The following is a 142,184-nucleotide window of genomic DNA, read 5'->3' as shown; positions in this document are numbered from 1 at the left end:
CCGATAGGGTAATCCCAGCACTTTGGGAGGCCAAGACGGGTAGATCACTTGAGGCCAGAAGTTCGAGACCAGCCTGGCCAACATGACAAAACCCCATCTCTACTAAAAATACAAAAATTAGCTGGGTGTGGTGGCACATGACTATAGCCCCAGCTACTCGGGAGGCTGAGGCATGAGCATCCCTTGAACCTGGGGGACGGAGGTTGCAGTGAGCTGAGATCGTGCCATTGCACTCCAGCCTAGGTAACAGAGCAAGACTCTGTCTCAAAAAAAAAAAAGAAAGAAAGAAAAAATTAACCGGGTATGGTGGCTCACACCTGTAGTCCCAGCTACTAGGGGGCAGGCTGAGGCAGGGGATCACCTGAACTTGGGAGATCAAGGCTACAGTGAGCCGAGATTGTGCCACTACATTCCATCCTGGGTGACAATGTAAGACCCTGTCTCAAAAAAAAAAAAAAAAAAAAAAAAAGAGTGTGCTCAAAGGGTAATCAGCCACTTGCTCTGTCCCGGATATCCCTCCCAATTCTTCACTGTAGCCATTTGTTCATCTACCAAACACTTGCCAAACAGGCCTTTAAAAATGTATTATAGGCCGGGCGTGGTGGCTCACGCCTGTAATCCTAGCACTGTGGGAGGCCAAGGCAGGTAGATTGCCTGAGGTCAGGAGTTCAAGACTAGTCTGGCCAACATGGCGAAACCCCGTCTCTATTAAAAATACAAAAAAAAAAAAAAAAAAAAATTAGCCAGGCATGGTGGTGTGCGCCTGTAATCCCAGCTACTTGGGAGGCTGAGGCAGGAGAATTGTCTGAACCAGCGAGGTGGAGGTTGCCATGAGCCAAGATCGCGCCACTGCACTCCAGCCTGGGTGATGGAGCAAGTTCGAAAAAAAAAAAAAAAGAAAAATGTATTGTCATTTGGACAACATAATGAGACCCTGTCTGTACAAAAACTAGAAAAATTAGCTGGGCGTGGTGGTGTGTGCCCATAGTCCCAGCTATTCAGAAATCGGAGATTAATGGATTGCTTGAGCTCAGGAAGTTGAGGCTGCAGTGAGCTATGATCACACTGCTTCACTTCAACCTGGGTGACACAGCAAGACCCTGTCTCAGAAAAAAAAAAAAAAAAAAAAGTGTATTGGTCTATTTTCACTTTTCTTTAACCCGCCCCCAAGCTTCAAAACTTCTTTTCTGTGTACAAAAATACAAATACTGGTTTGAAGACTGTACTTTCAGGGATCATTTCTTCTTCTTCTTCTTTTTTTTTTTTTGAGACTGAGTCTTGCTCTATTGCCCAGGCTGGACTGGAGTGCAGTGGCATGACCTTGGCTCACTGCAACCTCCACCTCCCAGGTTCAAGTGATTCTCATGTCTCAGCCTCCTGAGTAGCTGAGATTACAGGTGTCCACCACCATGCCCAGCTCATTTTTGTATTTTTTGTAGAGATGGGGTTTCACCATGCTGGCCAGGCTAGTCTCGAACTCCTGACCTCAAGTGATCTGCCCACCTCAGCCTCTCAAACTGCTGGAATTACAGATGTGAGCCACTGCACCTGGCCTCAGGGATCATTTCCATAGTTCATTACAAATATTGGGTTGGCGCAGGTGCATTTCTTGAACACAATACACTGAAAATTCCCATGCAGACCTTGAGAAATTATATTAAAGCTACATGGGTTGTCACTAATGTTTCTGGGATATAAGTGCAGCAACTAGTGAAAAAGAAACCTTTCAAAGGATTAAAGAAATGATTTAAATGAGTACTTTTGGAACACTGGAAGTTTCTCACTATTGCTAAAAAAGCATGTTTTAGGAAAAAAGAAAATCCACTTTGTGATTTATTCTTTGGGTAAAGTTGTATTATTCTTTTTCTTTTGTTTCTCCTTTAGTTTTAGGTTACTGTTGCTTCTCTAGAGACAGTGGATATATTTACATTAAAGTTGAAGCAACTAGACAGCAACCAGCAATAGGACCATCATGCACGGGCCAGGACCTGTGCCATGGCGTTGCTCTCAGATGCTGCTGATATTACTGATGTTGTGAGAGGTACCCTGGAGGGTGGGGCGCCCTGCCTATGCCCAGGGAGAACCTCTGGGGTTCCTGCTTCAGAAGAGCACTCTGATCTGTCTGTCTTCAGGTTCTGGGAGTTGCAGAAATGCCACCACAATCTGCAGAGCACATTGCAAGACAAGGAGAGCTGGGAGGACTCAGACCCTGACCTCATCCAAAAGCGAAAAACCAGTCCTGCCAAAGTGAATTTATTTTCTGTTTCCAAAGGCAGACTTGAGATCCCCAGCTTCAGGGTGGCTTCTGCCTGACTTCCAGAGCTCCAGCCAGTGCCTTGTCTGAAACCTCCACGTCCGGGACCCTTGGGCGGGGAAGGATCTGCCGGACACTGCTTGGAGCTGGGCTCTGGGAGCCCTCACATTTGACACCCCAGAAAGCAAATCAAGCAGTAGAAACATGAAGAAAAAAAAAGAGCTGAAGCAACTACTCGATAGCAATTTTTTCTTGCATCCTTCCAGCTTTGTACAATCAGTCACACTTCATCTCTTCTTTTCGTTCCCCCGAAAGAGCTGCCACCACTATTGACTTTCTCTCTGGTTTTCTTTCCAGTCTCTATTTTTTTGGGAATATGGTTAAACAGATGCATTCTCTTTCCCTTATTCTGATGAACTGTATTGCCGATGGCCTATCTGGCCACACTGCCCTCTTAATCTTTCTCAAAGGTGGCTCCTTGGTAATCACAACACTCTCCCTTGGAGTGCAACTGTTAGAACTGGTTGAAGGGGTCCCAGAGGAATGCTCTGAATTTGTTAGCAATTGCTTTTATTCCTTATTAAACTTGATGTATGTTCAAGGTCCCTGATTTTCATAGAAATTATAAAACTGTGGGCCGGGCGCAGTGGCTCAAGCCTGTAATCCCAGCACTTTGGGAGGCCGAGACGGGCGGATCACGAGGTCCAGAGATCGAGACCATCCTGGCTAACCCAGTGAAACCCCGTCTCTACTAAAAAATACAAAAAAAACTAGTCGGGCGAGGTGGTGGGCGCCTGTAGTCCCAGCTACTCGGGAGGCTGAGGCAGGAGAATGGCGTAAACCCGGGAGGCGGAGCTTGCAGTGAGCTGAGATCCGGCCATTGCACTCCAGCCTGGGCGACAGAGCGAGACTCCGTCTCAAAAAAAAAAAAAAAAAAAAAGAAATTATAGAACTGTGTAGATAAAAAGTTGTGTGTTTCTTTTGCAGCACTTTACCAGTAGCATGATTAATAAATGTTCTTTAGGCCGGGCACAGTGGCTCATGCCTGTAATTCTAGCACTTTGGGGGACTGAGTTGGGCAGATTATTTGAGGTCACGAGTTTGAGACCAGCCTGGCCAACATGGTGAAACCCCGTCCCTACAAAAAATACAAAAATTAGCCAGATGTGGTGGTGGGTGCCTGTAAAACAAGGTACTGGGGAGGCTGAGACAGCAGAATCACTTGAACCCAGTAATCAGAGGTTGCAGTGAGCCGAGATCACGCTACTGCGCTCCTGTCTGGGCAACAGAGCAAGACTCTGTCTCGCCGGGCGCGGTGGCTCACGCCTGTAATCCCAGCACTCTGGAAGGCCGAGGTGGGCAGATCACTTGAGGCCAGGAGTTCAAGACCAGCCTGGCCAACATGGTGAAACCCCTGTCTACTAAAAATAAAAAAATAAGCTGGGCATGGTGGCAGGCACCTGTAATCCCAGCTACTCGAGAGGCTGAGGCAGGAGAATTGCTTGAGCCCGAGAGGCAGAGATTTCAATGAGCCCAGATCACACCATTGCACTCCAGCCTGGGGGAAAAGAGTGAGACTTCATCTCAAAAAACATAAAAAGAAAAATAATAAATGCTATTGTATGGAAAAAAATATAGAAAGTTAGAAGGGAAGGCCGGGCGCCGTGGCTCATACCTGTAATCCCAGTACTTTGTGATGCCAAGGCAGACAGATCACCTGAGGCCAGGAGTTCAAGACCAGCCGGGCCAACATGGTGAAACCCTGTCTCTACTAAATATACAAAATTTAGCCAGCAGTGGTGGCACACACCTGTAGTCCTAGCTACTCAAGAAGCTGAGGCAGGAGAATCGCTTGAGCCCAGTGACGGAAGTTGCAGTGAGCCAAGATCACACCACTGAACTCCAGCCTGGATGACAGAGCAAAACTCTGTCAAAAAGAAAAAAAAAGAAAGAAAGAGAATAAAAGAAAGAAGGGATGAAAATGTGGGAAGAAAAAAATAGGAATTTGTAGGGATGGAGAGGGAGATGGGAAAAGTGTGAAGCATCCATAAAGCCAACTAATGCGTTTGATGACTTGTCTTTCAGGCAAGAAAATTAAAAAAAAAAGAGTTAGAATCTGAGAGTGCCAAATCTAGTAAGTAAAATACATTATGAAATTGCCTCTAAATTATATAATTGTCTATTCTTTCTCAAAACATACCTGTTAGTTTAATTTAATTTAATTTATTTTTGAGACGGAGCCTTGCTCTGTCGCCCAGGCTGGAGTGCAATGGCGTGATCTCAGCTCACCGCAACCTCTGAGTCTTGGGTTCAAGCAATTCTCCTGCCTCGGCCTCCCCAGTAGCTGGGATTACAGACAGCCACCACCACGCCTGACTAATTTTTGTATTTTTAGTAGAGACGAGGTTTCACCATGTTTGGCCAGGCTGGTCTCGAACTCCTGACCTCAGGTGATCCAGCTGCCTCGGCCTCCCAAAGTGCTGGGATTACAGGAGTGAGCCACCGCGTCAAGCCTACATACCTGTTTATTTATTCTTAGAAGGAAGAGGAAACATTTTTTGTAAGTGTTAATTTCCAGTGAATGACAAATCAGTGAATTAAGTTATTTTTTGGAGCTCGAATTTCTTTTTTTTTTTTTTCGAGACAGAGTCTTGCTCTGTCGCCCAGGCTGGAGTGCAGTGGCGCAATCTCCACTCACTGCAAGCTCCACTTCCCGGGTTCACACCATTCTCCTGCCTCAGCCTCCTGTGTAGCTGGGACTACAGGTGCCCGCCACCACACCCGGCTAATTTTTTTTTTTATGTATTTTTAGTAGAGGCGGGGTTTCACTGGGTTAGCCAGGATGGTCTCGATCTCCTGACCTCGTGATCCGCCCGTCTCGGCCTCCCAAAGTGTTGGGATTACAGGCGTGAGCCACCGCGCCCGGCCTGGAGCTTGAGTTTCATAGAATCATGGAACATAAGATCTAAAGAAACTTGGAAATTATCTCATAAAACTAATCTAGTGTTCTTCCCTCTCATTCATTAATTTATTAATTCACCAAATATTTGTTGAATGTGCCTGACAAAATCTCAGGTCACATAGGTGAAAAACTAATTCCCATCCTGAAGGATAAAATAACTGCTATAAAAAGCTTTATGCAAGTTACAAAGGGCATACAGATGCAAAGCTGTCTGTTTTTTATTTGTTTGTTTGTTTTTTGTTGTTGTTTTTTGCAATGGAGTCTCGCTCTGTTACACAGACTGGAGTGCAGTGGCACATTCTTGGCTCACTGCAACCTCCGCCTACTGGGTTCAAGTGATTCTCCTGCCTCAGCCTCCCCAGTAGCTGGGATTATAGGCACTTGCCACCATGCCCAGCTAATTTTTGTATTTTTAGTAGAGATGGAGTTTCATCACGTTGGTCAGGCTGGTCTTGAACTCCTGACCTCAAGTGTTCTACCTGCCTCAGTCTCCCAAAGTGCTGGGATTACAGGTGTGAGCCACTGTGTCCAGCCTGTTAGTTTTTGAGATGAAGTTGCAATACTTGAGCTAAGTCTTCAAAAAGGAATAGGCTGGTGAACCTCGTGAACAGGATGGGAAGAAATTCTGACTGAGGGGATAACATATGAAAAAGCACTGGAATATGATATAGGAGGGTATATTTGGAGAAGAGAATGTAATATGGTATATTAGAGATGCCAGTCATTTCTCCTGTACTTACATCCTCTTCCTAGCAACCTGCCCTTCCCAAAGCCAATACATAGTGGATACCCTATATATTGAATGGCTCTGTATTCCTGGCCACAAAATCAGGAATGGGCCCTTGACTGGAGCCAATGAGATTTTTATCATTCAGGAATAAAGTAAACTGTATAGACTTTCATTGTTGTTAATGGCATACAATGTAATTTCAGCCAGCCCTCCTACTGCATACAGCTAATCAAGCTGGATGAAAAGTAGAATGCATCCTCTGAAAGTATATCATAACTAACAAAATAGTGAGGAATTAACTGGGCCAAGATTTTGGATTGCTAAGGAATTTGAAGTGAGGAGCCTAGCACTTGATGCTTTGTCGGAGACATTTGCTGATGCAGAACAAGTAATTAGAAAGCTAAGATGTATTTTCGGCAGCTTTAAGAGCCCATGGGGACAAAAGTTGGAGTCCAGGACTAATAAAGGGTGGCAACCCTTCTATATCACCCTCGGATTTGGCCTAGAACTTTAAAATCCTGCATTGTAGGTGTAAGGGAGCACAAGTAAAGTAACTCTCATGTAGACTGCAGACTGACTTCAAATCATCTAAGTGGCCCAGAAAAATCTCAAGGCCTGAACTTACATTAAGTTGCCCCTAATTGCTAGTGGCAAGAGTAAAACCAAAATCCACTTTGGAGAAAAAATAACATCATCCCAGGCCTCAATTGTTTCTGTAATTTTCTTTCTTTCACTTCATTCCTTTTTTTCCCTCCCTCCCTTCCTTCCCTTCCTTCCTTCTCCTTCCTTCCTTCCTTCCTTCCTTCTCCTTCCTTCCTTCCTTCCTTCCTTCCTTCCTTCCTTCCTTCTCCTTCCTTCCTTCCTTCCTTCCTTCCTTCCTTCCTTCCTTCCTTCCTTCCTTCCTTCCTTCCTTTCCTTCTTTCTTTTTTGTTTGTTTTTGAGACACAGTCATTTGGGCTGGAGCACAGTGGCACGATCTCAGCTCACTGCAAACTTCGCCTCCTGAGTTCAAACGATCCTCCTGCCTCAGCCTCCTGAGTAGCTAGGATTACAGGCGTGTGCATCACGCCCGGCTAGTTTTTGTATTTTCAGTAGTCAGGGTTTCACTATGTTGGCCAGGCTGGTCTCAAACTCCTGGCCTCAAGTGATCCACCCACATTGGCCTCCCAAAGTGCTGAGATTACAGGCACAAACCACTGCGCCCAGCCTATAATTTTCTTTGAAATACAATGTTCAGTACAAGGATAACCAGGTTTCTAGGAACAAGTATCAAAATAGCTTCAAAAAAAAAAAAAAAAAGACAACCAGGCACACAAGGAGACAAGATACAAGAAATAAGGAGGACAAATAACAGATAATAGAAACAGACCCACAGGGATTCTATATTCCGCAATGACCAGATACAGACTATAAACAACTCTGTGGACTATGTTTAAGGAGATCAAAGCCAAACTTGAAAGATTTGGCAGAGAACTGGAATTATAAAAACCAAAATTAAAAATGAACATATTGGCTGGGCACGGTGGCTCATGCCTGTAATCCCAGCGCTTTGGGAGGCCAAGGCAGGTGGATCATCTGAAGTCAGGAGTTCAAGACCAGCCTGGCCAACATGGTGAAACCCCAACTCTACTAAAAATACAAAAAATCAGCCGGGCATGGTGGCAGGTGCCTGTAATCCCAGCTACTTGTGAGGCTGAGGCAGGAGAATCACTTGATCCTGGGAGGCAGAGGTTGCAGTGAGTCGAGATCACACCATTGCACTCCAGCCTGGGCAACAAGAGCAAAACTCCTTCTCTAAAAATAAAAATAGAAATTAAAAAAAAACACAATATATTAATAGTAGATTTATAAGTGAATAAAATAGAAATTCTAGCTTGAGACAGTAGTGAGCACTGACATTTGTAAAGATCAAACAGAATCAGCCTACTGATACTGTTGGTCCATCTACAAGTTCAGGAAGAAACACAAAAAGAAACGGAGATTAAAATGCGTGTGACTTCAGGGAAAGAAAGATGGAGAGAGTAGGTACTTGACTATTTTCCAGTTCAGCCTCTTCCTACTACAAAGGATGCCACAAGAAGCTGGGCATAGTGGCTCACACCTGCAAAATCTTAGCACTTTGGGAGTCTGAGGCAGGAGGAATCGCTTGAGGCCAGAAGTTCAAGACCAGCCTGGGCAACAGAGCAAGACCCTGTATCTAAAAAAAAAAAAAAAAAGGGCTACAATGAGCTATGATGGTGCCACTGCCCTCCAGCTTAAGCAACAAAGTGAGACCTTGTCTCAGAAAAGAAAAAAAAAAGGATGCCACAATAAATATATTTATATGCATATTCTTATGTATTGATGTTTAATTTTTTTTGCCTCCCCTCCCTCCCTTGGTGTTTTTATATCTATAGAAAAGATTCCCAAAAGTGAAATTGCTGCATTAAAATTATGTGTTACATTTTTAAAGATATTGCCACAATACTTTCCAGAAGGAGATAGCAATTTTTATTTCCCCTAGCAGTGTGTGCGAATATTCTCATCTCCCCACATTTTTTCCAGAACTGAATGATTTGATAACCCAAATAGTTTAAAATGGTATCTTTACAAGTCTATTCTGCATAAAGACAGATGTGACCAATCGACTAGAATAGAGAGCCTAGAAATAAACTCTCAAGTATATGATTAAATGATTTTCAACAAGGATATCAAGATCATTTAATGGGGTCGGGCACAGTGCCTGTAATCCCAGCACTTTGGGAAGCTGAGCCTAGGAGTTCAAGACCAAACATGATGAGATCTCATCTCTACAAGAAATACAAAAATTAGCTGTGCCTGGTGGCACACGTCTGTGGTCTCAGCTATTCAAGAGGCTGAGATGGGAGGATCTCTTGAGCTTGGGAGGTCAAGGCTGCAGTGAGCCATGACCGTGCCACTGCACTCTAGCCTGGGCACCAGAGGGAGACCCTTGTCTCAAAAAAAAAAAAAAAAAAAAACAAAAAAAAAAAACCCACAACATTTAATGGGGGAAAGAACAGTCTTTTTAACAAATGGTATTGGTAAAATTGGATAGCCACATGCAAAAGACTCTTACTTTACATTGAATACAAAATTAACTCAAAATGGGTCAAAGATCTAATGTCATAGTTAAAATTAGAAAACTCTCAGAAGAAAACATAGGAGAAAAGCTTCATGACATTGGATTTGGCAATGATTTCTTAAACATGACGCCAAAAGCACAGGCAACAAAAGGAAAAAATAGATAAATTGAGGATTGGGGCATGGGGCTCATGCCTGTAATCTCAGTGCTTTGGGAGGCCAAGGCAGAAGGGTCACTTGAGGCCAGGAGTTTGAGATCACTTGGACAAGATAGCCAGATCCCATCTCTGAGTATGCCTGCAATTCTAGCTACTTGAGAGGCTGAGGAGGGAGGGTCACTTGTATGCAGAAGTTCGAGGTTACAATTAGCTATGATTGCACCACTGTACCACTCCAGCCTGGGCAACAGAACGAGACCCTGTTTATAAACAAATTTTTTAAAAAGGAAAAGAAATAAATAAATTGGACTATATCAAAATTTGAAAATGTGTGCATCAAAGAACACTGTCAACAGAGTAAAAAGGCAACCCACAGAATGGGAGAAAATATTTGTGTATCATATATGCGATAAAAGATTGATGATATCCAGAATACATGATGAACTCCTAGAACTCACTGACCAAAAAATAAACCCAACTAAAAAAATGGACGAAGGATTTGAATAGATATTTCTCCAAAGAAGCTATACAGATGGCCAGTAAGATACATGAATGATGCTAAACATCAGTAAATGTTAGGGAAATACAAATCGAAACCACAATGAGATATCACTTCACATCCACTAGAATGACGCTAATTAAAAAAAAAAAACCGGTAATAATAAGTATTGGTAAGGATATGGAGAAATTGAAACCTTCATATATTACTAATGGGAATGTAAGATAGTGCAGCATTCTAGAAAACAGCTTGGTGATTCCTCAAACATTAAACATATTTAGGTTGGTGCAAAAATAATTGCGGTTTTTGCCATTCCTTTCAATGCCAAAAACCGCAATCATTTTTGCACCAACCTAATATAATTATCATATGATCCAGTACTTCCACTTTGGGGTATATTATAGCCCAAAGAAGTGACAGCAGGGCCCTGAACGGATATTTGTATACCAATTTCATAGTCTTTTTTTTATTTTTTATTTTTTATTTTGAGACAGAATCTCTGTCACCAGGCTGGAGTGCAGTGATGTGATCTCGGTTCACTGCAACCTCTGCCTCCCGGGTTCCAGCGATCCTCCTGCCTCAGCTTCCAGAGTAGATGGGACTACAGGCAGGCACCACCACAACCACACATGGCTGATTTTTGTATTTTTAGTAGAGTGGGGATTCACCATGTTGCCCAGGCTGGTCTAGAACTCCTGGCCTCAAGCGATCCATCCATCTCGGCCTCTCAAAAGTGCTGGAATTATAGGCGTGAACCACCACACCTGGCCCCAATTTAATAACAATATTATTCACAATAGCCAAAAGGTGAGCAACCCAAGTGTCCATCAACAGATGAATGGATAAACAACATGTAGTATATACATACAAGGGAATATGATTCAGCCTTAAAAAGGAATGAATAAGGCCAGCCATGGTGGCTCACACCTGCAATCCCAGCACTTTGGGAGGCCAAGGCAGGTGGATCACTTGAGGTCAGGAATTTGAGACCAGCCTGACCAACATGGTGAAACCCCATCTCTAATAAAAATACAAAAATTAGGCCAGGCACGGTGGCTCACACCTGTAATCTCAGCATTTTGGGAGCCCAAGGCATGCGGATCACTTGAGGTCAGGAGTTCGAGACCAGCCTGGCCAACATCTACAAAAAATATAAAAATTAGCTGGGCATGGTGGCACATGCCTGTAGCCTCAGCTACTTGGGAGGCTGAGGCAGGAGAATGGCTTGAACCCAGGAGGTGTAGGTTGCAGTAAACTGAGATTGTGCCATTGTACTCCAGCCTGGGCAACAGAGAAAGACTCCCTCTCAGAAAAAAAAAAAAAGAAAAAATTAACCTGGCATGGTGGCGCATGCCTGTAATCCCAGCTACTCTGGAGGCTGAGGCCTGAGAATCGCTTGAACCTGGGAGGGGGAGGTTGCAGTGAGCCAAGATTGCACCACTGCACTCCAGCCTGGGCAACAGAGTGAGACTCCATCTTAAAAGTAAATAAATATGTGGTGGATCATGCCTGTAATCCCAGCACTTTGGGAGGCTGAGGCAGGCGGATCACCTGAGGTCAGGAGTTTGAGACCAGTCTGGCCAACATGGTGAAACCCTGTCTCTACTAAAAATACAAAAATTAGCTGGGCGTGGTGGCACACGTGCGCTTGCACCCATAGTCCCAGTTACTCGGGAGGCTGAGGCAGAAGAATTGCTTGAACCTGGGAGACAGCAGTCGCAGTAAGCCAAGATCACACCATTGCACTCCAACTTCACGACAGAGCGAGATTCCATCTCAAAAAAAAAAAAAAATAGGGCCGGGCGCGGTGGCTCAAGCCTGTAATCCCAGCACTTTGGGAGGCCGAGACAGGCGGATCACAAGGTCAGGAGATCGAGACCATCCTGGCTAACACGGTGAAACCCCGTCTCTACTAAAAAAATACAAAAAACTAGCCGGGCGAGGTGGCAGGCGCCTGTAGTCCCAGCTACTCGGGAGGCTGAGGCAGGAGAATGGCGTGAACCCGGGAGGCAGAGCTTGCAGTGAGCTGAGATCCGGCCACTGAACTCCAGCCTGGGCGACAGAGTGAGACTCCGTCTCAAAAAAAAAAAAAGAAAAAAAAAAATAATAATATAAATAAATAAAAATAAAAAGGGAATGAAAATTTGATACATGTTACAATATGATGAACCTTGAAAACATTATACTAAGTGAAATAAGCCAGATGCAAAAGGCAAAACGCATGATTCTACTTATGTGAGGTACATAGAATTGTCTGATTCATAGAGACAAAAGACAGAATAGTAGTTACCAGGGGCTGGGGGTAAGAGAATTAGTAGTTTTATTTTTTATTTTTTTCTGAGACAAGGTCTCACTCTGTTGCCCAGGCTGGACTGCAGTGATGTGATCACAGCTCACTGCAGCCTTGACCTCCCGGGTTCAGGTAATCCTCCCACCTCAGCCTCCCAGGTAGCTGGGACTATAGGCATGCACCACCATGCCCAGTTTTTTGTTTTTGTTTTTTTTTTTTTTGTATTTTTAGTAGAGATGAGATTTCACCCAGTTTCCCAAGCTGATCTCAAACTCCTGGTTTCAGACAATCCTTCCGCCTCAGCCTCTCAAAGTGCTGGGAATACAGGTATGAGCCACCACAGCCGGCCAGAAGAATTATTGTTTAATGGGTATAGAGTTTAAGTTTCGGTGACAAAAATGTTCTGGAGATGGATAATGGTGATGGTTGCCACTGAATTGTACAATCAAAAAGGGTTAAAACTGGCCAGGCGTGATGGCTCACTCTTGTAATCCCAACACTTTGGGAGGCTGACGGGGGTGGATCACTTGAGGTCAGGAGTTCGAGACCAGCCTGACCAATGTGGTGAAATCCCTGTCTCTACTAAAAATACAAAAAATTAGCCAGGTGTGGTGGCGCATGCCTGTAATCCCAGGTACTTGGGAGGCTGAGGCAGGAGAATCTCTTGAACCCAGGAGGCGGAGGTTGCAGTGAGCCGAGATCAAGCCATTGCATTCCAGCCTGGGCAACAAGAGTGAAAAACTCCGTCTAAAAAAAAAAAAGAAGTGGAGTGGACTCCAGGCTGGAGTGGAGTGGCGCGATCTCGGCTCACTGCAACCTCCGCCTCCTGGGTTCAAGCGAGTCTCCTGCCTCAGCCTCCCAAGTAACTGGGATTACAGACACCTGTCACTACACCCAGCTAATTTTTGCATTTTTAGGAGAGATGGGGTTTCGCCATGTTGGTCAGGCTGGTCTCAAACTCCTGACCTCAGGTGATCCACCTACCTGGGTCTCCCAAAGTGTTGGGATTACAGGTGTGAGCCACCACGCCTGGCCCTTTATTTTATTTTTGAGATGGAGCCTTGCTCTGTTACCCAGGCTGGAGTGCAGTGGTGCGATCTCAGGTCACTTCCACCTCCACCTCCTGGGTTTCAGTGATTCTCCCGCCTCAGCCTCCCCAGTGGCTGAGACTACAGGCTAATTTTTGTATTTGTAGTAGAGACGGGGTTTCACCATGTTGACCTGGCTGGTTTCAAACTCCTGACCTCAAGTGATCTGCCTGCCTCAGCCTCCCAAAGTGCTGGGATTACAGGCGTGAGCCACCACATCCGACCTTTATTTTATTTTTGAGACAGGGTCTTGCTCTGTTTTTCAGGCCGGAGTGCAGTGGCATGATCTTGGCTCCCTGCAACCTCTGCCTCCTAGGCTCAGGCCATCCTCCCACCTCAGCCCCCAAAGTAGCTGAGACTACAGGTGTACACCACCATACCCAGCTAATTTTTAAGTTCTTTGTAGAGACAGGTTTTCCACCGTGTTGCCCAGGCTGGCTTTGAACTCCTGCGCTGAAGCAATTTGTCCACCTTGGCCTCCCAAAATGCTGAGATTATAGATGTGAACTACCATGCCTAGCCAGAAATATTTTGTATTTCCATGATTACTAGTGAAGTTGAGCATCTGATTTTTGACATTTTTAATTTCATCTTTTATAAATTGCCTGCTGTTATTCATTGTCCATTTTTCTCTGCTGGATTGTTTATCATTTTTTTATTAATTTATTGGAGTTCCTTTTACATTCATAGTATTTGTCCTTTGTCTACAAATATTTCCTTTCATTAGATTTAGTTTACGTTGTCTTTTGATACACACAAATTTCACAAAATGGCTGCCAGAGTCCTACTGCTGCTATCAAGTGAATTTAGTATGGTGGTAGGTGGAAGGAGTTTCCAGAAAATAGGACGCTGAACAGAAAACCTAATGGGTGCCTACTATATGAATTTTAGTAAAGATGTTACCTTTCTGGCAATGAACTGCAAGGAAATGTCAGATCACTCATTTATTCCTCCAATCATGTATTTATTTATTAAGCAAATATTTATTCAATATTTATTATTATGTAGGGTATAACATACTAAGCACTGTATTATAACTAGATAATTGAGACATGCGCTCTCCTTTTGACAGGTTCAATGTCTATTTAGGGAGGTGGAAACATTAAATTACCAATAATAGCAGAAAGATGAGTACCACACTAGAAAGATAATGGTGCTTCAGGCTAGAAAGTTGTAGACATAAGAAGTGAATCGCCAGGCGCAGTGCCTCATGCCTGTAATCCCAACATTTTGGGAGACCGAGGCGGGCGGATCACTTGAGGCCGGGAGTGGCCAACATGGTGAAACCCCGTCTCTACCAAAAATGCAAAAATTAGGTGGGCATGGTGGAGCGTGCCTGTAATCCCAGCTACTTAGGAGGCTGAGGTAGGGTAAACGCTTGAACCCAGGAGGTGGAGGTTGCAGTGAGCTGCGATTGCACCACTGCACTCTAGTCTAGGCAACAGAGCGAGACTCCCATCTCAAAAAAAAAAAAAAAAAGAAGAAGAAGAAAGAAGTGAATGGATTTAAGCTATATTTTTAAAGTAAAACTGAACAAACTTGCTGATGATTTGATATAAGTATTAAAGGAGCATTGAAGGTGATTCCTAGGATCTGGACTCAAGCAACTTTGAATATTCAGAAGAGCCTTTTACTGAGCTGGAGAAGACTGAGATAGAGGTTCCAGGAAGAAAAATCAAAGGTTTTGTTTTAGATATATTAAGTAGTTTGAGATGTCTACTAGATATGTCAGTGATTCGTCACGTGTATAATATATGAGACTAGGAGCTCAAGGAAGAGAGGTAAGGCTGGATTATAAATTAGGTAGTCAACGGAAGATAGACGGTATTTAAAGTATGGGGCTGGATAGAATCACCTAGGGCAAACTATGGATAGAGTAGAAAAGAGCGAAAGGCAGAGTGAATTTTCAGAAGTTAGGTCAAGGAAGAGGAGGATCCAACCAAGATGACTGAGGGTGGCCAAGGAGGCAAGAAGAACACCAGAAGAGTAGTGCCCTAGAAGGTGGGAAGGAAATTATTTTGGCTGGATGTAGTGGCTCATGCCTGTAATCCCAGCACTTTGGGAGGCTGAGGAAGGAGGATTGCTTGAGCTCAGGAGTTAGAGACCAGCCTAGGCAACATGGCAAAACCCCATTTCTACAAAAGAAATAAAAATAAAAAGTAGCCAGGGATGGTGGGCATGCACCTGTAGTCCCAGCTACTTAGGAGGCTAAGGTGGGAGGATGGGTTGAGCCCAGGAGCTTGACATTGTAGTGAATTGCACCACTGCACTCCAGTCTGGGCGATAGAGTGAGACATTGCTTCTAAAAAATGAAAGAAAAAAAAGAAATTTCTTTTTTTTTCAAGGAGAGAGTAGTCAACAGGGTTGAATACTGTTTTTGTTTTGTTATGTATTTATTTAGACACAGGGCCTCACTCTGTTGCCCAGGTTGGAGTGCCGTGGCATGATCACAGTTCACTGGAACCTCAACTTCTGGGGCTCAAGCAATCCTCCCACCTCAGCCTCCCAAGTAGCTGGGACTACAGGTGCACACCACCACAACCGGTTAATTGTTAAATTTTTTATAGAGACAGGGTTTCACCATGTTGCCCATGCTGGTATCCAGTTCTTGGGCTCAAGCCATCTGCCTGCCTTGGCCTCCCAAAGTGTTGGGATTACAGGTATGAGCCACCATGCCCAGCCAAAACCAAGTTTTTGAATAGATTATATTACATGGTACAAAATTTTAAAGATACCAAAGGATATAAAGTGAAAAGTCTCACTGCCACACCTTTCCTTCAGCCACAGTGTTTTTTTCCCTAAATTCAATATTTCTAGGCTCTTATGAATCCTTCTGGAAATATTCTCTGTATATACTAGCAATCTTGTGTGTGTGTGTGTGTGTGTGTGTTCTTCTACCTTCCTTCTTTCTAAACAAATACACAAATGGCAACTCATTGTACACACCGTTTTTGTCCCTTGCTTTTCTACTTGTCAATCTATCTTGGAGATTGTTCCATATGTTTATATATAAAGGTCTTTCACTTTCTTTTTTTTTCTTTGAAGTTTTTTCTTTTTTTTTTTTTTCTGCTTCGCTGATTCTCTGAATTGCTTTATTTATGGCTCCATTGTGTTGTTACAACTTAATTTATTTATTCAATCCCTTAGTGACTCCTATTGATGAATATTTAGGTTGTTTCCAATCTTTTGCTATTACAAGTAAAGCTGCAATGAATAATATTTTACATAGAGTATTTCATATGTGTGGCAATGTATTTGTAAGATAAAATTACTTAAAAGAATTGCCGAGTCAAAGGGTAAGTACATTTGTGACTTTGATAGATATGGTGCCAAAATGCTTCTATGGGGCCAGGTGCGTGGCTCACGCCTGTAATCCCAGCACTTTGGGACGCCAAAACGGGTGGGTCACCTGGGGTCAGGAGTTTGAGAACAGCCTGGCCAAAATGGTGAAACTCTGTCTCTACCAAAAAATACAAAAATTAGCTGGGCATGGTGGCATGCACCTGTAGTGCCAGCTACTAGGGAGGCTGAGGTGGGGAGAATCTCTCAAACCTGGGAGATGGAGGTTGCAGTAATCCAAGATCGTGCCACTGCACTCCAGCCTGGGTGACAGAGCAAGATCACATCTCAAAAAAAAAAAAAAAATGCTTCTATGGAATTTGTACCAATATCTCTCCCACCAGCAATGATGAGAAGGCCTGCTTCCCTGTACAGTGTGTTATCAATTTTTTATCTTTTTTCTGAGATGGAGTTTTGCACTCTCGCCCAGCCTGGAGCACAGTGGTGCCATCTCAGCTCACTGCAAGCTCTGCCTCCCGGGTTCACGCCATTCTCCTGCCTCAGGCTCCCAAGTAGCAGGGACTACAGGCGCCTGCCACCATGGCCGGCTAATTTTTTGTATTTTTAGTAGAGATGGAGTTTCACTGTGTTAGCCAGGATGGTCTCGATCTCCTCAACTTGTGATCCACCCGCCTCGGCCTCCCAAAGTGCTGGGATTACAGGCGTGAGCCACCGTGCCTGGCCTCAATTTTTTATCTTTGCCAATCTAATAAGTGGAAAATGATCTTTTGGTGTACTTATTTAGTTATAATTTCTTTTGAGTGAAGTTGAACATATTTCCAAAACTTTAAAAGCTATTTGTTTTCCTTTTTCTTTGAATTGTCTCTTCCTACCCTTTGCTCATTTTTCTTTTCTTTTGCTTTTTTTTTTTTTTTTTTTTTGACAGAGTCTTGCTCTGTTACCCAGGCTGGAGTGCAGTGGCATGATCTCGGTTCACTGCAACCTCTGCCTCCCAGGTTCAAGCAATTCTCCTGCCTCAGCCCCTCGAGTAGGTGGAATTAATAGGTGTGCGCCAACATGCCCAGCTAATTTTTGTGTTTTTAGTAGAGATGGGGTTTCACCATATTGGCCAGGCTGGTCTCGAACTCCTGGCCTCAAGTAATCCACCCTCCTTGGCCTCCTGAAGTGCTAGGATTACAGGCATGAGCCACCACACCCGGCCCCTTTGCTCTTTTTTCTAATGAATTGTCGGTCTTTTTCTTATTGATTTGTAGGAGCTCTTTGGCCAGGCTGTAGTGCAGTGGTGTGATCTCAGCTCACTGCAACCTCTGCCTGCTGGGCTCAAGCAATCCTCCCACCTCAGCCTTCAGAGTAGCTGGGACTACAAGCACGTGCCACCGTGCCCAGCTAATTTGTGTGGGTGTGTGTATGTGTGTTTTGTAGAGACAGGGTTTCACCACGTTGCACAGGCTAGTCTCCAGCTCCTGGGCTCAAGTGATTCGCCCACCTTGGCCTCTCAAAGTGCTGGAATTGCAGGCGTGAGCCACTGAGCCCAGCCTATAGGAGCTCATAATATATTAGGCACGGTATCCCTCTGTCTCCCATCCAAGTACTAACCAGGCCCGACACTGCTTAGCTTCCGAGATCAGATGAGATCGGGCGCGTTCAGGGTGGTAAGTGCGTAGACCACATTATCCCTCTGTGATGTGAGCTGTAAGTGTCTTTTCATTTTGTTAATGGTGATTTTTTTTTCCTGCAGAAATTTTTTATTCTTGTGTAGTTGAATTTATCCAAGTTTTCTGTCATACTTTAAAAACCACCTCCACTCGAAAGTTACTTTTTTCCCCTTAATTTCCCAGAAGAGTTTTTTAAGTATTGGGAAAGAGAAACTAGAGCATGATTGTATGTTTTCAATAAAAAGGAAGAAATTGATGAATCAGGAGAGATTTGGGAAATTTTCAGCAGCAAAGTCCATGACTAGGCTAGAGGGGATGGGAAACAGAGCCCAAATGGAATGATGGACTTTGGAACAGCCTCACTTCTCCCCTTGTCACAGGAGAGAAGACAGGATATGGATTCTGATGCAGGTAGGTTGGGGGATTTGGTGGTGAGAGGATGACAAAGTTCCTATCTGCTTGCCTATGTTTTCCCAATGACATAAAAGGCAAATTCATGGCCGGGCGCTGTGGCTCACGCCTGTAATCCCAGCACTTTGGGAGGCCAAAGTGGGAGGATCATGAGGTCAGGAGATTGAGACCATCCTGGCTAACACAGTGAAACCCCATCTCTACTAAAATTACAAAAAATTAGCCGGGCATGGTGGTGCGCGCCTGTAGTCCCAGCTACTTGGAGGCTGAGGCAGGAGAATGGCGTGAACCCGGATGGCGGAGCTTGCAGTGAGCAGAGATTGCGCCACTGCACTCCAGCCTGGGTGACAAAGCGAGACTCCGTCTCAAAAAAAAAAAAAAAAAAAAAAAAAGGCGAATTCATTAGCTGAGAGAACAGGGCAGGAAAAAGCTGTTAAGGTTTGAGGAGAGATGGAGATTTAGAGGTTTAGAGGCCAGGTTGATTAGCAATTCTAACTTCATTTTTCCCCCTTGAAATAAAAGATTATTTACTTAAAGTTTTTATCAGTACAATGATTCAGTCTGATGGAATGACTCTGTTTTCCTTTGAAAACTTATTTATCCTTAAGGAATGGTTCATATGGTTATATTTTTTCTTTTCTTTTCTTTTTCAAGATGGAGTCTTGTTCTATCGCCAAGGCTGGAATGCAATGGCACGATCTCAGCTCACTGCAACCTCCACCTCCCAGGTTCAAGTGATTCTTGTGCCTCAACCTCCTGAGTAGTTGGGATTACAGGTGTGTGCCACCACGCCTGGCTAATTTTATTTTTTATTTTATTTTTATTTTTTGAGATGGAGTGTGCAGTGGTGCGATCTCGGCTCACTGCAACCTCTGCCTCCCGGGTTCAAGCAATTCTCCTGCCTCTGTCTCCTGAGGAGCTGGGATTACAGGTACCCGCCACTATGCCCAGCTAATATTTGTATTTTTAGTAGAGACAAGGTTTCTCCATGTTGGTCAGGCTGGTCTCAAACTCCTGACCTCAGGTGATCTGCCTGCCACGGACTTCCAAAGTGCTATGATTACAGGCATGAGCCATCACACCTGGCCCACGCCTGGTTAATTTTTGTAATTTTATTAGAGAAAGGGTTTCACCATGTTGGTCAGGCTGGTCTCGAAACTCCTGGCCTCAAGTGATCAGCCGGCCTTGGCCTTCCAAAGTGCTGGGATTACAGTTGTGAGCCACCGTGTGCAGCCATCATATGGTTATATTTTTCTGATAGTGTAAGTGACTTGACCTCAATGTGCTATACCTGGGCTCCTAGTGGGGTGAGCTTGTTTTCAAGAAGTGTTTGGGTTCATTCTTTTTTTTTTTCGAGATGGAGTCTCGCTCTGTTGCCCAGGCTGGAGTGTAATGGCACTGTCTCGGCTCACCACAACCTCTGACCCCCAGGGTTCAAGCGATTCTTGTGCCTCAGCCTACCAAGTAGCTGAAATTAACGGCACCCACCACCATGCCCAGCTAATTTTTTTTTGTATTTTCAGTAGAAACAGGGTTTCACCATGTTGGCCAGGCTGGTTTTGAACTCCTGACCTCAAGTGATCCACTGCCTTGGCCTCCCAAAGTGCTAGGACTACCGACATGAGCCACCGCGCCTGGCCTGGGTTCAATCTTTGGATGACGATTGAAAGCTTCTCCATAAATAATTCATTTTCTTTTTTTCTTTTTTTTTTTTTAGATGGAGACTCACTTTGTCACCCAGGCTGGAGTGTGGTGGTGCAATCTCAGCTCACTACAACCTCTGCCTCCTGGGTTCAAGTGATTCTCCTGCCTCAGCCTCCCAAGTAGCTGGGGTTACAGGCGTGTGCCACCACACTCAGCTAATTTTTGTATTTTTAACAGAGACAGGGTTTCGTCATGTTGGCCAGATGGTCTCAATCTCCTGACCTCGTGATCTGCCCACCTCAGCCTCACAAAGTGCTGGGATCACAGGAGTGAGCCACCACGCCTGGCCAAATAATTCATTTTCTACACTTACCACACAGATGCCAAAAGCTCAACAACTTGAGTTTGAGTTACTTGTCTTCTCTTTGTTCGCTTGGCATTTATATTATATGTCCCGAAAGAGAGAATTTGATTGGATTGATTTGCCATTACTTGATATCGAGTGCTGCTTTTGAACAGCTATTTTTTGAACTAGTAGTTCAAAAATCCTATTGCCTCAGTGGCAGTAGGTAGCTTGCATATAGTGGCCTTTGACTTATGTTTAAGCTACTGGTTAATCAGCTGTGATAGCTGGGTTTGTTTCATTCAAAACAGGTTGTGTGAATCATCGCACTTGAGCAAGAACGGTATCTCACTTTATCTAGAAGGGGGCCATGTACATGGCAAGCCCAGATGGATGCATGGACTTCATTCAGCTGTTCCAGAAAATTGTTCATATCCTTTGTCTTGTAATGCTACATCTGGGAATCTAACCTGAGGAAGTAATCTTTAGGAGACAGTATAGTAGAGTCGTTAAGAACATACATGTTTGGGTTGGGTACGGCCCCCCCGCCCCCCAAAAAAAGAAAAAAAGAACATACATCCTTTGGCATCAGACACATTTAGAATCGAATCCCAAATGGAAATGTAGAATAAGCAACTTCTAGAGTTTTATTTCTCTGCTCTTCAAGTCATTGCTATGCAATTTTTTCTTTTTTTTGACACGGAGTCTCACTTTGTCCCCCAGGCTGGAGTGCAGTGGCGCAATCTCAGCTCACTGCAACCTCCACCTCCCAGGTTCAAATGATTCTCCTGCCTCAACCTCCCGAGTAGCTGGGATTACAGCGCCTGCCACCACGCCCAGCTAATTTTTGTATTTTTAATAGAGAGAGGACTTCACCATGTTGGCCAGGTTGGTCTTGAACTCCTGACCTCAGATGATCCGTCCACCTCGGCCTCCTAAAGTGCTGGTATTATAGGCGTGAGCCACCACGCCCGGCCTGTTTTGTTTAAAAAAAAAAAAAAAATATATATATATATATATATAACATATATATATAACATATATATATGTATATATACAGTTTTTAAGAAACTTTTATTTGTTTTTGAGACACAGTCTCCTCTGTCACCCCAGCTGAAGCTCAGTGATGCGATCTTAGCTCACTGCAACCTCCACCTCCCAGGTTCAAGTGATTCTCCTGCATCAGTCTCCAGAGTAGCTGGGATTACAGGCGTGCGCCACCATGCCTGGCTAATTTTTTGTATTTTTAGTAGAGACAGAGTTTCGCCATGTTGCCCAGGCTGGTCTTGAACTCCTGAGCACAGACAATCCACCCTCCTCGGCCTCCCAAAATGCTAGGATTACAGGCGTGTGCCACCACGCCGGACTTAAATATATTTTTCATGTTTTAATATTTAATTTTTATGGATACGTAGTAGATGTACATATTTATGGGATACATGAGATATATTGATACAGGCAAACGATGTGTAATGATCACATCACAGTAAATGGGCTGTCTATAACCTTAAGCACTCATCATTTCTTTGTGTTATGAACATTACAATTGTATTCCCTCAGTTATTCTTTTTGTTTGGGTTTTTTTTTTTTTTTGAGATGGAGTTTTGCTCTTGTTACCCAGGCTGGAATGCAATGGTGTGATCTTGCCTCTACTCAATCTCCACTTTCTGGGATCAAGCGATTCTCCTGCCTCAGCCTCCTGTGTAGCTGGGATTACGGGCACCCACCACCACGCCCGGCTAATTTTTGTAATTTTATTAAAGACAGGGTTTCATCATGTTGGCCAGGCTGGTCTCAAACTCCTGACCTCAGGTGATCCATCTGCCTCAGCCTCCCAAAGTGCTGGTATTAGAGGCGTGAGCCACCATGCCTGGCCTCCCTCAGTTATTCTAAAATGGACAACAAATTATTGCTAACTATAGTCACCCTGTTGTGCTATCAAATACTAGATCTTATTCATTGTATCTGACTATATTTTTGTACATGTCTTGTTTTTTAAATGTTTCTTCATTGGGAAATAATTCACATACCACGAAATTCACTCATTTAGAGTGTACAGTTTCATTTTTTGAGACAGAATCTTGCCCTGTAGACCAGGCTGGAGTGCAGTGGCACAATCTCGACTCACTGCAACCTCCTCCTCCCAGGCTCAAGCCATCTTCCTACCTCAGGCCTCCTGAATAGCTGGGACGACAGGCACACACCACCACACCTGACTAATTTTTAAAATTTTTTGTCAAAACGAGGGTTTTGCCACATTGTCCAGGCTAGTTTCAAACCCCCAAGCTCAAGTGATCTGCCTGCCTCAGCCTCACAAAGTGCTGGGATTACAGGTATGACCCACCGCGCCCGGCCTACAGTTCTCTTTTAAAGACACAGGCTCTTACTCTGTTACCTAGGCTGGTCTTGAATTACTGGCCTCAAGTGATTGTCTCACCTCAGCCTTCTGAGTAACTGGGATTACAGGTGAGAGCCACCACACCTGGCTAATGGGTACAATGTAATAATTTTAATATATTCACAGAGTTGTGCAACTATCACCACATTTTAGAACATTTTCATCATCCCCAAAAGAAATACCCTGCCCATTAGTCACTCCCCATCCTGTAGAACCAAATTCACTTTGTCTCTATGGATCTATTCTGGATTTTTTCATATAATGGAATCTTACAATATGTGGTCTTTTGTGACTAGATTCTTTCATTTAGCATAATGTTTCCAGGTTCATCCATGTTATAGCATATACCAATATTTGATTTCTTGTCTTTTTTTTTTTTTTTTTTTTTCCTGAGACAGGGTCTCATTCTATCACCCAGGCTGGATGGAGTACAGTGGCACAATCATGGCTCACAGAAGCCTCCACCTCCCTGGGCTCAAGCAATTTTCCTTCCTCAGCCTCCCAAGTAGCTGGGACTACAGGCACACAGCACCACACCTAACTAATATGTATGTGTATATATATATACATATATTTTGTATTTCTGGTAGAGATGGGTTTTCACCATGTTGCCCAGGCTTCCCAGCTAATTTTTAAATTTTTTGTAGAAATGGGTTTTCACCACATTGCCCAGGCTGGTCTTGAACTCCTGAGCTCAAGTAATTCTGCTGCCTCGGCCTCCCAGAGTTCTAGGATTAGAGGCATGAGACACGTTGCCCAGCCTTGATTCTGTTTTACTGCTGAATAATACTCCATTGAATGAATATACCACTTTTTTCTCTTTTTCTTTTCTTTTTTTTTTTTGAGATGGAGTCTCACTCTGTTGCTGAATCTGCAGTGCAAATCTCGGCTCACTGCAACCTCTGCGATTCTCCTGCCTTAGTCGCCCAAGTAGCTGGGATTACAGGTATGCGACACCACACCCAGCTAATTTTTGTATTTTTAGTAGAGACGGGGTTTTGCCACGTTGACCAGGCTGGTCTTGAACTCCCGACCTCAGGTGATCTTCCCACCTTGGCCTCCCAAAATGCTGGGATTACAGGCATGAGCCACCACGCCCGGCCTACTTTCAATGCTTCTATTTGATAGTTGATGAACATTTAGATTGTTTATAAATAACACTGCTGTGAACATTTATGTACAACTTTTTGCATACACATTTTTCTGTGGACACATGTTTTTATTTTTGTAGAAATACCTGGAAGTGGAATTGCTGGGTCATAGGGTAACTCTGCTTTTAACTTTTTAGGGTATTGCCAAACTGTTTTCCAAAATGCTGCACCATGTTACATTACTATCAACAATGTACAAGGGTTCCAAATTCTCCACATCTTCATCAACACGTCTTTCTTGATTGTTCATGGGGTTTCTTTGTTTTGTTTTTGTTTTTGAGACAGGCTGGAGTGCAGTGGTGTGATCATAGCTCTCTGTATCCTAGAACTTCCTGGCTGAAATGATCCTCCCACCTCAGCCTCTTGAGTAGCTGGGACCACAGGTGTGCGCCACCACATCTGACTTTTTTAAAACTTGTTTTTGTAGAGATGGGGTCTCCCTATGTTGTCCAGGCTGGTCTGGAACTCCTGAGCTCAAGTGATCCTACTGCTTCAGCCTCCCAAAGTACTGGGATTATAGTGTGAGCCACCATGCCTAGCCAACACTTTTTATTGAAGGTTGAACATTCCTAATCCGAAATTCTGAAATCTGAAATTCTCCAAAATGTGAAACTTTTTGAGCACTGACATGACACCACAAGTGGAAAATTTCATACCTGACCTTATTCGATGGGCTACAGTCAAAATGCAGGTATACAACATATAGCATCCCCAAGGGAAAAATAAAATTCGCTTCAGGCTATGTTTATAAGGTGTATATGAAACATAAGTGAATTTCATGTTTAAAAATTCCAAAACCTGAAACATTTCTGGTCTCAAGCATTTCCAATAGGAAATTCTCAACCTGTTTGTCTTTTTTTTTTTTTTTTTTGAGACAGGGTCTTACTCTATCACCCAGGCTGGAGTACACTCTTACCACTCTTAGCCTATAAAGCCTAAAGCCTAAAATATTTACCATCTGCTTTTTTTTTTTAAAGACACACATGTATGTTTACACACACACACACCTTTACACACACACATGGTCTTGCTCTGTCGCCCGGGCTGAGGTGCAGTGGTGTGATCTTGGCTCACTATGACCTCTGCTTCCCAGGTTCACTTGATTCTCGTGCCTCAGCCTCCTGAATAGCTGGCATTACAGGCACCTGCCACCACGCCTGGCTAATTTTTGTATTTTTAGTAGAGACACGGTTTCACTATGTTAGCCAGGCTGATCTCAAACTCCTCACCTCAGGTGATCCACCTGCTTCGCCTCCCAAAGTGCTGGGATTAAAGGCATGAGCCATCCTGCCTGGCCACTATCTGCTTCTCTTTTTTTTTGAGACGTAGTCTTGCTCTGTTGCCCAGGCTGGAGTGCAGTGGTTCAATCTCGGCTCACTGCAACCTCTGCCTCCCGGGTTCAAGCGATTCTCCTGCCTCAGCCTCCCTAGTACCTGGGATTACAGGTGCACACCACCATACCTGGCTAATTTTTGTATTCTTTGTAGAGACAGGGTTTCGCCAGGCTGGTCTCGAACTCCTGACCTCAGGTGATCTGCCTGCCTCAGCCTCCCAAAGTGCTGGGATTATATAACTGCTTCTTTATTTAAAAAAATTGCTGACCCCAGGTTTAGAGGAGTTAGAGATTGTTTCCTAAAGGGGTGATATTTAAGACGAGACGGGGGACACCATAGGAGCACATCTGAAAGAGGTGCAGCATGAGAAAAGGTATGAAGAGATATATTAGTAACACCCTAGAGAGGAGTCATTTATTGAAGTAAAAACTACACTAGGTTAACCCCACTCTCCATCACTGCAGCTTACAACTACAGGACCTGAAGCAACAAGACACTGACAGGAAAACACAAGACACAGCATCAAGATGGTAGCACAGCTCACGGCCCACATCCCCACTCATCTCCTCCTCATACAAAGCCCCAAAGCAAATCTTTGCATGATGAATTATTACCGTTTGTAAACTTTTAGTTAACTGAGTTTTGACCACAACTGAGTTTTGGCTCCAACTTTGATGGGGCAGAGGGCCTGAAGAAAGGATGAGCTGGCCAGGCACAGTGACTCACGCCTGTAATCCCAACACTTTGGGAGGCCAAAGCAGGCAGATCACCTGAGGTTGGGAGTTTGAGACCAGCCTGGCTAACATAGTGAAACCGTGTCTCTACTAAAAATACAAAATTTAGCCAGGCGTGGTGGCAGGTGCCTGTAATGCCAGCTATTCGGGAGGCTGAGGCACGAGAATCACGTGAACGTGGGAAGCAGAGGTCATATGGGGTCATAGAAACCCCATAGCAGGGGTTTCTCCACATTGGTCAGGCTGGTCTCAAACTCCCGACCTCAGGTGATCCACCCGCCTTGACCTCCCAAAGTGCTGGGATTACAGGTGTGAGCCACCACGTCCGGCCTACATTGTTATTAACTTAAAGCTGACAAATTGGGCCTTTTTTTATATCAGAAAAACATACAAAAACCCACTGTGTTTGGAAGGCTCCCTGTAATCTATAAGATCTTTAAATCTTACCAGGTTTCTAAATTTCCTTCCTTCCTTCCTTCCTTCCTTCCTTCCTTCCTTCCTTCCTTCCTTCCTTCCTTCCTTCCTTCCTTCCCTCCCTCCCTCCCTCCCTCCCTCCCTCCCTCCCTCCCTCCCTCCTTCCTTCCTTCCTTCCTTCCTTCCTTCCTTCCTTCCTTCCTTCCTTCCTTCCTTCCTGTTGTTGACAGATTCTCGCTCTTGTTGCCCAGGCTGGAGTGCAGTGGTGCAATCTTGCCTCACTGAAACCTACGCCTCCTGGGTTCAAGCGATTCTCCTGCCTCAGCCTCCTGAGTAACTGGGATTACAGGCACCTGCCACCATGCCCAGCTAATTTTTGTGTTTTAATAGAGAGGGGGTTTCACTGTGTTGGCTGGGCTGGTCTCGAACTTTTGACCTCAAGTGATCAGCCTGCCTCGGCCTCCCAAAGTGTTGGGATTACCAGCATGAACCACCCTGCCGCACCTTTTCCTGGTTTTAAATGATCCTCTCACCTTGGTCTCCCAAAGTGCTGGGATTACAGGCTTAAGTCACCCTGTCCAGCTATTTAGATTTAGGATTTCTTTATGCCATATTGAAAGGACTAATGGTCTGAAATCAGAAATTAGGAGAAACTAAAAAGAATAGAAACAAAGGAGAACCTTTTTGGGGGACAGAGTCACTCTGTCACCCATGCTGGAGTACAGTGGCACGATCTCAGCTCACTGCAACCTGCGCCTCCCAGGCTCAAGTGATTCTTATGCATCAGCCTCCCAAGTAGCTGGGACTACAGGTGCATGCCACCACACCCACTATGCCCAGCTTATTTTTGTTTTTTTTTTTTTTTTTTTTTTTTTTTGAGACAGAGTCTCGCTCTGTCGCCCGGGCTGGAGTGCAGTGGCCGGATCTCAGCTCACTGCAAGCTCCGCCTCCCAGGTTTACGCCATTCTCCTGCCTCAGCCTCCCGAGTAGCTGGGACTACAGGCGCCCGCCACCTCGCCCGGCTAGTTTTTTTTTTTTGTATTTTTTAGTACAGACGAGGTTTCACCGTGTTAGCCAGGATGGTCTCGATCTCCTGACCTCATGATCCGCCCGTCTTGGCCTCCCAAAGTGCTGGGATTACAGGCTTGAGCCACCGCGCCCGGCCTCATTTTTGTATTTTTGTAGAGATGAGGTTTTGCCATGTTGCCCAGGCTGGTTTGGAACTCCTGGCCCAAGGTAATCACACTGCTTGGCCTCCCAAAGTGCTGGGATTACAGGCATGAGCCACCGCACCCATCCAATCAAAGGAGAAGGTTGGTGGAAAAAGTTATATCTAGCTAAATTATATCAGCAAAAAAAATACTATGTTGGCCAGGCACAGTGGCTCACGCCTGTAATCCCAGCACTTTGGGAGGCTAAGGTGGCTGGATCACTTGAGGGCAGGAGTTGGAGACCAGCCTGGGCAACATGGCAAAACCTCGTCTCTACAAAAACTAGAAAAAATTAGCCGGGTGTGGTGGCGCACAACTGTAGTCCCAGTTACTTGGGGGGCTGAGGCAGGAGGATCACCTGTGTCCAGGAGGTGGAGGTTGCAGTGAGTTGAGATCGTGCCGTTGCATTCCAGCCTGACTGACGGAAATGAAACCCTGTCTCAAAAAAGACAACAATAACAAAAAGAAAAGGACTATGTTAACGTCTCAATTTTCTATAGAAGGTAATTTATCCAACAATCTAGGGTATCAGTAGGGAAATTGAGAATACTACTAAAAAATGAACTGCTTGAAAAGCTAATACTATTCACTTCTAGGAAAGACTGTCAGATTCAAAGCCTATTTGCTCTTACTTTACACACAACGCTAATAAATTTTGTTAGCTAGTTTCCTAGGACACAGATTAGGAAGAGAATTGCTACAGCCAGGCCCCCAGGAAGTAGCAAGAGGTATTATCTAATATCTTGGCAAAGGAATGGATAAAACAGAAAGAAAATTATTGGAAGGACACAAAAGAACTCAAAATCACACTAGCCTTGGATTATTTTGGGTAGGGCAAAAAGCATAGCATATTTTAATATTTCTCAGAGATGCAGTACTTTAGAGTTTCGTTCTGAATGCTAACAATGACCAAGAAAATAAGAAAAGTTTAAATTATATTTGCTATACATTTCAAGAAGGCAGGGATCTGTTTTATTTAAAATAATTTTTCATTAAAGGCATATTTTAAAACATCTTGTACTGAAAGGGATTCGTTTTAATTATTTAGAAAATGAATTCAGGCTTTTCACATTATCCAAAGGTGTCAGATAAATGAAGCCTTATAGCAAAGTCAGAGTAAATACACACCTCTTTTCATTGACAGGTCTTCTAAATATCCCTTTAGATCTGGTTGGCTGCTTTGACCCCCAAGCAAGAGAGAATAAATAATGCATTTCCCTACGAGCTGATTAACAGTAAAAGTTTAACAAGATCCCATTGATATGCCCAGCCCCTCGGAAGACAGAATGAGTAGAAAATAGGAAAGGCATGTAATACTTTGTTCTGAGTTCTCAAGGATTAAAGAATGATGATACAAAACAACCCACAATGTAATGTTTATACTGTTAAATAATATCAAACTATATAAATTAACAAAAATTATACATGAAAACAATTCTATGGCTCATGCATTTTATATATATATATATGCATTGCTTAGAAATTGTTTCGAATTGGCCGGGCGCGGTGGCTCAAGCCTGTAATCCCAGCACTTAGGGAGGCCAAGATGGGCGGATCACGAGGTCAGGAGATCGAGACCATCCTGGCTAACACGGTAAAACCCCGTCTCTACTAAAAAATTAAAAAAAAAAAAAAACTAGCCGGGCGTGGTGGCGGGCATCTGTAGTCCCAGCTACTTGGGAGGCTGAGGCAGGAGAATGGCGTGAACCCGGCAGGCGGAGCTTGCAGTGAGCTGAGATCTGGCCACTGCACTCCAGCCTGGGCGACAGAGCGAGACTCCGTCTCCAAAAAAAAAAAAGAAATTGTTTCGAACTATAGCACATATATATGGTATTGCTTAGAACTATAGCATACATATATGCTATAGTTTAAGAGTTTAAGAATTTAATAAGGTTATGAAATCCGTTAATGGTACGGTTATCACTTTGGGACACTTCTGAGGCTCTCGGAGTTATTGGAAGGTCAAAATAAGATGAAGGCAGAAGATTCTGTAAGGCTATCAGCCAAGACCACCTGAATCTATCTGCTTTTCTTCGTTTTTTTTGTTTTGTTTTGTTTTGTTTGTATTTTTTGAGACTGAGTCTCACTGTTGCCCAGGCTTGAGTGGAGTGGCATGATCTCAGCTCACTGCAACCTCCACTTCCCAGGTTCAGGTCATTATCCTGCCTCAGCCTTCCCAGTAGCTGGGATTACAGGCGCCTGCCACCACCTCCAGTTAATATTTGTATTTTTAATTGAGGGATTTCAACATTTCGGCAAGGCTGGTCTCAAACTCCTGATCTCAAATGATCAGCCTGCCTCGGCCTCCCAAGGTGCTGGGATTACAGGTGTGAGTCACCACACCCAGCCCATCTGCTTTTCTTCTTTGCTGTCTAAGACAGCAAGGTGTTTCCTGCCTGTTTTACTTAGGGGTAGCAGGACTCATCAAGACACACTGAGGGACTCAGCCAAGCACACCATAGGTCTTAGGGCTGCAGCCTACTGTTACATTTCCCTACCTAGAAGTTAAACCCCATGGGAGCTGGAACCTTGTTTGTCTTGTGTACAGCACAAGGCTAGCATATGGTAGTATTCAAACATTTCTCAAATAAATATCATAGAGTGGCAATGACAGTCTGAGGTAGATAAGTACCTGGAGCCTTAATTTGGAAAGCTTTTCCCAGGAATAAGAGCATGAGTGGAGATATATGGGCTATTCAGGGAGCTCAGGGTAGTGCATGATAATCTGTAATGGAACCATGTGCCCCAGAATGAACTTTGATAAGGTCCCAGATTCAGTCATGAACATTTAGGGAAAGTATTTTCATTACTATGCTAGTTTTTCTTTGTGGGACTGATGATTTAAGTATGTTTTAAAAATTTGAGTTTGGGTAGCTTCATTTATTCAGGAAGAACATCTTTATTTTTTTGGAGAACACAAAACCTTTTCCTTGTTTTGCCGTTCAGTAGGGCAGAATGTTTAGACTGACTCTTTTTTATAGAAGTAACTTAAGCCCACCCAAATGTCTAAGTATGAAACTTAGAGACAAGAGAAAACAATCGACGTGACAAGAGAAAACAATCCAGGTGGAAATGAACAGTGAGAGACGTGTAGGTTCCCTATTCTGTGAGGAGTAACATAGGGAAATGAAAGTGAACTGAGGAGAGGAAGAGAAGTGGAAGCTGAAGAAACAGCCAAGAGGATCAGAAAGAGAGGTTTAAAGTCACGCTCCTCTTGATCTCCAAGTGCATTTGCACTTGCTTCTTTCTCTGCCTCTTGGTTGTTTGAAGGCACCAGGCATGAGTTCCCACACAGCACACCCTCGACCTCTCCTGGTCACACTCTGTCATGAGTCACAACCTTGATTGTGAACACAGCAAAGAGCAGGGCTCTCAGAGAGGAAGACAGTGCCTGATCCAGTGTCCACTACTTCAAGAAATGGGCATAAGGTGGCAGCACTGGTAGCACCTGCAGGTGTCTTGGAGAGGAAGCTTGGCCAAGGGCCAGCTGCACTTCAGCTGCTAAGTCCCAGGGAGAAAATGGAAAAAAAGAACTCTGCTAAAGTCCTCCTTATGAGGGTAGTCAGTAACGGGAGGAGAAAGGCTTCTCATAGGGAAGCGACGGTACTCAGGAGCTCCACTGGGAGGAGTGGCTGAGAGGGTGACATTGCTGTCTGGCACCCACACATCTGTTGGAAGAATACTATCACTTATGAGAAAGGATTAAGACAGGTGAACAACATGGATGAAACCTGAAAACAGTATGCCACGTGAAAGAAGCCAGTCACAAAAGACTGCATATTATATGATTCCATTTGTAAAAAATGTCCAAAATATACAAATCTGTAGAAATGAAAAGTAGATTTTTTCTATTTTTTTTCTTTTTGAGATGGAATCTTACTCTGCCACCCACGCTGAAGTGCAGTGGTGTGATCTCTGCTCATTGCAACCTCTACCTCTTGGGTTCATGTAATTCTTCTGCCTCAACCTCCCAAGTAATCGAGATTACAGGTGCCTGCCACCACACCTGGCTAATTTTTGTATTTTCAGTAGAGATGGGGTTTCACCATGTTGGCCGGGTTGGTCTCAAACTCCTGACTTCAAGTGATCTGCCCACCTCGGCCTCCCAAAGTGCTGGGATTACAGGTGTGAGCCATCACCCCTGGCAGACAGAAAGTAGATTAATGGTTGCCTAGGGCGTGAGGCTGGGGAGAATGGGGAGAGGAGGCTACAGGGTATGGAGTTTCTTTTCAGGGTGATGAGACGTTCTAAAATTGATTGTGGTGATGGTTGCATAACTCTGAATATGCTGAAACCATTGAATTGTACAATTTGATGGGTGAATTGTAATTATATTTCAAAGCTGTCATAAAAAATGACTGATGAACATTTAGCTAAAAATCAGACAGGAAAGGTTATAATGTGAGTGCATTCTTACCATCTTTCCCCTCCCTCCCTGGTCCTATGAATGTGGATGGCCACAACGGGGGTAAGAGGCATCCCTCTTCGTGGAACCACCCATCTTTTTTTTTTTGAGACAGGGTCTCGTTCTGTTGTTCTAGGCTCATTGCAGCTTTTACCTCCTGGAATCAAGTGATCTCCCACCTTAGCCTCCTTAGTAACTGGGAGGGAACCACCCATCCTTAAGATAGTGCCTCTTGGCTGGGCACCATGGCTCACGTCTGTAATCCCAGCACTTTGGGAGGCCGAGGCAGGCGGATCACAAGGTCAGGAGATCGAGACCATCCTGGCGAACACAGTGAAACCCAGTCTCCACTATAAATACAAAAAACTAGCTGGGCATGGTGGCGGGCGCCTGTGGTCCCAGCTACTTGGGAGGCTGAGGCAGGAGAATGGTGTGAACCCGGGAAGCAGAGGTTGCAGTGAGCCGGGATCGTACCATTGCACTCTAGCCTGGTGACACAGTGAGACTCTGTCTCAAAAAAACAAACAAACAAAAAGACAGTGCCTCTCAAACTTCATGTTATTTTAGGGGCCAGGGCTCTATAAAACTGTTGGCCAGAGTAGTCTTAAACTCCTGGCCTCAAGCAATCCTTCTGCCTTGACCTCCCAAAGCACTGAGATTACAAGCATGAGCCATCACACCTGGCCAGGCTTCAAACTTTAATTTGCAGAAAAACCACTTGGAATATTGTCAAAATGCAGATTCTGTTTCAGAAGGTCTGAAGTGGGGCCTGAGACTGTGCATTTCTAAGATGCTCCAAGGTGATGTTTAAACTGCTAATCCTAGGATCACACTTGGAAATGACAAGCTCTAAGAGGCCCAAAGAAATTATATTCTTTGGGATCAGTACACACACACACACACACACACACACACACACACACACAAATAGATGCTTCTACTAACAGTTAATATTGGTACCTTGAGAAAGTACATTTCGGGCTGGGCGCGGTGGCTCACGTCTGTAATCCCAGCACTTTGGGAGGCTGAGGCGGGTGGATCAAGAGGTTAGGAGATTGAGACCATCCTGATTAACACGGTGACACCCCATCTCTACTAAAAATACAAAAAATTAGGCCGGGCGCGGTGGCTCAAGCCTGTAATCCCAGCACTTTGGGAGGCCGAGATGGGCGGATCACGAGGTCAGGAGATCGAGACCATGCTGGCTAACACGGTGAAACCCCGTCTCTACTAAAAAATACAAAAAATTAGCCGGGCGAGGTGGCGGGCGCCTGTAGTCCCAGCTACTTGGGAGGCTGAGGCAGGAGAATGGCATGAACCCAGGAGGCGGAGCTTGCAGTGAGCTGAGATCCGGCCACTGCACTCCAGCCTGGGCGACAGAGCGAGACTCCATCTCAAAAAAAAAAAAAAAAAAAGAAAAAAAAAAAAAATTAGCCGGGTGTGGTGGCGGGCGCCTGTAGTCCCAGTTACTTGGGAGGCTGAGGCAGGAGAATGGCGTGAACCTGGGAGGCGGAGGTTGCACTGAGCCGAGATCGTGCCACTGCACTCCAGCCTGGGTGACAGAGCGAGACTCCTCCGTCTCAAAAAAAAAAAAAAAGAAAGAAAAAGTACATTTCTAACATTATTGGATTTATTACACATTTTTATTGAAAACCTCAGAATTCAGAATTTATAAGAGAGCTGAGTTTGAATCCTGACTCCATCATTTACCAGTATTGTAACCTTGAATTACATAATCTATATGAGCCTCAGTTTCTTTGCTTATATAGGAAATAATAATGCCTATCTTATTGGATTTTTGTGAGTATTAGAGACTATATAGCACACACAATAGTCACTTGTGAGATAGCTTCTATTATTATTATCATTATTTGAGACAGGGTCTTGCTCTGTCACTTAGGCTGGAGTGCAGTGGTGCAATCATATCTCACTGTAATCTCAAACTCCTGGGCTCAAGCAGTTCTGCCTCAGCCTCCCCAGTAGCTGATTCTGCAGGCATGAACCACCATGCTTGGTGAATTTTTTTTATTGTGGAGATTAAGTCTGGCTATGTTGCCCAGGCTGGTCTCAAACTCTTGGCCTCAAGCAATCCTCCTGCCTTGGCCTCCCAAATTGCTGAGATTATAGGCATGAGCTACCATACCTGGCCCAAGATAGCTTCTATCGTTGTGGAAAAATTTGTGTGAGATGAAGGATCTACCCCACTTTCCTTTTCATGTTTATATTACTCAATATTTTCTTTTAAATCTTCTAAATCTCCCAAATCTTGAAATTTTGGTTGTGTAAGAGATGCTTCCCAAGATATTTTTTCTTTATTCATTTGAAGACATCACTGTCATTTAGACCTCTAGTAATATCTATAGGGAATATAATTTTTTTTTCTTTTGTTGAGATGGCATCTTGCTTTGTCACCCAGGCTTGAGTGCAGTGGCAGGATCCTGGCTCACTGCAACCTTTACCTTCCAGGTTCAAGTAATTCTCCTTCCTGAGCCTCCCAAGTAGGTGGGATTACAGGGGCCCATGACCACGCCCAGCTAATTTTTGTATTTTTAGTAGAGATGGGGTTTCACCATGTTGGCCAGGCTGGTCTTGAACTCCTGACCTCAGGTGATCTGCCCACCTCAGCCTCCCAAAGTGCTGGGATTACAGGCATGAGCCACCACATCCAGGCTGTATCATTTTGAACCAATGTAGTATTTGGATCCAATCCAAATAAAAGAAAACACACACCTATGTGTAGGTGTGGTGGCTCATGCCTGTAATCCCAACACATTGAGAGGGTGAGGCAAGCAGATCACTTGAGGTCAGGAGTTAAAGACCAGCTTGGGCCACATGGCAAAACCCTGTCTCTACAAAAAATACAAAAATTAGTCAGGCATGGTGATGTGTGCCTGTAGTTCCAGCTGCTCCAGAGGCTAAGGTGGTAGGAGCACTTGAGCCCAGGATGTTGAGACTACAGTGAGCCAATATCATGCCACTGCACTCCAGCTCGGGCAACAGAGAGACCCTGTCTCAAAAAAAAAAGGCGGCCCGGCGTGGTGGCTCACGCCTATAATCCCAGCACTTTGGGAGGCTGAGACAGGTGGATTACCTGAGGTCAAGACCAACCTGGCCAACATGGAAAAACCCTGTCTCTACTCAAAATACAAAATTTAGCCAGGTGTGGTGGTGCCTGCCTATAATCCCAGCTCCTCAGGAGGCTGAGGCAAGAGAACCGCTTGAACCTGGGAGGCAGAGGTTGCAGTGAGCTGAGATCATGCCACTGCACTCCAGCCTGAGCAACAGAGCAAGACTCTGTAAAAGTTTAGGCCGTTGGGCCGGGCGCGGTGGCTCAAGCCTGTAATCCCAGCACTTTGGGAGGCCGAGACGGGCGGATCACGAGGTCAGGAGATCGAGACCATCCTGGCTAACACGGTGAAACCCCGTCTCTACTAAAAAATACAAAAAACTAGCCGGGCGAGGTGGCGGGCACCTGTAGTCCCAGCTACTCGGGAGGCTGAGGCAGGAGAATGGTCTAAACCCGGGAGGCGGAGCTTGCAGTGAGCTGAGATCCGGCCACTGCACCCCAGCCTGGGCGACAGAGCAAGACTCTGTCTCAAAAAAAAAAAAAAAAAAAGTTTAGGCCGTGTGTAGTGGCTCACGCCTGTAACCCCAGCACTTTGGGAGGCCAAGGCAGGCAGATCACTTGAGATCAGGAGTTTTAGACCAGCCTGGCTAACATGGTGAAACCCCATCTCTACTAAAAATACAAAAAAATTAGTTGGGTGTGGTGGCACGTGCCTATAGTCCCAGCTACTCAGGAGGCTGAGGCAGGAGAATCGCTTGAACCCAGGAGGCAGAGGTTGCAGTGACCCAACATCGTGCCACTGCACTCCAGCCTGGGTGACAGAGTGAAACCCCATCTCAAAAAAACAAAAAACAAAAAACAAAGTAAAAGTTTAGAATATTCAGTAAGGATCCAGTTGCAGTGGCTCACACCTCTAAGCAGGAGAATTGCTTGAGGTCAAGAGTTTGAGACCAGCCTGGGTAACTTCGTGAGATCCCGTCTCTATAAAAAACAAACAAAAAAATTAGCCCGGTGTGGTGGTGTGCTCCTGTAGTCCCAGCTACTTGGTAGGCTGAGGTGGGAGGATCACTTGAACCCAGGAAGTCGAAGCTGCAGTGAGCCACGATCACGCCACTGCAGTCCAGTCACTGCACTGCAGCCTCGGTGAAAAAATGGGTCCCTGTCTTCAAAAAAAAAAAAAAAAGGCTGGGCGCGGTGGCTCACACCTGTAATCCCAGCACTTTGGGAGGCTGAGGCGGGCGGATCACCAGGTCAAGAGATCGAGACCGTCCTGGCTAACATGGTGAAACCCTGTCTCTACCAAAAATACAAAAAAAAAATTTGCTGGGCGTGGTGGCACATGCCTGTAGTCCCAGCTACTTGGTGGGCTGAGGCAGGAGGACCGCTTGAACCCGGAAGGTGGAGGCTGCAGTGAGGCAAGATCATGCCATTGCACTCCAGCCTGGGCAGCAGAGCGAGACTCTGTCTCAAAAACAAAATCAAACAAACAAACAAACAAACAAAAAACAAAGCAAAAAAAAAAAAAAAAAAAAAAGAAAGAAAGAAGGAAGGAAGGAAAGAAAGAAGGAGAGAAATTCAAAAAGGAATTTTGGTCTCTCTGATTTTTAAGTGTAAAGTTGAAATAATTCAACAAAAGTTATTTTTATTTTTGTTACAAATTCTTTCACACTTAGTTACTTCATTGTGGTTTACGGCCTCGGTTGTTTTCCTTTTCCTTTACAGGTACACTAGGCAAGTTCTCCTAATTCCTGGCCCTCAGGGAAGCTTATAGAGTGAGGAGTGAGGCAATTTAGAAAACCCTGTTTTGGAACTGAGTTGCTCCTCAATAGCTCCCCATGGAAGAAGGATTCCTAGTACTGTACTGCTGCAAATGACTTGACATCACTGGCACACAGCTTGGGCTGGGGTGAGGACTGTGGCTTCCTTTTTGAGGTGCTCTGACCCAGAAGATTTCCAGACTGGAGCACCAGGTGATCACCCAGGCACCTTGTCCTCTCATGTAATACTTGGGCTAGTCTCCTCTGAATGTTATAAAGACAGACTCAAGAGGCTGCCCAGTTTGTTTGCTTTCATTTTGTTTTCATATTCTTTCAACTTTTAGGCTGATCTTATCTCCCTGATTTTCCTAGTGTAGGGAAGAAAATGTGACATATACTTATACTGTCACAGGCAAGTTTCTAGCACACCGTGTTAGTGAAATGTGCTGCTTCTCTCTTTTTTTTTTTTCTTTTTTTTTTTGAGACGGAGTCTCGCTTTGTTGCCCAGGCTGGAGTGTAATGGCCTGATCTTGGCTCACTGCAAACTCCGCCTCCCAGGTTCAAGCTATTCTCCTGCCTCAGCCTCCTGAGCAGCTGGGACTACAGGTGCACATCACCACGCCTAGCTAATTTTTGTATGTTTAGTAGAGATGGGGTTTCACCATGTTGGCCAGGATGATCCACCCGCCTCAGCCTCCCAAAGTGCTGGGATTACAGGGGTGATCCACCATGCCCAGCCTCCTTCTTCCTTTTTTAATTTTTTAATTTAATTTTATTTTTTCGAGACAGGTCTCACTCTGTTGCCCAGTAAGGCTGGAGTGCAGTGGTGCAATCTCAGTTCACTGCAACCTTTGCCTCCTGGGCTCAAGTGATCCTCCTGCCTCAGCCTCCCAAGTACCTGGGACTACAGACCCATGCCACTATGCCTGGCTAATTTTTGTATTTTTTATACAGACGGGTTTTTTCACTATGTTGCTCAGGCTGGTCTCAAACTCCTGGACTCAAGTGATCCACCCACCTTGGCCTCCCAAAGTGCTGGGATTACAGGTGTGAGCCACCATGCCCGACCTTGCTTTTTCCTTTTAAAATAATTTTTCAATATACTTTTTATAAATTTGACCTCTTGCCAACAACTTTCTATTACTGTGTACCCAGCACTACCCATATGAATGCCTAAGCAGTATAGAAACTTAAGAATTTGTTTTCTTCTCTTTTCCAAATTATCAGGAGTCTAATGCTGTCAACTGGTAAATGTTTAGAGTTTAAGGTAAACATCACAAAGTTAACAAATACTTTTACAAATACTATAACAGACAACTGGGTTTGGGGCCAGGCATGGTGGCTTACATTTGCAATCCCAGCACTTTGAGAGGCTGAGGCAGGCAGGTCGCTTGAGCCCAGGAGTTCGATGCCAGCCAGGGCAACATGGCAAAAACCTGCCTCCACCAAAAATACAAAATTAGCCAGGCGTGGTGGTGTACACCTGTAGTTCCAGCTACTAGGAGGCTGAAATGGGAGGCTCACTTGAGCCCAGGAGTTTGAGGCCAGCCAGGGCAACATGGCAAAAACCTGCCTCCACCAAAAATACAAAATTAGCCAGGCGTGGTGGTGTACACCTGTAGTACCAGCTACTAGGAGGTTGAGGTGGGAGAGTTGCTGAGCCCAGGAGGTAGAGCTGAGATCATGCCACCGCACTCCAGCCTAGGTGAGAGTGAGACCCCATGCCAATTTAAAAAAAAAAAAAAAGAAAGAAAAAGAAAATTGAGTTTGGAGATGTCATTTAAAAAAAACTTTTTATTTTTTTGAGATAGAGTCCCACTGTATCGCCCAGGCTGGAGTGCAGTGGAGCAATCTCAGCTCACTGCAACCCCCACCTCCTGAGTTCAAGTGATTCTCCTCCCTTAGCCTCCCAAGTAGCTGGGACTACAGGCGCGCAACACCATGCCCAGCTAATTTTTGTAGTTTTGGTAGAGATGGGTTTTTGCCATGTTGGCCAGTTTGGTCTTGAACTCCTGACCTCAGGTAATCCTCCCACCTTGGCCTCCCAAAGTGCTAGGATTACAGGCGTGAGTCACTGCACCTGGCCTAAAATCTTTTTTTTAAAATAGAGAATTCTGTTGAGCACATATTTTCAAATTTGAAAAATAAAACAAGGGGGTCTACGTAGTCAGTGCAGCTTTGAATATTTAAGATTTCTTGCCGGGCGTGGTGGCTCATGCCTGTAATCCTAGCACTTTGGGAGGCCGAGGCGGGTGGATCACGAGGTCAGGAGATCAAGACCATCCTGGCTAACACGGTGGAACCCTGTCTTTATTAAAAAATACAAAAAAATTAGCCAGGCATGGTGGTTGACGTCTGTAGTCCCAGCTACTTGGGAGGCTGAGGCAGAAGAGTGGCGTGAACCCACGAGGCAGAGCTTTCAGTGAGCCAAGATCACACCACTGCACTCCAGCCTGGGCAACAGAGTGAGACTCCATCTCAAAAAAAAAAAAAAAAGATTTCTTCAGGTAACTGTTCTGCTTTGTGTCGCTGCTAGGTGAGGCACTCAAAAAGGCTGAACTGAAGGAATGAACTCCCTGAAAGGGACAGCCACACTTTCATGGAGTGAGGAAGTGCTAGTTGCCAGTCTGGGACTTCCCAGGTCACTAATTTTGAAACCCACCAAACACTAATCTAACGATCAAATTCTAGTCTTTCAGTAGCAAGGATTGAAAGATTGGAAGACTTTATTCTGTTTCCTCATCTAGCACCAGGATTCTGTTGGGGAGTTCCAATGAAATGGACTCTAAGCGGGGCTTGCTCTTTCCTTTCTCATCTGTCCAATTAAGGAAATTATTTGATTTGGCGCATCTTAGCCATTCATTTTGGTGGACAGATGTTTCTCTTGTTACAAAGACCAAGGACCATTCTAAACCCAGAGTCAGCTGAATCGGTAGAACAAATATCTCATGATTCCACATAGCTGCCTTAGGAGCACAGGATTTCAAACCATGCAGGAATCCTTGGCACGAGCACTGTTATGTACAGGAGCCTGAGTTTGAGAGCATATGGTGTGGTATAAATTGTACATTGTGGACATTTTTGTGCTATTTAGTCCAAGTATAATCACGCAATGTGAGAGCCTAAGTGACCCACAGACAACAACAACAAAAAAGGGAAAAAGTCCCAGCGCAGTGGCTTATGCCTGTAATCCCAGCACTTTGGGAGGCCAAGGCAGGAGGATCACGAGGTCAGGAGTTTCAGAGCAGCCTGGCCAACATGGTGATGGCCAACATGGTGAAACTAAAAATACAAAAATTAGCTGGGCATGGTGGAGGCTGCAGTGAGCCGAGATCACACCACTGCACTCCAGCCTGGGTGACGGAGCAAAACTCTGTCTCAAAAAAAAAAAAGAGAAAAGAAAAACAAAAAAGATAAGAGTGAGAAGGAAAGGGAAGAGCAGAAGAGGAGGATAAGTTACTTAATTATCTTATTCTCTACAAGAAAAAAATGACTAATGTATAAACCTGAGTATCAGAGTAGTAATAATATTGATATTAATACCTTTGGTAATTATGCCCGTGACCTCAAAGTACAAAAAAAAAATTCATTATTTTCCTTGTACTCACCAAATTCACTTTAAGGTCCCACAAAATGGGAGTTGCCATGTCTTCAGTTTTTCCTTGTTTTTCTTCTCTTTGTTCATGGGCTTTCTTGGACAGTGAAGGTTTTTTTGTTTTTTTGTTTTTTTTTCAGACCGAGTCTTGCTGTGTCACCCTGGCTGGAGTGCAGTGGTGCGATCTCGCTTCACTGCAACCTCCACCTCCCAGGTTCAAGCAATTCTCATGCCTCAGCCTCCCAAGTAGCTGGGATTACAGGTGCCTGCTATGAAGCCCAGCTAATTTTTGTATTTTTAGTCGGCCAGGCTAGTCTTGAACTCCTGACATCCAGTGATCAGCCCACCTCAGCCTCCCAACGTGCTGGGATTACAGGCATGAGCCACTCGGCCTGGCCTGTTTTTTTTTTTTTTTTTTTTTTTTAAAGATGACATCTCGGCCAGGCGCGGTGGCTCAAGTCTGTAATCCTAGCACTTTGGGAGGCCGAGACGGGTGGATCACAAGGTCAGGAGATGGAGACCATCCTGGCTAACACGGTGAAACCCCGTCTCTACTAAAAAATACAAATAACTAGCCGGGCGAGGTGGCGGGCGCCTGTAGTCGCAGCTACTCGGGAGGCTGAGGCAGGAGAATGGCGTGAACCTGGGAGGCTGAGCTTGCAGTGAGCTGAGATTCGGCCACTGCACTCCAGCCTGGGCGACAGAGCGAGACTCCGTCTCAAAAAAAAGAAAGAAAGAAAAAAAAGATGACATCTCCATGTGTTGCCCAGGCTGGAGTGTGGTGGCTATTCACAGGCACAATTATAGCAAACTACAGCCTTGGATTCCAGGCCCCAAGCAATACTCCCACCTCAGCCTCCCGAGTAGCCACTGTACCGGACAAAATGAGGGATCTTGATCTGAGTGCTAGGCACTTATAAACAAATATTGAATCCAACAGGCTTGTACGATTTTGGAGGTATGTTTTTCCTTTTAAGTAGATATCAGCTTTATGGGAGGTACAATGGTAGTGTATACTCAATGTTGTATATCATAGCAGAGTAATTATAAGAGGATCTCTCATTATAGTAAATTGAATGAAAGGATTGACATCTCAAACCAAAAAAGTGGAAAATGGCAAACTGGTTTCAAAATATCACGGTGAAGAGATGGCTATTCTACTGGAGGGGACCCTCTGCTCTGATGCTTCTAAGCAGACATAGTCCATATGACTGGATTTTGTGAGTCTATTTGAAATCCTGGTTATTACAGTTTATAAATGGATACAGCCATTTGGAAACCTGACTTAGAATGAACGTCTAGACATTTGTTTCAAAAGTAGAGCTAGCTCTCAAACTATAGGCTCCTTGCTTTGAATACTGAGTAGGGCATAAGCCTTTAACTTTCCTTTCCTCATCTCCTACCCTCACTCACTTCCAAGAACACCTCTGTAGAGTTTTCATCTGTCTTTGCAGTACTCCGTTCCTGTAAATTCCTTCTCCATGTTTTTGCTGTTTCATTTAGTTTGAAAAATGGCAGTGTGGAAAGTGTGGAATATGTTTGGTATAACCTTAATCCTGGCCAGCATCTCTGATCCCTAAAAAAAAAAAAAAAAGTGTGTATATATATATATATATATATATATAGAGAGAGAGAGAGAGAGAGAGAGAGAGAGTGTGTTTTCTAGGGTTAAAAATACAGAAGTAAAAACCTTAAACAAAATAGAAAACAAACCTCCCTTATTATCCGGGTCTCCTACATATTTTTAATTGTTTAGAAAATGTTTCTCCTGGGCCGGGCATGATGGCTCATGCCTGTAATCCCAGCACTTTGGAAGGCCGAGGCGGGTGGATCACCTGAGGTCGGGAGTTTGAGACCAGCTTGACCAACATGGAGAAACCCCATCTCTACTAAAAATATAAAAATTAGCTGGGCATGGTGGCACATACCTGTAATCCCAGCTACTTGGGAGGCTGAAGCAGGAGAATCGCTTGAACCTGGGAGGTTGTGGTGAGCTGAGATTGGGCCATTGCACTCCAGACTGGGCAACAAGAGTGAAACTCCATCTCAAAAAAAAAAAAGAAAAGAAAAGAAAATGTTTCTCAAGTTCTTCCTGTTAAATATTTCTCATATTTTGGCATCACATACAAAAATATGATGCCAGAGGTTTGTGTGTATGTGTGTGCATGTATGTGGTGGAGGTGAGGGGGAGACTTGGTTGGTCCTATAGCACGGTGTGCAATGGTGAAGAACCTACTAAATTAATCTTCACATTAGCAGATCACTGAGAATATGAATCACTCACAGGCAGTCAAAAGGTGATGTCAGTGAACGGTTATGGCACAGCATGACTGCTCCTGTTTGATACTGTATTTAGTCCTAGCACTATGGCTATTGCAGGGCTCTCCTATGAATTTTATTGTGGAATTTCAGAAATTTCTACTGCCAGGTGGGTGCAGTGGCTCATGCCTATAATCCCAGTACTTTGGGAGGCCGAGGTGGGAGGATAACTTGAGCCCAGGAATTCAGACCAGTCTGGGCAATATGGCGAAACCCCATCTCTACAAAAACATTTTTAAAAATTAGCTGGGTGTGGTGGCGCATGCCTGTAGTCTCAGCTATTAGGGAGGCTGAGGCAGGAAAACCACCTGAGTCCGGGGAGGTCAAGGCTTCAGTAAGCCATGGTCACACCACTGAACTCCAGCCTGGGCAACAGAGTGAGACCCTGTCTCAAAAAATAAATAAAATAAAATAAAATTCTACTGCCAAGTAGTAGCTAAATGTAATTCCCCCCACCCCCCGAGACAGAATCTTGCACTGGGGTGCAGTGGCATGATCTCAGCTCACTGCAACCTCAGCCTCCGGGGTTCAAGTAATTGTCCTGCCTCAGCCTCCCAAGTAGCTGGGATTACAGGCGGCTGCCACCATGTCCGGATAATTTTTCTAATTTTAGTAGACAGGGCTTCACCATGTTGACTGAGCTGGTCTCAAACTCCTGACCTCAGGTGATCCGCCCTCCTCGGCCTCCCAAAGTGCTGAGATTACAGGTGTAAGCCACAGTGTCTGGCACTAAATGTAATTTCTATAGCATTAATAAGTATTCCAGGAGGTAGTTAGATCAAGGAACAAGGTACTTAATGAAGTTTTAAAATATGGCTTTGGAGTGGTTATTATTAGCAATCGTCATACTGTTAATTTCTAGTTGAAAGAATAACAGGCTCACAAAAATTTCTAAGCCTTAGGAGAAGACCGATTTTGGTGGAAATTGGGTCAGAAGAGCATGTGCAACTCAAGGATTGCTGAGGATGAACAAGTGCATAGGTTAAAGTTGCTTCATCATGAAAGGTGAGTATTTAGGGTAGAGACCGTGGTCTTGGTCTACAGAACTTGGTTAAGTTTATAAAATGGTTTCTGTTTACCCTTTCTACAATCAGTGACAAATTGTACTAATAATGATGGACTCCTAAAAACCCTCAGTAGCCAATCAGGTTGTAGCCCCCTTGACCTTAAAGTTTTTTCCTAGAGAGTATTTTCTTTCTGAAGGCTGTGTGGTACCTCCACTCTCCCGTGATTCCACCTTGGAAACACTAGCTACTACTTCATAAAGAACTGGAAGGTAGGTGTGGTGGAGTCAACTACAATCCCTCTTTTCTAAACACTTTGGACTTCCAACTTTATCTGGGCTAAAGGGGCAAACACATTAGCCACAAACTCGGGTTTTTGTTCTCCAGAGTATCCATATTTTATTTATTTATGTATTTATGTATTTATTTTGAGACGGAGTCCTGCTCCGTCGCCCAGGCTCGAGTGCAGTGCGCTATCTCGGCTCACTGCAAGCTCCAACTCCCAGGTTCACGCCATTCTTCTGCCTCAGCCTCCCGAGTAGCTGGGACTACAGGCTGCCGCCACCACGCCTGGCTAATTAGAGTATCCATATTTTTAAGTAGTTGTGAGTGATTAGAAGAAAAATACTTCAATGAGCTCTTGGGCTTTGTTCCAAAGTCCAAAGGGACTAGTAAAAATGTGTAATCTCCATCCTGGTTTTGGTGTTGGGGGCAAAAATAGTGCCTAGTGTTGCACAGCACTGTGTGCTCTTGAGTGTAGTTTGTGGATGAGTTATATTGATGAATACACATTGTGGTAGAGGTGTGTGTGTGTGTTTCCATGCTGGTTTTTTTTTTTTTTTTTTTGAAAGGAGTCTCACTCTGTCGCCCAGGCTGGAGTGCAGTGGCGCAATTCCGGCTCACTGCAACCTCTGCCTCCTGAGTTCAAGCCATTTTCTCCTGCTTCAGCCTCCTGAGTAGCCCGGATTACAGGTGCCTGCCACCATGCGCAGCTAATTTTTGTGCTTTTAGTAGAGACGGTGTTTCACTATGTTGGCCAGGCTGGTTTCAAACTCCTGACCTCAAGTGATCTGCCAGTCTCGTCCTCCCATACTGTTTTTAAAATGGCTTGTTGAATAGGCTTGATGAAGTGTGCTGGATTTTTTCGTCCATTGTCTCCTGTTCTGTCCCTCCCACAGCAAGACTAGAAGAGCAACAACACACTTCTATATAGGTCTCTAGTAGTCTCTTTGGAAGGGTAGGCCAATAAGAACCAACATGCTGGTCCCTACCCCCAACCCCTCTGGTGACTTCTGAATCCAGTTTCAATATTGTTAAATTTCAGGGAAGAAAGTGATAATGTGGAAAAGTGCCAAAACTCAGTCTGATTTTTCCTGGCAGCTTTCCCTTGGTGTCATCGGTAAGTTCTGTATTTCACTGGAGTGGAGTGCCACACTGCTACTATAGTATTCACTCCCACGCCTGACTTTTTTGTTTGGTCCATTTTATCTTTGGGAATAGGCGTTTTCTGTAGGGATAGATGGGTTTAAACCCTATTAAAGCTGGTCAGAATGTTTTTCATTAGGGGCCACTCAATTCCTGTCTTATACCTAATAGATTTTTTGGATTTTCTCTGATTCTTATACAAAAAAAAACCAGTATCATCATGCTGGAGGATTCTCTTGAGGTGGTTGCTTTGCAGAGAACAGACAGCATGTTTGCTTTTTTAGCCACCTATCCTGTTTCATAGGACTGCATGCCTGCCTCCCTCCATTTTGTCTGTGCTTACACTGTTTTTGCTTCTCTTTCCAACTCTTCTACAGAACTTGTGTTGGAACAAAAGACTCCATTCCAGATCCATTCCAGAGTTGCTGTGAGAAACTTCCCCACTGACTCTTTTTTCCTAACTCAGTAAAATGGCAGTGTAAGAAAGCTTTATGGAGGCAAGGGCTGAAAGAAATCTCCACCTAGAATACAGTGTTTGATTTTTCCTTCTGATTTTCTTGTCAACTCTCAAAAACTTCCCTTATAATCATTTTATATGTGTGAAATTTACCTAGGTTGGTTTTAAAGAACAAAACAAAACAAAAGCAGCCTACATTGGTTTAACATGGGAAGTCCAAGATAACAGATTTTTTCTGTTCCTGGGCAATAGCCTTCTGTGCTAAGACTGGTGACCTTACCCTTCCTTGGTAATATTGTTGGTGCTTAGCCTTCCAGATCTAAAAACAGCTTAGTATAATAAGTACCAAGTACAAAATTGTTAAGTTTCTCTTTTGATTGACTATGAAGTGGCTATCAAGCTTTTGTTTTTGTTTTTGTTTTTTGAGACGGAGTCTCGCTCTGTTGCCCAAACTGGAGTGCAGCGGCATGATCTCGTCTCACTGCAACCTCCACCTCCTTGGTTCTATCAATTCTCCTGCCTCAGCCTCCCGAGTAGCTGGGATTACAGGCGGGTGCCACCACGCCCGGATAAGTTTTTGTATTTTTAGTAGAGACAGGGTTTCACCGTGTTAGCCAGGATGGTCTTGATCTCCTGACCTTGTGATCCGCCCGCCTCGGCCTCCCAAAGTGCTGAGATTACAGGCCTTAGCCACTGCGCCTGGCTCAAGCTTCTTTAAGTGGGTTTTTCATACAGTATTTTTTGTATTAGTTGGTGAATACAAATCTTCAATGAGCTCAGCAGAAATAAGAAATCCAAATTCCTGATCTGCCCAGTGGTTTTATAAAACCCCAGTCCTGTTTTTTTGGTTTTTGTTTTTTAAAAAAATAGTAGTAGTAGTAGCTTTACTCAGTCTTTTCCACAAAAATAAGCTCACTGGTCAGCAAGCTCACCAGTAAGACTGGTGAGTGAGGCTGTGCTTAGGAGAATATGAAAGCCTTGGTACCTTTTTCCTCATATTAGACTGGCCCTGGGTGTTATTTTTGTTTGAAACCTGCCACAAGCCAGACCAGCCTGGACTTTTACTTATTTTTTGTTTTAGTTTTGGGGAAAGTGGGGGTGAGGGTAATTTTTATTTTATTTTGGGACAAAATAGGCTGGTTGACTTACGCCTGAGGCTCTTTTTTTCACAGCTACTTTGTGGAAAAAAAGTCTTATTCAGAAATTAACATTTCTCAAAATGTGTTTATTATTCTGAAATATAAATGACCCCAAATTGCTTAAGTTTGAGATGAATGGGGAAAAGATCTAGAAAAGCATTTACTGTGTGCCCACCAAGTTTGAGGCCTCCTGGTTTGCTCCTTTGGCATTCTAGGTCCTTGGCAGGCACAGTTTTACCGCGAAGAGCTGTTGAATGCCATTCCAAGTTCATTCCATTTTTCTCCGTGTGTGGATCCAGTTCGTATTTTACAGCTCCCGTCTGGGAGCCGGTAACATAATGAATTGCCTTGACTCTCGCTTCAATCCACTTTCCTCGCTTAATATGCAGCCCAAAGTTTTGCAACTCGCTGTCAGATGGTAGTGCTAGACTTTCACACCGATCCCAAAGCCTCCGCTGGGGCTGTTTCTTAACACGGAGTTACAAACTTTAAGAAACAGACAGCTCCAGACGGAAATCCACGCCAGGCTTTGAACTCTGCTTCTGGCTTCCGTCAACTGACATAGTTGCCCTTTTGCTCAAACTCGCAGCTCTAGTTCGCACTCGAGAGAGCTCTGCTGGGCGTCTGCTGCTGTGCCGCGGCGGGAACGTGTGGGGGCAACAACCTGGCGCTCCAACGATTCTCCACGCCTTAGTTAGGAACCTAAGCAAACCCTCACTAGGGTCCCTGGGCTTAAAACGACTTCTCCCACAAGGATTGGGTGGAGGAAGGAGCCGAGCCCGATCTTCTGTTTGTTTGTTGAGTTTTTCAGACATTTAGGGGAAGCAAATTGCGAGAGAGGAAGGGCTGTCTTCCCTGCACACGTTTCCCTCTCCTAGCAAACCCTCCAGGCCTCGGTTCCACATTTTGCAGTTGACTCTCTGGATTTTAATAGGTTGTTCCCTTATCCTCGGGCCCAATCCATGCACACTGTGCAGCCGGATAAAATGGGAGCACATCCTCTGCCATTTTCAGCCGGTTTGTCCTGGCAGCCCTGCCCCCTTCCTTGGCTGCTCTGCCGCTGGAGTTAATGCGCCCAGAAACTCCGCCTGATACTCCAGGCCGCAGATCCAGTCCATGTTTGCTAAGTGCCGTGCGGTCGGGGACGGCGATAAGAACTCTCCTGTGAGGGAGAGCTAGCGAGACTTTAGTCCGGTTTCCATGTCAACGATTCAGTCCATATTTGCCATCAGGCTGTTGGCCGAGGCGCTTTCGCGAGGGTAGCGCTGTCCTAGTCCTAGTTCTCCAATCTGCGCCGGGATTCCTGAGCTGCCTGGGTGTGGGGTTAAAAGGCAGGGACCGTGGGGGAGAAAACTCCACCGAAGGGAGGACCCACAGCCCCCAGCCGGGGTCTCGCTGCTCGGGCCAGCCACGTGCCCAGCTCCTCCCTTCCCCCCCTTTCCCGTTGCCACTGCCCCTAGGGAAAGCTGATGGGCCAGTTTCTAAAAAAGTTCCCTCAGCTCAACAGTCCCTGGGATTGTGGTGTGGGGCTCTAAAGGTAGAAGTGGAAGAGAACCCTAGTGAATTAAAAAACAAAAAGAGAAATGCCACATTATCTCCTCCAACCCAGGTGGATAGATTTTTGTGCACTTTACCTTATTGCTAGAGAAAAATGGTGACTGTTTTCAAAACAGCGTGCCCACGTGTAGGGAAGGAGATTTTTGGCGCTTTCCATATTTCACAGCCATTGAAGAAAGGGGATGAGGGCTTTCTTTGGAGAGAAATCCATTCTAGCTTCCAGATTTTCACTGGGCTCCAGGTTTCCCATTACACCCCAGCTCTGAGGAAAATGGCAGGGTAATTGCATGTAAAAAAAAATCCTCATTTGTGTGCAGGACTCAGGACTGTTTGCCAGCTCAGAGGCAGTTGATTAAATAGCCAAGCTCTATTTATGAGCAGCCTATAATTTGGTTTCTAGGACCTAATGCACCGGGGAGAGTTGTTGCCCCTGAGGACTATGAGTGAAAAGAGGGCACTGGCCCATACCAGTCAGTTGGATCTTCTTGGTAGGCTGCTTTGGTTCTTGGCTTGAGGCCGGGGGAGGGGAGAAGAATAAAGCTGTGGGATTTTTTTTTTTTCCACCACTGTTAGATTAACAGGAAGGTTTTGCCTTTTCAATGTAGGATTCACTAAGTTTTCTTGCGGGGGAGAAGTGAGTTCAGGCTTTGGAATTATTCATAGTGACCAGGGATATGGCCAGCACTCCGGGGTCCTGCATAATCTAATGGTCCTGTGGCCATGAAGTCTCCCTTTACAAAATCTGAGGGGGAAAATATCCTGGTGTCTAGGAACACTGGCCTGGGCCTTTCCCAAGGCAGCCTTGGGTCTGGTGAGGAGCTGGAATCCCCTCTGGCTTTCGTAGCCTGTCATGTCAGAACATTCCAAGTCAGCCTGAGGAAGAAAAGGCTGCTGCTGGGATTTGGTGGGGCCTGTAGATCAGGACAACACTGGAGTTTTCTGTGTATGTCTTGATCTTTTCAGATCCAGCTCAATCGGGGTCTCTTAGAATGTAAATGGTAAACTTTAAACAATTTTTACGCTACAGGATAGAAAACAAATCTGAGAAGCATCCATTTTCTAAGTGACTTGTTGGACTGTGCCTTTTCTTCAAGGAGAAAATGGTTTCCATTTTCTGCATCTCTCTTCTGTAATGGTTTGAACACTCAGGTTCCTGCAGTCCCTGGAGCCTCTTCTGTGGGTTTTCAGTCTTAGAAGGTACTGTCTTTGGAGACTGGGGATACTGGTCATTGTGGGCTAAGTTTTCCTGAGAGGGAGTGAAAACAGGGTTTAGGTTCTCCTGCTGGGTAACTGTTGTATGCTCCTAAAGCAACTTCAAGTGGCCTCCATTTTAAGTCAGTGGTGAGATGATCAGTTTTGACTTCAAATCCATTTTGATATTCTGATTCCATTGTTGAATGTGCTCACAACTTGACTTTTTTTTTTTTTTTTTTTTTTTTTAAGGCAAGTAGACCGAAGGCAGCTTTGGTGACTCCACTTCTTTTTAAAGTCACCCTCCTCTGCCCTCTGACTTTAAGTGACAGGCAGTTCCCTCCCCTCTTTCAATTCTGTAAAATGGGGATAATCCGGACCTCATGCCCCCAGAGCCTTGTGAGGACCGGCTAATGAGGGCAGGCGAGTGGGAAACGAATCATCTGAACAATGACCAGTCATTCCTTTGGGCTCGCAAAGAGGGTAAAAAGGCTGGGTCTTTAGCGGGGTCTGTAGAAGGCTTTGAAGACGAAAAGTGCTGTAGAGGTGCTAAACAGCAGCCAACGGACCGGGCCCGCTGCCAGGGGGTCAGGGCTGGGCCGAGGCGGCCGCGGTCTCGGGCTCTGGCCAATTTTGCAGTCGCGGGTAAAGTTCACGCTGCCCGCTCCCCTCGGTACGGCCGGGAGGGGACAGACCTGGATAGGGACGCCGGGAGGGAGGCGGCGCAGGCTCCAGAGATGCGCGGGCTCCGGGCCGGGTTTTCTCCGAAGCCTTCGGCGGCGGCGCTGCCTAGCGAAAGCGGCTAAGGGCCTGCCGCCGCCGCGGCTTGTTCTCTCCCCTCCTCCTTTGTGAGGGGTAGGGAGCGAGTCCGTTCCACGGCCTGCGCCCGCTCCGCTCTCCACTCCGGGTTTGCAAGGCGGCCGCGACGGCGCTGGGTAAAATGGCAGTGCTGAGCCTCGTGTCGGAGTGAGGGGGACTCGGAGGAGAGTGGGGCGCTCTAGCCGCTCAGTCCGGCCGACCGCTTTCTCGCCCGCCCGCTGCCGCGCCGCAGCCTCGACCCAAGCCGCGGCTGGCGAGGGAAGGCAGGGCGCCCGGCCCGGCCCGCGCTCTGACTCTGGCTCCCGGCGCCCGGGCTGCTGCCGCGCGCCCTCCAGCCCGCCCGTCCCGGGTCCCCCTCCCCCCGCTCCCTCCCTCCCTCCCCGCCCCCTCCCCCTCGCCTCCCTCCCTCCCTCCCTCCTCCTTTCTCCGGCAGCAGAAAGCGGAGAGTCACAGCGGGGCCAGGCCCTGGGGAGCGGAGCCTCCACCGCCCCCCTCATTCCCAGGCAAGGGCTTGGGGGGAATGAGCCGGGAGAGCCGGGTCCCGAGCCTACAGAGCCGGGAGCAGCTGAGCCGCCGGCGCCTCGGCCGCCGCCGCCTCCTCCTCCTCCGCCGCCGCCAGCCCGGAGCCTGAGCCGGCGGGGCGGGGGGGAGAGGAGCGAGCGCAGCGCAGCAGCGGAGCCCCGCGAGGCCCGCCCGGGCGGGTGGGGAGGGCAGCCCGGGGGACTCGGCCCCGGGGCGGGGTGGGAGGGGGGGAGAAGACGAAGACAGGGCCGGGTCTCTCCGCGGACGAGACAGCGGGGATCATGGCCGCGCAGGTCGCCCCCGCCGCCGCCAGCAGCCTGGGCAACCCGCCGCCGCCGCCGCCCTCGGAGCTGAAGAAAGCCGAGCAGCAGCAGCGGGAGGAGGCGGGGGGCGAGGCGGCGGCGGCGGCAGCGGCCGAGCGCGGGGAAATGAAGGCAGCCGCCGGGCAGGAAAGCGAGGGCCCTGCCGTGGGGCCGCCGCAGCCGCTGGGAAAGGAGCTGCAAGACGGGGCCGAGAGCAATGGGGGTGGCGGCGGCGGCGGAGCTGGCGGCGGCGGCGGGCCCGGCGCGGAGCCGGACCTGAAGAACTCGAACGGGAACGCGGGCCCTAGGCCCGCCCTGAACAATAACCTCACGGAGCCGCCCGGCGGCGGCGGTGGCGGCAGCAGCGATGGGGTGGGGGCGCCTCCTCACTCTGCCGCGGCCGCCTTGCCGCCCCCAGCCTACGGCTTCGGGCAACCCTACGGCCGGAGCCCGTCTGCCGTCGCCGCCGCCGCGGCCGCCGTCTTCCACCAACAACATGGCGGACAACAAAGCCCTGGCCTGGCAGCGCTGCAGAGCGGCGGCGGCGGGGGCCTGGAGCCCTACGCGGGGCCCCAGCAGAACTCTCACGACCACGGCTTCCCCAACCACCAGTACAACTCCTACTACCCCAACCGCAGCGCCTACCCCCCGCCCGCCCCGGCCTACGCGCTGAGCTCCCCGAGAGGTGGCACTCCGGGCTCCGGCGCGGCGGCGGCTCCCGGCTCCAAGCCGCCTCTCTCCTCCAGCGCCTCCGCCTCTTCGTCGTCTTCGTCCTTCGCTCAGCAGCGCTTCGGGGCCATGGGGGGAGGCGGCCCCTCCGCGGCCGGCGGGGGAACTCCCCAGCCCACCGCCACCCCCACCCTCAACCAACTGCTCACGTCGCCCAGCTCGGCCCGGGGCTACCAGGGCTACCCCGGGGGCGACTACGGCGGCGGGCCCCAGGACGGGGGCGCCGGCAAGGGCCCGGCGGACATGGCCTCGCAGTGCTGGGGGGCTGCGGCGGCGGCAGCGGCGGCGGCGGCGGCGGCGGCCGCCTCGGGAGGGGCCCAACAAAGGAGCCACCACGCGCCCATGAGCCCCGGGAGCAGCGGCGGCGGGGGGCAGCCGCTCGCCCGGACCCCTCAGGTACACAGCTGAGTGGGGAGGGGGCTGGGGCGAGCGTGGTCCTGGGGGTGGGTGGCGGCTGCGGTCAGCGGGCCACAGCCTTGGGCTCCCCTCAGTCTCGGGCCCCCACTGCTGGGGAGCTGCCATTGTCTGGCTCTTCTCTCTTAAAATGGCTGCCTGTCTGCCTTCCTCTCCTTTCCTCCTCCAGCCTTTGTGTCGGGCTTTCCCAGAGGTGTCTGCTTCTCTTGTTCCTCTCCCTTGGTCCCTTCGAACTCCAGGGGTCTTGATGGGGGTGCGGGGCAGAGTGTGTGGGGAAGGGCCTGGCCGGGAGTGAGGGGGTGCTGGGGGCTCAGGTTAGGAGTGTAGGCAGTGGTAGGAACCCAGGAGTTGAATGAACGTTTCTTTGCTCACCTGCCGCTCCTCTCCGTCCCCCGGCCTTCCTCTGGGCCGCCCCCCATCTGTGCTTTCAAAGAGGGCCCCTAGAGCTCGGAGGGACCTCGAGGGAGGGCAGGGGACTGCTTGGGAGCTGCTAGAGGCCGGCTGCGGTTCACCTAGGGCAGCCCTTGCCATCTCCTGTCTTAGGCTCCGCCGGCCCAGTGGCCTGGGCTTCTCTCTGGAAGTGCTGGTAAACAGCTGAGTGATTGGAGTAGTAAGTGCAGATTGCTTTGGTTTGGGATTTGAATTATGGAGGTAAAATCCTTCTGTCAAAGCCAGGAGACAGTTGGTCTTAGGTTGACATCCTATCTGTGATCTGATTGGCTCCCCATCTCCTGCTCTTGGCCATTTATAATTGCCTCTGATGTAATGGTACAACAATCCTGATGAGCTCATAAACTTTTACACTCTGCTTTTCTGCCAGTGATAACCCAAACCATCGCTGCCACTATCTGCCTTTTATTCCAGAGCTGAAATTGGCTGTGACCTTGAGGAGGGAGGTTTAAGTAGCAATACTGTATCAGCAGGAGCAAAGCCTCAGACAGCCTGCCCTTGTTACATTGTGCCCGAAACAAAAGAGGGGGCAATGGCATTTTGCTTGTACCTTGGATTTATTTTGCTTGTTATGTTTTATGCAGCCTGAAATGAATTCTGTGTTGTCAGAACAGTAGCTGAGTTTTTTCTCTACAATGGGTTTGCTGTTTGTTTTGGTTTTGTGACTTTCCTGATGGTATAAATGACTTCTTTGATGGCTCTGAAGATGCATTTGTCTTGAGTAATTTTGACACTGGTTGCTTTGCAGAATTGAAATGATTTTACTGGGGTTTTTATTGAGTGGCAAATGTGGGATCTTTGTGGGTGGGGGAGAAAACAATTTTCGTTTTTTAGTTTTTTTTTTTTAAGAACTGGGAGCTTTCTGAGGAATTTTATATTAGGTTCAAGCATTCTGTGTTATGGAAGGCTGGCCTCATTCTTTGTTTACATGTTGAATCTTGTTAACACTTTCTTTTGTTAATTGAACTTTGGAATAGCAGCTTAATTTAAACGGAAGTTGGTGTCTTTCATGATCTTGAGGGACTTTCTCCTAAAGGCTTGGTTTGGTGAAATTGTTTTTTCCTGGAATAACAAAAAGTCTAGTTTTCTGTTTTGTCATCAGTCATTTTAGAGCTTTGAAATAGAGACTGGCCAATTTATTCCTTTGCATTTTAATGTACCACTTTTTTTCTTGTCTTCCAAGACATGAAGATATGACCTAGAATGACACTTGAGATTAGCTTAGAAATTGCAACTTCGAAGTATCTTTTTATACTATTCTATCTTGTTTTATTTTATTGCTTTTCTTCCATTTTCATCATGCTCTGTCAGCAGTGCTTTTGGTCAGGGATACTGAGTATTCTGTGGAGTCATACATGTTTTCAAAGAGGGGGAAGCTCCATCCATCGCCTCCCAAACCCCTTGCGCTTTTGTGCTAGGAGATTTTGTTCACTTACTAGCTGTATTCCCAGCCCATCCTAGAGCTACTTTTCTACTCCTCCTTTGAGCTGGGCATTTTGAAATTAGCTGTGTTAGAGGGTGGGCTTGGAGCTCTGTGCCTTGATTCTACATCTTCCATGATGTTGTGTATCTGGGCAAGAAATAGGGAAATGTTACATTGTTTTTCTAGTGTCTGGAGGAAAAGTTTTGTCTTAAAAGACAGCATCCTCTTGTCTCTGGGTCATCCTATAGTCTGAACCTCTTTCCCTTCATTCCCCTTGTTTTGTTTGGTTTTGGCTGAAAAGTTTACCTTTCTTGAAAACTATTAGAATAAGTCATTTGGGGTAGTAAGTCAGGGTTCATTTAAAAGCAAAATTGATTTGAACTCTGCTGGTTTGGAAATATTTAGTCAAACTTTTTAAAGAAAAAGCCAACTCTTTTGGTATAATGATTTCTGTTTTTCAGTCATTAAATTATGGAACACTTTTTCTGTGTGGATGATAGGAGAATGGATACAGTCCCTGTTTGGAAGCCTGTCTGCTGCCTTTGGATGAATTTTCTGATCTCTTTTATTATCACTAGACCCACACACACACAACATAGATTCCTAATTAATTTCAGCTCAGTGGCCTACTCCCCAGAGGCCCAGGGAATGGGCTGGTGAGCATTCACTTGTTTGAGAGAGAGTGCAGCTTCCAGTTTTGTGGACTGCTTCAGGTGTGTGGTAGTAGTCTAGGTGAGGGTTGTAGGTTCAGACTTTGTTCTGAATTCCTTTTTGCCACTTGAGGATGAATGTTTTTTCAGACCATGATGCTTTAGTCTTGAACATTCTGAAATTAAAAAGTCTTGCTCTGCCCCCATCTTTCCCTGGCCCAGTCTTAGATTAAGAATATTTTGCAGCGACTTAATTAACATAGCTAAGGTGATAATGTTTTCATTTGACTCTGCTGTTATGAAATAAAGATTAGGTGTGTGTATTGTGACTATGTCTTTTTCACAGGAGCTGGGAAGGTCCTAGCAGACAAACTTCTACTTTATTCCTTTTCATAAGTAGCGTATGTCAAGTGTTGAATCCTGGTACTGATGACATAGTTTTAGGTTACTTACACACACGAAGTTGATTTAAGGCCTTTTATTGGAACGCTGTTTAGCAATAATACTTTGAGAGTAGTACCAGTTTACCAAGGTAAAAAATGAAATACAATAAATAGTCCAGGAACCAGTTGGATTTGATTGTAGAAGTTTGGTTGTTAGTTTCTACTATGGAAATATCAAATGATATTTCTGACTCCTGGGAAACAGATACAGGAATCCTAGATTTATTATGGGAATGCCTACTGGCAGAAATTCTAGGCTGGCTGAAATACAGGACTCTTGGAGCTCTCTCAAGTAGGAGGGACCAGGAAAACCACACTGAGATGGCACTTTAGTTGTGGGGGTTTCATGTTTCTCTACTGTTCATGAGAGAACTGGGGTGATGAGGATTGAGATGGTGGTGTGAGAACAGAGAAAGCAGCCAGGACCGAGTTTGGCTTCTTGTGTATTGGGCCCTGTGAGGACTTTTTAGGTTTCTTGCTTTGTGTGTGACATGGGTAACCATGACAAGCAGCACCTGCTGAAACAGGATGTCTTGGATTGCATTAAACATTAATATGTTGGATTGACTCCTGTAGGGTGTAATGTCTACAGTAGGCCCTTTGCAAAGAGGTTAGTGAACTTTTTAAAAATGTGGGAATAGGCTAACAAAGTAATGGGCAGGGCCCTTTCCTCTTCCCACCCCTCAAAAGGTTTTATTGATTGGCTTCAACTCTCAAAATTCTAGAATCAACTGAAGCTTGTAAATATGGTAAAAATGTGGTATTCAAATATATTGGCACCGAGTCGTTCTTTTCTGCCAGTGAGCTGTAATGCCTGGGGTCGAATGGAGTACTGATTCCTGTGACTTTTATCTCTGAGTTTTTTGTTGTTTAGATTGGTCATTATTATTACTGATGCACACTTAAGTTGTTATTACTGGTGCACACTTGAGTTGTGTGTTGCATTAGTGGTAAAGAGCACAGGACTCACAACAGGAGGAGGAAGGAGGAGGCTTAGGTTCCACATACAGCTCCAGATTAAGCTGTGTGACCCTGGGCAGGTCATTTGCTTTCTCTGTTTTTCATTTTCTCCCTCATCAATAAAATGAAGTTGGTCTGCATGACCTCACTCTAAGATGCTACATATCTGTGCTTCCATAGCTGGCTTGTTTGTGAGGGCAGCTTTCTATACATAAATCAGGAGTCTTGAGACCATCTTTCTTCCCCTGGGCTGAAGGAACTCAAAGCTATTTTCTCCTGAGATTCACAGGAACAAGCTCTGAACAGTTGGGTGCCATTGTGGTCTGTGGACCTTTACAGAAAAAGCTCTACCAGACTGTTGCCTTGAAACTGTTAATCTGTTTGTCATTAGTCATTCCACCTGGCTGGTGGTTTTAAAACACTAAATAGTCATTGGAAAGTTAGCTAGATTTCATTAAAGCAAGACTTGAAAAATAGTTGCTTCAGGATCCCCAGCAGGCTTTGGCACTTGGGGTTGGGGTGAGGAATGGATAATCATAAGTTCAGTGTTAATATTCTGCTGCTTTTGGGAAGGAGTAGGGAGAGAGAGGAACATTAAGCTCTCCAGATTCCTGGTGTTTGGGCAGGTCTAGGTCTGGTTTGGGCAGCTGGTTGTAATCTGAGTGCTAGGACTTGTCCTGTAAATTTTGCTGAGAGAGAAGCAAAAGTTCCTGAGACTGGAAGAGGAAAAGCTGTGTTTCAGGGTCAATTTCATAGGGGCATTCGTTGTTTCTCACAGCTATGGTTTAAAAAACTACATGGTGTGCTTTGCACGTGGTCCTGGAAATGCTATTCTTTCTCTTCTCCAATACACCTGAATTTCCATTCTTTCTCTTCCTGGCTTAGCAGTTTAGAAGTGTAATTTAGGTATATTAGAGGAAGGGAGCTTTCCTTTATAAAGGAGGGAAAATAGTAGAGGAAACGGTGTTTGATAATTCTCTGCTTGACACAGCATCTTCTTCGTCTCTGAAGGAACCGAATGTTTCAGAGCTTTGTGTAAATACTTGCTGAGCTGTCAATATGTACCCAGGAGGTTTCTGTAGTAAGATGTAAACAGTTCTATAGAATGTTTGACAGGCAAATTAGTAAACAGTTTTCAAGCAAAGATAATGCTAGCCTCCTCATGTGGTGGAGTAAAATAACATTGGGGAAAAAGACTTGGGGATAGGAAAAGGGTAGTGCTGGGGGGCAGTAAGTGTGGAGATAAGAAGTGATCTAAAAAAAAAAAATTGACATGGAAAGATGCTGCCCTGGCAGTGAAACCTCTGTGGCCCTGCCTCCATGCTAAGTTCAGGGCATGTGATACCTTGTTAAAGTCAATTGCACTTTCATAGTGAAAATAGAAGTTTGGAAAGAAGATCCTAAGTGTCAGTAGTAAGGTTAAGTATTACCCCAAACGCTTGGCTTATGAGACTTTGAGGTTTAAAGGGTAGCTTGGTGAGATTGTTTTTGGCTTGGTTTGCATTTCTGGAATATTAGAAAGGAGAAAAAAGATACTGCAGATTGAGTGTCGTCTTCATCCTCAGTTTTGCTGTTGTACTTGGGATTATAAGTCCGCTACCCAAGGGCCTGGGTTTATTTATACAGTTTTTACTGGACTTCTGTGCATCACTTATGATAAAATTAACATGCCTTTACCCCCTGTTCCTGGGGCAGTACAAAGCCCAAATGTTTGGGGACTCACTACATCTTACTTGAAGGATTGTGTGGGTAGACACTGTCTTTGTTTTTGAAATTGCCATTTTAGGATTAAAAACATATCTGGGTTCCTTCAGTGACACATTGTTTTTATGGAGGAAGAAGAAGAATCTATGAATATTTTAGTTGTCTGCCTGTGGTCTTCTTCTTTGGTAGCCTTGTGAGATGACCAGATTTGCCTTCTCAGAATGTCTTTTTTAACTAGATTCATTGACTCTGACACCAGTTTTCTTTATAAGAAATGTTTTTTAGACCAGAGTCCTGGAAGTGCCCTTTTGACTTAGCTGTTTATATAGTAGCAGGGAATATGAATGTAATTATGGTCCTGACCATGATTTTTAGGTTCAGCTAACTTACTACCAAAGGCTATCAGCTTGTTTTAATACAAAACACAAAAACTTTGATTGACACTGACATAGGTTGCTTAATATTGCATGGTCCTTTCCCAGTATGTTGGTGGTGAGGGTATTAGGAACTTCAGACTTACTGCTGAGAGCATTTGTTTCTAAGTCAGAGAGATCTGGAAATTCCATTGGGGGTGGGAAATAGCCCTGTGTGATTATACCAGATAGGTACTAGGAAGAGATTTAAAAGGTAGAAACAATATCTCCATAAGAGGCATTTGGTTTTCTTAGGAAAGCATACTTATGTGCACATATCTGGAAAACTTGCAAAGCAAGGTTTTATAAATGGATATAGACCACACTAAATATGTGAGCTGAAGGCATTAGAGGAAAAGGTTCAATCAGTTTGGCAGGGTTAACATGGGACAGCTTTTCAGAGGCTTTTTTTGTGGAGCTAAATATTCAAGAAAGTTAAAGTACTAATTTGCCTTTTCATAATGCTATTCTTAAGTTCCATGGACTTGATAGAATCCACATTGCACATCCATCTCCAGACCAGTAGTTGTCTCAGTGTTCCAGTGACTTTGAGAATTTGGACTCTAATCATAAAACTCCATGAAAGAGTGGTTCCAGGGTCTTAGTGGTTCCTGTGGTTAGGTCAAGTCTTTGGTACAGACTGCTATGTTCTTGGCTAGTTTAGGGGCACTTTTCTAGTAAATTTGGATTTGGAAGGTCACGTCACCTTCAGAGTTGTGTCCCCTGGACAGCTCTGTAGTAATGGTGGTTCAACTTTGTTGGTGAGTCTGGACCTTTTCTGTCTTGGCAGAGTTACTTGACCTTTCTTAAATCAAGAGCCATGAAGTACCTGTTGGGACTCTTAGGCTGCTATTTCTGAAGAGCTGGGAGTTGTGTTCAAGCCAAGTTGCTTGTGTTAGACTTTATATTGAGGTTGGTGGGTTAGGTAAGTGCATATACGCAGTCTGCCCATTTATTCATAGAAATGGCCTTTAATACTGTTTTTGGCCAAGTGTGATAGCTCACACCTATAATCCCAGCACTTTGGGAGGCCAAGGGGAAAGGATTGCCCAAGCCCAGGACCAGCCTGAGCTGTTAACATAGGGAGACCCCATCTCTACAAGACACAAAAATTGCTGGATGTGGTGGTATGCACCTGTAGTCCCAGCTTACTCAGAAAGCTGAAGCAGGAGAATCGCTTGAGCCCAGGAGGTTGAGGCTGTAGTAAGCCGTGATTACGCCAGTGCACTCCAGCCTGGGCAGTGGAGCCAAGACCTTGTCTCAAAAAAAAAATTGTTTTTTACTAGATTTCTATGGCCAAGCAGCTAACAAATGCTGCTCACCAATGCTTAATCCTTGTGGAGCCTCTGGAATATAGTGATTTTGGTTTCTTTACCTGCTGGTCCATGTATGGTTGGGCCTTGGCACTTCCCTGGTCAAGGATCATTAGTGAATGCTTAACAGCTGAAGATGCATGGTGTGTCCAGTGCCAGGCCACTATAATGCTTTTACCTGGAGAAGGATTGGTTACACTGGTTACACTGCTCCAGTACAGAAGTACTGCAGCCCTTTTTTTTTTTTCTTTTTGAGATGGAGTCTCAGTCTGTCACCCAGACTGGAATACAGTGGTGTAATCTCGGCTCACTGCAACCTCTGCTTCCCAGGTTCAAGCGAGTCTCATGCCTCAGCCTCCCGAGTAGCTGGGATTACAGGCTCCCGCCACCATGCCAGGTTAAGTTTTGTATTTTTAGTAGAGATGGAGTTTCATCATGTTGGCCAGGCTGGTCTTGAACTCTCAACCTCAGGTGATCCACCCACCTTGGTCTTCCAAAGTGCTGGGATTACAGGCATGAGCTGCCGTGACAGGCCCTTTTCTTTTTTTTTTTTTTTTTAAATAATTGTCCATGACCTGCTGAAAGTACTGGAGTCTTGGATAAACATTATAGTTTAGAAGTATTGCTTCCACCTTTTTTGCCTTGCCATTTTTGCATTTTGCGAAAGTGGGTTTTCAGTTACTCAGAATTGGGCACCGTAGTTAACCTGCTATGGATTACAGGTATTTAGGGGCTTGAGATGAACTCTTTGATCAATCCCAGGTTTTATAGGAATCCAAGTTCTGGTGAATATTGACTTAACAGCCTTGAGTGTTCTTCCTGAAATTGCCCCTCCTCTGCGTTTAAATGGATGAAATTAGTTTTTTACTGAATGTGAAGGGACATCTGAATGAACTATTTGTTTTTGTTAGTCACTTGTGCATAGCTGGAATATTATCTTGGGACAGGTTGAGTCTTTATTTCCCAGTGGCTTCTGCATTTTCTGAGGGTGGACTGGAATGGGAAGAAGTCTAATGCCAAGAATGCATTCCAACATGCTGCAGAGTAGGAAATTTGATCCCTGAAATGTTGACTTAGTGTTGGTTATGGTACATATTAGAAATCACCCAGTAATCCAGGACAGATTTTTGTCACCCTTCAGGAAGTTATGTTGATATTAAATACTAAGGGGCTTTGGGTACTGAGCTAAGTGCTCTGCAGGCCCAAAGCACTGCTCGAATTGCTACCCATATGAAGAGGAAATGTGCCATGTGCCTTTTTTTTTTTTTCTCTTTTGCATTTGGGCTTCCTTATGGCTTTGTTGCTTTTATGTTCCCAAGTCTGCAAAGTTAGATATTAGACTTCCTCCTCCCTTGGCACTGGCACATTCATGATTTTCCATGGCTCATCACCAGCAGCCAAGATTTTTGTATGCTTTTCTCTCTTAAACTTGTTCGTTTTCAGCTTGCTTGTTTATAGGCATCTCTGTTTAAAGGAACCCTTCTTTCCCCTTAAGATCTAGCACCAGGGGAGCTTGGTGGTTGGTGTGATATCAGTCATTTAAAAGCCCATTTGGTGTGTGCTTGGTGTTTTTATTTTGCCTCATGTTTTCCTTGAGGTCACAATGTGCTTGCCGGGCATGAGTGCGTTTGGGCCCAGCTGTTTACTCTCAACTGCTGTGTACTTTGACTTTAAGTAGAGTGCGAGTTCAGCCACGTGGTAGAGGATTAAAGGCCACATAGTGTTGGATGCTTCCTTTCAGAGGAAACAGATAGATCTTTGGGCTCTTCTTGCCCAGTGATTTCTCCTGTCTGGGGTAGACATTATTGCTTTCTGTTGTCCTTAGAGAACAGGGCAGAAATGCTGGGAATTGGTTTATTACTGTGTCTTCTTGGCAAATATGTATGTCTTTTTTTCTTGCTTTTTGGACAACATTCTGTGCTGGTCCTAAGGTGCTGGAGTTCACAGGTTGATCCAGTGTTATGTGAAACTCTTGGTAATTTAGGTTTGGATAACCAGCTTTTAGTCTCCAGATTTCTAACATTTTGCTTGTTTAGGAGTTTAGGCTGCTAAAGAGAACCATATTACAATTGTTTGGGGAACAATTCTGTAGGTAGTTTATCTGTTCTTGGGTCACAGATCCTCACCAGGATCCTGACTTTGTTTTTGAGACGGAGTCTTGCTCTGTTGTCCAGGCTGGAGTGCAGTGTAGTGGCACGATTTCAGCTTACTGCAACCTCGGCCTCCCGGGTTCAAGGGATTCTCCTGCCTCAGCTTCCTGAGTGGCTAGGACTACAGGTGTGCGCCACCTGTGTGCCACCCTGCCAGGCTAATTTTCTTTTTTTTGAGATGGAGTCTTGTTCTGTCACCTGTGCTGGAGTACAGTGGCATGATCTCGGCTCACTGCAACCTCCGTCTCCCAGATTCAAGTGATTCTTCTGCCACAGCCTCCCAAGGAGCTGGGACTGTAGGCGCCTTCCACCGCACCTGGCTGATTTTTGTATTTTTAGTAGAGATGGGGTTTCACCATCTTGGCCAGGCTGGTCTCAAACTCGACCTCATGATTGATCCACCTGCCTCGCCCTCCCAGAGTGCTGGGATTACACGAATAAGCCACCACGCCCGGCCTAATTTTTGTATTTTTAGTAGCGATGGGGTTTTACCATGTTGGCCAGGCTGGTCTCGAACTCCTGACCTCAGGTGATCTGCTGGCCTTGGCCTCCTGAAGTGCTGGGATTACAGGTGTGAGCCACTCTGACTGGCAAGGATCCTGACTTTCAAATGATGGCTACCATGCATTTGAACACTTACTATGTGCTAAGCACTATGCTTAGTCTTCTTGATTTATTTCCTAATTTAATCTTCAAAACTGTATAGAAGGTGGGTTCTGTTATTAATCTTCCTACTTTACAATTGAGGAGATAGAGTAAGATAAGAAATTTGTTGTAGGAAAAATAGCTGGTAAAAGGTAGAGTTGGGTTTGTCTGACAAGGTAGACAGGGTTTGTCTGACTCTTCAAAGGTATTACACTCTAAAATACTAATTTTGCTTCTTCAAAATAAATTACTCAGGCACCAAGATTGTTTAGGACATTATTTTTGCAATAGTCTGAAACTCTTAAATGGGGTGAAAGACTGAAAAGCCATTAGTTACAATTTGACATTGTGCCTCGAGCTCTGTCAGTCCCTTCCATCCCTTCCATTCAGGGTTTTGTTGTTTTGGATTTCTGATGGATGGCTGTGGCACTTGGTTTACAGCTGCCTTGTGATTCCATTGGTGAGAACTGGCAGCATCTGGTCCTCTAGTCCCCGGTCCTCTCCTTCTCAAGAGGGATCTTTGAGGTTGAGAGTGAGATTCAGGCTTTAAGATAGTCTTTCACCTTTTTTTTTTTCTTTGAGATGGAGTCTCGCTCTGTCGTCCAAGCTGGAGTGCAGTGGCACATCTCCACTCAATGCAAGCTCCGCCTCCTGGGTTCACGCCATTCTTCTGCCTCAGCCTCCCGCATAGCTGGGATTACAGGCGCCCGCCACCACGCCTGGCTAATTTTTGTACTTTTTTTAGTAGAGACAGGGTTTCGCCATGTTAGCCAGGCCGGTCTTGAACTCCTGACCTTGTGATCCACCCACCTCGGCCTCCCAAAGTGCTGGGATTACAGGTGCGAGCCACTGCACCCAGTCAGAGTCTTTCACTTTGATCTGAGTGAAAATGACTTGAATTATGAAAATATGTGCAGAGGGATACTACTTTTCCAGAAACTTGGAGCACTTGCTGAAGAGGCTGAGATTATTGTCTTTCTTTTTTTTTTTTTTTTTTTTGAGACGAAGTCTTGCTCTGTCGCCCAGGCTGGAGTGCAGTAGCATGATCTCGGCTCACTGCGAGCTCTGCCTCCCAGGTTCACGCCATTCTTCTGCCTCAGTCTCCCGAGTAGCTGGGACTACAGGCGCCTGCCACCACGCCCAGCTAATTTTTTTGTATTTTTAGTAGAGATGGGGTTTTACCATGTTAGCCAGGATGGTCTCAATCTCCTGACCTCGTGATCCCCCCACCTCAGCTTCCCAAAGTACTGGGATTACAGGCGTGAGCCACCGCGCCAAGCGGATTATCGTCTTAATTTGCCACTTGGGGGAAATGAACACATAAAAGTTGAGTGCCACATACAAAGTTTTCATAGCAGAGTTATCTCTAAAATCTAGGTTTAAAGTTCTCTTATGGCAGTATGACGTTAGGCAAATCACTTCTCTGAATCTGTATTCTCAACTATATTATAATGAGGAAAAATATCTACCTTGAAGCTGTAGTAAATATTAGATATGTGAAAGTACTATTCGTTTATCAAATATAATTCTAACATGACTCCTGATTGGTCAGTCCCACAACTATCTCTCCCACTCTCCAACTGTCCTTTTCAGAAGCAAGCCTCCAGGAGAGTTGACACCACTACTCCCACCTTCCTCCTATGCATCCACCAATCTACCTCACATTCTCCTTCCCTGCACCCAGCTCTCCTGGAATGCTACCACCCTGGTCCAGCCAGGAGGCCAGAAGGGTGACGTAGGAAGATTGCAGCACTACGACGGAAGTTCTCGACAGTGCCCCCCGACCCAGGACCCCAGGTTCCCACTGGGCCCTGCTTCTCAATTCAGGAGAGAGAGAACTGAGTGGTTAAAGCTAGCATTGGTCTTTACCGAATTCAAAATTATCCCTAGTTTTTAGCTATATCTGAGTTATTGTAATGCCTTTTTTTTTTTTTTTTAATTAAAATTTGTTTAGAGACAGGGTCTTGCTGTGTTTCCCAGGGTGGAGTGCAGTGGCTATCCACAGGCACAATCATAGCCCACTCTCAAACTTCTGGTCTCAAGCAATCTTCCTTCCTCAGCCTCCCAAGTAGCTGAGCTACAAGCACGTATCACTATGCCAGCTATTAGGGCCAGCTTGCTTGCTTTTTTTTTTTTTGAGACAGCGTCTTGCTCTGTCAGCCAGGCTGAAGTGCAGTGGCATCATCTCAGCTCACTGCAACCTCCGCCTCCTGGGCTCAAGCAGTTCTCCTGCCTCAGCCTCTGAGTAGCTGGGATTACAGGCGTACACCACCACGTCCAGCTAATTTTTGTATTTTTAGTAGAGATGGGGTTTCACCATGTTGGCCAGCCTGGTTTTGAACTCCTGACCTCAGGTAATCCACCCACCTCAGCCTCCCAAATGCTGGGATTACAGGCGTGAGCACCTGGCTTATCAGTGCTTTAAAACACACACACACAGGCCGGGTGCAGTGACTCATGCCTGTAATCCCAGCACTTTGGGAGGCCAAGGCAGGCAGATCACAAGGCCAAGAGATTGAGACCCTCCTGGCCAACATGGTGAAACCCTGTCTCTATTAAAAATATAAAAATTAGGTAGGCGTGGTGGCAGACACCTGTAGTCCCAGCTACTTGGTAGGCTGAGGCAGGAGAATCGCTTGAACCCTGGAGGCGGAGGTTGCAGTGAGCCGAGATCACGCCATTGCACTCCAGCCTGAGCAACAGAGTGAGATGTTGTCTCAAAAAATAAAAAAATAGAACACACACATACACAGCACCTGTTGTTCCAGCTTGAGAGGTGGATTAGTGCAGTGGTTCTCAGTATGGTCCCTAGCCACCAGCATCAGCATTACCAGGTCCTGTTTAGAAGTGCAAACCCTTGGCCAGACCTACTGAATCCAAAACTCTGGCAATATGTTCTAACAAGTCCTCTAGGCCATTCGGATGAACACTGAAGTTTGAGAACTACTGGATTTATACATTTACACTCAACTGGGCTGCCAGAGTATATCCAAATTACCTGAGGGGCTGCTTCTAAATTATACCATAGACTGATGTTTTATGTGTATGTGCCCCTCCTATGAAAAAAGTGTTACTGAATGGAGAAAAGGTTAAAATGCTTGAGGCTAGGGGAGTGTGTTTGCTTGGACTGCTTCACAAAATACCATAGACGAGGTGGCTTAAACAATAAACATTTACTTCTTGAAGTCCTGGAGGATGAGAAGTCCAAGATCAAAACGCTGGCAGATCTGGTTCTTGGTGACAGTCATCTTCCTGGCTTGTAGGCAACTGTCTTACTGTCTTATGTCTTCTTGCCAGTCTGCCACCCCAATTAGAGCCTTCTTACCCTCTTATGTCTCTTGCTCCTCTTCTTTCTTTTTTTATTTTTATTTTTATTTTTATTTTTTTTGAGACAGAGTCTTGCTTTGTCGCCCAGGCTGGAGTGCAGTGGCGCAACCTCCACCTCCTGGGTTCAAGCAATTCTCCTGCCTCAGCCTCTCGAGTAGCTGGGATTACAGGTCCACGCCACCACACCTGGCTAATTTTATTTATTTATTTATTTATTTATTATTTTTTTTTTTTTAGTAGAGACGAGATTTCACCATGCTGGCCGGGCTAATCTCAAACTCCTGACCTCAAGCCATTTGTCCACCTCAGTCTCCCAAAGTGTTGGGATTACAGACGTGAGCCAGTGCCCCCGTCTCTTGCTCTTATATAGGGCACTAACTAAGCCCATCATGGGGGCACACCCTCATGAGTTAATCTAACCCTAATTACCTCCCAAAGACCCCACCTCCTATTAATAATACCATAACGTCGGAGGTTAGGGTTTCAATGTATTAATTTCATGGTTACATAAACATTCAGATGGTAACAGAAGAAACAAAACACTTTTGAGATGGATCTTTACTATGCACTCATGATTAAGTTCTAGTCACAAAACATGTCTGCTTGTTTATAGGACTTGGGGGCTCCCTGCCTTCCATTTCTCTTTCTCTTAGTTCTTTGGCAATATGGCGTGAAGATAATCTGGACCTGTGGTCCTGGGATTTTGATGAAGGTGGGAAAGGTATTTTAAGATCTTGACTGGCAGGGCACGGTGGCTCCTGCCTGTAATCCAAGCACTTTGGGATGCTGAGCTGGGCAGGTTGCTTGAACCCAGGAGTTCGAGACCAGCCTGAGCAACATGGCAAAACCCTGTCTCTACAAAAACAAAAAATTTAGCCAGGCATGGTGATGCGCGCCTGTAGTCCCAGCTACTTGAGGGCTGAGATGGGAGGATCACTTGAGCAAGGAAGGCTGAGGCTGCAGTAAGCCATGATGGCACCACTGTACTTCAGCCTAGGTAACACAGCAAGAGCCTGTCTATATATAGGAAAAAAAAAAGGATCTTGACTGTGGTGGTCTCCAAGTATGACCAATACAGTACACTTTTCCAAGAAAGTGATTCTTGAAAGTGCCATTTACAGGTCAGTGTTGGAGCACTAATTAAATGCCATGATGTTCCTTTTGCCTGTGATGGCTGTCTGATCTGAGAACAGGGCCGTGGGTGATTTGGTGGTCTCACAGTAGGCCTTTATTGACCTCTTTCCCTTACCCCCTACTGCTTACTGGCCAGTCTGAGTTTTGCTGTGAATTCCTTTCCTTGTGTCTCTTATGAAGTTTTAGTAAATAAACCCTCTAAGTAGGCCTAGAGCAGTGGCTCACACTTGTAATCCCCGTACTTTGTGAGGTTGAGATGAGAAGATTGCTTGAACCCAGGAGTTCAAGACCAGCCTCGGCAACATAGCAAGACCTTGTCTCTGCTAAAAAATTTTTTTAAAAATTAGCTGGACCTGGTGGCATGCACCTATTGTCCCAGCTACTTGGGAGGCTGAGGCAGGAGGATCACTTGAGCCCAGGATCTAATTGGAGGCTGCAGTGAGACCTGATTGTGTTATTGGACTGTATGGACTGGGCAACAGAGCAAGACCCTGTCTCAAAAAAATTAAGTAAATAAAAATAAACCCTCTAAGTAGATTCCTGAACAAGTCACCTCATTTCTGCAGTGAATGAGGACTCTTTGAGGGGTGGACATTTGAGCCAAGACCTGTCTCTGGTTGTATAACTTAATGAATAAGGACTGTGCTTGGCACAGATGTGGGAGTTACAGAAGTGGTCAGGTGATAAATATTAACAGTTTGAAGACCAAGTGAAGAACCAGTGTTCTAATTCATTTGGACTTTCTGAACACCTTATGTGATTTCTCTGTCCTTCCCATTAAAAACAAGTATTCTGCTACCAGGCCTCTTTTCCCTCCTGCCTGAGAAGCGTAGCTGTGATCACTGGGACCCAGCTGCGATGAAGGCAGTAGTTTCCAGGAGGAAACTACAGTTTGATCTGTGATTTCATATTTCTATGTACAGATGAATACTTTAGTAGGGAATCTTATGTTTGTGTGTTTGTGCATGTGTATTTTAAACTTTATCACTTTTAAGCTTTATTTTCTCTGTTCTTGGCTTTTTTTTTTTTTTCCTTTTTCGTTTTCTTCTTTGATGTCTAACTCTGCGTTAGTAGAATGCGGAGCACATGGAAACGCCGGTAACTTTACCACACCAGAGCTGGTAAAATGTCTTTAAAAACACTGGAGATGCAACATACACCAGTTTCAGACTAACATCATTTTGGTGAAGATTCTTGGTATCTGCTTTCCTCTCTTGAAAAAGCCTGGCTAAGTAGAGGCAGGAAGTGTCTATGTGTGATTAATAAGTTCTTAAATCGTCTTTACCTCTTCTCATTTCCCACTTTATTGCCTTTGGTCTGGAGACAGATTCCTTAATCTGTTTTTGGGGTTCTGTTGGCCCAGGACAGATTTGTAACATTGTTTTTCTTTACAGTTTGTGATTTCAATCCTCTGCTTTCCAGTGCCACTTTGAATTGGCTTCTTTAAAACTCCAACATAAAACCTCAAGTGACCAATATGTGGTCTCATTATGGTATTTTGGGTTAAAATGAAATTAAGATAGCTGGGCTCACCCAGCCAAACACATTCACCAAAGGGAAATTTCGAGGCATCATAGACTGAAGGGGGTAGGGAAAAAGAGAATTAAATGTTGGCTAGTTTAGAATGCCAACTGTCCATCCCAACTTGATTATACTGGCCAGAGATGGCAAAGAATAGAGACAATAAGCTTCTGAAAAGACAACTGCTAACTGGTATGGCCCTGTACACTCCTGGGATAAATCATGAAGCCAGAGTCTCCTGTACATACTTGTATAGTTGTATGAGTGGTGTAGATGAGGTTGCTATGTACCAGCATACTTTTGGAACATTGAAAAGAACTAGAGAATTTGTAGTATTCTGGTTTTCCAGCCAGGGAATTGCTGACCTTAAAACCTGAGGATTTGGATGCATCTATAATCTTTTTTTTTTGAGATGGAGTCTCATTCTGTTGCCCAGGCTGCAGTGTAGTGGCGCAATCTCGGCTCACCGCAACCTCTGCTTCCTAGGTTCAAGCGATTCTCCTGCCTCAGCCCAGCCTCCCAAGTAGCTGGGACTACAGGCGTGTGTCACCATGCCCGGCTAATTTTTGTACTTTTAGTAGAGATGGGGTTTCACTATGTCGGCCAGGCTGGTCTCGAACTCCTGACCTCATGATCCACCTGCCTCTGCCTCTCAAAGTGCTGGGATGACAGGCACGAGCCACCGTACCGCATCTATAATCTTAATAAGGTTGACTATGCCCTGGGCCGTTCTTTAACTTACTTAATTGTGCCTACTATAGTTCAGAGTGGACTTGGCGGGACCTAGTGAAAGACTGGTATTTTGGGAAAGTAGTCCAAGGCAGCCCTAGAAATTAATGAAATAAACACAGTGGCATTGCTGCTGCTTCTTGGTGTTTTTATCAAAATACAGTACTTGATTGGATTGATGTAGAAGCATGATGACAAACAGAATCCAAGACTGCATGTAAATTAAGTTCCTACAGCTCAGTGATATGTCACAGATATCTTCTTTGGCAGGATAGCAGGATATAGAATTATGTATTAGAGAAATTTAGGATCTTTTTTGTGTAACTGAAAGACCAGCCCAAGTTTGCAGTTGTAGATAAAATAAAAAGAATGGGAGAAATTAGAGAAAGAAAACGAGGCTTTGAAGTTTTGTGGCTAGGGGCAGTTTTTACCTTTATTTACTTTGTTTGTATTCAGCACTTAACCTGCAAATCAGTTTAACATGGAAGAGGGAGGAGTATTTTAGAAACTAGATCAGAAGATGCATATAGAACAAAAGTTGGAATGTGCACTCCTGGGTAAAGCTCTGTAACATTACTTTTGCCCCTCCATGTATTCCTTAAGTGTACCATATCACTTAATGGTAGGTAATAAGGCAGAAAACATCAAAAGGACAGCAATATTCAGTTGGGCATGTGGTCCGTCTGTGCCAAGGTCCTTTTCCTAGTAGAAGCACCAGAGGATGGTCTGTGGGAGGAAGTACCTTTATCTGATTTCAATCTTTATCACCTCACATGGGGAACAAGTTTCTAATTTTTGAGCATATACTGGGATGCAGTATACCAGCGTGTCTTTGCGTACCATCAAGATTTCCTAGACTTTTATGATATTTTCCATTTCTCAAGAATTTTTAGGATAAGAACTTTTTAAAGTTCACTTAATTGCACAGTCCTGTTGTTGAAATGTTGTTTAATCTAAAGCATAAAATCTGCTGGTGACAGTGGCAGATGCCTCTAATCTCCGCTGCTCCAGAGGCTGAGGCAGGAAGATCACATGAGCCCTGGAGTTCCAGGCCAGCCTGGGCAATGTAGGGAGACCCGTCTTTAAAAAAAACCATAAAATAGTTGGGCCTTGCCAATGTAAGAAGTCACATGGCAGAGATCTTTTTTGAAAAACCTGTGAGTATCAGACTGGGTGCGGTGACTCACGCCTATAATCCCAGTACTTGGGGAGACTTAGGTAGGCGAATCATGAGGTCAGGAGTTTGAGACCAGCCTGACCAACGTGGTGAAACCCTATCTCTACTAAAAATACAGAAATTAGTGGGGAGTGGTAGTGCGTGCCTGTAATCCCAGCTACTCAGGAGGCTGAGGCAGGAGAATCGCTTGAACCTGGGAGGCAAAGGTTGCAGTGAGCCGAGATCGCACCACTGCACTCCAACCTTGGTGACAGAGTGAGACTCTGTCTCAAAAAAAAAAAAAAAACCAGAAAAAAACCTGTGAGTATCTGCCACAAGCTAGTTGCTTACGTTAATGCAAAAACACTTATTGAGCTTCTATAGTGGATCAGGTAGTATGTTATGAACATAGGATTCATAATTCCTGCCTCCATGGAGTACTTTCTAGTGGGGAAAAATATGTAAGCAGATAAGTACAAATAACTATATAGTTACAGTTGTAATAAATGCATTGGAGAACAACACAACTGTTTTTTATTTTTTTTTATTTTGTTTTTATTTTTATTTTTATTTTTGAGACGGAGTCTCGCTCTGTCACCCAGGCTGGAGTGCAGTGGCCGGATCTCAGCTCACTGCAAGCTCCACCTCCCGGGTTCACACCATTCTCCTGCCTCAGCCTCCCGAGTAGCTGGGACTACAGGCGCCTGCCACCTCGCCCGGCTAAGTTTTTGTATTTTTAGTAGAGACGGGGTTTCACTGTGTTACCCAGGATGGTCTCGATCTCCTGACCTCGTGATCCGCCCGTCTCGGCCTCCCAAAGTGCTGGGATTACAGGCTTGAGCCACCGCGCCCGGCCACAACTGTTTTTTAAAAGTTTTACTTATACTCACCTTGTCTGATGGGTAGCTTTGTACTCTTGAGCTCTTAGGATGGGTGCTGGTCAGTTCTGAGTCCCTTTCCCTCTAGGGTCAGGTTTTATAGGAAGTTATCCATTGAGGCATACTGGGTTAGAGTCCATTGTTCCTCAGCAAGGCTCTTCTGTTTTTTTTTGTTTTTGTTTTTGGTGGGGGGGAGATGGAGTCTCACTCTGTCACCCAGGATGAGGTGCAGTTGTGATCTCAGCTCACTGCAACCACTGCCTCGCAGGTTCAAACCATTCTCCTGCCTCAGCCTCCTGAGTAGCTGAGATTACAGGCATGCGCCACCACACCCAACTAATTTTTGTATTTTTAGTAGAGACAGGGTTTTCCCATGTTGGCCTGGCTGGTCTCGAACTCCTGACCTCAGGTGATTCGCTTGCCTGGCCCTCCCAAAGTGCTGAGATTACAGGATGAGCCACTGTGCCCAGCCAGCAAGGCTCTTCTTTTCATGGTGCTATATTGCAGGACATTGGCATCTTGCTCCCCAGATAATAAATGCCAGTAGCACTATAGAGTTGCTGTGACAACCAAAAAAGGCACTTTCATACATTTATTTCCAAACACTTCTCAGTGGTTGGTATTGCCCCGGTTGAATACTATTGGCTGTACTGTCAGGATTCTTGGAAGGAGCTTTGAACAAAATCCTCTGGGAGAACAGACTGAAAGTAGGTGGTGCTTGAAACTTGGACTGGCCAACCCTTTTGGTGTCTGACTTGTGAGTTCATGTTTTTTAAGTAGGTATTTTGAAACTGCTCTCAACCCCATTTTGCCATTTCTTCTATTGAGGGTGAAGAGAGAGAAGTAACATCCATTATGTGTGCACTTTATGAACTGGCACTGTAACAAGCATTTCACATACTTATCATTTGAACTGTTTTGTATCTTTGTTAAACAGTTTTTAATCCCTGTTTACAGATGGTTCTGGTGCCAAGAGATGAAGTGACTTGCTCAAAGTGGTGTGAAACTATACTTTATTTTTCTTTTTAAAAAAGTACAACCTAAATTTATTTGATTATCAGTTAACCTCTAGTTGATGACTTTGGGCTTCTGGTCTTAAGTGTATGGGACAGACCTTAATTGTTAGCACTTGTGTAGGATTATGATAGCTGACATTCTGGGTGCTAGAGGATACAGCAGTGAATTAAACACACACAGGACACATAGATTAAACAAGATAAATAAGTGAACCATATACTACATTAGTGATACATGCTTGGGAGAAAAAGTTAATCAGGGACCAAGTATAGGAATGTGCAGGGTTAAAATACTAGATGAGTTCACCAGGAAAGGCCACACTGAAGTGATACTTGACATAAAAGTGAGCTATACTAATATCTGGGTGAAGAAAGTATTCCAAGTGGAAGGATCTGTGAATACAAAGGCTTTGAGGCTAGAGGATGCCCAGCTGATTTGAGGAACAGTTGTTTTTTTTTTCTGAGACAGAGTTTGCTCTGTTGCTCAGGTTGCAGTGCAATGGCGCAATCTTGAACTCAACGCAACCTCCACCTCCCAGGTTCAAGCAATTCTCCTGCCTCAGCCTCCTGAGTAGCTGGGATTACAGGCATGCACCACCACGCCTGGCTAATTTTTATATTTTTAGTAGAGACGGGGTTTCTCCATGTTGGCCAGGCTGGTCTCAAACTCCTGACCTCAGGTGATCCGCCCGCCTCTGCCTCCCAAAGTGTTGGGATTACAGGCATGAGCCACCGCACTTGACCGTTTTTTTTTGTTGTTGTTCTTTATTACTTTATTTGACCCTGAAGTGTGGTACTACTATCTGTTCTGTTGATAAGGAAACTGAGAGACAAAAGTTGAAGGCACTGTAGGGGCAGAGCTCTTAAGCCACTGCATAGAACTGGCCATGTACAGTAGTCTTCCTTTATCTGTGTGGGGATATCTTCCAAGACCCCCAGTGGATGCCTAAAAGTACCAGACCCTGAATGTGCAGATGCCCCTCAGTATCCGTAGGGGGTTGGTTCCAGGACCCCCTGAGGATACTGAAATCTGGGGAATATATAAAATCGCATGATATTTGCATATAAACTATTAATATGTACATTCTCCTGTATATGTTAAATCATTTCTAGATTACTTATAATACCTCATACAATGTAGATATTATGTAAGTAGTTGTTATGCTATATTGTTTAGGGAATAATGACAAGAAAAAAAGTGTACACTTTCAGTACAGGCACAACCATCATAGGCCTAATTACATTTTTGATCTGAGGCTGGCTGAATCCGTGGATGCAGAACCCATGGATACAAAGGTTTGATTGTACTTTTGTTTTCCTGTACATGCGTACCTATGATAAAGTTTGATGTATTAAGCGCAGTAAGACATTAACAATAACTAATGATAAAATACAACAATTATGTGATTGTGGTCTCTCTCTTTCAAAATATCTTATTGTATGTAATGTTTTCAGATTGTGGTTGACTGTGGGTAACTGAAACCTTGGAAAGCAAAATCAAGGATAAGGGGGGACTCCTGTAGATCCAGAGCATTTCGGTTCAGCATTAAAGCAGATAGGAATTGCCAGGCCACTAGAGTTTCACTTTTTCTTCTACATTCCCCTTTCCTTTCCTGCTTTTGGGCATAGGGGAGCATGTTTGTTTTGTACACATATCTTTCTCTCTGCCTACCTGAAATTTATATTCTAGTCAAGGATACAGATAGCAAACAAGATAAATAAGTAAAGCATTAGTATGTTAGTGATACTTGCCCAGGTGAACCAGACAATCTGAGACTGAGTATAGAAATTTGGGAAAGCTTGATTTTGACTGAAAGTGCTGCTCATTTGGGAATCTGAGGTGCATTTCTGGCTTTTCTCTGCTGGCCAGGCACTGCCCTCTTCAGACCATTGTTTGGCTAAGGAAAATGGATGTACATCTGAATTCTAGAGATACTCTGCTGGAGATGGATTGGCACTATAACAAGCATTTCACATACTTATCATTTGAACTGTCTCATATTTTTGTTAAAGTTTTTAATCCCTGTTTACAGATAGTTCTGGTGCCAAGGAATGAAGTGACTTGCTCAAAGTAGTGTGAAGCTCTATACTTTTTTTTTTCTTTTTAAAAAGGTACAACTGGGCTGGGAGTGGTGGCTCACATCTGTAATCCCAGCACTTTGGGAGGCTGAGGCAGGTGGATCACGAGGTCAGGTGTTTGAGACCAGCCTGACGAACATAGTGAAAACCCGTCTCTACTAAAAATACAAATATTAGCTGGGCATGGTGGCGCGCGCCTGTAATCCCAGCTACTCAGGAGGTTGAGGTAGGAGAATTGCTTGAACCTGGGAGGCAGAAGTTGCAGTGAGCTGAGGTTGCGCACTGCACTCCAGCCTGGTGACAATGAGAGTCTGTCTCAAAAAAAAAAGTACAACCTTCCAGCTTGGCCAACATGGTAAAATCCCGTCTTCACCAAAAATACAAAAATTAGCCTGACGTGGTGGCACAGGCCTATAATCCCAGCTACTAGGGTGACTGTGGCAGGAGAATCACTTGAACCCGGGAGGTGGAGGTTGCAGTGATGGCATCACTGCATTCCAGCATGGGTGACAGAGCAAACAAGACTCTGTCTCAAAAAAAAAAAATACAATCTTAATTTATTTGATTGTCAGTTAACCTTTGGCCCTGTAGCCAAAATGCTCCCAGACTGGATACGAGAATCTCTTAAGATTAAAAATACAGATTCCTGGCCGGGCGCAGTGGCTCATGCCTGTAATCCCAGCACTTTGGGAGGCTGAAGCTGGCGGATCACTTGAGCTTAGGAGTTCAAGAACAGCCTGTGAACATGGTGAAACCCCATCTCTACAAAAACTGGCTATGATGGCATGTGCTTATAGTCCCAGTTGCTCAGGAGGCTGAGATGGGAGGATCATCTGAACCCAAGGATAGGAGGTTGAGCCTGCAGTGGGCCATGATTGCATCACTGCACTCCAGCTGGGTTGATAGATTGAGACACCTTGTCTCAAAAAAAAAAAAAAAAAAAAAAGATTCCTGGCCTGACCCCCGTCCCAGACCTGCTAATTAAGAATCTGGAGGGTAGAATTGGATTGAGGAGGTTGAGGTTCAACCTGGTTGATCATCTTGACCACTCCCTCAGGAAGTTGGTTTGAGAACTGGCATTGGACCCCAGATGTGCTTACTGCCTCTCAGTTTATCTGCTTTTTGCACCTGGTTGTACTGCTGCCTTCTGAGATAAAAAGTTGTAAAGAAGGGGACGTTTAATTTTATGAGATGACATTTTTGTTCTTGTTTGATAGTTTTCTTGGGGCCTGACTGTTGTTTTTATAACCCTGGTTTGTTTTTGTTTTTGTTTTTTGAGACGGAGTCTTGCTCTGTCACCCAGGCTGGAGTGCAGTGGCGCGATCTTGGCTTACTGAGACCTCCGCCTCCCAGGTTCAAGCGATTCTCCTGCCTCAGCCTGCTGAGTAGCTGGGACTATAAGGCGCGTGCCACCATGTCCAGCTAATACTTGTATTTTTAGTAGAGACTAGGTTTCACCATATTGGCCAGGCTGGTCTCAAACTCTTGACCTCATGATCCTCTGTCCTCAGCCTCCCAAAGATTACAGGTGTGAGCCACTGTGCCTGGCCTAACCCTGGGTTTTAAGCAGTACCTGAAAGGATTTTTTTTCCAGAGAAGTTACTTGGTTTCTTTAGTGGCTTTTGTAATTTGTTTGAAATAGGGAGAAATTGGTTAGTTAAGTTTGGACTTAGAAAAAAGTGATCTTCATTTTAGGAAGAGCATTTTCTCTGGAAATGATGATAGCTACCTGTTCTGGAAAAGGTGGCTAATGAAAGTGCTCTGGATGAAGAGAGAAGTACTAACCATTTGTTGGAATTCATTAGTTTGATGCTCTAGCGGCTTTATTTTAAGGGCTCTTTCTGGCACCAAAGAAGTGAAGAAGTATCAGTCACCTGGTTGTGGTTTTTCTGGCATGCCTCTTTTTGGTAGATAGCTGTGAGGCGGTTATGGTTGGTTCTTATAATCTGATGGAGTTTTGCTATATGATTCAATGACTCCCTTTTGATCTCCTTTTTCTAACCTTAGTAAGTTTTCTCTTCTGGTCTGGAAGGATAGAGATGGTAGCCTATATATCGCTAAGCCCAGAAGATAATGAGGCCTTTGTTTTGCTTTACATCACGTTCTAGATGTTCTTGGTTTGACATCTGGTCGCAAGCCCCTTTCTGGAGGTTTGATCAGGCTGGTGCTTCAGGGGATATCATTGGAATGGGCTAAGTCTGCAAAGGGGAATGTGTCTGATCTTCTAGAATGGTTTCTGTAAGCAGAATGAAGTAGATAGAAATTTTCACTGATTTTTGTGGTGGTTTTTTTTGTTTGTTTGTTTTTGTTTTCGAAATAGAGCCTTGCTCTGTTGCCCAGGCTGGAGTGCAGTGGTGGGATCTTGGCTAACTACAGCCTCTGCCTCCCAGGTTCAAGCGATTCTCCTGCCTCAGCCTCCTGAGTAGCTGGGATTATAGGCACATGCCACCATGCTGGGCTAATTTTTGTAGTTTTAGTAGAGACGGGGTTTCGCCATGTTGGCCAGCCTGGTCTCAAACTCCTGACCTCAGGCGATCTGCACCCTAGGCCACCCAGAGTGTTGGGATTACATGCGTGAGTCACTGTGCTTGGCCAATTTTCCACTTGGAAATTTATGGAAGCTTGAAAGAATTTTTAAAAAACAAAACTTTTTTGGGGAGTGGTAGTTCAAATTAGTTGTTGATGATTCCTCTCTCACCAAAGGCAGATGGTCAGTTTGTTTAGAACTTGAACGAACTAGAATGAATTGTGAAGTAGAAAACTGAGGTATGGTTCCTAGGTTATGAATGAAGAGAATCCTAGACTGAGTGGGTTTGATTCCCTGCATCAGGTGTGGGTATAATCTGATGAGATTTTTTTCTTTTCCTATCATCAGCTTGGCTTCAGGAAATTTTTAGTGTTGTCTCTGTTGAGGCCATATAGGAGGTTAGAAATCTCTTATTGTCCTAGGTCATATAAACAGTCATGTTTCCCCACTATTTAAAACAAGATGAAGGTAGTCTCCTTATTTTAGGAGGCAGGGTCTTAGGGGTAAAACTAAGACAAACAGGTTTCTGGACAATTTCTCCTCAGTTGGGGGCTCGGAGTTCTTGACTAGTCTTCAAAGAAGGCCTGAAGTACTAGGTGATAGAGAAAAGACAGGATAAGGGGCATTAGATATAGATGTCTGTGGCTGGGGAGAGAAGGGACAATGATAATGATTTATGCTGGTCATTTTATGTGCCAGGGTACATAGGGTGTTATTTATTTTTTTTTTTTTTGGTGGAAGCCTAGTCTGTCCTGAGATTGCTCCTGAGATCTAAGTGAGCCACGTGCAGCTGGCAGGAAGCTGAAAGCTGTTGGTTGGGAGAGGCCTTAATTTTTACACTTGTCCCTGCCTGGAATGCCCTATCACAGGGGAGGGTCCCATGCTGGAACTGGATCAACAGCTGCCGCCTGTCCCCGGAATCACAGGAAGCGGAGGACGGGGTGCCTTTGTATAGGGAGCTCTGAAGCCAGACAATAGTTTGTGCTGGCGGGGCCATGTGGCGAGTCATGTGACCTGGGGCTGTTTTCTGCTGGGGTCCTTACCCATCTGTTCTCTCGGCTCTTTCTGGGTTATCAGGCGCCAGTCCAAGTCCTCCCAGGCAGCCAGCTTCATGGCCAGAGATTACGAGCACTAACCTTCCTGGCAGGGGCGGTGTGGCTTCGAGTTTATGCAGATTAGCCATGTGTTTCTCACTTCAAGGCGTTCCACAGGAAAAGCCTTTTCCTGTGTTTGGCTCTCAGTGGGCGGTTCCCAGCTTACTGTACTGGGACTCAGCAAGCAGCAGGCATGCACCAGAGGGATCACAGTACACTGGCCCCCCTCTCCATTCCACCTCCAATGCTACGTCACCACAACACAACCACTCGCGCTCTCATACTGTTGGTGTCATTCATTCGGTGCCAAGATTGCTTTAAAAAATTCCCTTGGCCCCAGTTCAAACAGGAGTACAGCTGGGATGTGTTAGATTTTAGGCAGTCTGCCCTCAATTTGAGATGAGTTATAAATAGCAGTGCCGACTTCCTTAACTACCGCTCTCTGAGGTAAAATGCAGGTTAATTACTGTGGGAATCAATTAGGGGGGTTCTTTTGGTTAAAGAGCCAGGGATGCATTTTTTTATTGTTATTATTAAAAGTCATATAACAAATCTAGCCAGGAATAAATTGAAAGCACAAGGAGTAATAATATTTAAATATCCAAAAGTCAAGGTTATAGCTCTAGGTTTACACTGGCCCCAACTAGTTAGCATTTAGGATGACAAAATGAGTGGTGGTCAAGACTTCTCTCTGATGGACACCTTTTTGGCAGCCCCTGGCCCAACCCTCTCTGTTCTTATTTTTGCTAGCCCTTGGCACTGTTGAGTACTAAATTTAGCTCCTTAGGGTTGCTGCCTGGTCACTTCTTTCTGTATCCTTGGATTGGAACTGGAGCTTTCCTCAGTTGTACTTTTATTTAAATAAAATTATGAAGTTTCTCTTTCCTGGTGCCATTGCCACGTGGTGTGGTACATTTTTGTAAATGGTGTATCTCTGCTTAGAAGTTTTGAGTTCTTGGCTGTGTCTTCTCTGCTGTCTCCTCGGTCATGGTCAGATGGAGAATTTGAAGCATATTTTAATCTGTGAGTTTCACAAAGTGGTTACTTTGGGTTATAAGACATTTAGCCTAGGTCCACCTTAAAAGTCTAGTCTGTTAATTTCAGCAGTTTTTGAGGGTCATTTTGGTTTTCCTTGATGCAAGAGGTTCCAGTAGCCCATTAGTCTGGAGGGTCTTGTAATTCTGTTGGATTGGAGCAGGGGAACTCCCTATGTAAGGGGTCTGTCTGCTAGCTGTTTGTTCTGAATATATTCAGAAGGACAAGCTGCTAGGCGTCCTTGCCTTTGATGCCCCTAAACTGCATCTTTTGATACATTTCATTTGGCAGGCAGTTTATAACATGGCCAGTGATCTGGAAGGAGATAAGTGGTGGATGGAGATGAGGAGTTTTCTTATGGCTCTTTCCTCCTTTTTTATTGTTATTTTTTATGAATTCAGGAGAGTATATAGCAGGGGGCCTGACTTTGCTGATCAAGGGGCAGCATTTTCCTCTCAATTATGTGTTTCTGTGGCAGAGCCTTTGCTTTTGAAGTGTAATCACAGTAATCTACTCCTGTGGTTTCCCATTGAAAGGATTTCCTCTGTCTTTCCCAGAGTGGAATCTCTGGCTTTTTGCAGCTAGGGTTTGGTGTTTCCATCCCCTGCCTTGTGCCTGCAGACTGCTGATACTGGCTTTTGTATCTTGCATCTAGGGATTTTTCTGGTGTGAGATTGCTACTTTCCAATAAAACTGATCAGTGAAGATTTAAGGCCCCTTCTCTGTTACTAGAGATTGGGAGATGGCATTTCATCTATAACTGCAAATCACAAATCGTTCACGATGGTTTTAAATGTCATAAGTGTGAGTTAGGTCTCTGCCGACCTCCCCTTCTGATTCAAGCAGATGTCTAACTTTTACATAAGACCAGAATAACCTGATTGTTTGAACTGAATATGTATTTAGTTTGCCAAATAAGCTGCATATTCTGTTGATCATAAGCCTTTTGTGATGGGAGGGAGTCAGAAATCTGATGACCAGAAAAAGGAAGCATATTGATTTTATTTTTAGAATAAAAATTTCTTTGATGTACATTTATTTTTTGGTCTACAAAGATTTCCTAAAGTTGAGGTGGGACATTCCTTGAACCCTTTATAGCCCTCATGTAAATAGCTGTACTCAATTGGGAGTGCAGGCCCCCATGTGAGAGAGGAAAATGTGACTTGTCCTTAGCCTTTTGTTTTTAAGCAGTGTATATGAGGATGTCCCTGCAGTTCTGAAATTCTCCCTGGTATCAACTTTTTTTTTTTTTTTTTTTGAGACAGAGTCCCGCTCTGTTGCCCAGGCTGGAGTGCAGTGGCATGATCTCCGCTCGCTGCAGCTTCTGCCTCCTGGGTTTAGGTGGTTCACCTGCCTCAGCCTACTGAGTAGCTGGGATTAACAGGCGCGTGCCACCACGCCCGGCTAATTTTTGTATTTTAGTAGAGACAGGGTTTCACCATGTTGGCCAGGCTGGTCTGGAACTCCTGACCTCAAGTGATTCACCCACCTCAGTGCTGCGAATACAGGCCTGAGTCACCGTGCCTGGCCTTGGAGGTTTTTTGTTTGTTTGTTTGTTTTTGAGACAGTCTTGCTCTGCTGCCCAGGCTGGAGTGCAGTGGTGCGATCTCAGCTCGTTTCAGTTCTCCACCTCCCAGGTTCAAGTGATTCTCATACCTCAGCCTCCCAAGTAGCTGAGACTACAGGCATGCGCCGCCACACCCAGCTAATTTTTGTATTTTTAGTAGAGGTAAGGTTTCACTGTGTTAGCCAGGTTTGTCTCCCAACTCCTGGCCTCAAGTGATCCACCTGCCTTGGCCTCCCAAAGTGCTAGGATTACAGATGTGAGACACTGCGCCCAACCAGGTTATTCTTAAAGTGTGCCTGTTCTCCCTTGAGTATTGTTATCCTTCTCTCTCTTTCACTTCAGTCCAACTCTTTTTCTACCTTCAAAGTCATAACCTGTGTTAGAGTTAGATTTAGGGTATGACCCTGGCTTTGTGGCTAGATAGTTTGATTTGGGCTTTGTCTCCATAGTGTCTCCTACCCCTTTTTGGAATAGGACAGCATTGCACATTGAACAATCACTGAGCCCAAGCTCTGTACTTTGGTATTTGGGAGAGCTTTGAAGATAAAACACCTGATCTCTGGCTTCCCAGAAGCTAGTCTTGAGAAATGCAATCAGTTAGTTGGAATAGTTAGCTGCAACTAAGTGTTAAATCTTAGGATGCTAACTGGATTTACAATAAGGCATTTAGAAATGTGAGAGATCAAAGTGTGCTGAAGATACGGGAAGTGGCTTCATTTTGAAAGGTCAAGTTTCTGTTACTAGAAGCCACTGTGGACAGGAGGGCAGGGCAGGATGCCATTGCATAGAGCTGGGTGTGGATAGTATGTGGGGAATCTTGGAGTGAGACTGAAAAAATGTGGAAAACCGGGTCACATTGTAGAGGGCTTTAGAGCCAGGTAGAAGCACTGTTTTATCATTACTGATAATCGCTACCATTTATTGGACGTTTAAATACCAGGTACTGTGTGAAGTAGGTTATGTGCGTTTAAAGAACTGATGTGTTCAAGGTAGGATGGTGAGAGAGATAGGATTTGAACCCAAGTCTATCAAATTACTACACTATGCTCTATGTAATAATACTGTGCAGGATTTAGTAGTTAGGAAGTTTGAAACTATTATTGACCAGGGAGTGGTGGAAATGATTTGGGAATAGCATTGTCCTAGAACTGCTCTAACATAATAAGCCACTAGCCACATGTAGTTATGTGAATTTAAATTAATTAAATGTAAATAAAAATAAAAATTTAGTTCCTGAGTAATATTTGATAATTTAAGTGTTTAGTAGTTATCCATCACAGTAAATGTTATTGGCCAGTGCTTCTCTAGATCACTGGTTCTTAGCTAATAGTATATACCAGACTCATTCAAAGATCTTTAAGAAGGTTGGAGAAGAGCACAAGCCCTTCCAGACCCAGTAAATTGGAATCTCTAGAGAGAGGCCTAGCCATTTATGAAGCTTCACAGAAAATTCTAATCTGCATCCCTGGTTAATAGCTACTGCTCTAGAAGCTCTATAGTAACCATGGTAATGACTGCCCCTCATGTTGTGGGGAGACCTAGACTGACAGAGATACCCAGAGCAGGCTGATCTCTTTGTTCAACAAAATAGTCTCTGCAGTTGGAGGCCGCATGGACAGCAGCTGCAGTCTGGGATGAGATGAGGACCTCAGTGTGATATGTGGCATGATATGGCCATGTAAGCCCCCAAGCTCTTTACAGGAGAGAATGGTGATGTTTTGGCTCCATTGCCAGGTGTATTGGGGAGGACCATATGCTATTTCTTAATTGTTGTTAAATTTGAACTTCCTAAGTAACTCTAAAATCTATGTAGCTCTGAAATTATGATTGGGAACGTTATTGGAGCTTCTAATATGGATGAAAGACGGGCAAAAATTGTTTAGTTAGGATTGTGGGAAACAGTACTTTAATAATGTTGACATGTAGTAGTGATTTGGGACACAGTTTTAGTGTGATTTTATACAGTTCAGAAACATGGGAGAGGAGTATTCCCATCATCACTCACCAGGTTAGTTGAGAGTTCAGATATAGCCTAAGAAATAACTCTGCTTCTCTTTTTTCCTTTTGATATTAAGAACAGCCTCTGTGGCTTATTGTCTTATCTGTTTTCTTTCATGAAAGCTCACTTCTTCTACTATAAAACACTTAATAGCATTATTAAAAAATAAATACAGAGAACCAATTGTTTGGATGTCCCCTTCCTTTATTTTGGAGGTTTTGTTGTTGTTTAAGGTCTTAATATCTTAAATTATAGAATAGCTTATTAATTTTGAATAATAGAACTGGAAGGAACCCTAGGGATAACCTAGACCAGTCCTTGGAGGTGGGTTCTAGTGGTCTGTTTTAACAAGCCTTTCAAGTGATTCTGATGCATGCTAAAATCAATGAACCACTGAACTCCTTCATTTGACAGTTAACGATAGGCCTAGATTATCAGTATCTACTTTACCCCCAATGTAAGAGCCAGTTTTTAAGTTTTATATCAGACTCACGCCTACTCTGCATCTTGTGTGTATCTAAAAGATGCTTAGAGGAACTTCCCCCTGCCCCCACACCACCAATAGATATAGGTAGATATTTCTGGCAGTCGAAGGTGTGCTCTGGAGCGCCAGTAGGATAAAGGCATATCAAAAAGTGAATGAGCTGATTGAACCTGTTGCTCCACAAAGAGCTGGAAAGAAAGCAACATCCATGATAGTCTACCATTGAATCTTCTTGTCTCTCAGAGAAACAAAAGTTCTGTCCTCCTTACATCTTCGAACTCTTGAATATTAAAGGAAATGAGCTTTTCAGTTGAGATGCACAAGGCTCTTAATTCAGAGTTACCGTTCCCTCAACTGTCACTTAGCTTCTTTGCTTATTTGGAAGAAAGCATAAATTTAAGTGTGCCGTAGTGCAGATAGGCTATAGGTGTTTAAGGGGAGTTTTCACTATTGGAAAAATAGAAACATCTAGATGTTTGTGTATATGAATTCCCCGTCATAGTATTGAAGCATCAATTTTGGTGTTTAACAAGGTGATGGCAGTGCATAGCAGCACCGTCCTCTACCAACTGAAGGGCCTTTGTTGTTTACACCTGGCCTGTCCCTTGGATCTCAAGCAGTACCACAGTTACAAAGTAGTTTTTAGCTTATAAGATGTTTTCACAAATAGGTGGTATTTTCATTTTTCAAATGACAAAATTAGGGTTCTGAGGCAGGGCAGTTGACTTAAAGGTTACTAGGTTAGTCTCATTGCTCTTTCAAAGTAACTGGATTTCTTTGTAGCATACAGACTGAAAAAACCTGTATACTTGGGTTGTATATTCAGTGGCCAGAGACCATCAAAGCTCAGGTTAATGAAATGCTTTTTATTTTGTAGCCATCCAGTCCAATGGATCAGATGGGCAAGATGAGACCTCAGCCATATGGTGGGACTAACCCATACTCGCAGCAACAGGGACCTCCGTCAGGACCGCAGCAAGGACATGGGTACCCAGGGCAGCCATATGGGTCCCAGACCCCGCAGCGGTACCCGATGACCATGCAGGGCCGGGCGCAGAGTGCCATGGGCGGCCTCTCTTATACACAGCAGGTAGATGGTGATTCTGATTACCTTGACCCTTGTTGCTGTCCAAAATCTGATCTGTGAGCTATAGAATCAGAATGTATCCTTGGCTTCCAAGCCTCTTGACAAGACTGTAGACCTGTTGGCTCAGTTAATTACAGAGTGCTACTAGCAAAGCCAAAGCTATAGGCACCGTCCCATGTGTGTTCCAAGGAGAACTACTCCCTGGTCACAGGTACATACCTCTTTTTCTCTTGACCTGACAGGCCAGCTTATACCTAGTGAGTGGTGATCTCTGAATGAGGTGGGATGAAAGGCAGTGGCTGAACACCTAGGCACTGCTACTACTAAGAAAACCATTCATATCATGTGCCCTGGGGACAGAAAAGGCCCTTTATGCTTCTGAATGCCTTTACCATATCTGCCATCTGGTTCAAAATGAATGTTACTGGGAGTAGAAGAAAAGGGGAAGATTGAACAGAAAAGATGTTAACAGCATTGTTACAAATGTTAAGATTTCCCCTTATCCATCTCCTTTTGTGGAACCATTCACATCATTATCTCTTTATTGTCATTTTTGTGTTGACAAAGTTTTCTATCACTTATATTTGATACTGATACTGAAAATAGGGAGAGAATATAAAACAAATTTTACTTCTAAGACTTTAAAGCAACGTATGCCTTTAATATAGAAAATTGTCTCTTTTTTTTAATAGAGGAAAGATGAGGTAATTTATTTACTTATTTTATTTTATTCTTTTGCCTGCTTACTAAATACATACCCAGTGACTAAAATAGTGCCTGGTACAAGTAATCGAGTAGGCTCTCAAACATTTTTTTTGAATGAAAACTAAATGAAAGAACCAAAGTAGCTTAGTGATTTGCACACTGTCTGAATTACTAAACCCTAGGTTTTCAGTTGGCTGAGCCAGGCTGCTATTGACTATTCATTGTGGTTAGGGTACAGATTCCTAACACTTATAAAAACAGTCTAGGCCGTGATAAAAATATTAGGCTCATTGGTAGAAACAGCTGCTCTTAAACTCGTGTTAGTTGCCTCAATAGTAAATAGTGTAAATTTTCAGTGGATAAATGTCCACTTGTAAACAAACCACCTAAAAACCCAGCTTGGCCGTCCTTCCTGGCTCAGTTTAGGCAGGGATGAGAGAAAAACCCCGGGCCTCCTAAGTATGAGGCCTTGCATGCTTGCTTTCTATACTCATCCTCAGTGCATAGCTTCTGACAAAACACTTCATCTTTCCTCATTCAGGAGAGTCAGTGCTAAAAGTATATTTTCGTTTCCTACAGATTCCTCCTTATGGACAACAAGGCCCCAGCGGGTATGGTCAACAGGGCCAGACTCCATATTACAACCAGCAAAGTCCTCACCCTCAGCAGCAGCAGCCACCCTACTCCCAGCAACCACCATCCCAGACCCCTCATGCCCAACCTTCGTATCAGCAGCAGCCACAGTCTCAGCCACCACAGCTCCAGTCCTCTCAGACTCCATACTCCCAGCAGCCATCCCAACCTCCACATCAGCAGTCCCCGACTCCATACCCCTCCCAGCAGTCCACGACACAGCAGCACCCTCAGAGCCAGCCCTCCTACTCACAGCCACAGGCTCAGTCTCCCTACCAGCAGCAGCAACCTCAGCAGCCAGCACCCTCGACGCTCTCCCAGCAGGCTGCGTATCCTCAGCCCCAGTCTCAGCAGTCCCAGCAAACTGCCTATTCCCAACAGCGCTTCCCTCCACCGCAGGTAAGATATCCTTGACCTCCTGCCCTTCCCTGTGTGTGACCACAGACAGCTTGGGGGTTAGTGTCATGAGAACTTTACTGTACAGAATGGTTCTCTAATGTGCACTTAAAGACCAATTAAACTCTGGGTAAACATGATAACTGGATTGATTGAACTAATAAAGGCATAACCTCCTTAACTATATAAAGATCTGTAGCTCTCCTTAATGATGAAGAAATAGGGCAATGGAAAGTTGTATAGATGGATAAGAAATTAAAGATAATGGGACTGAATTTTTTTCTTTTTTTTTTGTAAATCAACATCAGAACTTGAGCATCCAAGTGAGTTGGTCTTTTTTCAAAACAGTCACTTTGAGAGGTGGTACTGTACATTCACTCCAACTGCCATTCCATTCTGCTATCACTCAAAATACTTGGATCCCTTCATTTGGAATTGCCACCAGAGCTGATACCACATTCTTTAGAATACTCTCAGTGGTCGTAAATGTTATTTTTTGTGGGTGGATTTTGTTTGGGGAAATAGCAAAAATTCATTTGGAGTTATGTCTGGTGAACAAGATATAGGTAATAGAGCCTAAAATAGCATTTGGGGCTTTATTCTTTGTAGAGCCCAAAGAAGAGAGATGACTGAGTGATGACAGGTCCCCTAAAAAGTTTATGTATTGGTGGCACTGTTGGAATAAATATCTCATCCCAAGGTGATGTCTTTGAAGGAAGCAGTACTCATTTTAATGCAGAGGATCTAGCATGATTTTTGTGGTTTCATTGGTCTCATTCCTTGATAGATTTAACTTGAAGTTGGCCATACATTCGCATTTAACCCCAAGAAATAGCCCTCTGTAGGTAGCAATGAATGGGTGACAGTTCTGCCAGAAAGAGTCCACTGTTGACATTCTTGCAAGTCACGGCTTGGATTTTTCTGGCCTTCAGATAATACTGTTCGCAACTGGGCTTTCTCTCACACTCATGAGAGACAGTCCCATAACCCTTTCACCATGAAGTAAGCTTGCCTGGTTTATCAATACCAGGCCATCACAGCTTTTGTTTTTCTTGTTGTAGGAGCTATCTCAAGATTCATTTGGGTCTCAGGCATCCTCAGCCCCCTCAATGACCTCCAGTAAGGGAGGGCAAGAAGATATGAACCTGAGCCTTCAGTCAAGACCCTCCAGCTTGCCTGTGAGTATTTCTGCACCTTCTGAAAGGTGATGGGGCAGAGAGGAAACCAAAGCAAACTAGTTTCTGGTTGGAAGTTTTGGTAATTTTGATCTAAATGAATAAGTTATTTCTTGAATTCAAGGAACTTAAAGGTTGACTTGTAGATGTCTATTCTGTCTCCCTGCCCAGGGAATAGGTTTATGATCTGTTTAGTTTGTTTTTGTTTTTTTAAATATTGTGCTTTTAGACATGGACCCACATGAGGGGCAGAGAAGATGGAGATATCAGAAGCACTGTCTGCTCTCCATCAAAGTTGAGAAAAGTATCAGTTTCTTGACTTTACTCTTAAGGACTTAATTTTTAGGCTTTTGGCTTAATGTTTAGCTACGAGGTAGGATCCTGGGGCAATTCAGCATGCGTTGTCACATTGAGCATTGCTGGAGCAAAAGCAGTTTTTCTGGTGGTGATTTTGTGTGACTACTCTTTTTTTTTTTTTGGTAGAGTACTTGATGCCCACATGCTTAATTATGGAATCAGGTACTTATTTATGGAATGGACTGACCATATCCTGAGAAAGGCAGTATAGTCTAGTGATTAAGAGCTTGGGCTCTAGAGCCAGAGTTCCTGGCTGTTCAGGCTTCTGAGGCCAGAATGCAGATAGGACGTCTGAAACTGTTTCTCAACAGAGTTCCTGGCTCTAGATTCTGCCACCAACTCTGTTTCATGGGGGTGGTGGTGAACATTAAATAGGTTACTAGAGAGCACACACGAGCACTGCACATTGTAGGCACTCCATAAATGTCAGCCTTTGTAATCATCGCCTCAGAGGGCATTGGGACTGTACTTTATACCTGAAAGGCAGTTAACACCAACTAGGTGGTTGTGGGAACCTTTACCGTTAGTCTTAGCTCTGTGGGCAAGTTACTCAGCCACTGAAAGTTAATCTGCTGGGCACAGAGATAAAATAGGCTACTCTGAAACCTAGTCATCTGGTAAGATGGTGGGTAGCAAACCCACCATGACAAATCCTGCTTCAGATAGGAAATGAAAATTCAGCCACATATCCAGATAAGAATCTTTTGGAATTTTGACTCTACTTGGATTTAAAGCCTGTGTCTTCATTTATTCTGACCTGAGAGAAATGGTTTCAGGATCTCTAAGAAATAGGCAGAAGGCGGGAACTCTCTTCATCATGAAGCGCCTCCCATGGATTCCCCTGAAGGTCTCTGAGACACCTCAGTAGGGCAAGGTCTGCAGAATCCCTTAGTACCTGGTGTTCAGGCTTCTGAGGCCAGAATGCAGATAGGACGTCTGAGACTGTTGACTTTCTCAACTGAGGAATTGGGGGAAGGAAGTGCCTTAATAAAGCGATCACTCTTTGTTCCCTTCTCATTAGTGTCTGTTGCAATCCTTTTCTGCATCCTGAACTTCATTGGAATGTGCTTTTTAACCTGATTCAGTCAGAATGTGTAACCACTCCCTCATCATCTGTGGTCTGTGGCTAAATCTGGGTGAGGTGCTATTGTGTCAAGAACCCAAATCGGTGGATTTCTGTCAGTGCTGTAAGTTGCTTCGTTCCGAAAAGTTTTTGCTTGCTTCTGGTGACCTTTTGATAGATCTGTATTTGGCTTTTTTTCTTTTTTTTTTTTTTTTTTTTTGGTCCTGAGAAGCCTTGTATCCAGAGATGCTACATGTCTAGTAAGGATTGGGAATCTTAAGAACTTCTTATCTGACCCACTGAAGTGAAGGTGAAGGTTTTGGCAGCCTTTTAGGCCCAGGGGATGGTTGTTCCTGGGAAGCCTATCACAAGGAACATTCCCAAGTTCTGACTTTTTCTAAAGATTCATCCAAATGGGTCATTTGCTCAGTGGTAGAAGCTCCATGTGGGAGGTAAGCTGGCTGGGTTATTGGCATCTTGTTTTTTGAATTGCTTTTTATCCCTTTGCTACTTGGACAGGCATCAAAAAGTGGTTATTCTTTGAAATTTTGGTTTAATGCCAGATTTGCCTACGCAGGCTAGGAAGCAGCCCCATCTGAAGAAATGAGAAGTTGGATTCCCTACAAGAGCCCTCTCCTTTCTTAACCAGTTTGTTAAAGGATCCCTAGGTTTGCCAGTGCATCCCTTCACTAAACAAATGTTTGTGAGATATCTATTGGCATCAGAGCAGATTGCAGGCTGGCTGGAGAGCAGCGCCTCGGATTTCACATTGCCCTCCTTACTCATTCATGTTACCTCCCTGGCCCTAAAGGCATGATTGTGACCCTTGAATATTACAAAAATTAAATTTTGAGGAGTCTATGCTCAGCTATTGATGCCAAGCCATTTAGGTGCTATTATCCTGATCATGTTATCCATATATTTAAACCTCTCAATTATTTTTTCGTTAATCTTAGAATAAAATCCAGATTTTTTTTTTTTTTTTGAGAGTTTCATTCTGTTGTCCAGGCTGGAGTGCAGTGGCACGATCTTGGCTCACTGCAACCTCCGCCTCCTGGGTTCAAGTGATTCTCCTGCCTCAGTCTCCAGAGTAGCTGGGTTTACAGGTGCTCGCCACCACACCCAGCTAATTAATTAATTAATTAATTTGATATGGAGTCTCACTCTGTCACCTAGGCTGGAGTGCAATGGCACGATCTTGATTCACTGCAACCTCTGCCTCCTGGGTTGAAGGGATTCTCCTGCCTCAGCCTCCCGAGTAGCTCCCGAGTAGCTGAGATAACAGGTGCCTACCACGCCCACCTAATTTTTGTATTTTTAGTAGAGACAGGGTTTCACCAGGTTGGCCAGGCTGGTCTCAAACTTCTGATCTTAGGCTATCCACCTGCCTTAGCCTCCCAAGGTGCTGGGATTACAGGTGTGAGCCACCTTGCCCAGCCTAAAATCCAGAATCTTTAATGTTAGACATCAGAAACACAGGTTGCTGTTCCCTCTCAGCTCCCGTCCCCTGTGTCTTTCTCATTCAGTAGGTCTGGAGTGGGGCCTGAAAATGTGTATTTCTGACAAGTTCCTCTGTGATTCTGTTGGTGCTAGACCAGGGGTGGTACTTTGAGAACCTCTACTTTATTCTTTTTTCTCTGCCTTGCTCTTGGCTTTCTTTCTTTTTTTTCTTTTTTTTTTTTTTTTTTTTGAGACGGAGTCTAGCTCTGTTGCCCAGGCTGGAGTGCAGTGGCCGGATCTCAGCTCACTGCAAGCTCCGCCTCTTGGGTTCACGCCATTCTCCTGCCTCAGCCTCCCGAGTAGCTGGGACTACAGGCGCCCGCCACCTCGCCCGGCTAGTTTTTTGTATTTTTTAGTAGAGACGGGGTTTCACCGTGTTAGCCAGGATGGTCTCGATCTCCTGACCTCGTGATCCGCCTGTCTCGGCCTCCCAAAGTGCTGGGATTACAGGCTTGAGCCACCGCGCCTGGCCTGCTCTTGGCTTTCTTTCAGTGTCTCTAAGGCATCACATGCCATTTTTTGCTTTCAGACCTTTGCACACACCCTTCCCTTTGCCTCATACTTTTCCCTTCAACTCTTCCTGTTCATCTTTCAGACTATATCTTAAAGATTGTTCCTTCAGAAAACTACTACCTAATCAAGCTTCAAGACACAGCTTAAATAACTTCTATGATGATTTCATTGACTAAAGGCCATTGTTAGTTTACCTTAAAAAAAAAAAAAAAAAGGGCCGGGCATGGTGGTTCACACCTGTAATCCCAGCACTTTGGGAGGCCAAGGCGGGCGGATCACGAGGTCAGGAGATCGAGACCAGCCTGGCTAACATGGTGAAATCCCATCTCTACTAAAAATATAAAAAATTAGCCAGGGGTACCTGTAGTCCCAGCTATTCGGGAGGCAGAGGCAGGAGAGTCGCTTCAGAACCTGAGAGGCGGAGGTTGCACTGAGCCGAGATCGCGCCACTGCACTCCCAGCCTTGGCGACAGAGTGAACTCCAGCTCAAAAAAAAAAAAAAAAAAAGTGTAGCTGGTCGCGGTGGCTCACGCCTGTAATCCCAATACTTTGGGAGGTCGAGGCGGGCGAATCACGAGGTCAGGAGTTTGAGACGAGCCTGGCCAACATGGTGAAACCCCGTCTCTACTAAAAATACAAAAGTTAGCTGGGCGTGGTGGCGGGCGCCTGTAGTCCCAGCTACGCAGGAGGCTGAGGCAGGAGAATTGCCTGAACCTGGGAGGCGGAGGTTGCAGTGAGCCGAGATCGTGCCGTTACACTCTAGCCTGGGCTACAAAAGCGAAACTCCGTCTCAGAAAAAAGAAAAAAAAATTAGTTAATGCCCAGGGTTCACAGAGTTCTGATTTGTTTGATTTGGGATTTGGGCATTGGTGTGGTTAGCGGCTGTCCCAGGTGAATCCTGATTTGCAGGTAGAGATCTATTCTAGACTGTTTCAGGTTCCTTTGCTATAGTAAACTTTTTTGTTTTTTTTTTTGAGATGGAGTCTCTCTCTGTTGCCCAGGCTGGAGTGCGGTGGCACAATTGCAGCTCACCACAACCTCTGCCTCCCAGGTTCAAGCAGTTCTCCTGCCTCGGCCTCCCAAGTAGCTGGAATTACAGGTGCCCGCTAACACACCCGGCTAATTTTTGCATTTTTAGTAGAGACAAGGTTTCACTATGTTGGCCAGGCTGGTCTTGATCTTCTGACCTAGGTGATCCACCCGCCTCGGCCTCCCAAGGTGCTGGGATTACAGGTATGAGCCACGGCACCCAGCCTATAGTAAACTCTTAGCACCCATACTTCTTGTCAGTACTTAAGTATAATTTAAATTACTTATTTATTGCAAGTTCAGTGAGGGCTGACTTGCTCTCTTACTTATTGTCATAGTGCCTGGCATGTAGTAGGCTCCAACTTACTGAACAGATGAACCTGAGCAGCGTTCATTATAATGCTCATTCAGGAACTATACATCTGACAGGAGCAGCTTGACTATATTACCAGATTGTTGTTTCCACTGCTAGGGCAAAGCAGGTATCACAGACTGTCATGGGGAGACACAAACTTCGTTTTAGAGAATGGATTAATTTATTTGTGCCTCCTGACAGTGGCCTTAAGAAGTGAGGTTAGGCTGGGCGCCTTTGGCTCACGCCTGTAATCCCAGCACTTTGGGAGGCCGAGGTGGGCAGGTCACGAGGTCAGAAGATCGAGGCCATCCTGGCTAACATGGTGAAACCCCATCTCTACTAAAAATACAATAAATTAGCCAGGCGTGGTGGCATGTGCTTGTAATCCCAGCTACTTGGGAGGCTGAGGCAGGGGAATCGCTTGAACCCGGGAGGCGGAGGTTGCAGTGTGCCAAGATGGCACCACTGCACTCTAGCCTGCAGGACAGAGTGAAACTCCATGTCAAAAAAGAATAATAAATAGAAGAAGTGAGGTTAGGGTTTGTCATCTATCTTGTAAAATGTCTGCCACTTCACCTTATGTTAATAAGGTTGCCAGAAGTGGTGGCTCATGCCTGTAATCACAACATTTTGGGAGACCAAAGCGGGAGGATCCCTTGAGCTTAGGAATTTGTGACCAGTCTGGGCAACATGGTGAAACCCTGTTTCTAAAAAAAAAAAACAAAACCAAAAAATTGCCAGGTGTGGTGGAGCATGCCTGTAGTCACAGCTACTTGGGGAGGCTAAGGTGGGAGAATCATTTGAGCCTGCCGTGAACTGTGGTTGCGATTGCATTCCAGCCTGGGTAAGGGGGGGTTGGAGGTGATTCTTGTAAGGGATATGTGAGCAAATCTAGGTGTTTCATTAAGGTCTTTATATATATTCTTTGTAAAAAAAAAAAAAAAAAACGAAGTTTCACTACGTTGCCCAGGCTGGTCTCAAACTCCTGAGTTCAAGTGATCCTCCTACTTTGGCCTCCCAGAGTGGTAGGATTATAGGCGTGAGCCACTGTGCCCAGCCCAGGTCTTTAATTTCTTCATTTTGGGATAAAATCTTTAAGGGACTCATCTGGAAATTGGTATCTAACTTTTGATAATAGTCATTTTTGAGACCATATGGAGTTTTATCTTAAAGCTTCTATTTAAATGATTCTTCCAAGTGTATGCCGTTTCCCTAGAATAATGAATGCTTGCCTTTTTTTTTTTTTTTTTTTTTTTTTTGGAGACAGAGTCTTGCTTTGTCACCTAGGTTGGAGTGCAGTGGCACGATCTTGGCTCACTGCAACCTCCGCCTCCTGGGTTCCAGCAATTCTCCTACCTCAGCCTCTTGAGTAGCTGGGATTACAGGTGTGCGCCACCACTCCTGGCTAATTTTTGTATTTTTAGTAGAGATAGGGTTTTACCATGTTGGCCAGGCTGGTTTCAAACTCCTGACCTCAAGTGATCCACCCACCTCAGCCTCCCGAAGTGCTGGGATTATAGGCGTCAGCCACTGCACCCAGCTTCTGTAACTTTCCTTACTGAGACACATTTGTGAATTTACATTTTGGTCTTGAAAGTATACCTAGGATAGAGTAATGGAAAATGGATACGGGATTGAAAGCTGTGATCTGAAGAGGTTAGCTAGTGCTTCACAAACTTTAGCATGTGTTAAGAATCACCTGAATTACTGCTGCTACCTGAGAAATTCTGATTCAGTGGGTGTGGGCTGGGACCTAAGAATTTGCATTTCTAACAAGCTCTGAAGTGGTACAGATGCTGCCAGTTCAGAAGACCACAGTTGGAATGAGACCGAGGTAGGTAGTAACCTTCTGAAAAGGGAAGGAAAAAAAAGTACTAGACTAGGAAGCCATAGCGGTAACTAGAATAATAGTGGTGATTTACACTATAGTTTGACTCTTGATGATTTGGAAGGCACACTGTGGGTTAAGAATGGTAGAAAGAAGAAACTTGAAAGAAACTAGATCTCCTGTAGCTGTGGCCTCAGTGCAGTTTATTCCTGGGTAGCGGAACCGTTGCCCTGCCAGTACCACGCTGGGAGCTCCACTGCTCTATGGTGCTCATCACTGGATCCCTTCCTTTAGTGGGGCCAAACTTAGTTGGTCACCAAATCTTAGTCTACCACAGAAATGGTTTTTGCTTTTGAGTCTGGTTTCCCCTCTCTCTACTGCCTTTTGTTTTTTCGGGTCCCTGTTATCTCTCACCTGGTGTCTTGCCACAAACTTCTGGCTGTTCTGTTTCTTTTCTTCCCCTTTTCCTTCCAAGTCTGTCCTCAACATAATCACCAGAGTGATCATCTTTAAACAAACAAACAAACAAACCTGGCCAAGTTACATTAATGTTTTAAAACCTGGCTACCTGTTGTCTGTAGATTTAAGTCCAAGTGTGACATACAAGTAAGTTCCTTTGGGATCTGGAGGATGAGGAGGGATGTAGGTAAGTTTCCTGTCCCTGGAGTAAAACCAGGCACACTTTTTGCTGTGGGTGTTATGTAGAAAACAAGTAGACATTTGACAAGGGTTGAACTTGCCTGACTTCTGAGGTCATTCGAACTCTTGGGTCCATGATTCTGAATATGATACGGTTGCTATCCTGAAGGATCCTCCTGTGTTTCATTAGTAAAATAGACATAAAACAGAAGACCATGTGCCTGTGTTATAATGAGTGCTGTCAGAGTTCGGCAAAGTCACTGATCCATTTATGTCTCAGTAGTTGAAGAAAAAAGTCATGTTGAAGTTCAGTCAGTATGAGCTAGATGTGGATGTATTTAAGTGGTTACAAAAGGAAGAAAAGTCCAGCTTGAGCAAAGGCCATGCAGGAATGGGGATGAGGTGAAGTATAGATACTTGGGGGCTGGTCAGCTTCCTGGGGTGGGAAGTAACAGGAAGGAAAGCTAGATCACAGGGATCCTGCTGAGCTTCAGCCATTTAGATCTGATCTCTGGGCTTACAGATAGGTAACTGGTGCAATCATGTGATAAAACTAGTATTTTACCAAAATGATCCATTAGTTTGTAGTATGCTTTGAAAAGGGGAGAGTCTTAAAGCAGTGGAATAAGTTAAACCGTAGAACTACTTCTGGCAAGAGGTATGGCGTTCTGCTCCTTCTGTCTCATTTGCAGAGCCACCTGCTCCCACATGTGGAACATGCAGGAAAGAATATAGGACTGAGAATAAGTGGGTTCTGCGGGGTGGAATATTTAAAGATTTTGATTGACTGGTGGGCAGGGAGAGTCTCATTTTTGAGAAGTTAAATTCCATATTTATTTTGTGGAATATCGTAAGATTTCTGAAAACAAATGTCCAGTTTCTAGTTGGAGATAGGAGACTGAAACTTAGGTAAGACCTGAGTCTGGATACGAGTTTGAGAGTTAACTGTGGTAGTTAATAGTTAAACCATGGAATGAAACAGGCCTCCCAAACTGTGGAGTTTAGAGATAGAAGCCAGATGGAGCTCTGGACCATGCCAGAGGCCATCAGGTAGAAGCAGCCAACAGAGAGTTGGAGAGATCGGAGAAGGACCAGGATTGTGTAATATTTCTGGAAGCCAAGGGAGGAGGGAAGATGTCAAATTTGTATTTCAAAGAAAATAGGCAGTTGGATTTGTCATAAAGCATTTTATTGGGATCCTTTTTAGATAAGGAAAAGGCCTGATTTCTGAGGGCTTGAGAAAAGGAAATGAACAAGGGAAAGGGAAAGAGCACTCTTGAAAGGCACTGAGAAAAAGGAGAGTCTGGCTGAATCAGTCCAGTTCCTCCGCTTCATCCCAAAGACCTGCATATGTATAAGGCAGATGGAAGAGGGAAAGGTGAAGGTGCTAGCAGAATATTAGGAGGGTATAAACAGGCACGTCTTTCTGGAATTGTGAGAAAAAGGAATCAAAGGCATCCACTGGATTAATTTCTAAGGGACACTATACCCTTGGCTGAAAAAAAGGTTATCTTAAAGCCTGTTGTTGAAGATTTGGGTCATACTCATTTCCTCAGGTTAGGTAGGACTGGATGTTATTGATATCGGGAGGGAGGTGGAGAATAGAATTAGGATTTGTAATGTCTATCAAATTATCCCGGCCGGGCGCGGTGGCTCAAGCCTGTAATCCCAGCACTTTGGGAGGCCGAGACGGGCGGATCACGAGGTCAGGAGATCGAGACCATCCTGGCTAACACGGTGAAACCCCGTCTCTACTAAGAAATACAAAAAACTAGCCGGGCGAGGTGGCGGGCGCCTGTAGTCCCAGCTACTCGGGAGGCTGAGGCCGGAGAATGGCGTGAACCCGGGAGGCGGAGCTTGCAGTGAGCTGAGATCCGGCCACTGCACTCCAGCCTGGGCTACAGAGCGAGACTCCGTCTCAAAAAAAAAAAAAAAAAAAAAAAATTATCCCTTGAGTTTCTGAGCCATTCTTTAGATTTCACTTAACATCTTAGCTATTACCATTCATGTTTTTACTTCTGTAATGCTCTCAGACGCTGAGATCTTGGTCTAGAAAGAGGAAATGGGAGGGAGCTATGCTGTCCCTGTAGAATCCAAATTTTAGAGGGCAGGATTAAGGCTAGGCAAGGAGCTACAGTCAACATCAGTTGTTCTGAAAAGATAGGAATTAGAATGTACAGAATACCCACTCCTGTTTTACATATGAAAAACCAAGGGTCAGAATCAAGATTTGAATCTAGCTCTGATATTTCAGGTGAAATATTTCCTCCAGCATCCCACCCAGTAGAGGAAAGACATGGACAATCTGATCCTCTCTTCATTTTTAGGCAAAAGACTCAGCTCTTTGCCATTTAGCATTTACTAGACTTGAACTAAAAGAAGGAATGTCAATGGATTTCCATTTTACTTCTGTTTTCCCAGACATCCCTATGATGGAGGCACAGATGAGTTGTGGAAAGGGTGGGTGGTAGGAAAGATAGCCAGACATATAGGACCTGCTTGGAGGAACTAGCCAACTAGGGAATCACCTCAAACAGTGAACCGTTGACTAGAGTTTGGTTCCTGTGTTGGATGAGAGCAAGCCTTGTTCTGTCTCTGTCTTCTTAGAATATACTGTCCTGGTCAGTGCTAACTTTAGTCAGTTAGATCCTTGTGACTCAGTGTGGTCCATTGTCTAGAAGCACCAGCATCACCTGGAAGCTTGCTAGAAATATAGATTTTCAGGCCCTATCCCAGATTTATTGGATCTAACTCTGTTAATAAGATCTCTAAGTGATTCATATGTCGAATGGTTTAGAAGCACAGAGACCCTGACAGCTGAGAATAAAATTTTCAAATGAAGTATCAAGCTGGTAGGCCAGACACGGTGGCTCACACCTGTAATCCCAGCACTTTAGGAGGCTGAGGCGGGTGGATCATGAGGCTACTAAAAATACAAAAATTTAGCCAGACATGGTGGCACACACCTGTGATTCTAGCTACTCAGGAGGCTGAGGCAGGAGAATCGCTTGAACCTGGGAGGCGGAGGTTGCAGTGAGCCAAGGTCGCGCCACTGCACTGCAGCCTATGTGACAGAGTGAGACTTTGTCAGTGTGGGAGACCACCACCAGTTGTTTCGTGCATGTTTTGGGGACCCTGGCTCCCGGTGGCTTACCCAGTTCAGAACCCGTAGTGGAGCCATCCACAGCCCCCAGCATACCTCTGCAACTTCCTCTCTAGCCACTCATTTGTACCTTAAGCTCCTCACAATTCCTGGTCCTCTTGATTAGGATATACATCTGTTTCTCTCTCTTTCTGTCATGCTCAGCAAACCTCTACTTTGGCTTCAAAACCTAGCTGAAATACCCCTCTGGGACTTCTTCCCCATTTTCATGTTGGCATAGCCTTGTGCTAGTACCTCTGCTTGAACTGTATCTGACATCTGTCATGTGCCCAGCACAGGCAGATATTCGTAAATCTTTGTTGAATACCCCCCAGATTCTCGCTACCTAGCTGAGCTTTGGGAGCTAACGTTTTGTTGTTTAGGTTTATTGAGAGGAGTGACAAATCTTCTCAATAAATGCTTTAAAAATTAGAACGTTTGGCTGGGCACAGTGGCTCACGCCTGTAATCCCAGCACTTTGGGATGCTGAGGCGGGTGGATCATGAGGTCAAGAGTTCAAGACCAATCTGGCCAACATGGCGAAACCCTGTCTCTACTAAAAATACGAAAATAGCCAGGTGTGGTGGCGGGGGCCTGTAGTCCCAGCTACTCGGGAGGCTGAGGCAAGAGAATCGCTTGAACCCGAGGCAGAGGTTGCAGTGCTCCATCTCAAAAAAAAAAAAAAAGAAAGAAAAGAAAATTAGAATGTCTGAAGGATTTTAATCTTACACAGTTTCTGTTCCCTTTTGTTCATTCCATGATAGAAGGAGAGAGGGCCCACAGTCCTTACCTAGGTTTTTGATGGTTTATTTTCAAAGGGATAACAGAAATGTCACTAGCAATTTTGGTAACCAGAGAAGCAGGGTCTTTCTGAGGTTGGTGACCTGTTTTCTTTATAGCTGACCATCTATCTATCTGTGCCTGCTCCTCTTGAATTATAGCCCAGGTGCTCTCTCAGAGTCTCGAAAAGGAAATCCCCACCCCCTCTGTCATATCTGCCCAGACTGCTAAGAGCAGCATGTACCCTGTGCATGTAGCCATCCCTTCTCTAGAACGCTGGTTCTCTGGGCTGGACTGGCCAATCCGCTTCTCTATCTTAGTCACACTGCTCCAGCCTCGATACTGCCTGCTGCCTGCTTGAGCCTTTGCTGCTTGCAGCAGATTACTGTATGCTTGTTCCTGGGCCCATTTCCTGTTTCTATTCTAGTCGCTGGTGGCTCAGCTCTGCTTCCTGCCTGTGTGTCTCACACAGATTCCTCTTGCTGGAACCTTTTGTTTCCTTCGGAACAGCCTCAATCTTTGAAAAGCAACTGAGCCTTACCTCTAGTATGATGGCTCTTGAGTCACTTAGTCCTACAGAGGACTGGGTGGAAGTACCTCCTCCCTCATTAAGCACACCATTTGAATTTTACCTTGTTTTTCAGTTTGTCCTCAGCCCTGCTGTAGGAAGCTAAGTTGGGCCAAACTTGTCCTCACTTATTAGTATACAGGGCTATCGGGACTGGTATGTCCTGATTCTTTTGTCCCTGGAGCTTATAAACGTATTTCCTACTACTGAGGAAGACACTTGGTATTCTCTCTGGCCCAAGCGTCCCTGAAGCCCAGGTGATAATTATTGAGTTGGACAGATTATGCCATCCTCAGCAGAATAACAGGCTGCAGAAAACATGGGGATGGAAAAGAAAGCGTGTGCTGACTCAACCCTCCATCCTGTGTGAGCAATTCAAACCCCCCACCCACCCCCTCAGAGCTTAAGGTGAGAGAGAGAAAGTACAGTGAGGTTGTAAAAAGGGAAGAAGTGAAGGAGGTTGTCCTGGACAAATGTATTTAAAGTCCTCAAGCTCCCCGCTCTTGCCCATTTCCTCCAAAAAATACGCTTTGTGAATAAATCTTTTCTCTCTTCCTTTACAGCTTCTCTTTTGGGATCATTTGATAATACTGAGTCAGAGGATTTCTGTACTAGACCCTAGGTCTAGCTATGTTTAATAGAGATTTAATATAGGGAATTTGAGCTTACAACTGGAAAGAGTGAGGGAGCTTGCTCTAGGCTTGGCCTCCAAGAAACTGGACCCAGATTTAACCTAGATTTGACCTACCAGGGGAACTTTGACCTCGGAGCTACTATTGGATTGATTGCTCTTGAATCATATCCCTAAACCTGTGATCCAGGATCAGTAAGCTGGAATCAAGAAGCAGTAGCTGCTGCTGCCAGAACCAGCACCCAGTAAAGTGGAGGATGGAACCAAAATGCTCCTGCAGAAACAAGTGAAGGAGACAGAAATATGGTCTCTGCTTGCTTTGATCTAATCTCATGAGTCAGCTTCTCATTACCAGAAGCTGAATTGTATGCAAAACCAAGGGATTCTTGGAAATTTCATTTTTAAGTTTTTTAACCTTTACAATTAGAGAAAGAATAGAATGGAGGCAGCGTGAACCAGCACGACAGAATATTTACAATATTGACACCCCCATTCCTGTCTCCCCTCCCACCTCCACTTTACATGAGGAACCTAAGGCCCAGAAAGGGAAAGACACTTGTCCAAGGTCATTCAGTAAACAAGAACATTGGATTCTTTGACTTCTAGTCCACTGGTTCTACTGTTGCTTTTACTGTTAGGACCAACTCCTATACAAGATCAGCAAAAAGATCCTTTAAGAAAAGGAAGGCCGCGGGCACAGTGGCTTACTCCCGTAATCCCAGCACTTTGGGAGGCTGAGGTGGTGAGATCACCTGAGGTCGGGAGTTCGAGATCAGCCTGACCAACATTAAGAAACGCCGTCTCTACTAAAAATACAAATTTAGCCGGGCGTGGTGGTGTGTGCTTATAATCCCAGCTACTTGGGAGGCTGAGGCAGGAGAATCACTTGAACCTGGGAGGCGGAGGTTGCGGTGAGCCGAGATCGCGCCACTGCACTCCAGTCTGGTCAACGAGCGAAATTCCATCTCAAAAAAATAAAAAAGAAGAGGAAAAATGCCATATTCAGAAAATGGACTTTGCCTTCCATATTCTCTTTGGAGAAAGGGAAGGAGTTATGAACAGATATGATGTTGAGATTTCTAGATTTCTAGGCAAAGTTAATGCTATTACAGCTTTTGGATTTAGTTCTGTTCTCCAGAAGAATGTAAGAAGCATTTATTCTGAAAGGAAGAATTCTCAGAAACTAGAATGTCCTGATATTCCTTAGTCATCATGGATGAACTAGTTGTCGTAGTGACAGTGGCTCATCTTCACCCATTCCCCCTAGCATTTTCTTTTGCTGTTGGTGCTTTTCTGTCCAAAAAGATCAACCAAAATGAGAAAACCAGCTCCCAGATGTTTGGTTGCCCAGCTGTTTCATGTCTGTCCTTGGGCGGACTTGGGCCTTTCAAACAGGAAATGAGCCAAGTCCACCTAGAAATATTATCTTTGTAGAAACCAGTAGGGTCCTTTAAGCCAAGGTGAGAATCTGTTTCTTGAAATTTGGCCCAGAGGGGAGGACCTGTAGGTGTGGAGCTATGTTAACATACCTGGCCAGGTGCACTGGCTCACGCCTGTAATCCCAGCACTTTGGGAGGCTGAGGCGGGCAGATTATGAGGTGAGGAGATCGAGACCATCCTTGGACAACATGGTGAAACCCTGTCTCTAGTAAAATGCAAAAAATTAGCTGGGTGTGGGATAGACGCGGTGGCTCACACCTGTAATCCCAGCACTTTGGGAGGCCAAGGCGGGCGAATATCCTGAGGTTGGGAGTTCAAGACCAGCCTGGCCAATATGGTAAAACCCTGTCTCTACTAAATAATACAAAAATGAGCTGGGCGTGGTGGCAGGCACCTGTAATCCCAGCTACTTGGGAAGCTGAGGCAGGGAGAATTGCTTGAACCCAGGAGGTGGAGGTTGCAGTGAGCCGAGATTGCACCACTGCACTTACACAGCCTCGACTACAGAACAAAACTCCGTTTCAAAAAAAAAAAACCTGGGTGTGGTGGTACACGCCTGTAGTCCCAGCTACTAGCAACTACTAGGGAGGCTGAAGCAGGGGAATTGCTTGAACCCGGGAGGCGGAGGTTGCAGTAAGCCGAGATCGAGCCACTGCACTCCAGCGGGTGACAGAGCAAGACTCCGTCTCAAAAAACAAACAAACAAACAAACAAAAAAACACTATACCTGGTAAGTCAAGTGTAGAATTAGCCGTATTCTTTTTTTCTCTTGTGTCTAAGACGTACTAGAAAGCTGTGATGACATCGGTATGTATTCTGTTGCCATCCCTCTGGGGACCAGTGCTTGGTCTCCTGAAACCCCTACTCTACGGCCTGAAATTGTTTCATCTTCCCTGCCTGTTACCAGCATAGAATTGTTTGGTATTGTGACATAATCTGATTGCCTTGAGGCAGTACTCACCTCCAAGCTGCTAGCTTCCTTCCGATTTGACCTTTCCCAAAGAAGCTAAGAATCCATGCCTTGTTGAAGGTGCGAACTAGGGGTTGGAGGCTTAATCTTGAGAGTCAGTGAACCTGTCCCTTAAGGCCAGCTTTGATATGGGAAGAATATTGAATATTGTTTACTGAGATGGGGATGGGTGAAAGTAATTTTTCCTGACATTTTGGGAAAGGTAAGAGAAAACAAATTTAAACTACAAGGGATCAGTGGCCAGGTGTGGTGGCTTACACCTGTAATCCCAGCAATGTGGGAGGCTAAGGCAGGAGGATTGCTTGAGCCCAGGAGTTTGAGGCTGCAGTGAGCTATGCTTGCACGACTGCACTCCAGTCTGGGTCTATGAGCAAGACCATGTCTGAAAAACAAACAAAATAGGTCAATGTTCATAGGAACCATTATCAAGAATATTTGGATTTTTATCCCCTGTTATCTTCTGGAACTTGATTATAGCTCCCCTGTGTTCAGAGTTGTTCTTTTCAAAGTCCTTTGAGGTTGTATTCTGGTTTAAGATTCTATCCATTTCTCACTCTCAAATCTGTTTATTCCACCTTCTCTCCCTAAATATTTGGATTTTGTATATAGACCAGTAGGCTAAGGTAGGGAAGATCACTGACAAGTATAAATTTAAGAGTTTACAAAACCAAGGAGGCCATCCAGCCCCCTAGTTCTAAGCCGTGTTCAGCACAGTGCCAACTTTGCCTTCCCTGGTTGTCCTTGCTTGCTTTCTGGTTGCTATAATTCTGAGGGGCAACCAGGCTTGCTGTAGAGAGGAGAGCCAGATGATGTGGAAGCCTAAGGCAACATCCCCTCCTTGTTACACTTCTCATACCCAGAACTCTGCTTGCTTTCTGTGTTCCTTTCCTTTCACTCCCCTTTCCTGCCCTCTTTACTCAAGTTCTAAGATTATAGCTGATGATCTTCATAATAGAACAAACTCCATTTGGTTAACCTTCCTAACAGGGAATGCTTGGCTTTGAGAAAGTAGGGGGTTCCTAACTTCTTTGCCTTCTCTAGCTTTACAGTGCTCTTCTTTCCTGCTGGGATTAGAACAGCCCTATTCCATAAATATGCACTGCTCTTGGCTGCTCTAACTCAGGCCCAGCTCTGACCCAGATTCTTTTTTTTTTTTTTTTCCAGATTTGAGTCTATTAACTAGTGACTCTCAAAACATTTCATACATTTTTGGCCAAAAAGTGGTTACTAACTGGGTAAGACAGTGAGAAGCCTTTTGGGGGCAGGGTGACTGGTCAGGCAGATAACATGGTATTATACAGGCCTGATGAGACTGTGACAAACTGAAAAGCAGGGTTTCAACCAGTTCGTGGCTTATGGGAGTTCCAGAATCATCATCATTATCTTTTTTTTTTTTTCTTTTCTTTTGGAAGAAGTTAGATGCCTGGATTTTTATGTAAAATCTCCCAGTTTTTAGATGGGTCTATATGAGGGTGTTAGGCAATGAATTAAAAAATTCTCAGCCGGCCGGGCGCGGTGGCTCAAGCCTGTAATCCCAGCACTTTGGGAGGCCAAGACGGGTGGATCACGAGGTCAGGAGATCGAGACCATCCTGGCTAACACGGTGAAACCCCGTCTCTGCTAAAAAAATATAAAAAACTAGCTGGGCAAGGTGGTGGGCACCTGTAGTCCTAGCTACTCGGGAGGCTGAGGCAGGAGAATGGCGTAAACCCGGGAGGCAGAGCTTGCAGTGAGCTGAGATCTGGCCACTGCACTCCAGCCTGGGTGACTCCAGAGTGAGACTCCGTCTCAGAAAAAGAAAAAAAAAAAATTCTCAGCCGGGCGTGGTGGCTCATGCCTGTAATCCCAGCACTTTGGGAGGCTGAGGCAGGCAGATCACGAGGTCAGGAGATCGAGACCATCCTGGCTAACATGGTGAAACTCCGTCTCTACTAAAAAAAACAAAAAATTAGCCAGACATGGTGGTGGGCGCCTGTGGTCCCAGCTACTTGGGAGGCTGAGGGAGGAGAATGGCATGAACCCGGGAGGCAGAGCTTGCAGTGAGCCAAGATCACACCACTGCACTCCAGCCTGGGTGACAGAGCAAGACTCTTGTCTCAAAAAAAAAAAAATTTTTTTCTGGGGCCTGTGGGTCTGTCCCTGCAGTGTCTTGTGGACTGCCCCTTGTAGCGTTGGCTCTCTCTTGCATTTACTCCCTTTGAGCTGGTGCCTAGAGTTTCTCCGGGGGTGGGGGACAGCTGTGAGGAGCACCTTCTCATCTATCCTTTGCCAGTTCTCATTGTGTTTGGTGTTTGTTTTATTGGTTTGTTGCAGGGGGGTGGGGGGAACAATGGGGGAAATGTTGAGCAGAAGCACTCGATGTGATTAAACCTCCAGCTGAGCATATCTGTGGGAGTAGAATATCGACCCCTGGAAAATCAATGGCTGCTGCAGTGACCCAGCCGCTGTTTGCAGGGGCTCCCACCACAGGAATGCAAGCAGCCCAGCAGTCTTTCTTCTCCCCACCTTTTTACCTCAGCAGTGCCCTCAGCCTCCACCCAAAGGGTCAGACCTGCCTCAAGAGATTTTGCAGAGGTGGGTTAGAACAGCACGTTCTCGTATTATCACAGTTAGATTGAAATTTCTCCAGTGACACAGAGCCCTGCCTCTGACAGCCTCCTTTCCAGACACTCCTTTTCTGCACTGCTGCAGTTCTAGCAACAGCTCTTACCAAGTTGTCAAGACCCATTTGGGGTTGTACTTCTGAGTTTTAAACAGGAGAATCGGGTTCTCTTGATACCAGCACCCAAGAGCCTGTCTCTTGTGGAGGTTTAGAATTCAGGTATAGGGGTTTAGGATGGGGGAATAGAGATTAAGGGAAAGAAAGAGGACTAATAGAGATTGTGTCTAAAGAGGATGCTTTTGAGTAGATAATTCATTGAGCGACATTTATCAAGCATCTTGTCGTTTGTGTGTCTGGCATCTTTCTGGTCACTAAATAGCCTGATCTTGCTCTGGTCCCACAGGCTAGTGGAGATAGAGCACAGTGCCATCAGTCCTGTAACTGCATCTAGAGGAGCCTCAGGAACTCTGGGCCCTACCTATAGGGTGAGAGTAGGGAACTAGCCCTCTGACTTGGGTCAAAGTAGATGGTTTAATAGAATGGCTAGCAGATCTCTTCTTGGAGCGTGGAGGCTTCTGATTCCTCACTGCCTCCACAAAACTGTTTTCATCTTGGAAGTTCCCAAGGCTAAAAAAAAAAAAAAAAAACAATTTTAGCCTGTAGTTGTTGTACCTATAAAGCATCTTCAAGCAATTTATCTTCCCACCCAACTCTACTCTGGTAGTTGGGAAATCAGCCAGCCTGATGTGTGTGAAAGGAGAGTTCATTTGCCCTATTGTTGGAGCACCTCTGTGGCCAGAGGGTTGAAGCTTGCTTGGCTTTTAAAGCCTCTAGAAAGGAGCCTTCCCATCTTGTAGCTTGGGGAGTGGGGTACCTAAACAAAACCCAAACATCCTGCAGTTCGGAAGGGTGGCTACCGTGCTGGGTGAGGAGGAAAGTGTGAGGATTTGAGGAGGCCATCTAGAGGCCAGGAATACCTTGATTTTTTTTTTTTTTTAAATCTGTGAGCCACGCCCTTGTGATTGATAAAAGGATTCGAACACATTCAGTTTGAATACCCAGCAGAGACCAGGCTCCTACTTTCATGGGACTTCTACCTTAATGGGACTTCTGCTTGTTTCCCTACATTAAAAGTCACCCTCCCTACAGCCCTCTGTCCTCTTATACATTTAAGTACCCTACAGAAAACCCAGGGGTGAGAAGAAGTACTATACCCTTTAATTTAGCATAGAAAAAGTAGGTTTAAGTCGAAGGTTATCGGTGAAAGTGCTGATTTGAAATAAACACTGAAAGTTATAGCAGGAGTAATTAGAAAAGAGGGGGGTTGGGCACCGTGGCTCACACCTGTAATTCCAGCACTTTGGGAGGCCGAGGCAGGTGGATCACCTGAGGTCGGGAGTTCGAGACCAACCTGACCAACATGGTGAAACCCCATCTCTACTAAAAATACAGAAATTGCCGGGCACGGTGGCTCACGCCTGTAATCCCAGCACTTTGGGAGGCCGAGACGGGCGGATCACGAGGTCAGGAGATCGCGACCATCCTGGCCAACACGGTGAAACCCCGTCTCTACTAAAAACACAAAAAATTAGCCGGGCGAGGTGGCGGGTGCCTGTAGTCCCAGCTACTCGGGAGGCTGAGGCAGGAGAATGGCGTGAACCCGGGAGGCGGAGCTTGCAGTGAGCTGAGATCCGGCCACTGCACTCCAGCCTGGGCGACAGAGCAAGACTCCGTCTCAAAAAAAAAAAACAAAAACAAAAACAAAAAAAAACAGATATTAGCCGGGCTTGGTGGCAAGGGTCTGTAATCCCAGCTACTCAGGAGGCTGAGGCAGGAGAATCGCTAGAACCTGGGAAGCGGAGGTTGCGGTGAGCTGAGATTGCGCCACTGCACTCCAGCCTGGAGGACAGGGCGAAACTCTGTCTGAAAAAAAAAGAAAAAAGGAAAGAGGGGAACACATAGCATCATAGATTTTGTAGAGTTTGATTTATCTAGTATCAGTCTTTCCTTCAATAAAGTAGTTAAGTGAGCCTCATGAGGTTAGCCAGTTGAGTCAAGTAGCTAATCACTCAGCATGTCTGGTGATATAGGCTGTTGGCCTTACCTCTCTTGGAGCATGGAACCCAGCTTTTGATCATGTCAGGCTTCTATTAATACCTTATGGAAAGAGTGTAAAGTAATGGATTTGAACCTCAGGTTTATTTAATAGTTGTCTGTCCTTGGGCAAGTCACTTCTGAACTTGCTTCTTTGTTAAAATGGGAGTAATACCTATATCAGAAGATGATTGTGAAAATTAAATGAAAGCCACTCACCTTAGGGTTGAATATGTGATAGTCACATATTTGTGTCAATTCTGCTTCCTTTCAAAAGGAAGATATAAAGAAACTTTATTAACTTTTTCCAACATCCTTTGTATTTGGAGATTTGGTCTCCAGAGCTTTCTTTATGAATTCTGATGTGTATATAGGGGGTTTCCTCTTGGAGTTGGGCCCCTGAAAAGCATTCTGGAGACAAGAAGAGTCTAACCCTTCTCTTCTATGCCTTCCCCATCAGGTGGCCAAAAGGTACCAGGAAGACTGAATCATTATCTTCAGAACAATAGCCTGTTGTAGAAAAAGAGAAGAGGGAGTTTGGTGGGGGATCTCATCCTATGTGATGGTTTCTAAGATACAAACCAAGTTTTTGGAAACTTGACGGGGGCAAGTAGGAAACAGATTTTTCTGAGCCTTTCCTGGAGTAGTTTCTGCTGTTCCAAACCATGGAGGTAGTCCATGTAGGTCATAGGGCTTGGTCTTACACTAAAAGGGTATTGTCAACCTCTGCATCTTTTCTTCCCCTTCCTTACCTGCTTAACTCCTGACCTGGAATTATCACCGGGTGTGAAAGGCAGCCTATTCTGTGTGTTGATTCTTTCTTGGCATTTCAGTTAACACCAGCAAGCCTGCTCTCTAGGCATAGGTGGCAGTTAATCTGTTGGATTGAAACCATGGAATAATGTCACAGCAATTCTGTAACTCTTGGAGTCCCTACCAGTCTGGGGTGGGTCAAATTTATCTTTCTTACATTTATAGCGAAGACTAAGGAGAAAAAAAGAGAACTTATAACTGAAACTTTATTGTACAAGTGTTCAGTAGAGGTAGCCTCTTCTTCTCTGCTACCCTCAATAAATTGTTGCTTGAGGAAGGTTTTAGGAAAAGCCAAGTCTCCCAAAAACTTATTTGCCTTAAGTAATTAATTTTGTCTCAGTTTTTCTTCCTTAGAGTTTAAGGCTGTTGCCTCCTCTCCTACCTTTTCCTTTTCTTCATGGGTTATGTTTCCCAGTCTCTTCTGTGTTCTTCAGGATTTCCTCCCATTCTTCAGCATGAGAGCAGCCTAGGGGTGGGGCGGGGATAGGAGACTGACAAATTACTAGTGTAGATTTGGTCATTATGGAATTTTTTCATTCAAGTATTATCATTTAAATGGGGATGGCTGAGTTGCAAGGTTCCCAGGGCACACACTTACTACAAGCTTATGTGTAGGATTTACCTGGTTCTCATGATGGGTAGTTTACCTGCCTGTATCAGCACAACTCAGCAAAAGCTTTTCCCAACTAAATGGATACAAGAACTCTATCTGGGATTCCCCAAGGATTTAGCCAGATTTATGGGAAAACCCTAAATCTGAGCATTGTCATGAGCCTATTCTTTATACTTGGTACCTGTTGCCATTTCACCTGCTCGGCAAAATGAATTTATGTCATCCTCATGTGGCTCTATTGGGAGATAATTTAAACTTCCCTCCTCTAACCCTGATCTGGTATCTTCCTGCTTAAAAATATTCTTCAGCGGGCAGCCAATTCATCTTAGAACTTGCAGTTTTTCCTGTGAGAGGACCAGCACCCCCACTGCCCCTACCCCACAAAATAAGGTATGGACTGTGTGATTTCAGGCATGGTTTTGTTGTGGTGTGAAGAGAAGGTGTTAGCTGCTGAGTTCTGTTTGTCAGCAGAGCCTGACAGACTCATGCTGGCGCTCACTAGGGCTGGGCAACCAATCACAGCTGGAACAGTTATCGTCATGGAGTCCCTGTGGGCTTCCTCTATCAGGTCACATCCCAAAATAACATTGGGCAGTATTTCAAGTGAAGAAATGAAGGCTTTCAGGGCTGTAGCCAGCCTGGAGTGTGAGATTCTGTGTGAAATAGTTGGATCTGCTCCAGCGCTTTTGATCTGCATGGTAGATGAGCAATAAAATGCACAAAACACATTGGAAACACGTGAGGAAATTCTCCTGGCCCTGCTGCTTCCTTGGAACTGGTAGGGCACTGAGTGGGCTGATCCTCACCTCCCATCTCTCAGCAGGATTATAGTTGGAGGAGAACAAACCCTGGAAAAGAAATCTTCCCATTAAAGGGGCATTGCTACAGTTCTTTTAACAGTCTTTCCAGAAGATGCTTGTTAGGTGGGCTCTTTTGGGATAATTGAGAACCTGAGAGTCCTGAGATGCCAAGGGCATCCCCCACCAGGGAGAATAGGGGCCTTTTTTTTTTTTTTTTTTTTTTTTTTTTTTTTTTTTGAGACAGAGTCTCGCTGTGTCACCCAGGCTGGAGTGTGGTGGCGCGATCTTGGCTCACTGCAATCTCCATCTCCTGGGTTCATGCCATTCTCCCGCCTCAGCCTGCCAAGTAGTTGGGACTACAGGCACACGCCACCACGCCCAGCTGATTTTTTGTATTTTTTAGTAGAGATGGGGTTTCACCGTGTTATCCAGGATGGTCTCGATCTCCTGACCTTGTGATCCGCCCACCTCGGCCTCCCAAAGTGCTGGGATTACAGGTGTGAGCCACCGCACCCAGCCCGATTGAACTTTTTATTAATGATAAATGTGTTATAGAAAACTGAACTGTTATGAACATTGAGGTCTGGCTTAACAGAGTCTGGCTTTTTGTGGAACAAAAGACCTGAAAAACTGGCTTTTTGTGGAGTAGAAAGCAGAGGTGTGTCCTGTGTAATAAAAGGATGTGGAGTTCAGAGCAATATCTGTTCATGTAGATAGAGGGGCAGGACATCTTTTGGAGACTTCTGCCCTTACTACTCCCTCCCATTTCCCAATAAAAATATTTACTATGCCTAGCCACTGGAACTGGTGGGTATGTCTTAGAACTTATATTGCTGGTATGTTGTTATATCTCTCATTCCAGAATATTACTGCTGGTCGTTTAACCCTGACCTTATGGTGCTAGGGGGGTTTCATGCATATGTGCCAGAGGCGTCACAGACTTAGATTTATCCAGCCCTCTCTGATTGTATATGTGAGAAAACCGAAGCCTGGCTTCTTGCCAGTTTGCCCAAGGTCACAACTGATAAATACCAAAAGCTGGGCCTTGGTCTCCTTAGAGGCGTGACCTTTCTCCTCAGTTCATATAGTGTCACAACATAATGGAGAGAGAAAGCCAGCATGGCCTATGGGGTTCAACAGGCCTGGGTTTAAAATCTGGCTTCCACCACTTGCCAGATGACCTGAGCATGTAGCCCAATCTTTTTCGGCATCAACTTCCTCATCTTCAAATTGATAATGTGACTGGGTACAGTGGCTCACGCCTGTGATCCCAGCACTTTGGGAGGCCAAGGTGGGAGAATTGCTTGAGCTCAGGAATTTGAGACCAGCCTGGGAAACATGGTGAAACTCCATCACTACAAAAATACAAAAAAAACTAACCAGGTGTCTGTAGTCGCAGCTATTCGGGAGGCTGAGGTGGGAGGATGGCTTGAACCTAGGAGACAGGTTGCAGTGAGCCAGGATTGTGCCACTGTACTCCAGCCTGGGTAACAGGCAGACCCTGACTCAAAAAAACCCAAACCAAAACCAAAATGGTAATGGTAATAGTATCTGTAACCAAAAATTGTAGAAAATTGGGTAATTTTGCAAAGTGTCTGGCATGTAGTAGATGCTTAAATGGTAGCTGTTAATCGTAAATGATTTTCCCCTTTCTGTGCTAACATTTTGGCTCCTAAAATTATTTGAAACCAACTATCCCATGCTGACCAGTTGCCATCTAATGAAAATGACACTTTGAGAGGTTGGCCCCAAGCCAACCAAATCAGAGAGATAAGAAGATTAATGCTCTTCCTTCCCCAGTATTTTTCTATGCCCAGGCATCCCAGCCAGGTGGGACTACTGTTGACAGTGGTTTATTTAGCACTTTTTCTCCAAGAAGCTCAGGGCACTTTACCAAAAGTGACAGCTCTCCTGAAGAAGGGAAAGCCACATCTTTGCCAGCCACAGATGCCTCCAGAGTTCTGAGACCCCAGCCCCAAGAGCTACAAAGGTTTTCTTTAGGCTTCTAGGATCCCTCAGGTGGAGCAGGGGCATTCTCCTTGTGGATCTATGGCGAGCCTGGTTTTTTAATTGTAAATGTGGCTGAAGGGACCTCCTCAGTTCCTGCCGTGAGCTGATAGGAGTGGTTGGTGGGTTTGTATGTATGTATATGTGTGTGTGTGTATGTATGTATGTATGTATGTATTCATTTATTTTTGAGACGGAGTCTCACTCTGTTGCCTAGGCTGGAGTGCAGTGGCACGATCTCCTCGGCTCACTGCAGCCTCCACCTCCTGGGTTCACGCCATTCTCCTGCCTCAGCCTCCCAAGTAGCTGGGACTACAGGCGCCCGCCACCATGCCCTGCTCATTTTTTGTCTTTTTTAGTAGAGACGGGGTTTCACCATGTTAGCCAGGATGGTCTCCATCTCCTAACCTCATGATCCGCCCACCTCAGCCTCCCAAAGTGCTGGGATTACAGGCGTGAGCCACCGTACCCGGCCAGGTTTTGGTTTTTTGTTTTGTTTCTTGTTTGGTTTTTTTTCTTAGCACTTCCAAAGATACACACCAAGGCCAGTGGTGGTGGCTCATGCCTGTAATCCTAGAACACTGGGAGGCTGAGAAGGGCAGATCGCTTGAGCCCAGGAGTTCAAGACAAGCCTGGGCAACATGGCAAGGCCCCATCTCTACAAAAAAATTTAAAAATTAGCTGGGGGCCAGGCATGGTGGCTCATGCCTGTAATGCCAGCACTTTGGAAGGCCAAGGTGGGCGGGTCACTGGAGGTCAGGAGTTCGAGACCAGCCTGGCCAACGTGGTGAAACCCCGTCTCTACTAAAAAATACAAAAATTAACCTGTAATCCCAGCTACTCAGGAGGCTGAGGCAGGAGAATTACTTGAACCAGGAAGTGGAGGTTGCAGTGAGCCAAGATCTTACCACTGCCCTCCAGCCTGGGTGACAGACCTAGACCCTGTCTCTTTAAAAAAAAAAAAAAAAAATCCACGAAGATACACACCAAATTGAACAGTGGTTTCTCTATTGAGAGCAACAGAAAGACAGCCATGGGGGACTTTGGCTTCACCTATAATATCTGAAATGTTTTTATCATGAGAATGTTTATGTTTTACTTGTATAACTAGAGACAAAAATGATCAAAACAAAACAATTTTTCTAATCCCAGCTACTCAGGAGGCTGAGGCAGGAGAATCGCTTGAATCTGGGAGGTGGAGGTTGCAGTGAGCTGAGATCATGCCACTGCACTCCAGCCTAGGTGACAGACCGAGACCCTTTCTCTAAAAATAAAAAATAAAAATAAATTAACAAAAAAAAAAACGCACAAAGATGCACACCAAATTGAACAGTGGTTTCTCTATTGAGGGCAACAGAAAGACAGCTTGGGGAACTTTGGTGTAGGGGACTTTGGCTTCACCTGTAATATCTGAAATGTGTTTTTCATGAGACTGTTCATGTTTTACTTGTATAACTAAAGACAAAAATGATCAAAACTTTTTTTTTTTTTTTGAGACGGAGTCTCAGTCTGTCTCCTAGGCTGGAATGCAGTAGTGCTATTTTGGCTCACTGTAACCTCCGCCTCCTGGGTTCAAGGAATTCTCCCCGCCTCAGCCTCCTGAGTACCTGGGATTACAGGTGCCCACCACCATGCCCGGGTAATTTTTGTTTTTTTTTTTGTGTGTGTCTCCCAGGCTGGAGTGCAGTGGCGTGATCTTGGCTCACTGCAAGCTCCGCCTCCCGGGTTCACGCCATTCTCCCGCCTCAGCCTCCCAAGTAGCTGAGACTACAGGTGCCCGCCACCACGCCCGGCTAGGTTTTTGTATTTTTAGTAGAGACAGGGTTTCACCATGTTAGCCAGGATAGTCTCGATCTCCTGACCTCGTGATCCACCTGCCTCGGCCTCCCAAAGTGCTGGGATTACAGGCTTGAGCCACCGCGCCCGGCCTTTTTTTTTTTTTTTTTTTTTTTTGAGACGGAGTCTAGCTCTGTTGCCCAGGCTGGAGTGCAGTGGCCGGATCTCAGCTCACTGCAAGCCCCGCCTCCTGGGTTCACGCCATTCTCCTGCCTCCGCCTCCCGAGTAGCTGGGAGTACAGGCGCCCGCCACCTCGCCCGGCTAATTTTTTTTTTTTTGTATTTTAGTAGAGACGGGGTTTCACCGTGTTAGCCAGGTTGGTCTCGATCTCCTGAACTCGTGATCCACCCGTCTCGGCCTCCCAAAGTGCTGGGATTACAGGCTTGAGCCACCGCGCCCGGCAATGCCCGGGTAATTTTTGTATTTTTAGTAGAGATGGGGTTTCGCCATGTTGGCCAGGCTGGTCTCAAATTCCTGACCTCGTGATCCGCCCACCTCGGCCTCCTAAAGTGCTGGGATTACGGACATGAGCTACTGCGCCTGGCCAACATTTAATTTTTCAAAGCGATTTGAACTGAACCAAGTTCTCGTCTGATGGATGGATCCTTGATTCCTATTCTGTTCTGAAATACACTTCTTTTTCCTGTAAGCAGGAAAGTTCTTATTACCAAAAGCTGGCAGTTTGATAAGGAATGGAGACTGTAGTAAGGAGTAGGTGAGGGAACTTGCTGATCCCTAAAACAGAGCATTGAGCTGTGGGATTTGCTGTAGACTGTAGGGCCTAATGAGTGCTTTTTGAGGCCCTTTCTACTTACAGTGGCTCTCCTTGTCATCTTGTTGCCTCTTTTAGTTTGTTCTTGGTTCAGAGGCTAGATGTCTGTGGTATAACTTAGGCATCAAAACAGGGATGGGGCTGGGCACGGTGACTCATGCCTATCATATCAGCAATTTGGGAGGCCAGCGTGGGAGGATTGAGCCCAAGAATTTGGGACCACCCTGGGCAACATGGCAGAATCTCTTCTACACACACACACACACACACACATACACACACGGTGGCGCATACCTATACACACACACACAGAGCCATATGTGGTGGCGCATGCCTGTAGTCCCAGCTACTCGGGAGGTGGAGGTAAGAGGATCACTTGAGCTGGGCAGGTTGAGGCTGTAGGGAGCTGGCATCGTGCCAGTGTACTCCAGCCTGGGGTAACAGAGTGAGACCCTGTCTCAAAAAAAAAAAAAAAAAAAAAAAAAAAAAAAAAAAAACCAAGGATGGAGTCCCTCTCTCTTGGGACTAACGTGGGGCTCTTCATAGCTCCAGGTACTTTAGTCCTTCAAGAAAGGAAGATGTCCTTTGCTGTTACCTCTTGGTTGACCTCTTGAAATCGTTCTATGGTGGAACTAATTCTCATTGCATTTTTAAAGTATGCTGTGGCATGCCTGGCCTACTTCTTAACAAAAAAGAAAGGTAGCATTTTCTGACTTCTCAACTAACATGGAAAGCTGGACACAGGCACAAATGCATACCTATCTACCTGCCTTCAGAGCAAACTTTGTCTCCAAGAGCTCAGCAGAAATGCTCCCAGCCTAGTGAGGTACCAAGTGGTTTGTGGAAGGTCCACCCAGCTTGGATACTTGAAGGAGAGCCTAAAAGGTAACCTCTGACCTCCAGTGTTAACTGTCAGATCTTAGTGTCAAAGTCACTTTCAGCCGATCTTTCCAGGGTGAGCTCGTTTATTGGAGCAGGAATAGACTCAAACCAACTTGGATCTCCTCCTCCTCGAGATGTGTGGTGTTTTCAGTTTTGTTTTTGTTTGTTTGTCTTCGAGACGGTGTTTTGCTCTGTTACCTATGCTGGAGTGCAGTGGTACAATCTTGGCTCCCTATAGCCTCCTCCTCACTGGCTTAAGAGATTATCTCACCTCAGCCTCCCAAGTAGCTGGGACTACAGCTGCACACCACGACACCTGGCTTATTTTTTGGGGTGTTTTTAGCAGAGACAGGGTTTTGCCGTGTTGCCCAGGCTGGTCTCGAACTCCTGGGCTCAAGTGATCTGCCTGCCTCAGCCTCCCAAAAGGAGCCACTGCATGTGACCCAGTGTGTTTAAGAGAACTCTTTTGTTTACCATTTAAGTATCAGGGTTTTCATCCTTTCTTCAATTACAGTTAGTTCCAAGCCTGAAGTAATGTTGCTAGCTAGAGAATGAACATGGGGCAGGGGATGGAGTTAGGGTATATTTTCTGGGGTGAATATTTTTCATATTGAGCTCCTGTTTGCTAATACTGGAGTTTGTTGACCTAGAGTGAACTCTTTATTGATTAATTCAAGACAAGCAAAGCCTACAAATAAATACCAAGTTCTCACTGAAAAACATAAAAGCTGGGAAAAAACAGAATTTGTTCAATTGGCAAACATTTGTTGATTACTGTTATAGACCAGGTGTTAGGAGTATAGTCCCAGACCTTCTTGGCGGTTAAGAAATTGCCTTTCTCATCCAATGTATCTCTTTCTTACCTCCTACCCCTTATGTTGTAAAGTATGGTGACTTGGAGTGAGTCCTTGGCAAATGGAGGCTATGATAATCTATAATAATCATCGTCATTCTAATATATAATAGAAGTAGAGGGGATCTATAAATGTTTCCCAAACTTGTTAACATTCTCTTGTAGCTCTTGGTACCATCCTGGCAGCATTTTGTAAAGTTCTGCTATTGGAAAAGAACTAAAGCCTCACTGAAGTAGTTGCTTTCTTATGACGATAGAAGTTAGGACTGGGAAAGAAGATGAAAGTGCTAGATCTGCTTCTGAGGGGATAGAAGGATAGAAAAGGAATCAGCAAAACTCAGTCACACCATTGTTTGTATATTGTCTCACTACTATTGCACTATAGTGTTAGAGTTGAATAGTTTTGAAGGAGGCTTTATGGCCCACCAAGGTCTAATATATATTCCACCTGGTCCTTAACAGAGTTTGCCATATGTAAATTATAGTATTATGACTAGGGCCGGGTGCGGTGGCTCACGCCTATAATCTCAGCACTTTGGGAGGCCAAGGAGGGCCTCCTGCGGTCGGGAGTTCGAGACCAGTCTGACCAACATGGAGAAAACCCGTCTCTACTAAAAATACAAAAAATTTAGCCGGGCATGGTGGCACATGCCTGTAATCCCAGCCACTCAGGAGGCTGAGGCAGGAAAATCACTTGGACCTGGGAGGCGGAGGTTGCGATGAGCTGAGACACACCATTGCACTCCAGCCTGGGCAACAAGAGCGAAACTCTGTCTCAAAAAAAAAAAAAAAAAAAAAAAAAATTGTTTTTTTTTTTTTTTTTTTAAATAAAAATAATATCATGAGTAAAGAACGTGTGTGATGTATTTGCTCTTGATTATTTAAGGAAAATGCTAAGCAAGTAGTAGGATTATTGATAGTAGAATCTTTCTGCCTAATATTACTAATCCATGTTCTTATGTATATGTTCTAGGATCTATCTGGTTCAATAGATGACCTCCCCATGGGGACAGAAGGAGCTCTGAGTCCTGGAGTGAGCACATCAGGGATTTCCAGCAGCCAAGGAGAGCAGAGTAATCCAGCTCAGTCTCCTTTTTCTCCTCATACTTCCCCTCACCTGCCTGGCATCCGAGGCCCCTCCCCGTCCCCTGTTGGCTCTCCCGCCAGTGTTGCTCAGTCTCGCTCAGGACCACTCTCGCCTGCTGCAGTGCCAGGTACCCTCAAGTGCTGGGCTTTAGGGAGAGGGAAAGGTGACTGCCCCCAGTAATATTAAGGAGTCCTAGTCTTCCCCTGGCAGAGAAAGCATCTCTGGCTCATGCTTGCATAGTTTCCCCCTTAGCATTTGGAGAAGGGAGATTGGAACCTGTTGGCTGGATCTCTGTGTGTGTGATACTGGGAGGTACTTGGCCTCTCCATGAGCCATTTCTAGCTCTGAATTGACTACCTAGCTAGAATTCCCAGGCTTAGCCATGATATTCTTATGTTGTTCTTTGTCTGGAGCAGGCAACCAGATGCCACCTCGGCCACCCAGTGGCCAGTCGGACAGCATCATGCATCCTTCCATGAACCAATCAAGCATTGCCCAAGATCGAGGTGAGAGCCTGGATGTTGGGGAGGGGCAGGGAGCTAGGACAGACATTTGAGTGCCCTGTGCAGTAGCTTTTAGAGAGCTGTTTGACCATGAAGCTTAGGACAATCCCTGCAGCAAATTGTTTTTATATTCTTTAAAAGTTGACATGATAATTGTACTTATTTATGGGGAACATAGTGATGTTTCAATAGATATAACGTATAGTGATCAGATCAGGGTAATTAGCAGATATATAATCTCAAACACTTACTACTTCTTTGTGCTGAGACCCAGCAGCAAATTGTGAAGTTAGAGTGGGCTTGGCCATGTTAGTGTCTCCATTTCTCAGTACTTATCTCTGTTTTGATGGTTGCCCTCTTACATTTTGCCTCATGTGGTCGGCAGTTGCTGAAGACTCAACATTTGGTCTTTACTCATTAAGTCATTCATTTTGGTTTTTGTCATTCCTTTTTGTCTTTTCAAACCTCCATTTAGCAGAAACAGTTGGCATGCCCTGGTTAATGGCTTATGTCACTCTGAAGGTGCCTAAAATGACACACCACTATATAGAAAATCAGATAGAGACTCCATGCAAGTAGCTGCTAAAGAAAATGTAGATGGTAAAGTCCCTGGATAAGGAGGGAGAGCATTTGTTCGCATTGTATAAAGCTAATAACTATATGGATACTACCCACAAATAGGTTATATGCAGAGGAACCCCCAGATGCCCCAGTACAGTTCCCCCCAGCCCGGCTCAGCCTTATCTCCGCGTCAGCCTTCCGGAGGACAGATACACACAGGCATGGGCTCCTACCAGCAGAACTCCATGGGGAGCTATGGTCCCCAGGGGGGTCAGTATGGCCCACAAGGTCAGTATACTACCCAGTTAGGAGTAGATAGGGGTGAGAGGAGAAAACAGTTCCTTGTCTGATATGTTGCCATCTAGCTTGTAACCTTGTGAGAGAAGGGCTGTCCTTTGCCTTAAATCCACCCAGGCCAGGCCCTTGAAGAAGGGCAAGGAAAGATTCCATTTGTCTCCACTTACTCCGTCACCATGAGAAAGTCTTTCAATTTCACTGAGCCTCTGTTTCATTTGTAAAAATGGAGATAAGGTGTTTACTCCACCATTGAGCACAGACAATTAATACATGGTAGCTATTGGTTATTACTTTTTTAAAATTATTTTTAGTGAATAAGTCATAATGGAATAGATCTTTGCTCAAAATTACAGCCCTAGGCAGATCAAAAGTTGAGTATCTTACACAGAGCATGGAGATAGAAAGGAGGTTATCTTCTTCTGGAAGTTGAAGTGCCTGTGTGGCAGCAAAGCCAGCCTTGCTCTGTGCTGCCTTTAAGATGGAGGGGATAACTGACCTGCCTTTACATGCTTCTGGCACCCCCCCACTTTTTCTCATGGAGATAAAGGCTACCATGAAGTTGGTCTCTTTCCTAACCAAAATATTGAATGACATTGTTTGGTGTTCTAGAGTTGAGAGATATTAGTGAGTTGCTAGTGAGTCACTAACCAAGTCTCTGTCTTCTCTTCCTCCCCTCTCAGGTGGCTACCCCAGGCAGCCAAACTATAATGCCTTGCCCAATGCCAACTACCCCAGTGCAGGCATGGCTGGAGGCATAAACCCCATGGGTGCCGGAGGTCAGATGCATGGACAGCCTGGCATCCCACCTTACGGCACACTCCCTCCAGGGAGGATGAGTCACGCCTCCATGGGCAACCGGCCTTATGGCCCTAACATGGCCAATATGCCACCTCAGGTTGGGTCAGGGATGTGTCCCCCACCAGGGGGCATGAACCGGAAAACCCAAGAAACTGCTGTCGCCATGCATGTTGCTGCCAACTCTATCCAAAACAGGTAAGGCCTGGGAAGTGGAGAGGGTGTCAGTTCTAGAAAATGTATTGTAGACCCACTCAGATTATTGAGATGCTTCTGGACCTAAATCGGGGGGGAAAATGGGTGTGTGTATGAAGTGTTAATTCTTACATGTCTTAGATGGGTCTGAAATTTCACATGACTAAACATCATATGTAAAGAACTTTATAAAAAACAGGGTTGGCCGGGCGCGGTGGCTCAAGCCTGTAATCCCAGCACTTTGGGAGGCCGAGACGGGCGGATCACTAGGTCAGGAGATCGAGACCATCCTGGCTAACAGGGTGAAACCCCGTCTCTACTAAAAAATACAAAAAGCTAGCCGGGCGAGGTGGCGGGCGCCTGTAGTCCCAGCTACTCGGGAGGCTGAGGCAGGAGAATGGCGTAAACCCGGGAGGCGGAGCTTGCAGTGAGCTGAGATCCGGCCACTGCACTCCAGCCCGGGGACAGAATGAGACTCCGTCTCAAAAAAAAAAAAAACAGGGTTTTGGCTGGGCGTGGTTGAGTGGGACTACAGACACACACCACCACACACGGCTAATTTATTTTTTATTTATTTATTTTTTTTTATTTATTTACTTATTTTGAGACAGAGTCTCACTCCATTGCCCAAGCTGGAGTGCAGTAATGTACTTTCAGCTCACTGCAACCTCTGCTTCCCAGGTTCAAGCGATTCTCCTGCCTCAGCCTCCCGAGTAGCTGGGATTACAGGCACCCGCCACCATGCCCTGTTAATTTCTATATTTTTAGTAGATACTGGGTTTCACCATGTTAGCCAGGCTGGTCTCGAACTCCTGACCTCAAGCGAGCTGCCTGCCTTGGCCTCCCAAAGTGCTAGGCATGATCCACCATGCCTAGCCTTTTTTTTTTTTTTTTTTTTTTTTTTAAATAGATACGGAGTCTCACTATGTTGCCAGGGCTAAAGACAGCTTATTTTGATTTGCAAAATAAGTGTTCAGAGTAGGTGGTTTAACTTCTATCAGTCAACATTTTGGTTTCCAAAAGGATTCTTAATGATACATATGTCTTGGATCTTTGGTGTTAGAAATAGCAAATGGTAAGCTTGTGGTTTGCCATTTCTCTTACTGTTTTATGTGGTCCTGTGTGTTGACTCTGGTGCTAGAGTGCAGAAGGCTCACGTGATTAGGTTTAACGACTTCTTTGGCCACTAAATCTTATTGAGTTGTTGATGAACCAAGGTAAAATAGGGTGATTGACTATAAAGAGCTGGATTTGGTAGAACTTCAGAAAGATGGAAGTGCAAAGTTTGCATTAGCCCATCAAGAAATAATGCAAAGCCACCTCTGGGTGATATGCTGAGGGTTCCAGTCTGGAATTTAGCATGACAAAAAGTGGTACAGTTCAGCATTTCATCTATGTCTTTTGCCACAGACAGGGCCCTTAAATGGAAATACAACTTGACTTTGGAGGTGGCTTTGAGGGAGGCAGTACTTAAAAGACACAGCAGGGCTCTGCTTCAAAGAATTGTACCCTTTGAAATTCAGCTATTGTGGCTGGGTGCGGTGGCTCACTCCTGTTATCCTAGCACTTTGGGATACCGAGGCAGGTGGATGACCTGAGGTCAGGAGTTCAAGACCAGCCTGCCCAGCATGGCGAAACCCCATCTCTACTAAAAATACAAAAAATTAGCCAGGCATGGTGGTGGGCACCTGTAATCCCAGCTACTTGGGAGGCTGAGGCAGGAGAATCGCTTGAACCTGGGAGGCGGAGGTTGCAGGTTGCAGTGAGCCGAGATCGCACTGTTGCACTCCAGCCTGGGCGACAAGAATGAAACTCCCATCTAAAAAAAAAAAAAAAAAATTGGCCGGGCACGGTGGCTCACCCCTATAATCCCAGCACTTTGGGAGGCCGAGGCAGGCGGATCACGAGGACAGGACATTGAGACCATCCTGGCTAATACGGGGAAACTCTGTCTCTACTAAAAGTACAAAAAATTAGCCAGGCATGGTGGCGGGCACCTGTAGTCCCAGCTACTTGGGAGGCTGAGGCAGGAGAATGGCATGAACCTGGGAGGCGGAGCTTGCAGCGAGCCGAGATCACGCCACTGCACTCCAGCCTGGGCAACAGAGCGAGACTCTATCTCAAAAAAAAAAAAATTAAATAAACTATTGTTCGCTATCCAGAACTTGAACTCTCTTAGTATCTTTTGTGGGATGTAGAAGATAAGAGAATCTGGGTGTTAGCTGGACATGGTGGTGCATGCCTCATAGTCTTAGGCACTCAGGAGGCTGAGGAAGGCAGATCGTTTGAGCTCAGGAGTTTAAGGCTGCAAAAAGCTATGATCACACCACTGCACTCCAGCCAGGGTGCCAGAGCAATACCGTATCTCAAGAAAATAAAGAAAAATAATATCCGGATGTTGCATAGTTCTAGTTTTGGGGACCCATCAGTGTTTTCCTTTTAATCCTAACTAGATGATCACACAGCATTATTTGGCTCAAGTTCAAATCTAAAAGCCCAGAGTCTAACCTTGTCTCTCTCACTTTCCATCTTCTTCCTTAGGCCGCCAGGCTACCCCAATATGAATCAAGGGGGCATGATGGGAACTGGACCTCCTTATGGACAAGGGATTAATAGTATGGCTGGCATGATCAACCCTCAGGGACCCCCATATTCCATGGGTGGAACCATGGCCAACAATTCTGCAGGTAAGTGCTAGTCATTCTCACTAGGGATTTCTTCAGGAGTCACATCACAGCTAAACTTACTGGTCTTGAGAATTTTTTTCTCTTTTACAGGGATGGCAGCCAGCCCAGAGATGATGGGCCTTGGGGATGTCAAGTTAACTCCAGCCACCAAAATGAACAACAAGGCAGACGGGACACCCAAGACAGAATCCAAATCCAAGGTAGCAATTTTTGTCTTGACTCTTTCAATTTTGTGTCCTATCTTTTTCAGTGGTAGGAAGGAAAAAGAAAAGAGAGAGACAAGATCCCAGCCTTTTATGACACCGGACTAGATAGTCTCTGAAAAAGCTGCTGTTGCCTCCTCTTATCATGAAGGGTCTCAGAATAATAGCTCAGTGAGTTGGGTCTGGGTTGGTCTAAGGGATCCTGGTAAATAACATAATATTCTCACAGCTGTTTGTTATGGGGGAAATGCCAGACCCTGCAGCATCAAACTGTTTGTACTGTTTGGCTGGTGCCCTCTGTGAAACCGTGCCTCCTGTACTCAAGCATTGATAGATGGGGTGTGCCATGGGCAACTAGTTGCTCTTCTCTTCCTGAACCTTACTCGTGGCAGCAGGAATGGTACCCTGTGTACTGTAAAGAAGGAGATAAGGCACATGAGACTTGATTCCTTGGCTTCCCTTAGGTTGGTCCTGGGTGTGCTGTTAGGCTGTGCAGAAGTAATGGGTCCTACTCAGCATTTGGGTCATTTGAAATATTTCTGTCCTTGGCCATACCTCACTTTCCCTATCTATATACGTAGGGAAAATAAAAATCATAGCTGTTACCTCCTATGAGTTTTCACCTCTAGCTCCCAGCCCTTTTGACCATCCTTCTGTCTTGGACAGGATGATATCCAAAGCCCTTCAACCAGGTGGGAAACCCTTCCTTTCTTTAGAAGAGGCAAAGAGTTTCTTTTCATTTTAGTCCATCCCATTGCCTCAAGATCATGTTGTGAGTTTTTCGATTTACCTAAAACATAGTACCTAAGTATGTTCAGGCTCCTGGGTAGTAGTGTGGGAGTAGTAGTGGCTTTGATGTCAGATGGACAAGGATTTGATCCTCAGCCTGCCACTTAAAAGCTGTGAGATCTTACGCTTTGCCTCCTGGTGCCTGCTTCCTTATCTTTAAAAATGGGGATAATTTTATAATATCTAATATATAAAGGCATCTAGCATCCCACCCAGTACATAACATATATTCAGTGTTAGCTTCCTTCCTTTATAGGAAAAATAAAAATTGGTTCTTTTTTGGCCCTTCAACCTTGTGAAGGCAGGGCAGGTGTTAGTGACCACCCCAGAGTAAGAAGCTTTAACACTGCTCCAGTCAAGAGACTTCTGAGACCCTTAGCATAGGCTTTGAATCTGACCCATTCCTATGAATTTTGACCTGAACCTTCCAGAAATCCAGTTCTTCTACTACAACCAATGAGAAGATCACCAAGTTGTATGAGCTGGGTGGTGAGCCTGAGAGGAAGATGTGGGTGGACCGTTATCTGGCCTTCACTGAGGAGAAGGCCATGGGCATGACAAATCTGCCTGCTGTGGGTAGGAAACCTCTGGACCTCTATCGCCTCTATGTGTCTGTGAAGGAGATTGGTGGATTGACTCAGGTGAGTGGGTGCCTGACACTTGACTGCCCCTGTGGTTTCCACAAACCCCTTTCTTAGGTACTCACTGGCTTCACGTGGTACCATGCATCCCACAGGGACATCATCCTCTCCTGCTCTCTGAGTCGAATATTGATAATATTGATAGACCAGGGAGCACAGGTTTCCCAGAAGATAAGGCAGGAAGCAGAGACCTCCCTGGTAGTATGAGGTATTAGCAGTAAGTTTACCGTGTATCTAGGGTCCCACTGAGATGCAAAGCTAGGGAAGGTCTGTGGGCATTCTGATTCCATGGGAGGCAATTTGGCATAGTAGCAAAGACAGGATTTGGAGAGATGGACCTGGTTTTGAGTCCCTTCTTACCCACTTACAACATATATGACCTTAAGGTGTGTAACCACTCTGAACCTTAATTTTCTTATTTGTAAAATACAAACACTATGTAACAGTATATAACTCACTAGACTATCAAAAGTTAGAAAAACCTTGACTTTCAGCAAGGTTTCTGCCACATAAATCGGCCTGCAAGATGGTACAGAGGCAGCCAGAGTATAAGTAGATCTTCCCATTCCTGGAATCTTCCCAGTAGAGACAGGATTTCAGGAACTGTTTAGTAGAAATAGCTTATTATAAAGGAAGAAGTAGTAGGAAATGATGTGTTTAGTTTTTCTGTATGGGAAACTTAAATGATAACCTGAATTGGACACCACCCAGAGCTTGCGCCTACTCTGATACCTTACAATTTTGTAGACTTAGCCTAGGAGGCAAACAGGTGAGGCAGCACAGGCAGACAGCAGACTGTGCCTTGCAGACTTTCCTCCTGTGTGTGTTCTGTAGTCACCAGACCAGAAGCCTGCTGTTGGATCAGTTTGTGGCTGAGCTCGGGGAGGCGTGGCAGGGAGGGACTTATTCCAGACCTTCTAAATCAGAAGAGGAAAACAGCTGTCACCAGCAGAAAAGAAAGTGATTGGAATGAAGCCAGCCAACAGTCAGTTACGAATTCCTTCTCCCTTCAGGCTTTATTCCCCTCCCCCACAAAGGAAAACAAAACAAAACAAGACACGTGCATACTGCCACATAACTGGCATGAGAAGCAAAGCCATGGAAGGCTTTTGAGGTGACTCCATGTATATTCCTGCCATTCTCCCTGATACTCAGATCTCATAGTCAAGTCTTCCCTGCCTATAGGGAAGGGGAGCTTTGGGTTAGGTTTCGCTCGCTTCTGATTGGGTGAGCTTCAGGGTTCACTGAACCTAGGATGAGATACAGAGAGAATTCTGATGTCTGAGTCTCTTCCAGATTGCAAAAGGATGCAAACCTTTAAAATGCCTTGTAATTGAACTTTTAAAAGACAGTGATAATTCAGGGGCAAAAGAGTGCTTTTTATAAGTTAGTTTATGAAGGCTCCAAGAAAGCAAAGCTGCATCTTGAGCTTATCTAAAGGATTAGTAGGGTTTAGGTGGAAGAGTGGCCAATCCAGTAGACTGGCCTAGATGCCACGGAGATGGGAGAGAGTCTGGATATTTCCCACCAAAGCCGTTTCCAACCATGAAGACTTAGCTCAGGTGTTACCCACTCTAAGAAGTATTCCTAGTCACCTCTGCCCCATCTAGGTTGTCCCCCTCTGTGCCTGTTGAAACTCCTCTTTCTAGTGTCATGGGTACCGTATCAGCAGACATTACGACTTACTGAACTTCCTTTGTGTACAGGGACTGGAAAACCCTTGTTCCCAGGCCTTGGGGGAACAGATTTACCATATGGTAGATGAATAAGCGTAAGAATACATGAAGAAGGAGACCTGTCCATCTAGAGCAGAAAGACTAATTGTAGGGAGCATCTGGGGAATGGGCTTGGTCAGTGTGCCCTAAAGCTGAGGGAAGGAGGCAGAACTGTAGGTTGGCTGCTGGGGAGGTACAAAAGTCATAATAAGGCCGGGCGAAGTGGCTCATGCCTATAATCCCAGCACTTTGGGAGGCCGAGGCGGGCGGATCACGAGGTCAGGAGATCGAGACCATCCTGGCTAACATGGTGAAACCCCGTCTTGTCTACTAAAAATATAAAAAATGAGCTGGGCGTGGTGGCGGGCGTTTGTAGTCCCAGCTACTCGGAGGCTGAGGCAGGAGAATGGCATGAACCTGGGAGGCGGAGCTTGCAGTGAGCCAAGATCGCGCCACTGCACTCCAGCCTAGGTGACAAAGCGAGACTCCGTCTCAAAAAAAAAAAAAAAAAAAAAAAGTCATAATGAGGCCCTGGGCCAGGCACAGTGGCTCACACCTGTAATCCCAGCACTTTGGGAGGCTGAGATGGGCGGATCATCTGAGGTCAGGAGTTTGAGACCAGCCTGGCCAACATGGCCAAACCTTGTCTCTACTAAAAATATAAAAATTAGTGGAGCATGGTGGCAGGCGCCTGTAGTCCCACTGCTTGGCAGACTGAGGCAGGAGAATCACTTGAACCCAGGAGGAGGAGGTTGCAGTGAGCAGAAATGGCGCCACTACACTCCAGCCTGGGTGACAAAGTGAGATTCTGTCTCTAAGTAAATAAATAAGACCCTGAACACCTGGACCATCAGGACAGTGACTGGTAAGGGAAAGGGATCTGCGGTTATTTGTCAGTGAGATATGTTAGGGGAGCCAGTGGCACAAGAATGTCAAATTTGCAGGGAGCACCATGCCAAGAAAAAAATCAGATGTGTAAATTCTCAGTTTAACAAAGCAAGTCAAGCAGGGTGGTCATTGATACTATCACGAGTCTCCATTTTATAAAATGTTAGTTTTTATTAGTGCATTTAAAATAGGATTTAGGGCCAGGCACAGTGGCTCATGCCTGTAATCTCAGCACTTTAGGAGGCTGAGGCGAGTAGATGACTTGAAGCCAGGAGTTTGAGACCAGCCTGGCCAACATGGTGAAACCCTGTCTCCACTAAAAATACAGAAATTAGCCAGAAGTGGTGGTGCACGCCTGTAATCCCAGCTACTGGGGAGGCTAAGATAAGAGAATCGCTTGAGCCCGGGAGGCAGAGGTTGCAGTGAGCTGAGATCGTGCCACTGTATTCCAGCCTAGGCGACAGAGCGAGATTTATTTTTTCTGTCTCAAAACAAAAAAAAAAAAAAAAGGATTTAGATATGCAGATGATTTGTACACCATTTTTCAGCAGTGTACTAAAAAACTGGACTCTGAATTCTGTTCCAGTAGTAATGTGAAATTTGCCCTGTTTTGCATAAGCACAGTCTGATAGTTGCAGTGGAACATCCTGAGGGTAAAACGAAGCCAGCTGCAGATTAGCACTTCTTGTGGAGTATCCACCAAGCAAGTTTAACTTTTTTAATTAACTAAGAACTGTGATTTTACAAAGATGAATACCTTGCAGCCTGATGGGGCTTGGGACTTTCGGGCAGAAAACCAGGCGGGAGATATACCCCGACTCTTTTGGTTTGATTATACAGGTCAACAAGAACAAAAAATGGCGGGAACTTGCAACCAACCTCAATGTGGGCACATCAAGCAGTGCTGCCAGCTCCTTGAAAAAGCAGTATATCCAGTGTCTCTATGCCTTTGAATGCAAGATTGAACGGGGAGAAGACCCTCCCCCAGACATCTTTGCAGCTGCTGATTCCAAGAAGTCGCAGCCCAAGATCCAGCCTCCCTCTCCTGGTAAGGATGGGGTCAGTGGCCCCACCAAGGCTGAGAGGGTCTGTTGCCCTGGCCTCATATTCAGTGGTACCTGCCTCCAGTAGGATATGCCAAGGATCTGTGCTCTGCCTTGCCCTACCACAGGGCTTAATAGGTTGGCTGACTAGAGAGTGGGCAGTGGAAACTCCCTTGGGAGGTACTCTGCAGCAGCCCTTAAAGTTTTACTTTTTGTCGTGCAGCTGGCAACTTGCCAAATGTTTGTAAAGTTGTGAATGGGAGGGGCACAAGAGGAGTTGAGGGAACTGACAAATGGCAGCAAGACAGGGCCATCTGGGAGCTTTGGCCCCTTGATGTCAGCACCTTAGAATGCAGCTCAGACTAGAGCCCTGAATTCCCCAGGGAGCTGAGATGGTAATGAATGGAAAGGAGGGAGTGGGGAAAGGATATGAATGGAACTCCCTGATGGGAGTGCCTCTGCCCACCCTCCTTTCTGAGAGGAGGCTGAGGCCTAGGGCGAGCCTAGAGAGGGAAGAAGACCAGGGTGCCTGGAAGGTGGGTGTAAACACATGTGCCCTGGTGTTGACCTCTGAGGGTGTAATGAGTGCCTGAGATGACTCATCAGCTGGGGAGGCCTCAGCAGTGGGATATCTACTGCCAGGAATGGTAACTATTGGAAACATTAATTACTAGTAGTTTTGTACTCATCAGCTTAGAAGAACATTTGAACTTGAGAGATGACACCAAGCTGGATGCTTCAGAACAGGAGCTCCTAGACTCCTAAAATACATCCCAGATTTGGAAGCCCCTCCCTACCCAGGATTTGGGAGGTTCTGACTGGAGCTCATGCACCAGCATTACAGGGTTTAATAGGTTAGACAAGGTCCTTTGGAGGAGTGAAAAGAAATAGCCAGGGAAGCTGGCAGTGACTCAAGGAATCACCAGCATGGTGATGTCATGGCCACATCACTCCTCTTTTCTACATGTAAAACAAAAACAAAGAGCTACAAAACCCTCAAATTCCCGTCTTCATGACCTGGCCTTGTAGATCCTCTGCTAAGAAGGGTGATCAGGCTTTAAAGGCCTTAGGAAGAACTTTCCCAAAGAGATTCTGGGTCATTCGTGTGTTTGTGTGAGAGTTAAACACTTTCATGCCAAGCAAACTGCTCAAATTGTATCTCTGTCCACAGCGGGATCAGGATCTATGCAGGGGCCCCAGACTCCTCAGTCAACCAGCAGTTCCATGGCAGAAGGAGGAGACTTAAAGCCACCAACTCCAGCATCCACACCACACAGTCAGATCCCCCCATTGCCAGGCATGAGGTATGGCCAAGAGCAGGGGCAGATGGTTGGGAGGTATGGCTGGAGATAAGTGCATGGGAACTCCTTTGCAGCCAAAGGGTGGTCTTTGCCTCTGCCTTCCCAGCCAGTGACTACTGCGTGTCCTGTGTTACATTGGAGAAATGGGTCTATTTGTGGTCTAATTGGTTTTCCTCACTCTGGAGCAGGAGCAATTCGGTTGGGATCCAGGATGCCTTTAATGATGGAAGTGACTCCACATTCCAGAAGCGGAATTCCATGACTCCAAACCCTGGGTATCAGCCCAGTATGAATACCTCTGACATGATGGGGCGCATGTCCTATGAGCCAAATAAGGATCCTTATGGCAGCATGAGGAAAGGTGACTGATCTGATTGCTATTTGAGCTTGTGCTCGTAAAGATGGGACCAGTGAAATGGTGGGAAATCTTGAGAGTGGCTCAGGGTTCTTGTGGAGCCATCTTCTGAGATAATGCATTTCCTGCCCTAACTACCCCTCTTCATCCCTACCTCCTTTCTTGTCTCCTCCTTGACCTCACCTTGTCATCCCTTAACAAGTACATGCCTTTTGCTGGTTGGGGCCTCTTTAGATCTCTGTTTTGAACTTGTCTGGAAAACAATGAGATCAAACTTGAAGAGGGCCTGGGTCTTTGGAGCAGACAAATATATATTACCAGCTTTGCCAACTTACCAGTTTGTTCACTGCTTGCCTTTCTACACTCAGCTCCAGGGAGTGATCCCTTCATGTCCTCAGGGCAGGGCCCCAACGGCGGGATGGGTGACCCCTACAGTCGTGCTGCTGGCCCTGGGCTAGGAAATGTGGCGATGGGACCACGACAGCACTATCCCTATGGAGGTCCTTATGACAGAGTGAGGTAAGCATGACCCCAGCTCCTGTCCACCCGCCAGCACCCTGAGGCTATAGTGGGCTCAATCTGTCTCTTCAATTTTGTTTAGGACGGAGCCTGGAATAGGGCCTGAGGGAAACATGAGCACTGGGGCCCCACAGCCTAATCTCATGCCTTCCAACCCAGACTCGGGGATGTATTCTCCTAGCCGCTACCCCCCGCAGCAGCAGCAGCAGCAGCAACGGTGAGTAAAGCCTGGTCTTGGTGCTGCTGTTTCTCAGGCTTTGCCACTGCCCACCCTGATCCTGTGTTTCTTTGCCTCCTGTAGACATGATTCCTATGGCAATCAGTTCTCCACCCAAGGTACCCCTTCTGGCAGCCCCTTCCCCAGCCAGCAGACCACAATGTATCAACAGCAGCAGCAGGTGAGGAGGGTAGCTGGGAATGGACCGGCATGCAGGTTCGTCTTCAAAGCTAGTTAGTAAACTAACGTGTTGAAGTCTAAGAAGCTCACTTTAGATATTTTGGCATTCTTCTCTCACCTGACTGGCCAGTCCTGCTTGAAGAGCCAAGTCCTCAATCTCTTCTCTATTTGGAGTTGGAAGGGGCTAGAAATAGACCTTATTTTGATCGTTAGGTTTTGTATATTTTTCTACTTAGAGCAAGGGAGGGGAAGAAAGAGTGGTGGTTGCTTTTGGAAACAACTTCAAAAAATAATTTGTTAAGGTGATTCCCATGTTTCCTTGGAGTCTATGGCCACCAGGCATCTAGTTGTAGCCATCTCGGCATCTGTGGGCTTTATGTCCCTGAGTGCAGAGTATTAACTTCCCCTCTGCTTGTCTCTGCCTTAGAATTACAAGCGGCCAATGGATGGCACATATGGCCCTCCTGCCAAGCGGCATGAAGGGGAGATGTACAGCGTGCCATACAGCACTGGGCAGGGGCAACCTCAGCAGCAGCAGTTGCCCCCAGCCCAGCCCCAGCCTGCCAGCCAGCAACAAGCTGCCCAGCCTTCCCCTCAGCAAGATGTATACAACCAATATGGCAATGCCTATCCTGCCACTGCCACCGCTGCTACTGAGCGCCGACCAGCAGGCGGCCCCCAGAACCAATTTCCATTCCAGTTTGGCCGAGACCGTGTCTCTGCACCCCCTGGCACCAATGCCCAGCAAAACATGCCACCGCAAATGATGGGCGGCCCCATACAGGCATCAGCTGAGGTTGCTCAGCAAGGCACCATGTGGCAGGGGCGTAATGACATGACCTATAATTATGCCAACAGGCAGAGCACGGGCTCTGCTCCCCAGGGCCCCGCCTATCATGGCGTGAACCGAACAGATGAAATGCTGCACACAGATCAGAGGGCCAACCATGAAGGCCCGTGGCCTTCCCATGGCACACGCCAGCCCCCATATGGTCCCTCTGCCCCTGTGCCCCCCATGACAAGGCCCCCTCCATCTAACTACCAGCCCCCGCCAAGCATGCAGAATCACATTCCTCAGGTATCCAGCCCTGCTCCCCTGCCCCGGCCAATGGAGAACCGCACCTCTCCTAGCAAGTCTCCATTCCTGCACTCTGGGATGAAAATGCAGAAGGCAGGTCCCCCAGTACCTGCCTCACACATAGCACCTGCCCCTGTGCAGCCCCCCATGATTCGGCGGGATATCACCTTCCCACCTGGCTCTGTTGAAGCCACACAGCCTGTGTTGAAGCAGAGGAGGCGGCTCACAATGAAAGACATTGGTAAGGAGATCTCCCTCATTCGGTTGCCTAATCTGCCCCTTTCCGTCTTGTCCATTGTTCCCTCCACCTTAATATTCTGGATGAGGTTGAATCTGGTCCAGTATTGACTAAAATAGAACCAAAGAACTTTGGAAAAGGAAGAAATAAGCTAACTAAAAGTTTTCCTTCAAAACATTGCCATGCAGTGATGTCCTAGACAGACAGCTTAGAAGCCATGAGGGGCTGGTGTGTGTCATCTCCCAGACAGGAACTGCCTTCTACATTGTGTTATCTTCAGAGTAGCCTCACTGATGGGGCAACCCTGGGGGTGCCTCCAGCCAACCCGGGTTTGGTGGATGGACGACATGGAGGTTTATTTCAGGAACCCCGGAGGCATGGCGGGTAATGATGTCCCTCAAGTCTGGTCTCCTGGCAGAGAGCACATGGGCATTAGATACCATCAACATCCTGCTATATGATGACAACAGCATCATGACCTTCAATCTCAGTCAGGTGAGTATCAGTGCCTGGGGAAGATTGAGATGGTTTGGGATCTTCTTAGTGTAGACAATGGGAATGTCTCATCTTTAGCCACCATGGTCTTTCTCTTTCACTCTTGTAGATATCTTCCATGCCAGTACTTTGCTTCCTTTGCCTCTGGGCACGGGCCCAGGATCTTGAGAGCAATAATAATTTGTTTACATGATACCTTAACACAGGATTGACTTCAAAAGGAATTTGGGAGACACTTTGGGGTATTAGTAAGAATGCAGATTCTATTGATGCCAGTGGGGACACCACATTTTCTAGAAGAATCTTGTGTGTTTTGTTTTTTTTTAATAGAGACAAGGTTTCACTGTGTTGCCCAGGTTCATGAACTCCTGAGTTCAAGTGATCCTCCCAAAGTGCTAGGATTACAGGCGTGAGCCACCAGGCCTGGCCTGAATCTGTGGTCTTTTTATCAGTGAGCAGAGTACATTGTTTCCATTTTTCCCTTTCTTCTTTGAACAGTAGGGGCCTTTGTTGATCCCAGTGTCCTTAGATGTAGAGTTGGATGGGGGATTTGGTTGTTTAACAATATTCTTACAAAGCTGATTGTTCAGACCCACCCCCCATAGGATGTGCACACTAGTAGAGGTGCTGGAAAGAGTTTGTGCTGCATCATCCTACTCTTTTTCTTTTGATCATCTTTAATACCTACCAACCTGTATATCAAGGAGCTGACTTATTAATAGTTACCATTTATTGTGCTCTTATTTTGTGCCAGGTCCTTAATATTCTGTTTCATGTCATCCTAGCAACAGCCCTCAGAGACAGGAGATATGGTCATTTAGGGATGAGTAAATAGGCTCAGAGTCTTACCCTTGTTGAGGTTCACATAGCTGTCAGTAGAATCTATCTGATTCCTAAGCCTGATTTTATTTCCATTGCATATTATTGCCTACCATGAGAAAGGAAAAATTTTGATAGAGCAATTTTCATATGCCAGGTATTTGACATCTCCCATTTACACCTCAGAATAACCCTGTAAAGTTTAGGAATTTTTATTTTATACAGCTACTTCCTGGAAAAGCCAGAATTTTTTTTTTTTTTTTTTTTAAGAGACTCTGGCACCTAGGCTGGAGTGTAGTAGTGCCCTCATGGCTCACTGCAGCCTCAAACTTCTGGGCTCAAGTGATCCTCTTGCCTCAGCCTCCTGAGTAGCTGGTACTACAGGCAAATGCCACCATGTCCAGCTATTTATCTATTTTGAGACAGGATCTCCATTACTCAAGCTAGAGTGCAGTGGTGCAATCACAGCTCACTGCAGTCTCGACCTTCCAGGCTCAGGTGATCCTCCCACCTCAGCTTCCCAAGTAGCTAGGACTACAGGTGCACGCCAACATGCTCAGCTAATTATTATTATTATTATTATTATTATTATTATTATTATTATTATTTTGAGAGACGGGGCTTCACCATGTTGCCCAGGCTGATCTCAGACTCCTGGGCTCAAGTGATTCACCTGCCTCAGCCTCTCAAAGTACAGGTGTGAGCCACTGCTCCAGGCCCCAGCTAACTTCCTTATTTTTTGTAGAGGCATGGTCTCACTGTGTTGCCCAGGCTGGTCTCAAACTCCTAGGCTCAACTGATTCTCCCACTTCAACCTTCCAAAGTATTGGGACTACCGGCTGGGAGCAGTGGCTCACGCCTGTAATCCCAGCACTTCAGGAGGCCGAGGCAGAAGGATCGCTTGAGGTCAGGAATTTGAGACCAGCTTGGCCAACATGGTGAAACCCTGTCTCTACTAAAAATACAGAAATTAGGCTGGGCGTGGTGGCTCACTCCAGTAATCCTCACACTTTGGGAGGGAGGCCAAGGTGGGTGGATCAGTTGAGGTTAGGAGTTCAAGACCAGCCTGGCCAATATGGTAAAACCCCATATCTACCAAAATATAAAAATTAGCCGGGCCTGGTGGCACACCTGTAATCCCAGCTACTTGGGAGGCAGAGGCAGGAGAATCACTTTGAACCCAGGAGGCAGAGGTTGCAGTGAGCTGAGATTGCACCACTGCACTCCAGCCTGGCCAACAGAGCGGGACTCTGTCTCAAAAAAAAAAAAAAAAAATACACACACACACATACACACACCCCACACACACTATCCCGATGTGGTGGCAGGCGCCTGTAATCCCAGCTACTCGGGAGGCTAAGGCAGGAGAAGAATCACTTGAACCCAGGAGGCGGAGGCTGCAGCCAGCTGAGATCACACCACTACACTCCAGCCTGGATGACAGTGAGACTTTGTCTCAAAAAAAAAACAAAAAAAAGTGTTGGGATTACAGGTGTGAGCCACTGCTTCCAGCCCCTAGATCTAATTTGAAAGCCCTTATTTTTTTCCCATCTGCTCTACTGTTCAGCCAAAGATTGTGACTGGAGAGGAGTGTTTTCTTCTAGAGGTAAATAAATGGCCTATATATTACCCAAGGTGGAATTTGGGTCTCTGTAGCCCCAGTTTGGACCAGTGTTTGGAGAGCTGAAGCCTCATCCCACTCCTTATGCTGCAAGATCCATGGAGTTCCAGCCCCCTGGACTATTGGGGAGCTTGGAGAAGAGAGCCATGAACATCTGCCCACATTGCATTCTCTTCTCTTAGCTTGAGTCACCATGCCTAAGCTTGGGTTCCACTTGGCAGTGAGATGGAGAGAATGTCCTAAAAGAGATAATATGGCAGTGACCACCAGGTTGGAAACTGGCCTGGTGAAGAACAGCAGAAGATTGATTGGGAAAAGAGAAGGCTAAGAGATGACTGGCCCTGGTGGGTGAGGTGCAAAGCTGTTGGCTAGTGTTCCTGGAGATAGGCTTATGTGAAGGTAGGTTGGGCAGAAGAAAGAACTTTGTGTTGGGCATAGAAGAGATTAAGATGAACAATTTGCTCTGTGGAGAACCTTTGGGAAAGGAGCAACTCTGCCTCTCCCAGCTGATACAGAAGACTTGGGGAGGTCTCTCAAGTCAAGGATTCTGTTCTTTGACCACTTTTATCCCTTAATTTATTTCCTGTTCTTTCTCTTTTTAGCTCCCAGGGTTGCTAGAGCTCCTTGTAGAATATTTCCGACGATGCCTGATTGAGATCTTTGGCATTTTAAAGGAGTATGAGGTGGGTGACCCAGGACAGAGAACGCTACTGGATCCTGGGAGGTTCAGCAAGGTGTCTAGTCCAGCTCCCATGGAGGGTGGGGAAGAAGAAGAAGAACTTCTAGGTCCTAAACTAGAAGAGGAAGAAGAAGAGGAAGTAGTTGAAAATGATGAGGAGATAGCCTTTTCAGGCAAGGACAAGCCAGCTTCAGAGAATAGTGAGGAGAAGCTGATCAGTAAGTTTGACAAGCTTCCAGTAAAGATCGTACAGAAGAATGACCCATTTGTGGTGGACTGCTCAGATAAGCTTGGGCGTGTGCAGGAGTTTGACAGTGGCCTGCTGCACTGGCGGATTGGTGGGGGGGACACCACTGAGCATATCCAGACCCACTTCGAAAGCAAGACAGAGCTGCTGCCTTCCCGGCCTCATGCACCCTGCCCACCAGCCCCCCGGAAGCATGTGACAACAGCAGAGGGTACGCCAGGGACAACAGACCAGGAGGGACCCCCACCTGATGGACCTCCAGAAAAACGGATCACAGCCACTATGGATGACATGTTGTCTACTCGGTCTAGCACCTTGACCGAGGATGGAGCTAAGAGTTCAGAGGCCATCAAGGAGAGCAGCAAGTTTCCATTTGGCATTAGCCCAGCACAGAGCCACCGGAATATCAAGATCCTAGAGGACGAACCCCACAGTAAGGATGAGACCCCACTGTGTACCCTTCTGGACTGGCAGGATTCTCTTGCCAAGCGCTGTGTCTGTGTCTCCAATACCATTCGAAGCCTGTCATTTGTGCCAGGCAATGACTTTGAGATGTCCAAACACCCAGGGCTGCTGCTCATCCTGGGCAAGCTGATCCTGCTGCACCACAAGCACCCAGAACGGAAGCAGGCACCACTAACTTATGAGAAGGAGGAGGAACAGGACCAAGGGGTGAGCTGCAACAAAGTGGAGTGGTGGTGGGACTGCTTGGAGATGCTCCGGGAAAACACCTTGGTTACACTCGCCAACATCTCGGGGCAGTTGGACCTATCCCCATACCCCGAGAGCATTTGCCTGCCTGTCCTGGACGGACTCCTACACTGGGCAGTTTGCCCTTCAGCTGAAGCCCAGGACCCCTTTTCCACCCTGGGCCCCAATGCCGTCCTTTCCCCGCAGAGACTGGTCTTGGAAACCCTCAGCAAACTCAGCATCCAGGACAACAATGTGGACCTGATTCTGGCCACACCCCCCTTCAGTCGCCTGGAGAAGTTGTATAGCACTATGGTGCGCTTCCTCAGTGACCGAAAGAACCCGGTGTGCCGGGAGATGGCTGTGGTACTGCTGGCCAACCTGGCTCAGGGGGACAGCCTGGCAGCTCGTGCCATTGCAGTGCAGAAAGGCAGTATCGGCAACCTCCTGGGCTTCCTAGAGGACAGCCTTGCCGCCACGCAGTTCCAGCAGAGCCAGGCCAGCCTCCTCCACATGCAGAACCCACCCTTTGAGCCAACTAGTGTGGACATGATGCGGCGGGCTGCCCGCGCGCTGCTTGCCCTGGCCAAGGTGGACGAGAACCACTCAGAGTTTACTCTGTACGAATCACGGCTGTTGGACATCTCGGTATCACCGTTGATGAACTCATTGGTTTCACAAGTCATTTGTGATGTACTGTTTTTGATTGGCCAGTCATGACAGCCGTGGGACACCTCCCCCCCTGTGTGTGTGTGCGTGTGTGGAGAACTTAGAAACTGACTGTTGCCCTTTATTTATGCAAAACCACCTCAGAATCCAGTTTACCCTGTGCTGTCCAGCTTCTCCCTTGGGAAAAAGTCTCTCCTGTTTCTCTTTCCTCCTTCCGCCTCTCCCCGTCCACCACCTCACGCCTTTCTGTTCCTTGACCTCACCTTACTCCCCTCAGGACCCCACCCCACCCTCTTTGAAAAGACAAAGCTCTGCCTACATAGAAGACTTTTTTTATTTTAACCAAAGTTACTGTTGTTTACAGTGAGTTTGGGGAAAAAAAAATAAAATAAAAATGGCTTTCCCAGTCCTTGCATCAACGGGACGCCACATTTCATAACTGTTTTTAATGGTAAAAAAGAAAAAAGGAAAAAAATACAAAAAAAAAAATTCTGAAGGACAAAAAAGGTGACTGCTGAACTGTGTGTGGTTTATTGTTGTACATTCACAATCTTGCAGGAGCCAAGAAGTTCGCAGTTGTGAACAGACCCTGTTCACTGGAGAGGCCTGTGCAGTAGAGTGTAGACCCTTTCATGTACTGTACTGTACACCTGATACTGTAAACATACTGTAATAATAATGTCTCACATGGAAACGAGAAAACGCTGGGTCAGCAGCAAGCTGTAGTTTTTAAAAATGTTTTTAGTTAAACGTTGAGGAGAAAAAAAAAAGGCTTTTCCCCCAAAGTATCATGTGTGAACCTACAACACCCTGACCTCTTTCTCTCCTCCTTGATTGTATGAATAACCCTGAGATCACCTCTTAGAACTGGTTTTAACCTTTAGCTGCAGCGGCTGCGCTGCCACGTGTGTATATATATGACGTTGTACATTGCACATACCCTTGGATCCCCACAGTTTGGTCCTCATCCCAGCTACCCCTTTATAGTATGACGAGTTAACAAGTTGGTGACCTGCACAAAGCGAGACACAGCTATTTAATCTCTTGCCAGACATCGCCCCTCTTGGTGCGATGCTGTACAGGTCTCTGTAAAAAGTCCTTGCTGTCTCAGCAGCCAATCAACTTATAGTTTATTTTTTTCTGGGTTTTTGTTTTGTTTTGTTTTCTTTCTAATCGAGGTGTGAAAAAGTTCTAGGTTCAGTTGAAGTTCTGATGAAGAAACACAATTGAGATTTTTTCAGTGATAAAATCTGCATATTTGTATTTCAACAATGTAGCTAAAACTTGATGTAAATTCCTCCTTTTTTTCCTTTTTTGGCTTAATGAATATCATTTATTCAGTATGAAATCTTTATACTATATGTTCCACGTGTTAAGAATAAATGTACATTAAATCTTGGTAAGACTTTTGTGAAGCTTTTTATTTTCAAACTAAAACTTGACCTTTGTCGGGGGGTAGGAGGTAGTCCTGTTTTTGCAAACCTCCCTTAGTGTGAGATCTCCCCTAAATAGTGGCATCTGTCCAAAATAAGACAACCATTTATCTGGAGGCAACCTCCAACTTAATCACTTGTAATATCTCTGGACTGGCTCTTTTCCCTGACTCCAGACTAGAGCATTCAGCCATCTTCTTGTCATCCCTGCTTGGAAGTTTACTTTGAACATGCCAAAGCTAAAATGTCCTGTCTTCCCCCACTAGAAACCTGCTTCTACCATAGTTTTGGTTTTTTGTGTTTTCCTTTCAGTAAATGGCAACTCCATTCTATCACGTGCCAAAAAAATCCTTGACTTCTTTCACTTCCACATCCAATCTGTTAGCACTCTACAAAGTAATCCTCAATCCCGCACTACTACTGTAGTTCAAGACACTGTTATATCTTGGATTCTTGAAATACCTCCAAATTGGCCTCCCTGCTTCTGCTTTGCCTGGTTGAACCTATTCTCAACAGAACAACCAAAAGGACCCCTATAAAAGGTAAGTCAGATAAAATGCCTTCAGTGCTTCTGGCTCTGAGTAAGTAAAAATCCAGACTCGCCGGGCGCGGTGGCTCACGCCTGTAATCCCAGCACTTTGGGAGGCCGAGGCGGGCGGATCACAAGGTCAGGAGATCGAGACCACGGTGAAACCCCGTCTCTACTAAAAATACAAAAAATTAGCCGGGCGCGGTTGTGGGCGCCTGTAGTCCCAGCTACTCGGGAGGCTGAGGCAGGAGAATGGTGTGAACCTGGGAGGCGGAGCTTGCAGTGAGCCGAGATCGCGCCACTGCACTCCAGCCTGGGCGACAGAGCGAGACTCCGTCTCAAAAAAAAAAAAAAAATCCAGACTCAAAGTGGCCTACAAGGCCCTGAGTTATCTAGCTTACCTCTACCTTTCCTGCACCATCCGTCTTGCCCGTTACTCACCCCACTGTACAGAGATGTTTCCACCTTGGAGTCTTTGTACTTTCTACTCTCACCAAATAACTGCATGGCTCAAGTCCTCAGCTGCTTCAAGTCTTTGTCCAAATACATAAGTAAGACTTTTCCTGGTCACCTTACTTAGAATAGCAATCTCTGCCCCCCAACTACATTTCCCTTGTCTGCCTAATTTTTCCTGTGGCACTTGTTACCATCTGGCCTATTACAAGTTATACTTACCTGTCACCTTCCACTGAAATGTAAATTGAGGGTGGTGGGAGGGTTAATTTGTTCTCTGGTGCATCCCTGTGCTAACATACAGCCTGGCACATAGCATCTACTTTAGTAGTAGTTGAATGATACTGTCAATGTTGGCTAGATGGAGTTGCTTTTATGAGGCTAATGTCACAATGTATAGTTTCTCTGTTCACCCCCTTCCTTAGGGAAACTGAGAAGCCTCAAGTTCCTCAGGAGAAATCAGAAGCAGTAAGAGAAAAAAATGCTATTACTGTGGACACTTAGAAGTGAAATCTGAAACAAACAACAGTTTTCTATTGTGTACCTACTTATATTCTGGACATAACACATCACAATCCTACAACAATCCTGTGCCTGTGAAGTCAGTATGTGGCTCCCATTTTACAGCTGAAGAAAGAGGCTAAGAAAAGTGAAAGACTTAAGTTCATACACCAAGCAAGTTCCACCTGACTCCAAGGATCATGCTTTTCTTAATATGCCACACTACCTTCTTTCTTGTCATCCCTGCTTGGAAGTTTACTTTGAACATGCCAAAGCTAAAATGTCCTGTCTTTCTGGATGTCCATCCTTTCTGGATGAGAACCCAACCAGGAGTAAGGGATCTAGCTGTGGAGCTCAGCAAGCAAGATTTGTTTTTATTGTCTTTAACACAAGGTAAAATTGTCCTAAGAATTTCAATCAAGTGTTCATTAGACTAAGTGTGGCTGTTAATATTTGGGTCAGGAACAGGATTTGAATAATTAGTATTTCTCAATTGAGAAAGGAAAACCTTTGTCAACCAAGATGCCTTCCTAGGACTCTTCTAGAAAAAGTTAAATGGGAAGTTTTTCATATCTACAATTTTGGTAAGCAATATTGCTAATGGCTATTTTTGTTCTGGGTCTCGAGCTCCGTTTGCTAGTCTAGAAATGCATATCTGGACTGTGTGTGGAGCATTACCTAGGAGTTCGGTTTCCTGGGTTCCTTTCATCTGCTCTCCTGCAATGCAGGGAGAGCCTAGCCTGGTTCCAGTTTCTGACTGGAGTTACCATGGCCAAGAGAACTGCTGGCCAGTGAGCTGTGAGTAATTTGCTTTTGAGAAGTAAATAGAACCTAGCCAGCAGAGAACCCAGGGGTGTGGCCAGTAGTTCTTTTCCCAGGCTCCTCCCTCCCCACCCCCCAAATGACCTTAACCTTCTTTCATAGCTGGAGAGCAGCCAAGTCCAGCCTAAACAATACTCTAAACCTCATTGGCTCTTTTGCCTTGTAGCCACTGCCACCCCCAAGTGGCTAAGGCCTTCCCACTAGGCCACTCAGTGGGGTCAAGGTTTTCTAACTATTGAAAGGCAAACACTGAAGGAAGGGTGAAAAATATCTAGTGACCATGGGCTTTAAATGATGAGTGTTTGGCTCCTGCAGTTGCAGGCAAGGCAGAGTCTTTGTCCTTGGGTGGATGGGCATCTTCAAGTGATCAGGCAGAGGCCAAAAAGGATGCTTTTGGTAAATGACACCTGACTGGTGTCACCTCAAGTGTCAGGATGGATGTAAATGTCACCCAGCATCCTTGGAAACTGCCAATGAATGCCTTTTTTTTTTTTTTTTTTGAGATGGAGTCTCGCTCTGTCGCCCAGGCTGGAGTGCAGTGGCCGGATCTCAGCTCACTGCAAGCTCCGCCTCCCGAGTTTACGCCATTCTCCTGCCTCAGCCTCCCGAGTAGCTGGGACTACAGGTGCCCCCCACCTCGCCCGGCTAGTTTTTTGTATTTTTTAGTAGAGACGGGGTTTCACCGTGTTAGCCAGGATGGTCTCGATCTCCTGACCTCGTGATCCGCCCGTCTCGGCCTCCCAAAGTGCTGGGATTACAGGCTTGAGCCACCGTGCCCGGCCATGAATGCCTTTTTATCCACAGCAAAAAGAAGTAGCATAAAGTTCTGGTAAAGCATAGCTGCTTTTCATCAGAGGCCAGTATGGTCACTTTGGCCCCACAATGGCATGACATCAGAGCCAGCATCCCAGATTAGGATCAGCTACTCCAATTCCATAGGACTGGGGCCATGGAAAGTGTAGCATCTAGAAACTATACTGCTGAGAGTAGGTACACTGGGCCGGTCCTCTGCCCAGTCTAGGGCCAAGGCCACCTCCAGAAGTGGAGGCAGGAGCACGGCAAGGCAGCTACAGAGAGAAATGAATTGTCAGTTTCTCCAGGGAAGTGAGTGTTCTGTGAGAACCACGTAACTTCCTTCTCTACACCTTCAGTGGGAAAATCACTTTTTTGTAGTGAGTTATAACAGCTGTTCTTTATGAGCATTGTATGCCAAGCACTATAAATCCTATGAAGTAGATATCATCTCCACCAAGGCAAGGATTGTTTCTGTCTTGCTCAGTGTTGCATCATCATCCCATCACATAGTAGGCATTCCTGTACTGTTGAACAAATCAAACGGTAAGATAGGACTTTGATGGAGGAAAAGAGTAGGTTGGAGCTGTTAAGACTTGGTGTGCCCATCTTAGCATAGCCCGTAAAGACTATTAGTCATATGGGAAAAAAGGAAGAGAGGGAAAGAGGTAAATCTGTGAAAGATTAAAATAGTGTGGAGTGGGAGAACCAGCCTGGGAGGCTGGAGACCCGAATTCAAGTCCCATCACTACCACTAGCTATGTGACTTCTTGCCAGTCACTTCCCCTTTGTGATCCTTAACTCCCTCATCCATAAAACAGAGGTATAGGATTAAAGAAATTGATTTATTGACCATATCTTTATTGAAGACACACAGTGTGCAAGGCACTGTTCTAACACTGGAAATACATTGGTGAACAAAGCCCTTGCTCCTCCATTACACTCAGAAGCTTACATTCCAGAAGAGGGAAACAGACATTGAAACAAATAAAATTCATGGACAGGACAAGCAGATGGTGTTAAGTGCTATGAATAAAGCGGAGGCCGGGCACAGTGGCTCACACCTGTAATCCTAGCATTTTGGGAGGCCAAGGTGGGTGGATCCTTTGACCCCAGGAGTTCCAGACTAGCCTTGGCAATATAGTGAGGCTTCATCTTTAAAAAAAAAAAAAAAAAAAAAAAGAGGCCGGGCGTGGTGGCTCAAGCCTGTAATCCCAGCACTTTGGGAGGCCGAGACGGGTGGATCACCTAGGTCAGGAGATTGAGACCATCCTGGCTAACACGGTGAAACCCCGTCTTTACTAAAAAATACAAAAAACTGGCCCGGCGCGGTGGCTCACGCCTGTAATCCCTGCACTTTGGGAGGCCGAGGCGGGCGGATCACGAGGTCAGGAGATCGAGACCATCCTGGCTAACACGGTGAAACCCCCGTCTCTACTAAAATACAAAAAATTAGCCAGGCGCGGTGGCGGGCGCCGGTAGTCCCAGCTACTCGGGAGGCTGAGGCAGGAGAATGGCGCGAACCTGGGAGGCGGAGCTTGCAGTGAGCCGACATGGTGCCACTGCACTCCAGCCTGGGCGACAGAGTGAAGACTCCGCCTAAAAAAATAAATAAATAAATACAAAATACAAAAAACTAGCCAGGCGAGGGGGCCAGTGCCTGTAGTCCCAGCTACTCGGGAGGCTGAGGCAGGAGAATGGTGTAAACCCAGGAGGCGGAGCTTGCAGTGAGCTGAGATCCGGCCACTGCACTCCAGCCTGTGCGACAGAGCGAGATTCCGTCTCAAAAACAAACAAAAAAAAGAACAGACTGATGGGATAGTACAGGGAAAGCCACTCTGAGGAGGTGACATCTCTTCTGAGACCCCAAACATAATGGACTGGCCAAAGGGTGGTCTGAAAGAAGAGTGCTTCAAGCAGGGAAAATAGCAAGAGCAGAATGAGGCAAGTTCAAAGAACAGAAATGATGTAACCGTCTTAAATCCTAAGCTTCTAGAATAGT

At 45.5% G+C, this 142,184-nt stretch overlaps 1 protein-coding gene and 6 long non-coding RNA genes across 10 annotated transcripts; 4 read left to right on the top strand and 3 right to left on the bottom strand.

Annotated features, from left to right (window-relative positions):
- Window positions 1-51,143: 51,143 nt before the first annotated feature.
- ARID1A (AT-rich interaction domain 1A) lies at window positions 51,144-137,055 on the top strand. 3 transcript variants are annotated; one of them, XM_015132127.3, is made up of 20 exons: window positions 51,144-52,341; window positions 83,934-84,146; window positions 85,428-85,880; window positions 86,939-87,055; window positions 116,114-116,354; window positions 116,644-116,733; window positions 117,412-117,579; window positions 118,269-118,581; window positions 121,120-121,265; window positions 121,356-121,465; window positions 122,689-122,898; window positions 126,342-126,549; window positions 127,716-127,848; window positions 128,034-128,206; window positions 128,569-128,719; window positions 128,802-128,936; window positions 129,021-129,117; window positions 129,544-130,435; window positions 130,797-130,927; window positions 133,970-137,055. In XM_015132127.3, exons 1-20 carry the CDS (start codon window positions 51,196-51,198, stop codon window positions 135,701-135,703), a joined length of 6,861 nt encoding a protein of 2,286 aa, XP_014987613.2. In that variant the 5' UTR covers window positions 51,144-51,195; the 3' UTR covers window positions 135,704-137,055. The 3 variants fall into 3 exon arrangements, with proteins under 3 accessions (XP_014987613.2, XP_077823258.1, XP_014987605.3); XM_077967132.1 differs by having other exon boundaries at window positions 128,031-128,206; window positions 130,195-130,435; XM_015132119.3 differs by having other exon boundaries at window positions 128,031-128,206.
- Window positions 81,639-113,895, bottom strand: LOC144335129 (uncharacterized). Its single transcript, XR_013405590.1, has 2 exons — window positions 113,129-113,895; window positions 81,639-83,312 (listed from the first exon to the last, which is right to left on the bottom strand). It is a non-coding gene; the product is annotated as an uncharacterized LOC144335129 (long non-coding RNA).
- On the top strand, window positions 87,784-97,933 carry LOC144335121 (uncharacterized). Its single transcript, XR_013405568.1, has 2 exons — window positions 87,784-89,491; window positions 97,371-97,933. It is a non-coding gene; the product is annotated as an uncharacterized LOC144335121 (long non-coding RNA).
- LOC144335128 (uncharacterized) lies at window positions 87,818-103,329 on the bottom strand. Its single transcript, XR_013405588.1, has 2 exons — window positions 101,389-103,329; window positions 87,818-87,958 (listed from the first exon to the last, which is right to left on the bottom strand). It is a non-coding gene; the product is annotated as an uncharacterized LOC144335128 (long non-coding RNA).
- On the bottom strand, window positions 89,087-98,181 carry LOC144335124 (uncharacterized). Of its 2 annotated transcripts, XR_013405584.1 has the most exons (3): window positions 92,130-92,817; window positions 91,209-91,639; window positions 89,087-89,481 (listed from the first exon to the last, which is right to left on the bottom strand). It is a non-coding gene; the product is annotated as an uncharacterized LOC144335124 (long non-coding RNA). The 2 variants fall into 2 exon arrangements; XR_013405582.1 differs by lacking the exons at window positions 91,209-91,639; window positions 92,130-92,817 and adding an exon at window positions 97,390-98,181.
- Window positions 101,463-104,732, top strand: LOC144335118 (uncharacterized). Its single transcript, XR_013405565.1, has 2 exons — window positions 101,463-102,656; window positions 103,553-104,732. It is a non-coding gene; the product is annotated as an uncharacterized LOC144335118 (long non-coding RNA).
- On the top strand, window positions 112,275-114,103 carry LOC144335131 (uncharacterized). The gene is made up of 2 exons (XR_013405592.1): window positions 112,275-112,415; window positions 112,875-114,103. It is a non-coding gene; the product is annotated as an uncharacterized LOC144335131 (long non-coding RNA).
- Window positions 137,056-142,184: the final 5,129 nt, after the last annotated feature.

Source organism: Macaca mulatta, chromosome 1 (genome assembly GCF_049350105.2).
Source record: "Macaca mulatta isolate MMU2019108-1 chromosome 1, T2T-MMU8v2.0, whole genome shotgun sequence".
NCBI lineage: Eukaryota > Metazoa > Chordata > Mammalia > Primates > Cercopithecidae > Macaca > Macaca mulatta.
This window is presented reverse-complemented; position numbering and strand designations above follow the sequence as displayed.

Coding starts and splice junctions, on each gene's coding strand:
- ARID1A (XM_015132119.3), top strand. CDS start 51,196: ATGGCCGCGCAGGTCGCCCCCGCCGCCGCCAGCAGCCTGGGCAACCCG. Junction 52,342..83,933: donor CGCTCGCCCGGACCCCTCAG/GTACACAGCTGA, acceptor TTTATTTTGTAG/CCATCCAGTCCAATGGATCA. Junction 121,266..121,355: donor CATGGCCAACAATTCTGCAG/GTAAGTGCTAGT, acceptor TCTCTTTTACAG/GGATGGCAGCCAGCCCAGAG.